This window comes from Rattus norvegicus, chromosome 7 (genome assembly GCF_036323735.1).
Source record: "Rattus norvegicus strain BN/NHsdMcwi chromosome 7, GRCr8, whole genome shotgun sequence".
Taxonomy (NCBI): Eukaryota; Metazoa; Chordata; class Mammalia; order Rodentia; family Muridae; genus Rattus; species Rattus norvegicus.
In genome coordinates this window covers 29,924,999-30,069,177 of record NC_086025.1, presented here as the reverse complement: position 1 = coordinate 30,069,177, position 144,179 = coordinate 29,924,999, and the positions used below count along the sequence as shown (strand labels likewise).

Genomic DNA, 144,179 nt, shown 5'->3' with positions numbered 1-144,179 from the left:
CGTGAGAAGAAGGTCAGAAGACCTGTTCCCATTGAAATCATCTCCCTGGCCTCTGCCATTCAGCTCCCTTTAGGAACATCACCTTGGGAATTCCCTCAAGCTTTAATCTAAGTCTCTTTCCTATGCTGCTATTTCTTATTTCAAGGATTTCCTGGCTTCCGCCGCTCATTCCCAGGGAGGGAGGCCTTTGAAAGCACACCAGCTCTTCCAGTAGAAGAGGCTCAGGCAGAATTGGCAGTGGCACCTTTCTTTTCTTCAAAGACTATGGATATTCTGTAGCTGTCTTCAGACACACCAGAAGAGGGCATCGGATGTGGTTGCTGGGAATTGAACTTACAACTTCTGGAAGAGCAGTCAGTGCTTTTTTTTTTTTTTTTTTTTTTTTGGTTCTTTTTTTTTTTCGGAGCTGGGGACCGAACCCAGGGCCTTGCGCTTCCTAGGTAAGCGCTCTACCACTGAGCTAAATCCCCAGCCCCGCAGTCAGTGCTCTTAACCGCTGAGCTGTCTCTCCAGCCCCCTGTCCCCTCCCCACCGTGTACCTTTCTTTACAAAGCATGCTCAGACTCTCTTGTGTTCTAATCGATGGAAATGGAGCTAAGGAAATGTCTACCAACAGGAAGTCGCCACTGCAGATACAGCTACTGCGTCTACAAATGCTGTAAACTGTTTTCCTCTCAGAGACTGTTAGCTCCGATCACGTGTTAGATGCTAAGAGATACATCCCAACCATCCCACAACTTCCTTTGTTCCTTTTGTTTGTTTGTTTGTTTGTTTCCATTTTTTAAAAAAGACTTCCATTTTATGTGTACGAGTACACTGTAACTATCTTCAGACACACCAGAAGAGGGCGTCAGATTCTACAACAGATGGCTGCGAGTCACTGTGTGGTTGCTGGGAATTGAACTCAGGACCTCTGGAAGAGCAGAGAGTGCTCTTAACCACTGAGCCATCTCTCCAGTCCTTTCATTTCCATTTTGAGACAAGAGTTCACCATCCAGGATGGTCTTGAGTTCAACATTTCAACTAGTAACCCTCCTGCCTCACCCTCTGAGTAACTTGGAGTTACAGGTGTGTGCTATCAGCTACTGCTTTATATGTTAATGTAGGGAAATAAAGAAAAGAAACAACCACTAAAAGCCTCATGAAGATGAAAGACGAGTGAATGTGTGAGGATTCTTTTTTGCTCGTGTCTTTGATTTAGTAGAGTAGCGGTAATGAGCATGAAACACGGAGTCTGTTTGACCATGGGCAAGTTAAGTGATCTTTCTGTGTGTCCTCCCGCCATTTCTATATGGGGAGGATAACAGCGTCTAATTCATGAGGTGGGTACGAATATCGTGTGAGCACTTAGAAAAGCAAAGACACGGCATTGCGTTTGCTAAACATAAAATACAGGGAAAATGCACGCCTGTCATGTGCTCTTGACCCACTTTGAAATTTCATTTCTGAGTTATACAGGTGTTCAACGGGAGACAGTCAAGAGTGGCCATGGCTTAATTTTTTAAAAACGGCCCTTTCTGTGAGAAGCGCTCTCCGCAGACCATGAAAGCCTGAAGGAGCCAACCCCCAGCTGGAGGGCTGAAGGAACTGGCATTAAACGATCGTCACGATAATGAGGACCATCTGTGTGACTGCTGGATTGAGCTAGGCACCGGACCCTGGTGGGGTTACCAGTGGATACAGCTCGGGTAATGAAGACTCCTTCTTCTCCTGAATCCATTCTGAGGAAATAGCTCAGCTCAGAGGAATAGGCCTCCTAGTCCTCCTCCATCCTCCCCTTGTTGATGGACCTATTGTCTCACAGACCCGGCAAAGTGATTAATAATTGTCAAGAACTGATGATTATAACGACTGAGGTTTTCCCAGAAAGTGATGTTTTTACAACCCTTGTCCTTAGCTTCTGGCTTTTATGACTTTCCACCCCTTCTTCACAGTGTTCTCTGAGCGCTAGAGACGGGTGTCGGAAATGTCTTATTTGGGGCAGACCCCTCAAGCATCATTTATTCTCAGCCCATTGTGAGCAGAATGTTATGGTAAGCTGCAGTTGTCACTGTGAGTGCATTTATAAGGGCTGAATAACTGAGCCACGAGCCACACTCAGGCAGTTGCGGAAGTGGACAGTTGGGGTTTTGTGTATGAGCATATAGGTGCGTGTTCATGTGTGTGCATGGACACATTATGCTTGTGTGCATGCATGTGTATATGCACACGCAAAGGCCCGAAATCAAACTTAGATGTCATTCCTCGGCAGCCATCCATGATGTTGTTTTGAGGCAGGGTCTCTCACTGGGACCTGCGGCTTGCTGATTAAGGTAGGCTGTCAGGCCAACAAGCTCTAAAGATCCTCTGTGTCCCCAGCCTGAGAGTTTAACTGTGTACCCTCATGGTACTTTTTATGTGGTTGCTGGGCCCTTACGTTTAGTCACAGTGGTCACTTCACTAAATCTTCCCCATTGGAAGTCAGGTTTGAACTCTTGTGTGGAGGTCAAGCTTTCCTTGAATTTCCTCCTTTAAGAACACAGGGTAGCATGGCGGTTAAGGAGCACGGTCTGTCTCCAGATGCCAACTTCCCCACTGGTAAACACATTCAGAGGAGGTTTTATACCTTAACAGTTACAGTTTTACCCACCGTACCCATGGGTTTAACCACCATCTTGCTCACCCCCAAATCTCGCTTCAGCTTTGGGGCTGTATTGCCAGATGGTTATGGGCAAGTGTCCCTAGACACCTCAAGTTCAACATTGAACTAAGTTCACTTCAAGATCAAAAGCATACCTCTCCTCCATTGATACTAGAATGCTCTCACTGTTCATCCTCATGTAAGTGTAGTCTCATCATCTCTTTCCCCCCCACCCCCCGGAGCTGGGGACCGAACCCAGGGCCTTTCGCTTCCTAGGCAAGCGCTCTACCACTGAGCTAAATCCCCAACCCCCGTAGTCTCATCTCTTATCTCCGAGAGAAGTGAACTCTCATGAACAGTTACTATCAGTATTATCATTTTGCCTAATTAATAATGTCACGATAAAGCACCAGCATTTCGGCCGGGGAGATGGTTCAGCAGGTAACCTGCCTTCATGTGCTTATGTGCACCGTATATGTGTTGCCTACATGTATGTGTGTGCACCATGCATGTACCGGGCCCCTCAGAGGCCGGAAGATATTGGATCTCCTGGAAGTGGAGTTCGAGATGGTTGTTAGCCATCCTGTGGGTGCTGGGAATCAAATCCAGGTCCTCTACTAAAGCAGCCAGTGCTCTTACCCTCTGAGGCAGTGGTTCTCTCAGCCTGTGAGCAGAGACTCCCTCGGGGTCACATATCAGAGATTCCCGAATAGGAGATATTAACATTACAACTCATAGCAGTAGCAAAAGTACAGTTATGTAGTAGCAATGAAAACAATTTTATGGCTGGGGGTCGCCACAACATGAGGACCTGTCTTAAAGGGTCACAGCGTTAGGAAGGTTGGGAACCACTGCTCAATGCCCTCTCTATGGCCTCAGTCTATCTGTTTATCTCTCCTTCTGTTGTCTCCTTCCACTCCATGAGTCCAGAGTATCAAACCCAGGCCATCAGGCTCGGTAGCAAGCCCCTTTGCTCCCTGAACTATCTCTCAGGCCTAACTGATCCTTAAAACGGTGTCCTCACAGCCCCGCCCACCTACTCATCTCTACCTATCCAGACCTAGGTCAATCAGCTTCCTCAGACTTAAAGGAAGTTTGGGAAACTAAGAGGCGCTAAGATTTTCATCCGGGTACACTGGAACCCTTAACCAAGTCAGAATTCTATTAAAAAGATGTACAGGTGTGTGTGTCAGGGAAACGTGGGTCTATGCATGTATGTCATCAAAAGTTAGCGATTTCACCCATGTATTTTGCCCAAATTGGCATATTCCATGATGGCTCCCTGCCCCTCGGCAGATGGATTCATGCTGCCCGGCTTGGCATTCAAGCTTGTCTATGCTGAATCGGTTTGTGCCATGGGCTCCTGGCCACCCATAGCGAGCCTCCTTGCAGTCTCAAAGATGCACAGTCTCCTCTCCTGCTGGCTGACTCTGGCAGGTCCTTGGAAATCCATTCTTGACAATAACTGTGGTGACACCTTCCTTTCAGAAGGGCTGTCTGCCCCTCTGCTCGCTGGTGGCATACATACATTATGCCAGTATTCTCAGATAGGCTCCCCCTGTCTATACTGAATTACAACGGGAAGCAAAATTGAATATATGCTTTAATTGTAATGACGGGAACACACCTAGGAAACAGGCAAGGACTAAAATACGGTTCCATGGTAGACATCTCATCTAGCATGTGTAAGGCCCTAAGGTTAACCCCTAATACTAAAAAACAGAAATATCAAGGAAAGAGATAGAAATAGCAATATAGCCAACACACTGCTTGAAATTACACTTGATTTAAGACTCACAGCAATTTAAGTTACTCAAAAAGCATAAGGTGGGGGCTAGAGAGATGGCTCTGTGATAAGAGCTCTAGATACACTTGTGGAGGACCAGGGTTCAGTTCCAAGCAACAGTGTGGTGGCTCACCATCATCTAACTCTCCAGTTCCCTCTCTCTCTGTCTCTGTCTCTGTCTGTCTCTGTCTCTGTCTCTCTGTTTCTGTCTCTGTCTCTGTCTCTCTCTCTGTCTCTGTCTCTCTCTGTCTCTCTCTGTCTCTGTCTCTGTCTCTCTCACACACACACACACGCACACACAAAGAGGTACCTAAAAAGTGGGGGGGGGTGAGAGCTAGAATGATGACTCAGTCAGTGTCTTTATAAAGAGTGTATAACTGCTCTTCCAGAGGTCCTGGGTTCAACTCCCAGCAACCACATGGTGGCTCACAACCATCTGTAATGGGATCTGATGCCCTCTTCTGGATGTCTGGGGTAAAAACAAACAAACAAACAAACAAACAAACAAACAAAAAACCAGCTACAGTACTCATATAAATAAAACAAATAAATCTTAAAAAAAAAAAAAAGAGTGGTAGGACAGTAGCATTGGTCAGAAGTCTGTGGCCTTGGGAGGGGAGAAGAGTGACATTAGGTTGAAGACTTCAGCTGGACCTAACAGTCGGGTGTGTATGGACGGCTATGTGGAGGGCGTGGGTGAGCGTTTGCTGGGATGGATGATAAAACTCAGTGCTCACGTGAAATCGGGGCTGCTTGGATCTGAATGCAGGGGCTCATGCCTGTAATGCCAGTACTCAGGAGACGGAGGCAGAAGAATTGCCTTGAATTCAAGGCTAGCCTGGGCTACAGAGTGAGACCCTGTCTCAAAAGGAAAACAGATAAAGTAGATGGGAAGTTACACTGTCCTGCGTGTTGTTGTGTAGAAACGGTGGGTATTAGGATAGGAAAGAGAGTATCTGGAAGAAGAGTTAACATCACTGCAAGAGGAATCCCAGGTGGGTGATAAAGCACTGGATCCAAGCTGTCGGCCAAGCTAGACAGCCTCCCAGATGGCTTTTACCTTTAGGTCTCGCTGACCCTGAATACACCAGGCATGGTGGTGCACACCTTTAGTCCCAGCACTCAGGAGTCAGCTCTCTGTGAATTCAAGGCCAGTCTGGTCTACAGACTAAGACAGTGTCTCAAGACAAACAAACAGATCTAGTTATTCTCCAATTCTAAACGTGTATTAAAATTTTAAACCAACACCCACCTGAAATTTTTAAGTGGGGAATTTCAAAATATTACAATGTTGTTTAGAAGGCAAATTATTACACAGTGTGGTGGTTTGGATTTAAAAAGGCCCTGTAGGCCCTTACCTTAGGGCGTGGTCTTGTTGGAGGAAGTCTGTCACTAGGGGCAGGGCTCTGAGGTCTCAGATGCTCCTGCCAGGCACAGCGTGGTATTCTCTTCCTGCTGCCTGCAGATCCAGATGTAGACACTCTGAGCTCCTTCTCCAGCACCAGGTCTGCCTGCACACCATCATGCTTCCTGCTGTGACAATGAAGGATGAAACCTCTGAACTGTAAGCCAGCCCCAATTAAATGTTGTCCTTTATAGGAGTTGCCATGGTCATGGTGTCTCTTCATAGCAGCAAAACAGTAACTGAAGCACAGAGTTTTCTTTAACCTCCAGTTTGCCACAACAGACCTGATGTAGATAGGAACCGGGTTTCCAGAAACATCTAAGGAATCTCACTAAAGGATGACAAACCCTAACACTATCTTCCAAGCTCACGGGAACAGCTACTAATGCTGCTATACTTGGAAAAGTCTGTGTATGAGGTGTAAGGGAAACCATATACCATAGTGTCCCCAGCTTATATAAAAATCCTGTCGAACAGCCACACCTCACACGGTCTGCTGCGTTCACTCCTCACAAATTCTGCTTAGCCCCACGGGAAATTTCTCATAGGATTTGTGGAACCGAACCCCTGAATCCAAAGTTAACACAATGTTTATTGCTCTTGGACACCCGCACATTTCCTGCATGTGGTTGGTCCTGGAACATAAAAGCTTCCTTCTTTGTAAAAGAAAACTTGTCATTTACTCAATTGTTCTTCAGGGATGTTTGAGCTGAATCCTGGTTTTTACTGCAAACAGAAGGAAAGTAACCCTCCTCCCCTCCCTCCTCCTCTTCCTCATCCTCCTTTTCCTCTTCCCCCCTCCTCCTCTTCTTCCTCTTCCTCCTCCTCTTCCTCCTCCTCCTTCTCCTCCTCCTCTTCTTGTTTTCCTCCTCTTCTTGTTTTTCTCCTCCTCTTCCTGTTTTTTTCCTCCTCTTCTTGTTTTTCTCCTCCTCTCCTTGTTTTTCTCCTCCTCCTTCTCCTCCTCCTCTTCTTGTTTTTCTCCTCCTCCTCCTCCTCTTGTTTATCTCCTCCTCCTACTCCTCCTCTTCCTCTATTTTTCTCCTCCTCCTCTTCCTTTTTCCTCTTTCTCCTCTTCCTCCTCCTCCTCTTCCTCCTCCTTCTCTTCTTTTTCTCCTCCTCCTCCTCGTTCTTGAGCTTTCTCCTCCTCCCACTCCTCCTTTTCTTCCATGCATTATTATTTCATGCATATGGGTGTTTTGCCGAAATGTCATGTACGTGCAGAGCCCAGAAGAGGATGTTGGAGTAACAGATGATTGTGAGTCACCATGAGGTTCTGGGTACCAAACCCAGGTCATCTGGAAGAGAAGCCAATGCTCTTAACCCTTGAGCCACCTCTCTGGTCCCAGGAATCTTTTTTAAAAATAATTATAGTGAGCATACAAGGCATATTTATGAATGGCAGACAGTGGTTTGGGTCACAAAATTATATGGGGGTACTTTTAACACTTTTTAAATGATATTAAATTTTATATTGACCAAAGTTCTGATTCACTGGGGGGGATTTCCTAGTCTACTAATGACCTTGTAAAGATTTCGTTCTATGGAAAGCTGAATTTTATGGCCTCTCGCCCACCCACAGGATAAAGAAGACAGCAACTGTTATCTTTTACTCTGAAAAAAAAAATAAATCATGACTTGCAGTCTTGGGGTAATAAGTAGCCACAGTCAGTAGCTTTGAGTTCCTCTGATGTCCCTGGTGTTTGGGGCACAGTGCTTTTAAATACACAAAGAGAGTCAAAGATACTTATGTTTTTCCAGTGTGTACTTTATATGCATATAAAAGTTAATTGCCCCTTTATGGACCCCAAACACCCTGCAATCATTGTCTAAAAAAGCCGTGCATTTGCACATCTCTGTGGAAAGCCAGGCCTGTGCAAATCTGGATGAACTTGTCCTTGTCCTTGGGTACCGTTGATGGAACTTTCTCCTTCACTCTAACCAACAATGATAGTGTTCTTGGTGCCCAACAGGCCCTGTGCTGTGCACTCTGCAGACGTTACCTTCTGACCTGACCATACAAATCCTCCATATGCCAGAGATGAAGAGCAAACCGACTGTGCTCGCCATGGGCTTAAGGGAAACACAGAAACACAGTAAGAAGGGAAACCCCTCCAAACACAGAAACGAGCTCTTCTATTGGTACGTCCCCTCCGTGATTAAGTTACGGTCTTAGTTAGGGTTTTACTGCTGTGAACGGACACCATGACCAAGGCAAGTCTCATAAAGGACATTTAATTGGGGCTGGTTTACAGGTTGAGTCCATTATCATCAAGGCGGGAGCCTGGCAGCATCCAAGCAGGCATGGTGCAGGCAGAGCTGAGAGTTCTACATCCTCACCTGAAGGCTACTGGTGGAAGACTGACTTCCAGGCAGCTAGGATGAGGGTCTTGTAGCCCACACCCACAGTGATGCACCTACTCCAACAAGGCCACACCGACTCCAACAGGGCCACACCTTCTAATAGTGCCACTCCCTGGGCTGAACATGGAGAAACTATCACAATTACTAATAATGTTCTTAAGATGGTGGTTCTCAACCTTCCTAATGCTGCAACCCTTTAATATAGTTCCTCATGTTGCGGTGACCCCTCACCCCCATCCCAACCATAAAATGATTTCATTGCCACTTCATGACTGTAATTAAATATGTTAATGTAAATATCTACTATGCAGGATATCTGAAATGTGACCTCTGTGAGAGGGTCACTTTACCCCCACAGGGGTCGCAGCCCACAGCTTGAGAACCACTGTCCTAAGACATGGGTTTCCATGGTTATCTACTGGTCATGTGTGACTAGATCTCATTCTCCTTAGTACTGGAATTATTTGGACCAGGGCTGTTTTCAGTTTCTTAATAATACTTTAATATCTTGGTCTGTGAATTAAATATTTTCTCAGCCTGGGATTGTTTCCTGATGATCCATTAAATTGGATATAAAAGGAAAAGTGCATTTAGGCCACATTCCAAAGTTTCTAAGAAGGTTATGTTCCTTTCATAACTTTTGTAAATTTATACAATTTCACAGTTATCAAAAATGTATTTGTGCAGTCAGCACTAATGTATGAGGCCTGCTTCCACCTTTAGTCACAGCAGCATAATTATTATACTTTAAAATATGTCTCCTAACTCAATGAGAGAAATGACATTTTTATTCACACAGGATTGAATGGTACTTGAAGCAGAACTTTTTCTCCGTACTTGCTAACCAGTCTTATTTTGTCCTTTTCAGGCAGAATTTCCTGACTTGCTGGGGAGGCTGGGTGCTTATAGTCTAAATCAGGGATTCTCAATCTGTGAGTCATGACCCCCTGGGGCATCACATATCAGATATCCTGCATATCAGATATTAATCTAACGATTCCTAACAGTAGCAAAATTACAGTTATGAAGTAGCAATAAAATAATTTTATGGTTGGGGTCACCACAACATGAGGAACTGTATTAAAGGGCCGCAGTGTTAGGAAGGCTGAGAACCACTCCTCTAATGTCTCTCAACAGGAAAGTAAGCATGTGAGAGAGTGTGAGCATGTGAGGCAGTGTGAGCATGTGGGTGTGAACATGTGAGATAGTGTGAACATGTGAGTGTGAACATGTGAGGAAGTGTGAGCATGTGAGAGGGTGTGAGTATGTGAGGGAGTGTGAGCATGTGAGGGAGTATGAGCATGTGAGGGAGTGTGAGCATGTGGGTGTGAACATGTGAGAGAGTGTGAGCATGTGAGAGGGTGTGAGTATGTGAGGGAGTGTGAGCATGTGAGGGAGTGTGAGCATGTGGGTGTGAACATGTGAGAGAGTGTGAGCATGTGAGAGGGTGTGAGTATGTGAGGGAGTGTGAGCATGTGAGGGAGTGTGAGCATGTGAGGGAGTGTGAGCATGTGAGGGAGTGTGAGCATGTGGGTGTGAACATGTGAGTGTGAACATGTGAGGAAGTGTGAGCATGTGAGAGGGTGTGAGCATGTGAGGGAGTGTGAGCATGTGAGGGAGTGTGAGCATGTGGGTGTGAACATGTGAGATAGTGTGAACATGTGAGTGTGAACATGTGAGGAAGTGTGAGCATGTGAGAGGGTGTGAGTATGTGAGGGAGTGTGAGCATGTGAGGGAATGTGAGCATGTGAGGGAGTGTGAGCATGTGGGTGTGAACATGTGAGAGAGTGTGAGCATGTGAGAGGGTGTGAGTATGTGAGGGAGTGTGAGCATGTGAGGGAGTGTGAGCATGTGAGGGAGTGTGAGCATGTGAGGGAGTGTGAACATGTGAGGAAGTGTGAGCATGTGAGAGGGTGTGAGCATGTGAGGGAGTGTGAGCATGTGAGGGAGTGTGAGCATGTGAGGGAGTGTGAGCATGTGGGTGTGAACATGTGAGAGAGTGTGAACATGTGAGGAAGTGTGAGCATGTGAGAGGGTGTGAGTATGTAAGGGAGTGTGAGCATGTGAGGGAGTGTGAGCATGTGAGGGAGTGTGAGCATGTGAGGGAGTGTGAGCATGTGAGGGAGTGTGAACATGTGAGATAGTGTGAACATGTGAGTGTGAACATGTGAGGGAGTGTGAGCATGTGAGAGGGTGTGAGTATGTGAGGGAGTGTGAGCATGTGAGGGAGTGTGAGCATGTGAGGGAGTGTGAGCATGTGAGGGAGTGTGAGCATGTGGGTGTGAACATGTGAGTGTGAACATGTGAGGAAGTGTGAGCATGTGAGAGGGTGTGAGAATGTAAGGGAGTGTGAGCATGTGAGGGAGTGTGAGCATGTGAGGGAGTGTGAGTATGTAAGGGAGTGTGAGCATGTGAGGGAGTGTGAGCATGTGAGGGAGTGTGAGCATGTGAGGGAGTGTGAGCATGTGAGGGAGTGTGAGCATGTGGGTGTGAACATGTGAGTGTGAACATGTGAGGAAGTGTGAGCATGTGAGAGGGTGTGAGCATGTGAGGGAGTGTGAGCATGTGAGGGAGTGTGAGCAACCAACACTCCCAATCTCCTTCTGATTGTTACGTTTGACATGTCCCACAAACTTTAAGTTATACTTGCATTTTTATTTAGCTTAAAGAATTTATTGTTGACGCGGGATCTCATCCTGTATCCCAGGCTAGCCCAGAACTCATGGAGATCTTGCTTCAACCTCCTGAGGGCTGGCATTACAGGGCTGAGCCATTATGTTCAGCTAACTCAAAATATTTTTGATGTTCTTGAGACTTTTAGCCCATGGGATACCCAGTAGCATGCTGTTTCGTGTAAAATTTCAAATATTTGAGGGTTCTCCAGGTATTTAAAAGGTTGTTTCTTCTAGTGTGGCCTCAGAAGAGATTCTGAACGTTTCCTGTCCTTTCTGATGGCCTATCTTGCTTTATATTTCATGTGAGTTTGAGAAGCATCAGCACTATTACACTGTTGGGGGATGGGGTGTTCTAGAAAGCTCAAGTGGGCCACGTTGATCTATCTGCTTAGGTCATGTACAGCTTTTTTTGTGGTCACTCTTTTCTAACAATACTTTTAGTAATCACTGAACAAGACAAAATAAAACAAGGCAAATAAAACCCACTTTGCACTGAAAATACAAAGCAGACGGCCAGACACGTTATCCATCAAATTTTCAGATTGCATCGAACATCTCTTTCCAACAACACATGGCGAGTTCGAGGAAGGAGGGGTAGAAAGGCGGGTCTTGTCGCACTGGGGTTTTCCCATGTTCTACACCACGCCTTTACGACGATCTTGTGTGCTGAAGACTTTTATCTGTGTTCTTGATAACGCATAATAGGAAAACAGTACTACAGCTCATAGAAAGATCATGTATAGCCTTTAATTTTGGATCCTCTTTGGGCTCTAAAATCCCAAAACCTCAATGCTGTCGGCGGTCCAGAAGTTTGTCTGGTTCTACAGTGTTACGGTTTCAAGAGAGGCTTGAAAAGCAATCAGACTGTTTGGAAAACCCTTTTCACAGCAAATGAGTCCTCCCATCCAAATGTAAACAGCGGGCTGATCTCTGGAGCAAACACCAACTGCACACTCCCATGGAGTCCGTAGTTACCAGCCCTTCAGCTATAACAATGCAGAAACGTGAAGCCAGAGTTTACTCTTTAACTCCGATCGTGTTCAAAGATCACTTATTGGCCTCTGAAGGGACAGGTGGCATGCCTGTTACACTTTAACAAGGAACCCTTGGGCGAGGTTCTGTCAGTCAAATACCCGTGGATGCTCTCATGTGTGGCAGAGCGAACCCCCACCGCGTTCTTCTCTAGATCCCGAAGCGGAAGGTTTATATCCAGACCCGGCGCTGGACAGGGATTCTGAGTCGTGGTTGGAAAATGGTGTCTTACACCTGAGAGAATGATTGCTCTGCCAGGAAGTCACGTTAATTTCCCAATGTTGGCATAAATATTCCAAAAATATAGCTTGATAAATGAGATATATTTTTATCTTGTATATAGGTATATATTTCAGATGTTAATTCACACAATTGCTTGAGCTGGCTCTTTCTTAAATATATAACATATATGGTAATATATGTGTGTGTATATGTGTGTGTGAGTGGGTGTGAGTGTGTATGTGTGTGAGTGTTTATGAGTGTGTATGAGTGTGTGTAAGTTTGTGTATGTGTGTGATATGAGTGTGTATGATGTGTGTGTGAATGTGTGTGTGTGAGTGTGTGTATGAGTGTGTGTGTTGTGTGTGTGAGAGTATGAGTGTGTATGTGTGTGTATGTGTGTATGTGTGTGTGAGTATGAGTGTGTGTGTGTGAATGTGTGAGAGTGTGTGTGTGAGTATGAGTGTGTATGAGTGTGTGTGTGAATGTGTGAGAGTGTGTGTATGTGTGTGCATGTGTGTGTGAGTATGAGTGTGTATGAGTGTTGTGTGTGAATGTGTGAGAGTGTGTGTGTATGTGTATGTGTGTGCATGTGTGTGTGAGTATGAGTGTGTATGAGTGTTGTGTGTGAATGTGTGAGAGTGTGTGTATGTGTGTGTGTATGAGTGTGTGTGAATGTGTGAGTGTGTGTGTGTGTGTGTGTGTATTTCTTTTTACAATACCCTTTGCATCCCTTTTGCACTCATCTTTTTTGTAAGAGAATTTACAGGGAACACCTTCCTACAGGATCTGCCATGATTCTACTAGACTCTCCAAAGAAGTAAAGCCTCACTTCCCATATCGCAGAGGTTGAATTGGATTTGTTCTGGATTTTCCTTAGCATATAAAGGAGTGAATTTATCCGCTATGGAAAATGAATTTACACATTTATGAGTATGCAATTCAGTCCTCTCTAGAACATCTCAGTATTTTTATATACTTCTCTTCATAAAAGTAGTACCCACAGCTTGTTAGACAGACTCTAGACCCGCTCTGGGTTGCTTTTGTGGATCATGTATGTTTAACTTTATACTTGTTTATTTTGTGTTGGGGAGGGGTATGCCACAATGTACCCATGGGAAGAAAAAAAGGAGAGAATGGAGATACTCTTTGGAGAAAAGAAATAATATAAATCAACACAATTAACAATTCTCATTAATGGTGTTGAAAATGTTTTTGATGAGGAGATGGCAAATGGAGATGGTGGTGATGATGATGGTGGTGATAGTGGTGATGATGGTGGTGATGGTTATGATGGTGGTGATAATGGTAGTGATGATGGTGATGGTGGTGGTGATAATGGTGATGATTATGATGGTGGTGATGATGGTATACCCAGGAATCCTAATTGTTTGGCCTAGCTTCAGGTTTAAATAAGCCTAGTGGTGGCTTATTTTTCCTTTTTCCTAGAAAAACACTGTGGGGATTACATAGTCACACTGATGCTTTCTTGATAAGAACTGCAACTCTTAACGACACACAGTGTCATTCAATATACAGAATAATTGCTTCGGTTATAACGTGTATAAGACGTATAACTTTCCTCTGTGCTGCTAAGGTGACACAGTGGGTAAGTATGCTTGCTACCAAGCATGAAGGTCTGAGGTCAATGCCCAAGACCCATATAGTGAGAAGAGAGAAGAAACTCCCCCAAATTGGCCTCCAACCTCCACAGGTGCAGGCACCCCCAAAATAAATGAAACTTCTATTCCAGGCCCACTTTGGGTCAAAGTTAATTTTTTTTCCAGACTAAAACTATCCGTCTCTCTTCAGAAAGGTATTCTGTAAGTCGTAACTGAGACTTGGCGAGAGTCCGGAGATCTTAGAGACACACATCTAAAACTTTACACACAGACAGAGAATTTAAAATCACACACACACACACACACACACACATACACACACACACACACTACACAACACACACACACAAAACACACACAACACACATACCACATACCACACACCACACACCCATCACACACATACCCACCACACACACAATACACAACACACATAGCACACACCACACACCCACCACACCCACACCCACCACACACACAACACACAACACACACACAACACACACAACACACACACAACACACATACCACATACCACACACCACACACCCATCACACACATACCCACCACACACACAATACACAACACACATAGCACACACCACACACCCACCACACCCACACCCACCACACACACAACACACAACACACACACAACACACACAACACACACACAACACACACAACACACAACACACACAACACACAACACACACACAACACACAACACACACAACACACCATACACCATATCACACATACATACCACAACACACAACACACACAACACACATACAACACACCATACACACACACAACATACACACAATACACACACACCATACCACACATACATACCACAACACACAACACACAACATACACACAACACACATAACACACACACACACACACACACACACACACACTGACCTGTATAGTACTTCATTAATTCAGAACTGGGTAGCACAGACCTGGTCCCACAGAGGATAATACCACAAAGGGACTATTGATACAATATGCAAAGTGCTTGCAACTGTATTATTGAATGGTGCTGGAGTACAAATCGGGGTTGGCCTGGGAAGAAAGGGATGAAGTTTGGATGCCCTGAAATATTTGCAAGTGATAACATTAGCATATGAGCCAAACAGAGGCCAAGGGTCACAGAACAAAGAGAGGCTTGGAAGGATGTTTTAAAACACTCGTCCCAAGCACAAGGCTTTACTGCTGCTACGAAGTGACCAAGGATACCTTTGGGATTAGTGCATCTTTCTATTCTGGGTACCAGGCACCAAGAGAGAGGGTATTGAGGAGAAATTCTCAGTGAATATCTGTTGAAAATAGAGGAAGAATGATCAATCGCATAGCTATGTGACCTAGTTAAAAATACCCCGATCCACCAATGCCATCAGTGGTTAAGGGAAAAATCTGTGAGTTGTTTCTGTGGGTGTGGCTCTGGTGACACATCAGGAAAGATGGCAAACAGACCCAGAACGAAGACTACAAGTGATCTCACCATAACAGCTTGGGTGGGCCTGGAGGTCAGTTCTCATGCAAGCCCATTAGTTCTAGAATGTTCCCATGTGCTTGGGAAGAGGCTGACAGAAGTCTGTTTACACCTCTGTACAAACAGAAACATCAAATAGGTAATGGGAACATAGACTACCGCCTCTCTACTCCCCCTCACGATGACCTCCGCCCCTCCCTCCTCGGGAGCACAAACAAGGCAGGGGTATTTCTGTATCCCCTCAAAGGCATTATCTTTGCAAGTGAACTTGCATAAGAGCACCCCAAAAGAAACCATTATTATTCTATGGGGTGCCTGGGTTTCTCAAAAGTTCATGGCTGAAACCTACTGCCCAAGGCCATATAACTACGAGGATCGTATTGAAATCACCTTCTGAATGGGATTCACGCCCTTAGAAATGGATGGATCCGGGAAAACTTGTTTTTGTTTTTTATCTGTCTATCACCAGAGAAGAAAAGGTGCCATCTTTGAAGCAGAGAGCAAGCCCCTCACAGGCAATGACTCAACTGACGCCTGCATCTCAGACACCTCAGAGCTCTGGGGAATAGATTCCTGGTGTATATAAATCACCTAGCCTGAGGTTTTTGTTTTGGGGGTTTTGTTTGTTTGTTTTTGCTTTTGTTTTGCTTTGTTGTTTTTTTGTTTTGTTTTGTTTTGGTCACTGCAGTACTAAGAGGTTAAGACAGAGGAGCGAAGGCGAGGAGAGCGCTGACCTTAATCTTTCCATCAAACTCTGTTGTGTGCTAGCTAGCAGTGACAGACAAACGCTTCAGCCTTCTGGGCGTTGTTCTTTTTCTTATTCTGTTTTGAAGAAGCGTTGGCCTTCAAACCATTTCATGTATATTTATTTCATGTAAGTTTATTTCATGTATATGAGTACAATGTAGCTGTCAGACACACTAGAAGAGGGCATCGGATTCCATTACAGATGGTTGTGAGCCACCATGTGGTTGCTGGGAATTGAACTCAAGACCTCTAGCAGAGTAGTCAGTGCTCTTAACCACTGAGCCATCTCTCCAGCCCCCTTAAACCATTTCTAAGTCAAAGACCTCAACCTTCTTTACCAAAAAAAAAAAAAAAAAAAAAAAAGTGTGAAGTTCCAAAACCGTTCACCAATGTAAAACAAGAAACACTAACGATCTGGAATTGGAATTGCCATGAATTAAGAATAGAGGGAACTGGGGCTGAGGGAATGGGGGGGAGAGAGGGGTGGGGAGCAGAGGGGAGGGGGGCGAGCACGTTACCTCCCATTCAACCTCACTCATAAAATGAGGATAATAATACACGTTGATATCAGATTGTGGTAAGGTTAAATAACATTAATTAAAATATTTAGAATAATGCTTGGCACCTAGCAAGTATTTAATAAAGGTTAATTACTATTTACTTTTTTCCTACCAGGTACAGTGGAATCCCCCCGCCCCCACTCTCTCCCCTTCCCTCCCTCACTCCCTTTCTCTTTCTCTTACCTTATTAGACTATAGACCATTTCGGTTTGGGAATTTTATTGGGTCTTTAGTTCCCATACTGAGTGTGTAATAACTCCAGGAACTAACTTGTTCTTTTGTATATTTCTTAGACAATGCATTTGTGTGCTGTAGTAGAACACCAACCTACCATAACTTGTTGCTTTGACCAGACATTGCAATTGCTGAAAGAGAAATGAAAGGTTATTGATCATGTTGTGAAACAGGATGGAGAAAACTTACCTGCTCTAACTTTCTGTCAGAATCTGTTTTTAGTCAGCTTCCCAGGGGACTTAGCTTCATGCTTTGGGCCTGGGGAAAGACTGAACATGACAGCAGGGAGCATGAGATGGCACAAAGTGGCTTCTGTCATGGTGGCCGGGAAGGAGAGAGAGAGAGAGAGAGAGAGAGAGAGAGAGACAGAGAGAGACAGAGAGAGACAGAGAGAGACAGAGAGAGACAGAGAGAGACAGAGAGAGACAGAGAGACAGAGACAGAGACACAGAGAGACAGAGACAGAGACACACTCACACACACAGAGACAGAGACACAGAGAGAGAGAGACAGACACAGAGAGAGACAGACAGACACACACACACACACACAGAGATAGAAACACATACTCACACACAGAGACAGAGACAGAGACAGAGACACAGAGACAGAGACAGACAGAGAGAGAGAGAGAGAGAGAGAGAGAGTTGCTGGGGACAAAGTACACCCTTCATGACCATCACTCAATGAGCTCCTTCCTCCATAGACCCACCTCCTGAAGTTTTTAGCACTTTCTAATACCCATTAAGTTATGACTCTAAAGTGGATTAGTCTATTCATAAAGTCAACGACCTCATGATATAATCTCAAGGGTCCATCTCAAAACACTGCTGCCCTGGAAACTGAATATTCAACAGATGAGCTCTGTGGGGTACCTCAGATCCTGCTCACTACCACAGTGACTTTGGGAAGACCCGTGGGCCTTCTGTATGCCTGAGTTTCTTCATCTTCAAATGCTCATGTAAGTTTATGTGTAGGGAATGTGTGTGGGAGGCCCCAGAGTCCAGAAGAGGGTGATGGATCCCCTGGAACTGTAAGGTACAGATGTTTGTGAGCCATGATGTGGGAGCTGGGGATTGAACCTGGTCCAGGTCCTCTGCTCTACCTGGTCCTGGTCCTCTGCAAGAACAACAAGTGCTCTTAACCACAGAACCATCTCTAAAGCCCCTGACAGATTGTATTCTTTACTCTGTTTTAATCCTCATTTATTTAGGATCACAAAGTGATCACATTGTGGCAGTCTGTTACCTTTCTCAAAATCCAGGCGTGGGCTTAAATGTCAGTCAATGTTTGGATAATTTAGAAACAAAACCCCTGAATAACAAAAGCAAACTGTTAAGCTGTAGCAAATGCAGTATACATTTAGAATAGTTTTATTTTCTTCTACAGACATTGCTGAACGTCATAAATCACAGGGCTTATGGATCTTAAAGAGCACATGTATGTGTTTTTAGTCTCTCTGTAACTACTGTTTACGAAGCCCCAGAATTAACAACAGGCTGGAACCAAGCAATGAAGGCCAGCCATGACTCATCACATCCTAACGCCGATTAATTTGTAGGCTTCCTGTGTGAATTAGCTAAGAGCTACAGCAATTTTTAAAGAAAGGGGACTAAAACTTTCTCTATTTCCTGCCTAAATGTCTTTTCAAACGTCCTTTTCAGGAAAGATGCTCAGACATGCTTTACGTAAAGAAAAGTAGGGAATCAGAATTACCTGACTAAGCCCATCTTTTAGAGTTCGGATGACAAATAAAGAGACAAGAGCAGAAGGAAACCACTTTTATAAGTTCGGATTGGGTGGCATGGTACCCTTTCAGTTGGAAACACCACCTTGCAGTAATTAACTAAAATGACATATATGACGGGAAAGAGGAGAGCTACCCACTGCACATCCTGTAGTCTTTAAGAAAATGTGATGTAATGCTCGCCCATATTTTTTTTTTTCGGGAACCCAGGGCCTTGCGCTTGCTAGGCAAGCGCTCTACCACTGAGTTAAATCCCCAACCCCTATGCTCGCCCATATTAATCTACAGGAAATGATATTGTGACGTAATGTTGAGGGATTGCTGCTCTTCGAAAAGGGGAAACCACCAATGTCACCGCAGCAAATGAGCGCAGAAATAGCTTCCTAAAATACACAAAGGAGCGTGATTAGAGACAGAATGAAAGCCAAAGAGAAAGTGTTCGGGAGTTCCATTAAGGCGTCAGAGCGCTCTCTCTGGAAACCATGACTCGTGAGAATCTGTGGAGGGCAGCTGGAGCTGACAAACAGACTCACTGTGAGTCACGCGTCCCAGGTGGACACCACTGTAGTCGATGTCTTTATGCAGGTGAAGACGGGCTCAAGATAAGGCAAGGCCTGTGACTGGGCAGTGAAAAGTAAGGCAGGGACAGAGTTTTTGTAAGGCAGGAGAGAGGAGAAAGAAAGGAGAACCAAGATGGAGGCAGGGAAGGACGACCCAGATCCCTGTGGCCTTAAATGGCCGCAGATAGTTATGAATATTTCTTTTTTTTTTTCTTTTGGAGCTGGGGACCGAACCCAGGGCCTCGCACGTTATATTTCTTAAGGGGTGGATTTTTATAGGACAGTTTGTCTTTTATAGGGCAGTTTATATCATCATCTATTGGTGGTAGGTTTATTATATGGACGTTTTGTGGACTGAGAATTTAAGATATAAATCTGATTGCTAAATTACAAGCTTATTGAGTTTTGGTTTAAATGGGTTACTGGGAGCTGTGACTATAACCACAGGAGGCAGATGCTGGGAATGTGAGCTACGAGATAGGCAGTCTCTGTATGAAACTGGCGTGGCAGCGACCCGCCTTGGGAACTAGATGGGTAGAGAGATGGCTACCAGCCTCGGAGAGTAGCCGTCAGCAGCGTGAGATGGGATGGAGCGTAGCAGGTGAGACGCTTTGCTGACTGAGATGAAAATATCCTGCAGGTGCCATGTGTCCTAACAGAGCCAGCACCAGCAAGGGATGGGAGAGATTCTTTTATTAATATTTATCACAGCACACCACTAATTAAAAGGTCTTTGGACTGCAATGCATACATAAACATTAAAACCTCAAAAGGGAAGCACACCTGGGCACACACCTATAATCCCAACACTGAGGAGAACAGAAGGATCACAAATCCAAGGCTAGCCTGGGCTACACAACAAGACTCAGTCTCAAAACAAAAAGAAAAGGAAGATAAGGAAAGGAGGGGCCTACATAGGAAGGAAAAAGTCCATCAAATATCACCTTTGTTGAAATAGAACAGTAATGGCTCGCTGAATCCAACATCTAGTGTCACCCGCATGCCTACACATCAGGTGTAGGTGGCATTAGGGTCACATATCAATGACAACAGTCCCTCGGGAAACTCAATGAAAAACCTTTGCCATTTGGTTCAATTTCTGGACAATTCCAGAGGTATAATAGAAAAAAAACGGGACATCAACTGTAAAAAATAGTTACAAGGATTAAAATTTAGAAAGAGGCAGAAATACCCAGCATGGCAGGCTGTTGCTGTAATCCCAGGACCTGGACGGCTGAGGCAGGAAGAGAGTGAGTCGTGAGGACAGCCGGGGCTGCACAAAAAGATCAACAACAAAACGAAGCCAGGAGGATCAGCTTCCCGATTTATAATCGCAGAGAACATTAAGCTCCGATGGCCAAGGACGCCATTTTTAAATCCCAACTCTGTCCTCTCAGCAGACTGAATGTTTTCTAATATTTTGGGCCAAAATTTAAAGCCCCACTTGGTGAAGAAAAAAATCAAGCCACCATCCAAAAATGTGTCTTGCCCCGCGTTCCTGCTGTGATTCATAAGGAATTCGCTTTGCAGTGTTGTTGAGAACAGCGATGGGAGAGGCGGTTTACTCTCTCCCTCCGAGTGATTTTTAAACCACATCAGTTCTTTTCCCACGTGCAGGTGGTTTTTTCTTTTTCTTTTTTTTTATCCACAAATGATTGCTTGGGGCGTTTTTTGCTTTGCCACACGTTTTAGAAGCGAAGGAATGAAGGGGAACCAGGTAACCTACAAACTTTTGCCTACAGTAGATTAGACCAATTCGGGGGTGGGGGTGGGGGTAGGGGTGGGGGTGGGTAGAGCCCTCGAGCTGCTTTAGAAGTAGAGAAGGCTCAGTAACAGCGCGCATGTCAAACATATTCCTAATTAACTTGCATTCAAATATTCGACTAAAGAGTGACTTTCTCCTAAACTAAAACTAAAGAGTTTTAACTCCTCCTATTTTTAGTCAGTGAGAATTTACCCACGTGCTGAGAAGTGTGCACAAAGCATCGGGAATTTCCTTAGAGGCCCGCCGTGTGACTTAGTGTATAATACTTTGCATATAAGCCTGTCATGGTGACACGTGCCTGTCTAACACTACCCTCAAGGAGATTGAAGTAGGAAAATCGTCAGTTTGAGGCCAGTCAGGGCTATAGAGTAAGACGTCATCTCTACAAAACAAAATAGAACCACCTCTCAAACAAAGACAGGTAAAACCTTGCACATTAAACAAAATAGGCCAGAGGCTGGGGTGCCTAGCAGAAGTGGGGTGGCGGAAATAAGATGGTGGCTTTTGAGTGGGCTAAAAAGTGGCAAGAAAGACCTTTCATGAAGGTGTGAAGGTGGAAATGTTTAGGGGACATTTGGTGGTTCTGTCTTGTAGAATTCAATAGAATGACAAAATTTGGCATTATAAGCCTAAAGGCCTCTTAGGTTAATTTTTCTGGGTTTGCAAACATATTTATAACTAGAAAATAGTCATTTAATGTCTATTGTCAAATGTCATCTTCCAGGTACGAAGGTAAAGACTGACTGGGGGGTGAGGACAGAAGGGGGCTCGGTCCCATGACAACCTTTGACAGAAATACTGTCGTTTTCCGCACTTTATAGTTTAGTGGGTCCTGAGGTTGCAGTGAGCTGCCTCAGGCCATGGAGTTCCTAAGTGGCCGACTCTGGGTCTCTCAGCGATGTTTTCGTGGCCCACGATGCTCTTCGTAGCCCACAATACTCTCTTGGCCCCCGATGCTCTTCATGATCCACAGTGCTCTTCGTGACCCACAATGCTCTTCGTGGCCCACAATGCTCTTCGTGGCCCACAAAGCTCTCGTGGCCCACAATGCTCTTCGTGACCCACAATGCTCTCGTGGCTCACAATGCAGCGCCGATTGCTCCTCTACTGTTAGCCAACCTAGATACCAGATAGAAGTTGGAATACCGTTCAGTATTCTCCTGCTCGTCTGTATTGCGTTATGTATCTGTGCGGTACAAATTGGTTTGAAGCAAATACTGCTGTACAACCCTAAGGAATTGGCTCTCAGTGACTTAAAATTGCCGCGGCGTACTGTCACCTTGTTCTTATTACTACTAAAAGCAGTGAGATACCCAGACCTTAAAAAAATTCCCTTACAGTCATGTGTGGTGGTGGAGGCCTGTAATCCCGGCACTCGGAGATGGGACTGTGATCAGTTGGAGGCTAACCTGGCCTATATAGCAAGTTCTAGGCCAGCCTGGGCTACACAGTGAAACCTTGACTTAAACAAAAGAAACGCAAATGCAAAATAGACAGAAACAGAATTTATATGTTTAAATTCTCTTTCAACATAGAAAGCAAATCTAAGTTTATCAAATTTAGTAATTCTGTATGTAAACGCAAGTATGTTTCTTCTACTGGTTTGTAAAAGTTCTTGACACCCCGGCGTCACAGATTATTGTAAAAGACTTGCAGACCAATGGGTCGCTCTTGAGACAGACTTTTCTGCACAAATGTTAAAATGTTTGTCACCAAGAATTCCTCTTGGGGCTGGAGAGGTGGCTCAGCAGTTAAGAGCACTGACTGCTCTCCCAGAGGTCCTGAGTTCAATTCCCAGCAACCACATGGTGGCTCGCAACCATCTGTAATGGGATCCAATGCCCTCTTCTGGTGTGTCTGAGACAGTGACAGTGTACTCATACATAATAAATAAATCTTAAAAAAAAAAAAAAAGAATTCCTCTTGGTATTTAAAAACCACAAAGCAAAGAACAAACAAAGAAAACAACAACCCACGATGCTTCTTGGCAACTGAAAACTAACTACACTGTACTGAACCCGGTTATTTTTGTCACGTTTCTAAGGAGAAAGTAACTGGCACGGTGAATTCATGGGATCCCAGAATTTAGGAAGCTGCAGCAGGAGGATTGTGGTGACTTTGAGGCCACTCCGGGCTATATAGGGAATTTCAAGATATCCAGGGCAATAAAAAGACTGCCTTTTTTTTTTTTTTTAAAGAGGTGAGTAGGGGTTGGGGATTTAGCTCAGTGGTAGAGTGCTTGGCTAGCAAGCACAAGGCCCTGGGTTCGGTCCCCAGCTCCGAAAAAAAGAAAAAAAAAAAGAGGTGAGTAAAGAGAGGCACAATCTCCGTATATTAATAATCACTACTGGAAAGAAAAAGAAAATCCATTGATCCGAGGAGTTGCTTCAAGAGGGCGCCTTCGGTTCTGCCTGATTAGCTTCACCTTCGCAGGCCGCACCAAACTCCTCACCAAAGAGGAACTGTAAATGGCTAAGATTTTCAAACTGTCGGGAGTAATGGCAAGATGAACTGTGAAATGCGGTGTCTGGAATTAACCTACACAGACAAAACATTCTGTCACCGAAGCAGAAAACATCCAGGCGATTCAGGCGAGACTACAGCCTCATAGGTAGCCGGAGAACTCTGAGCGTGGCTTCTTCCAGAGAATCATTTCCAATCAGGCTCCAGAGAAAGGAATCCGCTTTCAACCCCGCTCCAGAGCCAGAGAGAAGAGTCAACTTTCAATCAGGCTCTTGCCGATTTGGTTTCCGGAAAGAGAAACTGGAGAGACCAGGGAGGCATGGTTCAGCCGGAACGTTTATAATGTGCTTGCCTAATTATCAAGTATTTAATTGTGAAAATATAATTGTCCCCAGAGGTTAAATATTAATACTGATAATTTTCCTTAATAAAATGCCCCAGAGACGTTGCCGATTGCAATCTGGGGTTCAGTATTCAGACTCTTGTTTTTGTTTTCAAGTCAGGGGGACACTATGTAGGTTCTGGTACCCACACTTTTCCTTGAGGGAGGTAACTGAATTTTCCTTCAATTGGCTAAAGAAAATGGTGGCAGAAAGCCCTTGAAGCCTCTGATGTGGGATTTACAGGCTTGTGTTTCTATTAGAAAGGCTACGGTTGAATACCTAGAAACCAAGCTAAAACCTCCTATTTTAAAGCAACGTCCATTCTCCATCATGCTGTTTCACAGTGGTGCAACATAAATACGGAGTAGAACGATGCTTACGTTAAAAATTGGGATCTAGGCATGGCCACACAGACCCTTCCCGCTTCTGAGACCTAGGGCAGAGAGTATCAAGTTAGGGGCCAACCTGGGTTACAACGTAAGTCATGTCAAAACAAAACAAGATGTCTGATCAATCTGTTGTAACTTTGGCCTTAGCAGCGTAAATAAAAGAGGATAAGCAGGAATTACTCCCTGTTCATTCTCCCATTCGATAACACAGCGAGTAAAACTGATACCCTCTTTCCTTCCAATAAAGACGTCGAGTAAGCTGCAAGCTCCTAGTGTCTTTATGCATTACCTAGTGAAACTTGAAAATTCGTGTTCTGTACCAACAGCAAAACTGATAAAAAAAAATTTCAACCAGAAAAGCTCACACGAAATTCAGTACCTGAAGTAGAGCGCCATCTAGTGTTCATTGTGTGTCAGTGAACTCCCTCGGAACAGTGAGCGCTCGGAATTGTTTTGTTGTTGTTTTAAAAGTGACGTTGCTGTTTTTAAAATAATGTTGTTTGGCTTTGTTACTTGGGTCATTCTTAAAAACATAGTTGTCGTTTGTTTTGTTTTAACTTTTGTATGTTTGGAATGATTTTTGAAATAACCTGGATTTAATGTTAATGATGCTGTTTTGAATGTTTTTACCCAAGTGAAATACTCCAAAGCACATTGATAGCGTGGAAAATGTAACAATAAAATAATGCTGTGTCTCTATCCCCTATGTTATGTATCTGACTCCCTATTTACTTGTCCCCCATGTACCTGTCTTCCTGTGTACCTGTCCTCCTCTGTACCTGTCCTCTTATGTAATTATTTCCTATATACCTATCTTTCATGTGCCCATCTCCCTGTGTACCTGTCCCCCTTACCCCCTATGTACCTGTCCCCCTGTGTATCTGTCCTCCTGTGTACCTGTCCCTTGTGTATCTGTTTCCCTGTTTACCTATTCCCCAGTGTACCTGTCCCCCTGTGTATCTGTTCCCCTGTGTATCTGTCCTCCTGTGTCCCCATCCCCTTACGTACGTGTCCCCCTGTGTACCCATCCCCCTATGCACCTGTCCCCCTATGTACCTGTCCTCCTGTGTATCTGTTCCCCTGTGTATCTATTCCCCAGTGTACCTGTCCCCCTGTGTACCCATCCCCCTATGCACCTGTCCCCCTATGTACCTGTCCTCCTGTGTATCTGTTCCCCTGTGTTTCTATTCCCCAGTGTACCTGTACCCCTGTGTGCCTGTTCCCTGTGAATCTGTCCCCTGTGTACCTATCCCACTACGTATATGACCCCGTGTACCTATTCCCCTACATACCCATCTCCCTGTGTACCTGTCCCCCAGATTTGGCAAATCATAATGCACTGATTTATTTCCTTCAGATATTTAAGCAATAAAACACAACAAACACAATTGGTCCCATATGAGCTCCTTCCTGATTTCACCTCCATGGCTGCTTTTGTACTTGTATTATATGTTTGTGTATAGATATCCACGCTGTTGCGGTTTCACGTGTAATTTGACTTGCTGGGCAAGCCCTTCTACAGCTCGTTTCCTTTAGTTCAACGTGCTCCTGATGTGGCCATCGAGCTCTGGCTGCTTAGCCTCTGCAGTTGTTCACCGACATCACAGTGACATCAACGAATGATAGCACAGTGTCCACGTTAGACCTAGTGAGCATTGCAAATTCTTTCAGTCTCTTGTTCTGGGTTCTGGGCTACGGTGACTAGCCATTCCTGTTTACCTCGAACTAAGGGGGTTCCCAAGATGACTGTTGCCAAGATGCAAGATGCCGTAAAGTGCCTTAGGGTTTTGTTGCAAGATGCTGTAAAGTGCCTTAGTTAGGGTTTTGTTGCAAGATGCCGTAAAGTGCCTTAGTTAGGGTTTTGTTGCTGTGAGCAGACACCATGACCAGGGCAACTCTTATACAGGCAAACATGCAATTGGGACTGGCTGATAGTTTCAGAGGTTCAGTCTCTTCTGTTATCAGCATAGCAGTGTGCATGCAGACATGGAGCTGGAGGAGAAGCTGAGAGTTCTACATCTTGATGGGAAGGCAGCCAGGAGGAGACTGGCATGCTCAGGCAGATGGAAGGAAGCTCTCTTCTGCACTGGGTGTAGCCTCCGAAGCCCATCCATAATCAACTAACAGTGCCACTCCCTGTGGGCCAAGCATATTCAAACCACCACGTGCCCAAGCTGATGTGCCCAATAACTGGGCAGGGATGGGCAGTCACTTCAACTTTGACCTCCACCTTCAACTGCCTTCCATATTGACTTTCTGACTTCCCCGTAGGCTGTCTCTAGGCTCAATAATCATTGATTCACACTAGTTGAACAACTGCTATATGGTCAAATGCTGTGTTTGCATGTAGCTTCTGAGAGAGAGAGAGAGAGAGAGAGAGAGAGAGAGAGAGAGAGAGAGAGAGAGAGAGAGAATGCATGTGTTATATGTTTTATGCTCTGGATATGTGGTATATGTGTGTATGGGCATGTTAAGGCATCCATGAACATGCATGTAGAGGCCAGAAGAGAAGACTGAATATCTTCTCCTATTGTCGTCTACCTTGTTCCCTTGAGGCAGGGTCTCTCCTTGAACCTGCAGCTCACTGTTTTACTAGACTGATGGCCAAGAGGCTCCTGGAATCCTCCTATCTGTACCCCTCAGCCCTAGGTCACAGGCATGTTTAAGTGGGTGCTAGGGATTCGAACTCAGGTCCTCCTGCTTGTACAGAAAGCACTCCTACCCAGTGAGACATAGCATCAGCTCCTTCTGTTGAACAGTTACAGCTCTTTGGGTGATCCTTCCACAGAATAGGGGAGGGGAGATGTTTATTTAATTGGCTAGGACTGTGAAATTGCTGACACAAAAGAATAAAAACCACGCCTCCTGACCACACTACCTGACCATTTTTCCTGAGGTGAAGGTTGCTGTTACTGTGTATGCAGAACTTATGCTCTGTACTAACTGAACTTTCCGGCAGAGGCCATTATGTCTGGCCCCTCACAGAGCTTCAAACAGTCTTTAGGTTTTATGGTTCTCTGGTGGTTTGAATAGTTATAGCCCCCATACCGTCAGGTATTTGAATACTTGGCCCATACGGAGTGGTGCTTGTAGGTGTGGCCTTGAAGGAGGAAGTGCATCACTGCGGGGATGGGCTTTGAGGTTTCAGATGCTCAAGCACCATGTCTGCCTGGGTGCCGCCATGTTCCCACTATGACGATAATGGACTGAATCTCCGAACCGTAAGCCAGCCCCAGTGAGATGTTTTCTCTTATAAGAGTTGCCGTGGTCAGGCTGTCTCTTCACAGGGTGTCTCTTACTAAGACAGGTACATATGACAGACACACAGCAGAGTTTGTAAGTTACAAAGCTCGGATCAAAGTTCCATTTGCTTCTAACAGTGTGAGCGATCGAATGTCTCATTTGAACAAAACCTAGGGGACAGCGCAGCCTACATCTTGTAGCTGACTGCAGCCCACGTAGAATCCCACCGCAGGGAGGTGTGTGGGGTGTTTCATCTGAGCCTTTCTTTAGCTTTGTAAAGAAATCTTCTGGCTTCTCGTATTTTTGCTGTGTTTCCAATGTTATTTGTAGGTGTGGGGCATAAAATAATCCTTGTTGGACAAGAGTTTTACAAATATTGACAGAAATTAAATGAGGAGCAGGACAGTGAACACGTTAGTCTGGGACATAAGTTAGAATTTCTCGGTTTCCCTCTGGTCCGTTCATTCACATTCGTTGACTACCACGCACTTTCCTAGACCCTGACCGTCTCATGTGCACGGTACCCTCTAGAGGGCAGCAGATCCCCTTGACTTGTGTCCAAGCACTCGTCCATTGATTGGTGCTTAGAATGGGGTCTATTATTATTGTTAGAGAGAGAAAATGTCTTGTTCTTATAGAAGAACAGGCATTAAAATTTAGTTCAGTAATGACAATAACTATCTGGTGACAAAATATAATACAAAAAGGAAGCCAATCAAGTCTCTGACTACGATTGCAAGAGACAAAAACCTCTCTCTCTCTCTCTCTCTCTCTCTCTCTCTCCCCCCCTCCCCCGCCTCTCTCCCTCCTTCTCCTGAAAGCCTAGCATTCCTATCTCTGCCAAGAGTGAGAGCATCTCTGGGACTGAAGCCCAAAGCAGACCTCGAACCCTAGTACATACAGCCTTAAGTCTCTAGATTTGAAAGCATACAGCATCAGACCAAGAGTTGTCAGGGCTTGCTGCTTAAACCACGTAGGTCTACTGTCAGGAATCTCCTAGGTCCAGGCCCTCCAAGGCCTGGGACAGCCAGTGTTAGACCTTTCTCCTCCCCTACTCCTGATGTCTACCCAGCCAGGGGACTGGAGAGACAGGCCAGGTGGTTAAGAGGCTAGGAACATTAATCCAGTTCCTAGCAGCCGCATGGCCTCTCACAACCAGCTGCAACTCCAGTTCTAGGGGACCCGACACCCTCTTCTGGCCTCTGAAGAAACCAGGCATGTACCTGGTACATAGACACACATGAAAGCAAAATCCAATACACGTAAGTTAAAATGTAAAAGAAAAAATAAAAAGCTGACCGCTAACAACTGTATGTTTGTATCAGGAAGCCTTGGTCACGTCTGCTGGGTTTTCTTCTTATTCTCACACACAAATATCGATCGGATGTTTCATTAGCAATCAAACAGAATGTCAGCACAAGATCTTCCCCCAAGGAGCTAAGAGGCTCTTCAATTGATTTCATTGACTCCTGGCTACAAATTAAAATGCTGTGGGGCTGTGTCCAAATCCTGGAAATAGTCAGGTATTTTCATGCAGAGAATGAAATTTGAATGTTTGTGTTTGGCTTCAGGCATGACATTTTTTTTTAAAGATTTATTTATTTATTAAGAATACCAGAAGAGGGCACCAGATCTCATTATAGATGGTTGTGAGCCACCATGTGGTTACTGAGATTTGAACTCAGGACCTTTGGAAGAGCACACAATGCTCTTAACCGCTGAGCCATCTCTCCAGCCCCAGGCATGACATTTTTAAAAAATATGGTTTTGTATAATTTGCTTATTTTTGTGTGTGTGTGCATTGGTATTTTGCCTATGTTTGTGTAAGAATGTCAGATCCCCTGGAGTAGAGTTTTAGACAGTTGTGAGCTGTCATGTGGGTGCTGGGAATTGAATCTGGGTCCTCTGGAAAAACATCCAGTTGTGCTTCTCAAACACCAAGCCACCTCCCCAGCCCCAGGCTTGATTTTTTTTTAAAAAGTTGTTTTTCTCGGTGAGACCTCAGATCATTGAGTGAAGCCAGCAAAATAATACTTTCAGTACGTGACCTCCAACCTTCTTGTGGAAAGGGGGAATTTAAACTTCTATTCCCAGGAGAAACGTTCTCAGTGAGGGAGAACGCAGAACAAAAAAACAGTCTCTCTTCTGACCAAACGTAACCTCTGTCAGCATCCTTGGTCTTTCTTAACCTTTAGAGTGGCCTGCAACAGAGCCAAACAGAAAAAAAACGAAACCCACATCATCCTCCGATGAAAGAAGTCTTTTTGTTTTTCCTTCAAGAGTGGACTGCAGGGTTACCTCAGTGGACAGTTAGTTTTATCTGATTCCAGACAGGTACGCTGGGATGTGGGTCACCTCCAACAAAGAACGACGAATTCTGTTTATTTGCTGTGTGGGTAGAGCTAAGGCAATTATTTGCATAAAGGCTGGAGACTTAGAAGCACGGACAAGGAAATATTAACTCTGTTTACTTTCCTGTTGCAAAGGCACGTGAAGCAAATCTCCACAGAGAGGTTTACATGAGACCTGCAGGTTATAGCTATAAATCGGGAGCTTTTCCCAATGCGAACTTAACCGGCTTCTGGCTGGAATGAAGGCATGAAGCCATCTTCCTAAACCAGGCCCCTACTGCCAGCTCTGTCACTGTCAAGAGCCTGGCTGGCAAGATGGTAGCTTTTAGGACCGCCTACGGATGGAGACCTTTCGAAGACAGTTAAAACCTCTTAACTAAAAGGCAGTCTTGGAAGAGCTGGGGGTATAGCAAAGTTGTTCTAGAATGCACAGAGCCCTGGGTTCAAATCCTCCGTGAACAGAAACTGGGCATGAGGTGCTTCAAGCCCATAATTCTAGCATCTGGGAGGTGGGGGCCAAGAATGGGGGCTCAACGTCACCTTTTTCTGCCTAACAAGTTAGAAGCCCACCTGGGATACATTAGGGTCTTCCTCAGACCAAACAAAATAAAATACAGTCTTTGGGAACAAAATGTAAACAGAAATATGCGTTATCACTTCTAAATTGATCCCTTGTTATCCGCCCCTTGTGTGTGTGTGTGTGTGTGTGTGTGTGTGTGTGTGTGTGTGTGTTTCTCAGTGCTAAGAAGTCAAAACCAAGCCCTTGCACATCCAGGCCAGCACCCGTCCACTGAGCTGAACTATACCTGCAACTGTTAGATGTTTTAAATAACTTATCTGGTCCACCTTTTGCAAAAGAACCTGAAAATGAAACTGAAATATATAGTTAGGTCTCATGAGTATATCTTGATTGATTCTGATTAGTATATTACTACCTCTCCCATTTTGTAGATGAGATACCTGTTGAAGTAATTAATTCCCCCAGTGCTACTTGGTATCGTGTAAAACTGGCTCTCTAGTCTGTGTGCTTAACCACTGCAGTAGACTCAGAACTTGTAGAAAAAAATACTGCTATATGGAAAATCTGTATAGTCTCACCTTACATATATATGTACATATATATAGATATATAGATATATAGATATATAGATATATAGGTTTATAGATATGTAGATATATAGATATAGATATGTAGATATATAGGTATACAGAGATATATAGATTTATAGATATATAGATATAGATATGAATATAGATATATAGATTTATAGATATATAGATATATACTAAAGCACACATTTTATCATCTCTAAAATTTGGGATTTTGCAATCGGTAGCGTCTGCAATTAAAGTCAACACATAATTGAGACAGAAAAACAATGGCTCGCCTTTGAAATAGAGTAGAATAAATCTCACGGGCACTGTAGTAGTCCCTCTTTTAGGAAGCCACTTAAGGATGCAGACATCATCTTTCCCTAGAATAGTGATAAAAGTAAAATAAAATGTCCAAACACAAAAGTTCATCCGTTTATTCAACCATCAAGGAAACTATTTTCAGTTCCAAGATCAAGTAGAGGCCCAGCTCTGCTTCTGATGACCGGATCAAATTCTGGGCAAGTGATTGGCAAGCACGTGATCATACGTTTCATATCTGTTGGCCTCAACAGGGTGGGGATGGTAGCAATATCTGCAGGATCCCTGTGAGGATTAAATGCAATAGCTCGTCTAAGGGACGGTACAACATTTGTCACGCTGTTACTGTCAGTCACGTATGTAGTTTGTGTTTGCCTGCATGCATACATGTGCACCATGTGAATGTAGCACCAACAGATGCCACAAGAGGGCACCAGATACTTCCGGAACTGGAGTTAACGGATGAGAGCCGTGGTATGGGTACTGGGTTATGCCTTTTGCGAAAGCAGCAAGCACTCGACCACACAGCCCTCCAGTTCCTATGATCATAAACACCTTTATGTGTTTCACACAGTGCCCTTAGCCAAAAACAAATTAAGATATGCATAATTTGTGGGCAAAAACATAGTGTTGGCACCCAGGGAAAGAAGCGATTTCATGGGAGATAAGCGTTGTGTTGGCTGTCTCCTCAGGGTTGGCTTCGGTAAGGTGGGGGGGGAGACAGGGAAAGGTGTTCAATGCCAAGAAAGCACGTGTGTAAAAGGCATGTGCTACCGATGTCTATACAATGAGCCTTCACTAGCTCGCTCCTGGAGAACAGTGCAGACAGACATTAAACTATTTTGGATCAAAGGCTACAGTTAGCAGGACCCTTTCCTTGTTCTAACAGGACAAAACCGCTGTTTGGCCATGCTAAAATGACAGGGATGCTTTGCTGAAGCCCACGGCGCCCTTCCTTAATGAGCAGTCAGAGGTTGTCCTGTGACGTTTGTCTTGTGAGTGCAGATGGGAATGGGCAACTTATTCACGGGTCGGCAGGAGGCCGAGAATTTGTGCATTATAATCAGCTGGGGACCGTGGGGAAAAGTCTTTTCTTCCAGTCTCGCTTGACAGACATCTCCAGGGAGGGGAGGTAGGCTTGTCCGTAGCTCAGAGAGTCTTACTCCAATTAGACTCCAGAAGCTTCAGTGGCGCCCTGCGTGCTTGCAGTGGGCGAAAGCCTAGCAGATGCAATCTCAATGATCTTAATCTTGAGCACACATGGGAGATGTGAAGACAAGTTTGACATTGTAGAGAAGGTCACGTGTCTGGGCGATGCCGCCTACTGCCACACATTTCAAAATAATCTAAAGTTGGGCTGCCACCTGGGGGTCTCATTGTTTTATCGAGGCTGCTTAATCATATGGGAAATTTTAAGAAAATAAAGAAAAAAATAGAATTAACGGTTTAGAGTGGAGTTGGTTTTTCTCTCTCAGTTTGTGTTGAAAAGCTAAGGAATAGCATTCTGCGGACAGACAGACCCAGGTTTTTGAAGCTTGTCCCCTGTGGTCCTTTAAGCAGGTTAGAGATTGTAGACAATATCAGCAGCTTCACAGACTTGCTGTGAGGATTAGATGGAGAATGCATATGAGGTATCAGCACAGACCACTGCAGGGATGATTATGTGAATGTCATTACTATGCCCTTCCAAGAACAGCCTAGCCTTCCCCCAGAGGTGTGCCTATATGGAGATGAAAACTTACATTATATTTTAAAAACACAGATCAAGGAATTACAAATAAAGTTTTATACATTATGCTAGCTATGATCATGTGTGTGTGTGTGTGTGTGTGTGTGTGTGTGTGTGTGTGAGAGAGAGAGAGAGAGAGAGAGAGATGATGCAATATGATCAGATAGATAATCAGTTAATCTCGCTCAGTTCTTATTGGCATCCTTAACATACTGCCTTTCCAGTTATTCAACTGGATTAACTGCATGCAAGTCTGACAGGGTTGCAAACCCTGCTGCATGCATCGTGTACAGTGTGGAAAAAAAAGTATCTATCCTCCCTACCCTATGAAAATGTAGAAAATAAAGTATTATCTGTTAAAGGGGGGGGGCTGGAGAGATGGCTCAGCCATTAAGAGCACTGACTGCTCTTCCAGAGGTCCTGAGTTCAAATCCCAGCAACCGTATGGTGGCTCACAACCATCTGTAATGGGGTCCGATGTCCTCTTCTGGTGTGTCTGAAGACAGCTACAGTGTACTTATAAATACATAAATCTAAAAAAAAAGAGAGAAAAGAGAATCTCATTACTTTAACTGAAATATTAACTTATTTTAGGACCTTTGTAAAACTTATTTTTATAATTAAGAGCATGGCTAAGAAATTCATTTTAATCTTTTTTTCAGTCATTAAGTTAGATGATCTGAAATGCCATTATGTTGAAGCTGGAAAGATCTCTAAGGAGTATACACATTGTCCTTTCACTCCTAATACGAAAGTCCTGGGGAGGAGGGGGACTTAATCAAGACACAGTGGTGAGAGTTTAACCGTTCCCAGGATTGCTGTAATTATAATAAGGAAAACAGGAAGAAAATGGAATGGGTGTAACAGGAGAGAAGTGAGGTCTGTTGGAGAGAGGTCCAATCTCTGGTCTTCCTGACCAGAAACAAAGTAAGATTTGAAGCAAAGGGAAGACGGCTCAGTGGTTAAGAGTGCTGGCTGCTGTACAGTGCCTGTGCTGGTTTCTGTCACCCATACCTGGGGACTCACAACAGCCTGGAACACCTCCAGGACCTGATGCCCTTTACGGGCCTCCACGGGGCTCAACATGAACATTCATGGCATATACAGGGCACATAGAAATAAATGTACACACACACACACACACACACACACACACACACACCACACACACACACACACACACACACACACCACACACACACACACACACACACACCACACACACCACACACACACACACCACACACACACACACACACACACACCACACACACACACACACACCACACACACACACACCACACACACACACACACACACACACACACACACACACACCACACACACACACACACACACCACACACACACACACACACACACACACACCACACACACACACACACACACACACCACACACACACACACACACACACACACACACCACACACACACACACACACACACACCACACACCACACACACACACACCACACACACACACACACACACACACCACACACACACACACACACACCACACACACACACACACACACACACACACACACCACACACACACACACACACACCACACACACACACACACACACACACACACACACACACACACACACACTTTAAAAAATACCCCGGGTTGGGGATTTAGCTCAGCGGTAGAGCGCTTGCCTAGCAAGCGCAAGGCCCTGGGTTCGATCCCCAGCTCCGGAAGAAGAGAAAAGAGAAAAAAAAAAAAAAAACAACCCCAAACACCAAAGTAGCTATGCAAACGTCAGAGGGAATCCCATCACTTTGTATGCTGCCTTCAATGCTAATAAAAAGTAATATTGCCTGGAAACTGGTAGAAAGTAATAACAGAAATGCTGTGTCTCTCCGCAGTTCCTGTAGACTAAGCCAGACCGTCTCTACAACGCATGGAGAACGTTCTCTAGTGTCTTGGACATTAAAACACCGTTCTGGCTCTCTTGGTTATCTCGGAGAATTACACTCAGGGTAGTATTTGGCTCTAGGAAACCCCCCAGCTTCATGTCCTGTGGTGACTGTATCCCTCAGGTGCGTGTCTACGATGTCTTGTTCACGGCAGCTGCACTATGCACAGGTTATGATGGTGTTAGCAATTGTTTTTGCTGTTTTGACTTTTTTTTTGAGACAAGATCTCAATATGTAGCCCAGGCTGTCCTGAAACACACTATAGAGCCCAGGTTAGCCTCAAACTCATGATCATCCCCCTGCCTCAGCCTCTCCAGTGCTAGGAAATCATAATTCTTTAACATAGACTTCAGTGATGTCTTCATTTATTCATTTTATGGTGTGTGTTTATGTCTCTCCTTCCATCATGTAAGGCCTGGGGAATCAAACTTAGATCGTCAGGCACATATATGTATATATATATATATATATATATGTATGTATATATGTATGTATATATATGTATGTATGTATATATATATATAAGTAAAGTTCCTCTCTACATTGGTCAGCAGCGCAGTTAATGCAGACACACAGTTGATCAAAAGTGCGGACAATCAGTGACCCGTGAGTGCTCAGGTCTGAACAGAACTTCTGTGTCAACCGCCCACCACAAGGTTCTGCAGTCATTGCCGAAGTGGGGAGAGCTATGTGTAAAGACTGCAAGAGTTGGGGGCTGGAGAGATGGCTCAGCGGTTAAGAGCACTGACTGCTCTTCCAGAGGTCCTGAGTTCAAATCCCAGCAACCACATGGTGGTTCGCAACCATCTGTAATGAGATCTGATGCCCTCTTCTGGTGTGTCTGAAGTGTACTCATATTCATAAAATAATAAATCTTTAAGAGATTTATTAAGAGTTGGGGGCTGGGACTCGAGCAGCGCTGTGAAATGCTGTTGTTTGGAGATGACACAGCCATTATGCTGCTAACCTTACTGATTTATCTCTATGCATGAAATGAACAAACTTGGCTTATCTTCCTGTTGCTCCAGGAATAGAAAATTGAGGTGCCAGTTTGGTTGTCTGGTGCTCTTTCCAGAAGCCGTGGGCCTTTGGTTACACTTGTACCTTTCTGTGGGTACCTGAGATACCTCTCAGAATTCAGAAAGTCTCTGTGGCCTGCTAGGGAGATATTTGGCATTCTTTTTATGCAGTGATTTTCCATAATAAGTTTTCCTTTTCGGAGGACAGTGGGTAAGTTCGGCTCCAGTGGAGTTCCTGTAAATTCCAAATTAGTCATAATTTGCATTAATGTGGTTTTAATCACAATCTGGTATAAACGCCTAAGAACAGAGCTCTCTCGTTCCTCACAATATGCCACAGGCATGGGAAATCGTCTCATGAAGGAATCCTTTGAACCTGTATTAATTCCCAGTGTGTGTCAATACGAGTCCCTATGTCATTGAAGCAAAACAAGTGTGTAGCTGTGCAGGCTTGTAGATCACATGTAGTCACACATTTGCATCACGTGTGTGTATGTGATGCATGTGAGGTCAATGCACAAGTTTCGAGTGTGTTCTCTCCTTCCCCCGTGTAGGTTTCAGGGATCTGACTCAGGTGGTCAGGCTTGACAGCGCGCACCTGTAGTCACTGAGCGATCTGTGTAACAGTTTTGATGATAAGAAAGTGACTCGGGCTGGAGAGATGGCTCAGTGGTTAAGAGCACTGACTGCTCTTCCAGAGGTCCTAAGTTCAAATCCCAGCAACCACATGGTGGCTCATGACCATCTGTAATGGGATCTGATGCCCTCTGCTGGTGTATTTGAAAACAGCTACAGTGTACATATATATAATAAATAAATAAATAAAACATCTTAATACCATTACTAGTGACAACTTCTTTGTTTTGAAACAGGACCCCACTATATAGTCCTGGCTGGCTTGGCACTTTCTATATAGACCAGGGCTGGCTTCAAACAGTGATCCTCCTGTCTCTGCTTCCCTAGAGCTGGGATTACAGGTGTGCTACTGACATACTAGATCTGACTTGGAGAATGGATGTGTTTCTGCCACCTGTCAGGCAGAGACTGATTGGTTAGGCCCTTCCATGGATTCAGCCTTCAGCGAGAGGTTTCGTGTATACGACAGGATGTCCAGGTGAACTAAGGAATGATAGATTCTATAGTGGATCCTTGCACGGAACATAACTCTGGGGGAAGAATTATGAGCCCAGATATTAATACATTTTAAAGTGCAAACACCATAGAGAACCATCGTGCAATCCTAGACTGTACCGCCTACTCCTTCCTGAGATTACCAAGCTGAAGCCTGTATGACATGTTCTTGGACCAAAGACTGTGGACAACTGGGACACAATCTAAACACAGGAAGGGGGACCGTGAATGTACTAGGCAGTAGGAATATTTCTCTATTGTAATCTCGCAGGATACCTGCCATACCTGTGGCCTGTGGTTAACCAAAATGTCATTAACCATGTGTGGCTGAAGCGACAAGACTCCTGTAAACAAAGCAACCTTACAGGATGTGTTTTCCTTCCCTCAATTTTAGGTTCTTCTATTTTGAGACTATGTATGAATGCAACAATGTGGGTAGTCATAGTCGATTGGCTAAGGAACATCTCTAATAATACTTGTATATGATAAAAATACAAACCATTTTGACATATTTGCACGTAACTTTAATTTCGTGAAAAAAATAACACCAGAATCCACAATAGTATCCTATGGTGGAATTTCCCCCTGATTAAAGTAATAAATACAAGAAGCCAATCACTGGGCAAGAAGGAGGCGGGACTTCCAGGTCCGAGAGAGAGGGAAGACGAAAGGAGGGGACATGCTTTTGGATTGTGGGAGCAAGACAGACACGAGGTTGTTAGTTTGGGTTGCAGAATCAGGGACAGATAGAGAAGAGAAAGGAGAGACGATGGAGGAAGAGGGGACAAACCCTATCCACGTGACGTTGAATAGCCACAGGTAGCTGTGAATATCTTAGAAAGGATAGAATAATACAAGACAATCTGTCCAGTAGAGGTGGGCAGCTTGTATCAATATCAGTTGGCTCTAAGGTCATTGCGTGGGCATTTTGTGGGATGAAAATTTACTGATATAAATCTGTCTGATAAATTACAAACCTCTGAGAGTTTGATTTCACCAGGTTATGGGTGACAGCTAACCCCAGGGCGCGGATGACTGGGAATGTGAGCAGGTCTGGCAGCGTGCAAACCTCGAATTGGGGTGCTACGGCTTGGGGTTAGTGGGGGCTGAACAGCATAGATTGTTTTTTTAAAATATTACATGCTACAGGATCTTAGTGGTATTAAATAAAATATGAGGACTTTGGCTGGAGAGAGGACTCCCTGGAGAAGAACACTGACAGCTCTTCCAGGGGTCTGGGTCTGATTCCCAGCACCCACATGTTAGCTCACAACTGCCTGTAACTGCAAGTGTAAGGGGATCTGTCGCCCTCTTCTGGCCTCCACAGGCACAAGGCCTGTGGGTGAAGACTTGGGTTTGAAGGCTTCATGAAATCCTGTCTCAAGAGAGAGAATGAAAAGGAGTTGGGGGGGGGGGGCGGGGCGTGGAGAGATGGCTCAGTGGTTAAGAGCACTGACTGCTCTTCCAGAGGTCCTGAGTTCAAATCCCAGCAACCACATGGTGGCTCACAACCATCTGTAATGGGATCCGATGCCCTCCTCTGGTGTGTCTGAAGACAGCTACACTGTACTCACATACATAAAATAAAGACAAAATTAAAAAAAAAAAGAAAGAAAGAAAAAGAAAAGGAGTTAGGGAGGAGGGAAGGGGAGAAAGAATTAACCCCACCCCTTCTGGTTTGTCAGAAGTTTTCTTGAGAGCGTATTGCCATCTGAAGTCATCTTAATGTATATGCATCAGTACACCTTTGCAAATGCCTTCAACTTCTTACTTTTTCATTTCTGTGCCTCCCTCCCCCCCGCCCATGTTCCCTCTTAAACCACAACAATCAATTAAGCTTTCAGTATCAACACTTCACTGGAATGCTCTTCGGAAGATGACCAATGGTCCCAGCATTGCCTAATCCAATGAACAGAGTGAGTCACTGACCGCGGCCTCATCTGTATTGATTTAGCAGCAGCCTGTGATGGTCTCTTCTGAAATACTCTCTTTGCTTGCTGTGAGTCCATTAAGTATTTAAATTCGAGCCTGGGTCCTCTGGAAGTATGGCCAGTACTCATAACACTTCAGCCATCTCTGTAGTCCTACATTTACTGCCCTTTTAGAAGACACAGTTCGGTTCCCAGTACCTACGTCAGACTGCATACAACTCCTTGTAACTCCAGTTCTGGGGGACCTGATGCTCTCTTCTGGACCCCGGGATCGCTGTATGCACAAGCAGGCACACATACGCAAAAGCAAATCCAAAAAAATTAAGAGGCATTTTCTTTTAATTAAAAAAAAAAAAAACCCTTGTGGCATCATAGCCCACTAAATAAGACCTGTAAATCCACACCAAGATACACAAGTGTAAATACGTGGGAAGATAAGGGAGTTCTTGCAGTAGACTACGAAAAGTGTGGGAGGAATTAGAGTCGGAAAATCACCATCTGGATCACCGTAGTACCTGATGAAGTCAAGGAACTTACAGGACGCTAAGCTATAAGGGGTCAAAGTTTGATGAGGAATAGATACTTGCCACCTGGAGGAATCTATATAGTGCGGGAGAACCTTCACAGAGTACTTACAACAGGGGGACAGGAGAGTTTCCTAACCAAGAGGTCTGGGCTGGCATCACCAGTAATGGTACAGATAATAATGCTTGTCACCCTTCAAGTGTGATGCATACACCCAGTGAGACTGGAGAAAACTAATTTTTTTTCCTTTGCAAGCAGTTGTGAGTCAGATATGCCCAGCCACACAAAATTAGTTCAATTGTATTTTGTACAGGGTTTTTTTTCTTCTTTTTGGCCTCATATTAATTTATTTGGCCTTTTATTTTTAATCTTTCTTTTGCTTGATTATTTTGATTTCCAATTTTGTGTTTTTAATGGGCTTTGTGTTTTGGCGTGTATGTGTTTCCTGTGCTTTTTCTTTCTGTTGTGTTTTTTTTTTATTTTAATTAATTGTTGCCTATTTGTTTTCTAAAGACAGAGGGTGGGGCTTGGAGTTGGATGAATGGGAGGCAGGGAGATTCTGGGGGAATATGGGGGAGGGGAACCATGATTGGAACACATTGTACAAAAAATATTTTCAAGAAAAAATGTGTGTCACCTGATGTGATGCAAGATAGGAACCCAACACTTGCTCCCATGATGGCCCAGCTAAGAATGGGTGTTTGGAAACCACTCCTAAGGAAATAGCAATTAAGTCCGAGCTGAGGGATGTTCAGCGACACAACAAAGTAACGAAAATCAAGCCCTCATCAAGGAACTCCTCCTGGTTGAAAGATACTCAAGACAAAAGAGTCATGGGGGAGAGTGTTCCTGGTTTGGATACTTGGGCTGTGGACCGCGTTCTTGGAATAACATCTTGAAGATGTACGGTTAACAGACTAACCCAGAGCCATGTCGATAGTAAAAGGTGACAATGTGATGCTGTCTGTAAGGTGCCTAAGTAGGAAAATGTCCTCATTTGTAGAATGCACACTGAGGTGTCTGGGGATGGCAGAGTGAAGCGGAACCTTAAGTGCTCTTTGGAGCGTTGTTTGGACGGTGTTTTGCTGAGGCAAGCCCAGGAATGAATGCTTAGCCAAAGTGGGCACGGGTGAGAGGCTAAGGTAGACTCGTGAAGGAATGTTTCCCCGAAAGCAGACATAGGAGAGAAGACATTCTGCCAAAGCAAGCACGTGAAAGGGATGAAGGGCTCTTTGCTGCCGACACCTGTGTTGGTCCACGCCTTACATTGCATTAGCTGAGCTGCATTTGTTGGGGGACTCCACAGAGAGAAAGGCACCAGAGAAACGGGTGTTGTGCTGCAGGTTCTTGCTACTTCCGAGGACTTGGGCTGATTGGCAGAGTGACGTCATCCGAGACAGACACAAGTGCTGAGGCAAGACCTGTGGAGGACATGTGATGTGGGGAGGGTATAAATAGGACTCAATGGACAGTGGTGGGGGCTGAGCTAGGCTTGCTTATGGAGCTAACTGTATAGCGCTGATGGGTCTTACATCTTCGCTGTTCTTCACTTAGCTGAGAGAGACACAGCCAAGAACTTCTCCTGGTGTCCCTCTGGGTCCCTCTTGCTGACTCAAGCCATGGCTGTGGCTTGGCTGTTGCTAACCCGACTCTACCGAACTGGATTGCTGGAGTATCAGTGAGGTGTTTGCCAGTAGATTGAGCTGCTGCTGCTGACCTGTGACCTGAACGGCTGATTTCCAGACAACACAGATGAGAGTTGCTCCAAAGAACCTTTCTAAACAGGCCCGCCTACCCTGTAGCCTTTCTTTTCCACTACCTTTGATGGGTGGTGGGCTGCAAGGGAGGTTAAAGCATTTAAGAACCATCATTAAAAATAGGCATTTGAAAAAAACTAAAGTTACAGCAGAGCATCCTACTGCTATCTTACTCTCAAATGGTTCGGGACAAATAAAAGTTTTAGGTGCTATACCAGCAACGTTATTATAAGTTTGAAATGATTTTAAAATAAAAATAATGGCACCTCTATGAATGTTACTTCATTCCTTTCCCAAGGGGTGAGGGGGATGGGTGTTTAGTTTATTGTAGGTAAAGGCAAAAAGGAAGGTCGCCATCCTCTGAAAGCATTGTGGAAATCTAAATCAGGCTGACAGTAACACAGCAAATGACTGGTGTCCAGCAAACAGCAGCCGCCCTTCTTAAGCCTCCGTTACAAGAAGAGATGTGCTAAGTTTTGGGCTTCAGACCTGAAACAAGCAGCTGAGGTGCCTGTTTAATATATCAAAGCGGACCTGGCCGCTAGGTTCTCCCAGCATCCCTTAGGGCCCTACCTGTTACAAGGCAAGGCTGGCACAGCCCACCCTCTAACCTGAACTTTCCAGCCCAATGGTTGGGCTTTCCCTTTCCTGGATTTTGTCGTGGTCCCCCCCCACCCCCACCCTGCTGCCATCTCCCTCTCCCCCTCCCACTCCTCCTCCTCCCTCTCCCCTCTGAATCTCACTCTCCTCTCTCTGTATGCATGTCCTCTCCATGGCAATTTCCCTAGTCCTGACCCTAAAGACCAATGAACCCACCCCAGAGGGTTCATAAACCTGCTTGAGGTTTTAATTCTGCTTGAATAGGCTCATTTTGTTGGAGGATGAAACCTGTTGTTCAGACTGAAGTGTCTTGTCTTTTCCACTTATATATTCTACGCCTTAGCCTGTCTGTAGAATACTCTAGATCAGAGCTGAGCCTAGTCATTCTTGTTTTCCTTTTCCGTGTTTATCCAGTCACTCCAGATTGGTAAGGTGTAACATTACCTTGGCCAGCCCCCAACTGAGCAGAGGGCCACACAAACCTGGCAGGAATCTATAGGCAAACAAGTCCTGCACGGGTCTGGCACCTCCAAGACACATTGCCTGGGGGTGGCATGAACTTCCAAGACTCTGCTCTAGAAGCAGCCTTGCCTGCTCCTGCCACGTGGGGAAGAGTCTTGTGAATGAAGGGGGATCAGTCTGCACACGAGTGCCAGTTACTCATCAAGGTCAAATTCCAGTGCAGGGAACAACAGCTGCCCAGAACTGCAAGTCCTTGGAGAGGGGCAAAAAGAAGCCACCAAGCCCAACCAGCTCGTTGCCAAGACACCCACAGGGATCTAGAAGGGTCATCCAGCAGACATTCCTGTTTGTCCCGTCACATTCAGTCAACATGCATCACTTAACAGTTCATGAGTCATTCCTTCCTCTTGGGACTTTTATGTCTAGTCCTTATAATGACTAGGACATGGTGACACTGAGGGAGATAATGCTTGTTGAATATATAATTTGGGAAGAAAAAATGGCTTCTCTGGGTGTTTTAAAATATGAGTGCTTATACACCTTTAATCCCAGCACTTGGGGGCAGAGGCAGGTGGATCTCTTTAAGTTTTGAAGCCAGCCTAGTCTACAGAGGGAGTTTACAGACATCCAAAGCTACACAGAGAAATCCCGTCTTGAAAGAAACAAAAGGTTCAACTAATTAAATCTGTCTAGACCAGTGGTTCAAACCCTGTGGACTACAATGCCACAGGTTCACACATCAGATATCCTGCATATCAGATATTTACATTACAATTCACAACAGTAGCAAAATTACAGTTATGCAGTAGCAACAAGAATTCTTTTATGGTTAGGGGTCAACACAGCATAAGGAAATGCATTAAAGGGTCGGAGCATTAGAAAGGCTGAGAACCACTGCTCTAGACTTTGGCAGGTAGGAAGCGTTGCTAGCCTATGTTTAAGAATGAGGAGCTCAGTCAGAAAGCCCGGAGCCATGGATCTGGTAGCCTAACTTAACCATGACATTCAGCCACCTTTAACAGAACAGAGGTATGGATTGCTTCTAAATGTCTCACACAGATACGGATGGACGAATAGGAAACATGTGCACATATTTAATATTTTCAGACTGGTGTCGACGGTGGTAAACCAAGACACAGCCTGAATGTTCAACAAGTAACGTATAACTCTAATAAATAACATTCAACCATTAAAACATTGCTATGCCGTGGGAGGGAGTTCAATGTAGCACTTGGAAGGCTGAGGCAAAAATTTGATGCCAGCCTGGGCTATGTACTAAGAGAGAGGAATGTTTTAGAGTCTGTTATCTATGGATGATGGGGCTTAGATGTTCAACTACAGATCAGAGGGACTGAAACACGACTTCTTCTGGGTGCTCGGAATTGTAGAAGTATGGTAGAAATCTCGAGCCTTGAAACTGGTACATCCCCCAAATCCTGTAACTTTGGTTTCTTCCATAAAGCTGAGAGACAAACGTTCATTTTGTCTTGGTTTTATTACTTATCTTGGCACTCTTAGTCTTTTGCAGAATGAAGATTAATACAATGAGAAAAAAATAATAACATGAATCTGTTTGCAGTCTAACTCCCAGTATTTCATCACCTACAGATTTAAATTAGAAGTCAGACTAGGTATCCCTGGGGTTGTGAGTTTAGAACGTATGGATTTGTTAATGCTGACTGAATAATTAGAGCAAGTTTGAGGACCAGGATCAGTAATTATTTTTCCATTACCATGGAAAAGTTGGAACTAAGATTTTGGCCTGACCGAAATGTATCCAAGATCAGCAGCATGCTTTTTCTCATTTTTTAGATTTTTTTTTTCTTCGTTGTGTTTTGTCTGCATGTGTGCATGTGTACCACGGGAGAGCCTGGTGCCCACAGAAATCAAAAGAGAGAGATTGATCCTCTGCATATGAAGTACTGGATGGATGTGAATCACCAAATGGGTGCTGGGATTCGAACCGGGTCTTTGCAAGAATAAGACGTGCTGTTCTCCGCTGAGACAACACATGTCGACATACTTTAATTATATAAATGTCCATCTTTAGGCCTAGGCCGATCTCAAATCTTGAGTTACTTGGAGAATCCATGCCAAAAAAAAAAAAGTTCAGGTTCATAGAGGGTTAGATCTCCCAAGAAAGGAAAAAAAGTACCTCTTTTTTTTTTTTTTTCTTTACACAGGTTTCATATCACAAGTGAACCGTATCTGAAATGTTGAGATTATGGGGAGATTAAATGGGACTCTGATCGATATCTTTTCATCAGAGAGATTAACCCGTGATAGAGTCAATAATTTCCCACATCCTTATTTACAGACACATGTAAAAGGACCTCCCCTGGGAATGCTTAGACACCAGAACGACAAGAGGCCACCACAGTATTCACAGTATCCCAGACCAAACTTGACCTGATTTCAACTTTTGTAAAGACCTACTTGGGTGCTTTTCACTATCACTCTCGTAGTCCTGCTTCCCGGCTTCCTTTAAAAGCCGGGAAGTGGACAATCTAGAATAAAGAACAGTCCCGTAAAAGGGGACCCTGCTAGAGGTACTCCCCAAGTGCTGGAGCTATGGGAGGATGAACAGAGACCTCCAGAATCCGATCTCATTCTCTCAACTTAAGGACAGATTAAAACTTCATTAGCTAAAGAAACCACGTCCGCTCTCCAGGGCATTTAGCTTCTACTTGTCCTGAAGGAAAGAAATCTGGGGTCGCTCAATTTCTCCCACTTGGAACTTGCGCGGAAGACACAAACACACGCCTTACCTCTGGTTGCTAGGAGACAGTACCTCCATTTCCTCCAATCATCAAGTGCGTCTTTGGTGACCAATCATCGAAGCCTAGACAACGAGGCGAGAGGTGAAAGGTTACGCCTCCTTTTGGCGGCCATTTCTTTTAGCGCCCGTCCTTTCGGTGGTGTAGCGGCAGCTGCTCCAGTCACGAGGGGCGGGCAGCGGCGGGGTCGGCGGCTACTGGGGTGCAGCGCTCGCGGGTGTTCGCGATGGTAAGGAGGATGAGCACCGCAGGGCTAGAGGACGGGTGGCCTCGCGGGGACGGCTGCACGCTATGCCTTCCATTCATCCACATGAGGCGCCGCGCGGCCGGCCGCTCGCTCTTCCTCCCCGCTTCCGAGGCCTTGCTGTGCGTGCATTGGAGCCCTTCCCTTCTCCGAGATCCCCAGCCGTCTTACCCCGTTTTGTTTGTCCCAGAGCCTAAGGTGTAGCCACAGGGTAGGAGTAAACTGAAGCGAGTTTTTATTTTCTACTTAGCACGCTCCACAGTGCGCCTTCATTCCTTGATGTTTGCAAACTTAGCAGATTGTCCTCTGGGACAGAAAGCCCAGGCTACCCTTCCATTCATTTAATACGGTTCTTAGGCACCCAGGCTACCCTTCCATTCATTAAATACGGTTCTTAGGTGCCAGAAAGATGGGGTGCTAATTCAGATCCTGAATTTTCTCAGGTGTGGGAGGTAGGCAGTCAAATGATAGCAAAAATAAGCAATTACAAGTAGTGATCGCTAAGCAGGAAGCTGACAGCATGCTCTGAAAGGCGCATTGGTATAACGCTGCGGAGGAGCGCCTTTCTCCTGAAGGTGGCATATAACCAGAATTCTAAGTGACAGCGCTGGTGGAAGAGTATTTCGCACACGAACTCTTAACTAGAATGTAGGCTTGACTAGTTGGAATTGACAAGAATTAACCGCTACTTGCAACAACAGTGGCTTTGAGATAAGCTTGGGACCTCAACGCCTGTTAGGAAGTATGAGGCTAAATGTCAAGTGCAGTGAGAGATCATTGGAGCATTCTTAAGCCAAGATAACTACATGACTTGTCAAGTACTTTAAATAGTAGTTGGTTTGTGGATAATAAATTGTAGGCAACATAAGTTGCCTACTCAGTAGACCCTGTGCCCTCCAAGATCCTTTGGGATGATGTGTAAGTAGATTGGGGTGTGGGCAAGGTTATGAATTTAAAGGGAATACTTCTTGTAGGATAAACTTGATATGATTGCATTAGGAATCTCTCACCTGAATTGTGTTTTATGTTTGCAGAGATCACCTTGTACCTTTACCTTTATTTTGTTAGAGCTTGGATAGTGAGTGTCATGTAGATATTTGGGGCTTTTGTCCCTTTGGCAAAGCTGGCTTAAGCAACCAGTGCTACATACTTGCCCCACCCACCACCTGTCACTCAGTGCTCACTTGCATAATTCATATTTTTGTTTCCGTCGGTGGGCTATGAAGTTGACTAAATGGGTATTTAAATTTCTCTCAGACACTCTCCAACAAGTTATAAAGTGACATCGAATCAAGAGTTTGCCCTACGTAGATGCCATAAAGTCTTGGTTGGTGTTTCAGTGGAGAGTGGGTGGTAAAAGCTGAGCTAAGCAAAAATTGTTAAATGCTGCTTTTGGTTTTTACACAGAGTTTACCCCTCAATCCCAAGCCTTTTCTCAATGGACTGACAGGAAAGCCAGTGATGGTGAAACTTAAGTGGGGCATGGAGTACAAGGGCTACCTGGTCTCCGTTGATGGCTACATGAACATGCAGGTAAGCTGAGGAGGAGCAGTGTAAGCAGCTGCTCCTACCGAGAGCGGGGTTTCTACTGTTACCTTATCCTCCAAGGTTTTCGGAGAACTGCTGAGAATGCACAGTTAAATTGACAACTGAAGGCGGAGTCGGGACTAAAGTGTGAAGTAGGGAGGATGTTCTCAGGAGCACTTCCACCAGAGCCCAGTCATCGACTACCCTGGCAGCCGAAGAGAGAAGAGCTCTGACATTTATTTGGTCTCTAATACCAGAAAGAAAAACTAGTTTATTACGGAAAGCAAAACTTCCCAGCACGTCCTTCTTCAAAGAATTTTTCAAGGGGAAATTTTAAAGTGCTTTAAAGAATTGTAAAACATGAAAGTAATTCACTAAAAGCATTTTTCCATAGAACACACAGATGATTGACTATGCTTCTTGCTTAGTCTCCTCAGCCGAGTCAGCCAGTTTTTTCTTTGTAGTAAAGGATAGCCTGAAACTCACTGTAATGCAGTGGCGTTGGGACTCAACAAGTGGAACTCTTTGTCCATTAAAAATACTCCCTTATTGTGGTTGGGGATTTAGCTCAGTGGTAGAGCTCTTGTCTAGCAAACGCAAGGCCCTGGGTTTGGTCCCCAGCTCCGAAAAAAAAGAAAAAAAAATACTCCCTATTTCCTGGACCACCTGTAATCCAGCCCACGCTTGAGTGGTCTCTCTCTCTGAGTTATCTATGCTTGGTACCTCCTGTAGGTGGAATGTATTAGATTCAACTAGCTTCAGATCAAAAATTCTTAAGAGAAATTCTGTCTGTGCTCAAGAGATAGTCCTTTTGTTTTCTCCGCTCTGCTGGGTCATGATTAGTCTAGAAATTACATGAAGGACTTTAGGTTATATGCAGATTCTTAGCTATTTGAAACAAGGAGCTCTAACACCCTTGGTCCTCTGAGAGGCCCTGGAACAAACCCCCCATGAATACTTTGGGATAGGCTTTTTGTCCTTTTGTCTGGTGTGATTATGACTTTAGGATTCATTTATATTATAGAGTATCAGAAGTCATTGCTTTTCAGGACTGAATAATACCATGTTATATGGCTATAACACATTTTAGTCTATTCAGTTGTTTAATTAATTATATATATATATCGTCACTCTCTTCAGACACACCAGAAGAGGGCATCAGATCCCATTACAGATGGTTGTCAGCTACCATGTGGCTGCTGGGAATTGAACTCAGGGCCTCTAGAAGATCAGTCAGTACTCTTTACTGCTGAGCCATCTCTCTAGCCCGTCTGTCCAGTTTTTGAACTTCTAGAGATCAAGCCCTGAGCGTCGTACATGCTTTGCAAGCAGGCAACCACTGAGCCACATTCTCAGCCTTTTCATTTTTATTTCTACTTTTTCACTTTATTTATGGCTATTCTAGCAAGTGTGTCAGTGTACCATGTGTGTACCTGGTGCCCACTGAATTCAGAAAAGGGCATTCAGCACCCTGGAACTGGAGATACAGATGTTGTGCACACCACGTGGGTTCTGGGAATTGAACCCAGGTCTTCTGGAAAAGAAGCAAGTGCTCTTGACCTCTGGCCAATTCCCCAGCCTCAAATAAGCCTTTTTTTCAAGTCTCCTTTTAACCCTTTGGAGCACATACACTGGAGTCGGATTGCTGGTTCATCGTTTATTGTTTTTGGGTAGCTGTCATAATTGTTTTACATAGCAGCTGTGTGGTTTTGATTCCTTCAAATGTTACCCAAGAGTTACTGTTTGTTCAGATCTGCACTGACACTTGTTTTATATGAGAGTCCTCTTTTTAGTGTATAAAATATTATTTTCCTGGATCTGAGGAAGTGCCTCCTTTTCGTTTGCATTTCCCCAATGACATTGAGCACCTTTTCGTGTGTTTATTAACTATGTGCTTATCATCTTTGAAGAAATGTGTTACTCACACCCTTCACCCATTTATTTATTTGTACTTTTTAAGATAAGGTCTCATTATGTAGCCGTGGCTGACCTGGAACATGCTACGTAGTCTAACTTAGAGATCTGCCTGCCTCAGCCTCCTAGGTGTTGAACTTAAAGGCATGCACCACTTTGCCTGTTTTTAATTTTTTTGTGTTTAGTTGTAGTTTCTGCCCAGGTTCGAAAGGTTACTTAGGTGGATAGATAACCAGAAATCCAGCTAATGAGAATACTGATGGTTTGGGTCTGGAAAATTCTTGAAACGAGTTATTCACAAAAGCTATAGAAAAGTCTGGAAGGCGTGCCTGTGGTGCTGGAAATAATGTGGATAAGGGATGAGAGCTCAATTGTATGAGTACGTTGAAAACCACAGAAGGTGCGATTTAAGTCCCATCCCTGTCCCTTGGTGTGGTGATGAAAGCCGGTGAGAGAGGTAGGAAGATCAGAGATTAAAACACTACCCTCATTTCACAGGGAGCTGCAATCCAGCCTGGAATACATGAGACCCTGTTGAAAAAAATAAACCATCTAATAGTTGATCTTGCAGTTAATATAGCCCCTGAGGTACAAATGTATCTCTGAGAGAGCCAATTTGAGTTGCTTCAGTCAGCCAAATGTTTATCTGTTGGTGCCATGAATATACCAGTGAGCAAAATAAAGTCCATATCCTTGAGCTTGTTTCAGTGGTGGGAGATGGTTATGGACCACAGATAACTGGGGATGGTGCACAGTACGATGGTAAAGCACAACCAGGGTTACCACTTCTGGTGCTGAACAGCCTAGCCTTCAAAGAGACATCTGGGACAAAATTTTCTCCATTGGAAGGAATAGCAGGCGAAAGTGTCTGTCTGCGGGGGTGTGCTTGTGTTTGAGGTGCAGCAAAAGACCAGAGTGGGAGGTTTGGATTGGCAGTCCCTGAGAGCCTTTCAGCAGTAGTGAGGCCTTTGGATTTAGTAAGCACTAAACTTTGGGGCATTCACGTAGTAAAACATAGAAGCCATTTAAGTGTTAGGGACATGTCAAAAGTAGTTACTTATGGTGGGTAGTGGTGATGATGCACACCATTAATCCCACCAATCAGAAGCAGAGGCAGGTGCATCTCTGAGTTCAAGGCCAGCCTGGTCTATAGAGTAAGTTCTAGGACAGCCAGAACTACACAGAAACCCTTTCTCAAAAACATAACATACATACATACATACATACATACATACATACATACATACATACATACATACATAATGCATACAATTCTGATAGGAATTATGTACAAAATAATCTTGCAAACATTTATTCTAGTGACATGTTCTCAGGTTGCTTTGTTTTCCTCCAGAGAAGCAGCTCCTGTGTCTTAAATGCTTTATGCCAGCCACATTTACCTATTTCTTTTTCTTGTCCACCTCCTACTTATGAAAGAAACTTCCTTCTCTTGTTCTGCCTTTCATGACCCCATACGGCATTTTTAAAGGAATGATAGCTAAAGATTTCTAATTTAAAATTAGAATAGAGTTCACCAAAGTAACCCTAAAGATCATTCTTGATCTTCCCCCCAACATAGAGTACATAAGATTTTTAAAATCTTAGTTTTTGGTTTGATTGTTGGCTAATATATTTTAGCCATAGCTTTTATACACCCATTTGGACACGTTAATATGATTCAGAATGTTTTGCTTTAAAAGTTACTATCTGGTTCTTTAGAGCTGAATTTTCAGAAAATTTAAGAAACACTTCGATATTAGATAAAAATAACATCTAAAAGGCTTAACAACTTTGAAACAAGCTCTGTTATGTGTTAGTTCTATACCCATGCATGTCTTAATGAATACATGAAGTCCAAAGATACAAGAGTGATAGAAAGCTGATCTTGTAATTACTGTTTGTGGAGACAGCTTGAGTTGTTGGTGTGGAGTGGTCTCAGTTACTGGGTTCTAAACAGGAGTAGGGAGGGATGCTGCACTCTTTCCTTCTGTGCAGTTATGCTAATATCTTTTTTTTCTTTTTGTCTAAAGCTTGCAAATACAGAAGAATACATAGATGGGGCATTGTCTGGACATCTGGGTGAAGTTCTAATAAGGTAACAGACTCATTTGTATGTGTGAAAGGAGTTGCTAACGAACCTCAGAAATATCTGCTTAAATAACTTAGTCCTTTAGTTTGGTAGATTACTTTAAAAAAAAAGTACTCTACAACTAGACCTCAGAAACCTGCGAAATTGCTAACGTGTTGGAAGATTTCAGTTTCTAACTGAGGTTTTCCTACTGTTGATCTACACTTCCCGGCTCTCAGGGTTATAGGGGCTTAGATTTGAATTTAGTGGGTCCGACTGTTGTACTCATTGTCCAGTATCAGTGACCACATCAGTGACCACCTACATTCTAAGTTGTAGAGATGAAATTGTGATGATGGTGGTAAAAATACGTGCGGTGTGCTTTTAAAACATCTGTCTAGGACTAACAGGAAGACTGATGAGCTGTGAGTTCAGTGAGCAGTGTCAGGACGGAGCAGTGATGACTTGATCATGCGTGGGTTCTGAGCGCAGCTCAGAATGGACTGTGTTCTCTCTTACAGGTGTAATAATGTCCTCTACATCAGAGGTGTCGAAGAGGAGGAGGAAGATGGGGAGATGAGAGAATAGCATCTTGGAATTTTTTTTTTTATATATATGTATTTCTATACAATAAAGATTGGGGTTTTTTTTCAATTTGACTTGTGGACTATTTATATACAGACATAAGCAAAGTGCAAATGCTGAAACAATGGATGAACGATTTCTTAGAACTAATGTTTGAAAAGCTACCCGGTATCATTCCAGGGGACTCTTTTTGTAACCCCACCACTGGCTGGCTTGTGTGTTTATTTCTGTAAAGGATGGCTCTATGCTTCATAATTTTTCTTAAGGTGAGTTTCAGCCCTTGTAATTATATTAACTGAGACCTCTTCAAAGCAACTGTGTTGTTTAACGTTTCCAAACCACCCTTAACATGTATAAAGTTAAATATTTTCTTAGTATTAATATATATTTTATTAATAAATTATGTTATTTCTATATTGATACAGACTAAATAATGTATATATTGTAGCTAAGGCAAAACATGAAAATTGAAATAATTATGGAGATAGAGCATAATACAAATTGATATTTAGGCTGAAGGTGTTTGGTTTTGTTCACTTAAAAGTTTTCTGATAAAGTTTTCAGAGCTTAATGCTAAGTAAAACCAGTCTCACGTTTGTTCTGAGACCATAGGCTATCAGTTTGTAAGTTTTAAACCTGTCCAGTTGTTTTAACAATAACACATTTTAAAAGTGTATATTCAAAGCTGTGAACTTCCTTACTGCTTTAGAAAATATGATTAAGATTCTCATGCTCTGAGGGGCCATTCTACTATAAGTTCCATTTCATTTTATATCAATAAATTGACTTTGGATGTATGTCTCCAACAGGGACAGCCTAAAGTCTAATATTGCTTAGCTCATCGAATGGTACCAATGAGTAATAAAGAGTCTCAGCAGAAAACGGTTGCTATTCCTATCCTGTAAGCTTTGAGGTAAAGGTCTACTGCATCCCTGGGATCTGTTAGCTCAGTAGTGCATCACTGAGAGCCAACATCCACATACAAACTTGCTAATAAGTGTCTTCAGGATCCTGTTCAACTAAAAAAATACTCCTCCTCCTGTGACTTTGATCTCGGATCACCAATTAAAAGTAGCTCATGTTTGTTAGCAGAGTGAGGTCTTGACCGGTAGATAAGTCGTCTTCCCAACTGAAAAAAGAAAAATAAAGTAACTTTCTTTAGCATAACTTTTCTTTCACAGTATGTATGATGTCACTATTTACTTGAATTTTTACAAGAACCAAATGTTTTAAACTAGTAAATAGGGTACAGGGGATTGGTATAACCTAGCAGATGTCCAACGTTGCTTGGCAAGTTGCCCATTGTATACAAGAGGTAGCAGCTAGCTTTTATGGTCAGTGGAGAGATTTACAAAAAGTCACTGAGTAAGTAGCATGTGGCTCAAATATGGCTGTTCCAGAAAGCAGTGTTGGATGTTAACATTGCATTCCTCAGTGCTGTACCTGCATTTCTTCCATGGTTACAAGAGGGTGCTTTGTTGAGCCAATTTTGAGAAAACCATTTTAAACATCAGTGTTCTTGGATGTTGGAAGTGTTTTCATCAGAAGGACTAAGAAACTGTAATTCATGCCTGCCCCTTCTCTGGAGGGGAGTCTCCCTTTGCTTTCTGTTTTGCACTTACAGGTGAAGTGTTTGTGACTTGGGCATGTGCATAAGGGAAACACCATATTCTGCTGTCATGGGAGGCTCAGAAGGACATGGCCTTTCTAGGAGGACAGTTCTCATGTGGGACTGGGACAGGGGCCTATTATGTAGAAGACAAACCTTCTTCTTGGGTTGTGCCACTGCTCTTTCCAGAGCAGCTTTTAGCCTCTCCTCCTGGTGTCTCTGCTTTTCTCTCATCTTCTCTTCACGAAGCCTGTCATAGGTGAAGAGGAGAGTTATTAGAAGTTCTATAATCATGAAGTGTGAAACATCTACATTGTTATTGTTTGGAGATGAACGATCCAAATACAAGATTTCCATGATGATGACTGAATATTCAGGCAATGGGAAGGCATTTGATTTCAACATTTTGGAGAAATACTTCTCCCTCAGTTCCTGCTCAGGCACTTTCTGTACCATAGCCACTTTAGATCTTAGCCACCCCCTTGACCTGCCTTTAAAGGCAGGGAAGTGTGCACATAACCCGAGTATATCGATTGCCACAAACTATTCAGATCATTTTGAATGATGCCTTCAGTTTAAGACCAGTATAAGCCAGTTCTGCCTGTTAGTGTAGGCACAGACTCCAGACAAGGCAGTAGCTACCTACATCCCAGTGTTTTCAGGGAATGGTAGTGTCTCCTGAACCCTTTTTGTACAGAACTGGGTGCTTTGTTAGGTACCATTAAACCAAGCAGTTCTCAACTTGTGGCTCATTACCACAGGAGCCACATATCAGATGTTCCGTATCAGATAATTTACATTACTCTTCATAACTAGCCAAATTAGCAGTGAAAATAATTTTATGGTTGGGGTCACCACAATGTGAAGACCTATGAAGGCTGGATCATTAGGAAGGTTGCTCTAACCCTTGGAGGAAAAAGTTCTTTGACAACTGGAACTGTATGCATATTACTGTTGAAAACAAATTGTAATTGCACTCCCTGGTACTGTGAGGAGCCTGAGGTCATTTGGAAGGAGTTGTCCTCTGCTTAGATAAGTGTGTTATAAGAGCTGTCCGAGTCACCTTCATTTTTACATGGGAGAAATAATACCCTCCCTGCATCAGTAATGTAACAATATTAATGGCTAGTATCTTCCAAGCATATTCAATGATTTTATATTGTTAGTTTGATACATCACCCCTCTGAAGTAATTACCGTATCTTGTGACTTCTTTTTAAAAACACAGTGAAATAGACTAGACATTTGATCCCTCCTGTAGGTCACAGTAGTTGTAGCTAAAAGGCAAGCAGGCAGGCTTCGTGCTCATGCCTGGAGCCACAATGCTCATCTGCCTCTATAGTTCCCTTTGCTAGACCATGAACATTGCTTGTCACATTGTCATGTAATAGTGGCAGCTATGTTACAGTGATAACCGTTCCAAACAAAATGACCATAAAGACCTTCAAGTCAGTCTAAGGTTTCAGTCATGTAAGGTCTGTGGATAAATGAGTGGGGGGGTGGGAGTGCCAGCTAAACGTCACACAGTGTCACCTAAGTGTTGCCATTCCTTTATAGAGAGAGTCGTTTGTGGTCATCTAAGGACAGACCCTTCACCATAGTGTAGTTCCTTTACACGACAGCCCTAAAGAAATGTTCATATGACTTGAGACTCCCTCTGTCCCCCATCCTAATTAGGTCGCTTGTCTCTGGTAAACATAGTATTTACCCAGTCCTCGGGTCACAGTGCTCATTACAAATAGTAACGATAACACTCCTATTTCCTAAGAACATTCTCTATGGGAGGGCAGGGCTGAGTTAACTCCACTGCATCTCCATTTTGCAATGCTTGCCATATAGAGATTGCAGACAATAGAGTGGGACTTATGCCACTTAAGACAGCCATTCACTGTACGGAGGAGAAGACGGTCACAGTACTTTTGCCGTCGCTCCTTCTGTTTGATCCTTTCGATTGCTTCCACGTTCTCTTTGGGAATAGATTCAATGAGGTCGCTCAGCTCCACCAGGCGAGACTCCACTTTGACCAGTTTTTGAATTGCGTTCAGACTGCCAACCTCAGCATCTCCAATGCAGACTCTGTAGACTTGGTTAATCTTTTTACTAAGTGAGTCTATCAGCTTTTCCTGAGCGCAAGAAAAAAGCAGAAAACGTTCCATCACTATGTGGTGGCTCGATGTCAGTAAATGCAAAATTCCATTCTACTGTTACAAGTGGAAAGCTCTTAAGCGTCACCATCACCATCATCATCATCATCATCTAGTGCTGGGGATAGAACCTGGGACCTAACACATGGTAAGCAAATGTTCTACCACTGGGCTACACCCCACCTGCTCCATAAATGTTTCAAAAGACAAATCAGTGAGAACAAGTAGCAGGGAAATAGTTGTGTTGTAATTTATAGTCAGGTCATTATTACAGTGACACCTTGACTTGTATTAAAATATATACAGTATATACAAGTATGTGTATAAAAGTAATTTTGGTTTGAATGGTTTTTGTTGACCAGATTCCCTAAATGTTCCAAGTACAGAAAACACACATTTCAAATCACTGTATACCACCAATGGCATAATGTGCCCCTGCCCCATTTTTTATTGTACTAAACTCACTAAAAGCTTATATTGCCGCCTGATGGGTGTTTATGTGCCCAGTCCCTGTCTTGAGGTGGGGGGGCTGGAGGGCAGGGACTACTGCTTATGTTACTGTGCACACCTAAAACAGTGCCTTGTGCATAGCTACACACAATAAATGTTTGCTGAATAAATGAATGCTTTCAGAGAAATGTGTGTACAAGCAACAGATTCCTAGGCTGACCGAACAGCCTTTTAGGAGTTTAATTTTTGAGATCTTCACAGGGAAGCCATTGCTGTAAATCTAATCTAAAGAAAACTTAGGCCGAAGCCCGCCAATCCCTGTACCTCGACACTTCGATGTTTTACTTGATTTTGCAGTCTCTTGAGCTGGTAGATAATGTAACTTGGGAGATGAAAGGGGTCATCCGATATCGGCTTTGGCTGTCTGATATTCGTCAAGAAACTCAATAAACTTCTCAGCAAAGTAAATCGATTTCCATGAAGGTTCCTGCCTCATGATTACAGGCTTCTGCTCAAGAAGATGAGAATCACCATAAAGTCAAGAAAAACACACCCAAGGCTGATGTGACTCCCTCCACTGGGGAGACCCATCCTGGAACCATAAAGGCCTCACAGCCGCCATCACGTAAAGCCAAGGTCTGCAACTTCCAACAGCTTGTTGCTCCCACTTCTTGCTTTAACAGATGTTCCAAAGATCCTGTTTATTACAAAGCTCCTAGTTTCTCGCTTTCTAAATACTTTGTTTTCATTTATATTAAAAGGACAGCCTTTCCCTTTAAAACTTAAAACTTACAGAAATAAAATAACAAAAGTAAACCATAAATCCTGTTTGCCACAGTTTCCTCCTCTAGCATAGCGCTTACTTTGTTTCCTATTTATAGACCTCCGCACTTTCTTAGAGATCTTGGAGATGGCTAAAGGGCAGACAAATATAAAAAGAAAGAAATCGAAGAACCCCACCAAGGGGGCAACACACTTTGTATTAAAAATGAGAAGAGAAGAAGAGGAGGAGGAGGAATCTTGGTAGAAGATGTGGCTTATGTTTGTAACCCTAGCACATGGGCTAGGACAGTGATTGCCACAAGAGTGGGGCAGCTTGGGCTAGGCCACCTGGGTTATATTTTTTTTCTTGAAGAAAAGAGTTATTTTGCCCTAATGTACATGGGAATTTCAAGTATTTAATGCACGTTTTAAGAAAAACTGGTAGGAACATGTCCTTTTTGATGGAAAGAGACTTAAACACAGAGTCAAGGATGGACAGAGACTTTAGATGGAGCCTTTTCTTTATTTCTTTTTTTTTTTTTTTGTCTTTTTTAGTCCCCTCATTAAACAGGAGAGGGAACTACAAGATGAAAACAGATTAAGAACTAAGAGAAGGAATGAAGGAAGATGGCTTACTATGAAAATGAGGATGACTTCCTGGTCCAATACAGCTAAAGGGCAAAGGAAACCGTGGCAGGAGGCAGGAGAGATGGGCAAATGGGTCCTTTAACCTGCCACTAGAGGGCGGGCTCAGACCAGAACCACACAAATTGGAGACCGTTGCAGCAGGCTGAGTTCACCAGGGCCAGTGGGCAGGAAGATGGATCCAAGACTGAGTACCAGGGTAACTCAGGTGTCTGTTGACAGTGAACGGGACCTGTTGGGACCAGAGCAAACTGGAGGGCTGTCTGGATGTCATCACGTGTTCTTTCTCAGCAGTCTGTACTTCAATCCATCCTCTTTTCTGTGGTGTACTGACTATGCACGTTCCCAACTGAACCTCGGGAGCTCCTTCAGTGCGCACACACATAAAACTAGAGACAACCAAATTCAGCTAACCGAACCAGGGGCCAACATTCCATTCCAAGGTCTCTAAAAGCAAATCATCGTTGCCTCTGAAAACCACGTGAATGGATGCCATAAACATTATGAGAGGGAAAAGCCATTAGAGGGCATAACTCCATTTCTATGAAGTTCAAGACAGCAAAGCTAATTGATGGTGAGAAACCAGAACAGTGATCACTTTTGAGGATGGAGAGACTGGGGTGGGGTTCCTGTAGGAGTCATTTATTCACCATCTGTGGCCTGCCGGGGGCTGGGTTCACTCTGAGAAGATTCCTCAAGAGATAAATTTATTTACATGTTTCTCATGATAATTTGGAGTTTAAATTTTTATTTTAAAAATATTGAATTGGGAAAATTTTAAGGATTGAATGCCTTTGTAATTGTGAAGGTTTTGAGGGGTTGTTTGTTTGTTTGTTTTTGTTTTCCTATGTAGCCGTGGCTGTCCTAGAACTCACTCTGTAGAGCAGGCTGACCTCAAACTAAGAAATCCACCTGCCTCTGCGGCCCAACTGCTGGGATTAAAGGCATGTGCCACCACTGTCTAGCTTGTGGATGTTTTAAAAGAATAAAAATACTCATTGTTGTAGGTTTGAATTCCCTAATTATTTATGGATACCAAAATTAGGTGTCCTTCATAGTCCTTAATAAATCTGAAGTGGGGGACTTAAAAATTAGGGATTTATGTTTATTCATAAAGGATTTTGTGTTGTATATTTTAAGATTTGAAGAAAATAGGGTTGAGGAAACAGGAAAACTAAGAAGAATATAATAGTTTTCTCTGGGCCTGGGTGAGGGTGCAGCTTAATTGGTTTAGTGCACTGGTTCTTAACCTGTGGGTCTCCTGTGACCCTTTCAAGGGACTGAATGACCCTTTCATGGGGGTCTCATATCCAATATCCTGCATTTTAGATCTTTCTATTACGATGCAAAACAGTAGCAAAATTACAGTTATGAAGTAGCAACAGAAATAACTTTGTGGTTGGGGATTGCCCCAACATGAGGAACCGTATTAAAGGGTCACAGCGTTAGGAAGGCAGAGAACCTCTGCGTTACTGCTAGTCTACTGTGTGTGTGAGGTAGCCCAGAACTGCATGAAACTGGGTGTGGTGGTATATGCTTGGAATCCCAGCCTCAAAGGGGTGGTGCAGGAGGAGAGCTTCAAGGTCATCCTCAAGGACACAGTGAGTTTGAAGCTAGCTTTGGATAATGAGATGCTGCCTAACAACGATCCTCAAAACAAAACCCTTCTAATTCTCCCATTTTTTTTCTCCCTCCATATCCCACACTGTATATTCTTGAAAGACCATAAGTTATTAACCCCATTCTCCAGAGTGTGCCTGCAAATTGTACAAACGTATACTTATGATTGTTAGTTTATGGATATCTTAAGGAACTTTTTTTTTTTCTCTTTTTTGGAGCTGGGGACCGAACCCAGGGCCTTGTGCTTGCTAGGCAAGCGCTCTACCGCTGAGCTAAATCCCCAACCCCCTTAAGGAACTTTTAAATCAAGTCTCTGTTCTCTGGGAATTGAGCCCTGGGCTTTTCACAAACTAGATTCTCCCTTCTCTTGGTTGACTCAATGTTTAAAAGTATTGAAGATGCCTCCCCGCCCCCAATAGTTACCCTAAAACTGAGATTAAAGTGGTTTGGTTGTGGTATGGATACCGTTAGATAGCAAAGATAATTTATCTCTTACTTAACAGTTGATCAGCTTCAGAATTATTTAAGAGTTGGATAGAAACAACACAAGCGTCCATCAGGTGAGTGTCAGTTGGTACAGTAGGCAAAGTACAGTGCAGAAGAGAGAATATTCAACACAGTCCTGACACACGCCACGGTGTGGATGAACCCAGAGAACATGATGCTTTGTGACACAAGCTAGACATTAAACGACACACACTGCTCAAATCCACTTATATGAGACCTGTAGAAGAGTTGAACTCAGAGAGTCAAAGAAGCAGATGGTGAGCAGCGAAGGGACCGGGAGCTCGCGTTAAAAGAGTGTGCTGCTTTTCTTGTACAAGATGAAAGGCATTCTGGAGATTGGCTGCAAAGCAATGTGAACGGATTTAACACCACCAAACTGTACCTTTTAAAAAGTGGTCAAGACGTTCAGCTTTATGCTTAAGTGGTGACGGAAAGGTTCTGGAAGCAGCCCCGTGGTCACAGTTATGCTACATGAAGGTTGAAATGCCGTTGAATTGCGCACTCAGGACGGTTAGGCGGCAAGTCTTTTTGTACAGTGTACCACCGTTTAAAAGAAATGGTTGATTAAAAACAAAAACGGAGAACTGAGCTGCTGCAGTCAACACATTTCCTGCCGAAGCTTTTGCTTGTAAGTAATCCTGCCTGTGTGTAGGTAGGGGAGGCTGGTCACGTTTCCTAACGCAGCCCATTCCTCGATCCGCCTCTGTCTAAACATCAAGTTCGCAGCGGTCAATGTGGTGTGAGCCCCAACTTGGTGGCTTTGGATTCGCATTCCAAGAAACAGCAGTGGTGGTTGGCGTGTCTTGTGGATCTGAAAACTAACGTGGTCATTCATTCAACAAACATTTATTGAGCACTGACACTTAAGGGAGCACTGAACTGAGCTCACTAACAAGAAGTTAGGACGGTCCCTGGTGGAGGGCTTTGGATGCGGCTGGGAAAGAGGAACCTGTCAATAAAATACGGGCGTTAGCATGTGTCACAGGTGCTGGGAGGTAAGCCAGTCTATTTAGGCCCAAAGAAGTTGACACACATTTAGGCTCAGTGCTTGGGCCAGTTCTCCATTCAGGGTTACCTGTGTAAGTTTACTATCTTCTGTCAGTGGTCACACGAATTACCACCCAAACGGTTAAAGGCAGCGAACTGCATCACACAAGCACACACCAACACAGAGGGGCCATTTGAAATAAATAGAACAACATTTTGCGTGAGCCCCAGGGTCAGTCTAAATGGTTGCTCTCTCGCAAATCAACTGTTTCGCATTGACAAACTAATTCCACCCTGTTTTTCCACACCCTGGCAATTTCTGGGTGGCCCTGCCTCTCCCCGAGTCAAGTGCTCAGCACCCAGGGAGGCCAGATCATTACCAGGAGACAAAATAAAATGTTACTGCAGGCCAAACCTGTACCTGAGCATCGGAATTGAATTCTCCGAAGTTGAAGAGCCTGGACCTCAGCTCCAACTCTGCAGCCTTCTCCTCCTCTCGTTCACAGCTCACCTTAAGCATGTTCTTATGCTCCAGAAGGAACGAGATGTTGTTGTTTCTGTCGCAAAGGAAGGAGGGGACCCCTGTCCGTAACTCAAGGTTGAGAGACTCAACCCTCTTGCTGGGCACCTGTCAGCACCTGGCACCCAGCAGCCACGAAGGGCGTCAGCGTGTGATGACATGGCCCGAGTGCGTGCAACTCAAGCGTGCGTGCATGAGTGCATCATATGTGAGAGTGGTGGTGGTGGGGTGGGTGGGTGGAGAGGTAGGGAGAGAGGAAGAAGGAAGGAGAAAGGAGGAGGGAGGAGGGGTTAGGGGAAGAGGGAGGGGAAGGGAGGAGGAAAGGGGGAGGGAGGGGGATGGGGGAGAAGGAGGGGGAGGGAGGAAGAGAAGAGATGGTGAGGTGGAGGATGCATGCCCGTGAGTGGGGCCTGTGCTCACCATGCTCGCCCACAGGTCAAGAGAGCAACCTCAGGTACCAATCCTCATTTTTCACCTTGTCTGAGAAAGGCCTTCTTTCCGTGTGTGTGAGGGGAGTGGGGGGGGGGGGGTGGATGCTATGTCCTATGCGGAAGTCACAGACATCTTGGAGGACTTGGCTCTCTCCGGCTCTCTCTCTCCATGTGGAGTCAGGGACTGAACTCTACCTTGGCAGCCAGCCACTCTACCCACTAGAGCATCTCAGTGGCCCCAAGGTTCTGTTTTGGCAAATGCCAGACCGTCTGGCCCATGGCCTTCTGGACAGTCTCTTGTCTCTGCCTCCCATTAGGAGTGCTGGGCTTAACGGTGTGCACTACTGCGGTCTGGCTTTTGTGCAGGTTCCAGGATTCAAACTCAAGTTTTCATGCTTGGTCAGTAATTGTTTTATCCCCTGAGGCATCTCTCAAGCCTTCCAGTCAAGTCACCAGGAAGCAAATAAAAGCTTACATGCAGGTGTTAATTTCCATTAGAACACATTTTCTCTAGTATTGTGGATCCCCTCAAACCTCCAGACCGAAAACAGCAGTGTGTGGCCCCCCAGGACCCCCAGATGTCCTCAGATGTGGCTGATCACCAGAATAGCCTCAGGTTCAGGGAAGATAGATATGTCTGCTTAGCTTGCCTTCCAGTTCTCATTAAAAAAAAAAAAAAAATCTCCAGAGAAAGATTCAGACATAGATCCTTTCCCCTCCTAACACGCCCATCCTGGCTGGAGGACCACACACACACACTCAGGCTGGGTGAAGAAACTGGGATTGTGTCTCAGGTCCTTGCCTTCTGGGCAAATTGGTTCTGAAGTTTAAATGTAGTTTAACCTAATTGCTTAGAAAGATTGCCGTCAGGTTGGGGATTTAGCTCAGTGGTAGAGCGCTTGCCTAGCAAGCGCAAGGCCCTGAGTTCGGTCCCCAGCTCCGGAAAAAGAAGAAGGAGGAGGAGGAGGAGGAGGAGGAGGAGGAGGAGGAGGAGGAGGAGGAGGAGGAGGAGGAGAAGGAGAAGAAGAAGAAAGATTGCCGTCTTCTGACCCAGACAACTATTCCAAACAGGCCTACACCTTTTGTAATCTGATGGATACAAGGCTTCACTCTTTATAATCGGAGGCTCTTCTCAAAACTGTAGTCTTAGGGCAGAGGTAGCCTGGGACTCTGGTCTCCTCTGTACTAGGCCTGCTATGCTGATAGATACATTATGGAACAAGACAGTATTTTAAATCACAGAGAGTCACTTTGGAGAGTCACACCCATGGAAATTGCATTCATGACCCCCTCAATCTGTAGTGACAGGTAGCCCAGCGACAGCTGTCCTGGAGCCATTTCCACCTTTCCAGCTAGGAAAAAGCTTCAAAGAGTGAGAGGAGGCAGGAGGAAAGTTAAACTGAAACCAGCCTAGTCTGTCCAGATGTCAGTCTTCCTTTGTACCCATCATCATGTAAATCGTTCTTAAGTCAAACCCCAGCCCACACCAGGAGAGGAGCCATCATGAGTGGATGCGGTCTCTGGTTAATAACTGTTGACTAAGAAGAACCCACTCACATCTTATCCTGTATAAATCGTTCTCTTTTGTTGACATCTTCGAGATTCTCATCCACATCTTGGGAATACTGGACCAAGGTGAGATTCTGCTCTTCCAGCTCCGTGAGGACCTGCAGTAACTCCTCCGGCTCCTTGAAATAGATCTCTGGCATCTAATCAATCAACAGGGAAGAGAAGAGTTTCACAGATGCGCTCATGTGACTTGTCTGACAGTATGGGGAGGGGGGCTGTCATTCATCAGGTCTCCACCCCTGTGGCAAGCTACTGGAGAAGTCAACTTTTAACGAGGGACTATTTATTTTTGCCCTGGGACTATATATATATTGGTTAGATGCATACTGGCAGAGTACACGGTGTCAGGATCACATGGTGGAAGCCACTTCACCATAACCAAGAGGTAAAGAGAGAAGGCACCAGGGGTCCTCTTCCCTTTCAAGAACACACCTCCAATGACCTAACTTTCTTCCACTAGTCTCCATCTCCAAAGACATCACATCTCGGCAGATGTCACAAGGTCTGCAGTGGTGACCCCACCCTCCCAGCAAGAGCTGGGGACCACACTTGCAAGACAAATGTTTTTGGAAATGTCCTGAATCCACACAACAGTTTGGAGGACGAGGGAGGCAGAGAACATTGTAAAGGAGCCCTGTTCCCAGAGAGAGATGGTAGATGGAAAGAGATAATTTGGGGTCTGGGGAAAGGTGGGGGATATTAAAGAGGAAAAGAGGGAAGGAAGAAAGGAGAAAGGCTTTATTAGAAGAGAAGTGGAGGGTTGGGGATTTAGCTCAGTGGTAGAGCGCTTGCCTAGCAAGCGCAAGGCTCTGGGTTCAGTCCCCAGCTCCAAAAAAAAAAAAAAAAAAAGAGAGAGAGAGAGAGAGAAGTGGGAGGAAAGATGGGAGGGAGAGGTAAGAGACTGATGGAGGGTCATTTCCTCTCAAGGTAATTATTTGATAGGTCCTGGCTCTTTAAGAACATGTATTACCTTATGTAAGCATTCTCAAAGATGACATATATCATTAATACATGTGTTCATATTATTTATAGCAGCTATGACACAGACACAACAGAAAATATTCATAGATAGGTGGATAAAGGGAATATAGTGCAGATACACACAATGGAATGTTATTCGGTCTGAGACATTCTCTTCTACAGTGCATTTGTGTGGTTCTGCACATGTGTGTGCAGCTATGTGTGCACATGCCACAGTGTTGGGGCTTATAGGAGAGCCTCAGGTGTGGTTTCTCAGACACTGCCCATCTGGTTTCTTCCTTTCTTCCTTCCTTCCTTCCTTCCTTCCTTTCTTCCTTTCTTTCTTTTCCTTTCTTTCTTTCGAGACAATCTTTGGCAGGCCTGACACTTACCAAGTAGGACATGCTGACTGGCCAGCAACCCCCAGGGATCTGCCTGTCTCTGCTTCCCAGGTGTTAGGATTATAAGCTTTGTGGCACTATGCCTGATTTTTTTTGAGGGGGGGGTTATAATGGATTCTGGGTCTGGAAATCAGGTCATGCTGTGAAGAGGCACCATGGCCAAGGCATCTCTTATAAAGGTAAACGTTTAATTGCGGCTGGCTTACAGTTCCAGAGGTTCAGTCCATTTTCATCATGGAGGGAAACTTGGCAACATGCAGGAAGACATAGTGCTGCTGGAGAAGGAGCAGAGAGTTCTGCATCTGGATACATAGCAGCAGGAAGAGACTGAGGCACACTGGGCAGCTTATAAGAGCACAAGCCCACCCACAATACACCTCCTCCAACAAGGCCACACCTCCTCCAACAAGGCCACACCTCCTCCAACAAGACCACACCTCCTCCAACAAGACCACTCCTCCTCCAACAAGGCCACACCTCCTCCAACAAGACCACACCTCCTCCAACAAGACCACTCCTCCTCCAACAAGGCCACACCTCCTCCAACAAGACCACACCTCCTAATAGTGTCACTTCTTATGGGTCAAGCATTCACACAAGTCTATGGGGGCCATTCCTATTCAAACTACCACACAACGCAAGTACTGTACCTATTTGCTTGCTACCTAGCCCCATTGTGGCATAATCTAAATGAGCTTGGAGGACCATCATGCTAAGTGAAAAAGCCCCCGCCCCCAAATCCAGACCAATAGTGCACAAGATGCTCATTTAAATATTTATATATTTAAATAGCCAGTCTCTTAGAAACAGAAAGATGGTTGCCAGGGGCTGGAGGTTAGAGGAGGGGGTATTAGATGGGCACAATGCTTCAGGTTTGCAAGATGCTATCCAACAGGATGTGCATGGTCAACAGTGCTGCCCTTCACACGGAAAACGTTAAGCTGGACCACCTGGGTTTGAGCACAGGTTTCAAAGCAGAATGACCTGGGTAAGGTACGTCCTGTGTAATAATGGTAGGGGTGTGTTTGGTAGGGGTTGTTTTGTTTCTCTTTCAATCCCTTGCAAGCCTCTGTGATCGCATTTAGACGGGGAGACCGCAATCGGTTTTGCAGCTGTAATGGGGTGTTTTGAGGGAGGAATGTTTGTGGTTCTGCTACCCAATAGGGTGAAAATAAGTCCTGGGCTGGCTCGGAGGCTGGAGCACTTTCTGTGCAAGGATGAGGATCAGAGCGTGGCAGCTGACCCCCCAAACCCTCCCACCCACCCCTCATCACCCCAGTGGTTAGGAGATTCCCAGGGCAAGCTCGATAGGTTGCCAAAATCCGTGAGCTGCAGATTCATCGAGGAGCCTTGTTTCTGGAAATAAAGTGGAATGCAATCACAGGACACGCCCAGTGGCAGCTCTGCCCTGGGCATGGACAGTCACACATGCATTCACATACATGCAAACTTCAATACATATGCCACACGCAAATAACAATCTAAGAGTAACAATTTTTGTAGAGCTGTTGTAGAGTATCTATCTTCTCCAAAAGGTTTTGCATTTGTTTTTTGTTCTTTTGCTTTTGTTTCTGTTTTGAGACGGGCTCACTAAGGACCTCAGACTGGTTTAGAACACACTATGTAGTCCAAGCGGGCCTTGAATTTTGTTTTTGCTATTGTTTTTGATTTGGTTTTTGTCTTATTGAGTTGGGAGCCTCTCTTGTAGGCTAGGCTGGCCTCCCACTTGCTAACTATCTGAAGATAACCTGGGCCCTCAGGCCTCTGCCTCAGCCTCCCAAGAGCTAGGATTACAGGCCAGCTTTGCCATATCTAGCTTCTTGGCCTGAAATCTGTGATTCCCCTGCCTCACCCTTAAAAGGGCTGACATGTTACCTTCTTAAATATTTGCTTTTCATAGATAGCTTGATGACAAGTATTGGTAATAGACAGGTCTTAAGAACAGTATCAAATCGTGTTTCCTTCTGGAAAAAGGGTGATATATTTGGAACAGGACATTGCAGGAGAAATGAGTGAACATGTACACTACGTACGGGTAGAATTAAGAAACAATCTGGTTACCAGATCAAACTCCACTATCTCGTCCTCTATAAAGTACTCCAAACTGTCCTCCGAGGCAATGCTCTCAGGCCGACTGTAAAAGAAAAAAGGGAAAGAAACCATTTCTGAGTAATTTTCTGTTAACATGTTTGTCTTTGTCCCTAAATCGACTCTGAACCCCAACTATCACAAAGTTGGGGTTTTTTACCTAATTTTTATTTATGCTGTGAGTGTTTTATCTGCATGTATGTCAATGTACCATGTGCATGCCTGGTGCTCATAGAAGCCACAAGAGCCTGTGTTGTGGGCCAACATGTGGATGCTGGGAATTGAACCCACATTCTCTGCCAGGGCAGCCAGTGCTCTAACCACTGAGCGATGTCACCAGCCCCTATTACAGGGTTCACCATGCATGCAGGCCAAACACCCAGATACATAAAACATTCACTATAGCCCCAAACTAGAAACCAGGGGGTGAACAGTTCAAGGACACAATGTTCAGACCACAGAGCACTGCTCGACAAGAGAACCAACTGCTCACGGTCTCACATGGTTGGATCTCTTGGGAATTATTATTAAAGATTATATTCTGCATGATTCTTCTTACATTGCATTCTTGAAACGACAAAACCAGAGAAATGAACAGAGTAGGGGCTGCCAGGGGAAGAGGATGTGGATGTAACCACAAAGGGACATGGAGAATCCAGTGGTGGCATTTTGCACTTGATTGAGCCGAGGTTGATATCCTGGCTGAGGCATTGCCCTATGGTTTGGCACGGGATCCCTGTTGCGAGATATGGTAGTCTTAGCTCAGAACCCTTCCTTGAGGCTACCATGCCTGACCGAGACAGTCATATATCTCCTCAAAGCACCTCTGTGTAGCTAAGATCGACAATGAACAGTTTATAAAATAATGAATTCATAATCAAGTTAGGGAAGAAGCACAGAAGTAAATAAAAATGCTTTATGGTCCTTCTTCGATAGGTAAATGAGGGGTTAAATCTGAAGGTGCACAGGCTATAGGAATAGCTAGAAGAGGAGACCCAAGGGGCTGGGATCTACTGGTTCCAGTGACTGGGGCAGTGGGTCCTTATAAAGAGAGCAGAATTCTGGGGCATCTCGGGAGTGCACAGACTTGAGCCACCACTACTCCACTGTATGTGACAATAGGCTTGGAGATGAGGACTTTGTTGACAGAATGCTAAAGAGACTTATCTTCTAAAAAGTCATTCACATTTTTCACCAGAATTCATTAAGTTTGTAACATACGCTAACACGGATGACCTCCTAGAGTCTTGGCCCAAAGTAGATTTCCTACGTCTTCCTCCTGTTCAGAATGTCCAGGTGAGGTCATGCCACGTGTGATGGGAGAGGAAAAGGAGAACACTGTTAGAGTCCTTGTCGCCCGATGTGCACTAATATGTGCCTGTTGGAAGCTCTGGTCAGTGCAGTCACAGACCTCGGTCCTCACCTAGGCTTCCTCTCTTTGAACTGCGATCTTCTGAAAACGATAGCCTGTCCGAGTCGGTGCTGTTATTTCTTTTACTGGTACATATTGAGAATTCTAAACATGGGAGATGAAGAGGAGAGAAAGTGAGAGTTTGTGGGGGAAGGGGGCGGGGCGGGGCGGGGCGGGGCGGGGCGGGGATATACTTCTGAGAGTGGGAGCTTTGCCTCAGTCAGAAGGCAGAGTTACTTTAAAGCTTCCCAGGATGAATTTTGCGGAGTGCAGACCCTGCGTCCTGCAATGTGAACTCTGCAACCAACCGTGAGGTCTGCTCTCGGACACAGGGAGAAGAGACGAGAATAGACCATTTATGGCCAAGGATAGCTCCATTTCCAACATTAGCCCATCATAGTTCCTGAAACTCCGCTGTAACCATTGGCACTCGTCGCCTGAGAGCCTACCGGGACCTGAGTGTCCTCATTTAGATGAGGAGTCTAGAAAAAACTAAATCCGAAACTCTCTTATGAAAATACATCTCGGCTTTACTTCCGTTTTCCCTCTTGCTCAACATCGTTTAACAAGCTTTGATCAGGGACTCATGTCCCCGCCCACCAGCTCCCTGCAAGACTAGTTCTCCCTGATTTTTAGTTTGCCAGTTCCTGTAGTATAAATGCTTGGATCAGCTGGGCGCCCTCTAGACTCCCGGTCCTTGTATGAATTCTGGAAATGCTTCAGGCAGTAGCTGAGAATCTTGGCTCTCACGTAATTGCTTTGCCTGCTCCCAGGGGTTAATTCTGTTATGTGCTTGGTGACCAATGCCCATCTATCCAATATCTCAGAACTTTCTTTAAGGAGGAAGTGAGCCTGGGCCTAGCCACTCCAATATTGCTGGAATAAAATCTTCTGTTAGGATGTGGTTCCGCTTGGATCATGTGTGGAATGTTTACGTAATAGATTCTGTCTCTGCTCTATAACTGACACACTAACACCAGCACAGCACTGTTCCAATTACTCAGATTATGTGGTTAAATATCTAACCATATAATTGCATATAAAATTATAATATATTTAAATATATAATACTTAAAGTACTATTAGTGACTCACCCACCCCCATTACCTTCTTAAGCTAAAAGCACTTATTTTTCTGTACGGACCTCAGGATCATGGTTCAACGTCCTCTCCACTCTCATACTCAACTCTCTAAAAATCCCGTGGTAGCAGGGTTTTTTTTTGTTTTGTTTTGTTTTTTTTTTTTTTTTTTTTTTTTTTTTTGGAGCTGGGGACCGAACCCAGGGCCTTGCGCTTCCTAGGCAAGTGCTCTACCACTGAGCTAAATCCCCAACCCCGGTAGCAGGATTTTTATTGTAATTTTGCCAAATACACTTATTTCAAGAAAATTATTAAACTTACAGTATCAATTCTTGTGATGTGTTCTGCAAACACAACAAATTTCTCCATTTGTCAACACCCCAGGTCAGACACATTGAAGTTGTGATTTCCCAGCTTCAAAGTATTTGTACAGTTTCCAATGAATACATTTAGTTTATTACTATTAGGTTAACAAAGTATTATCGATTTTGTATCCATTGATCATATTATAGAGACCTTTAATTACAGTTTTTTGAGATGTTGTTATAATATCTATAAATAATGTAATTTTATTTGTTGATGTATTCATTTTTATTGCTTATATCTGAAACTAACCTGAATTTCCAAATTAATAATATATGATAACAAAGGTAGGAAGAGGATTGGAGAGGTAGCTCAGTGGTTAGGAGCACTGGCTATTCATTCTTCCAGAGGACCCAGGGTTCAATTCCCAGCACCTACATGGCGGCTCACAACTACCTGTGACTCCAATTCCAGGGGATCCAACTCCCTCACACATACATACATGCAGGCAAAACACCAATGCACATACAATCAAAAAAACATTTTCACTGTTGAAATAGATAACAACCTTTGAGCAGAACACTCTAGATAATCAGGGGTATTTGCTTCGCTTGACTTACAACCAGTGACTTACTTTCCAAGATTTTTGGAAGAACCTGGTTACTTTTGGATGACTGGACTCTTTTTTGCGATTGCTGTACTTGCCATTGTTTCGGAGACAACTTCAGCAGGAAAAATCCATATTTCATGTACTCCTTGAGGAGGAACTCTGTTTTTGCTATTTCACTTCAAAAGAAACAGGGATTGTAATTACACCGCCGTGAACGCTTCCTCGCCGTCGTTTGCTCGCACAGTGGCACACCTGACCAAACTTGCAAGCACAACCCCAGACTACACACTTCTGAAATATATGACCAGAAACACACCCAGAGGCTGGCATGTGAATAAACAGAGCCAGTGACATGCTCCTAAACCATGGGCTGCTGACCGGCTCACTCAGCTGGTCCGTTTCTGTCAGAAGCCTTATATTCTATTAAGCTTCGGGCCTATGAAGAACTCGGAAGGTGAAAAGGACCGTAGGTATGTGAGGTGAAGAAAGGGAGCTACCCTGTCACAAAGGCCTGACACGTGCGAGCTATGTGCAGCAAGCCCCCAAGACTGCGCACTCAGTACCGAATTTAAAAATAGGCATCCTTGGGGCTGGAGAGACGGATGGGAGGGTGAGAATGCATACTGCTCTTGAAGAGGACCCGAGTTTAACTCCTAGCACCTACGTCAGGTGGCTCCAAGCCACCAGGGAGATCCGACGCCTCTAACCCCAGCCGGCACTTGCAGCAGCGCGCATATCCACAGACATGCATGCATAATTAAATATAAATCTCGAAACAACAGATGTTCTTATTCCACCCTTTTGGGAGACCTTAGACAGATGCCTGCGTTTTTGCCAACAATACCTAGAGATTTGAGCTGAATGCTTTCCCCGGCTTCACGTTGGTTTATCCCAGTCACGTTTCACACAGAGCCATTGGCAAAGCTGAACCGGAAGGTCAGAGCCTGTCTTCCTCAGTCAGAACCCCATTCGTAGCCTTGCCGCTGCTGTGTCAGCTCAAGTGCTCAGCCTCAAACCCTTACATCAGAGCTCTCCCTCAGACCGGTACGAGTGGTCTTCAGGGGTCAGTACGCAGTTCCTCGTGTTCAGTAATTGGGAGATGGCGAAAGCCCCTCATTTCATCCCCCGGATGTGTCAGAGACCACGAGGCGAAATGATCACACGGCTTCCTTGGAAAGGTTTTCTAAGAAAGTCATTTCTCCTTTTCAAATACTTTCCATTCTCGAGTCCCCTTACCACAGAGGGAAGAGGTTCCCCTTCCCTGGCTCTACGCAAGTGAGTTCTCCCGTATCTTGTTCACCCTTCTAGAATGGTGAGGCATGTAAGCAATGAGCCAGGTCTCTGGCCAGGCTATATAGAGGTGTCACCAAGTGGACACTAGGCAGAGCATGGTCATTAATGCACCACGTACACTGCTCCGCTCACACACGGAACCAGACCTATAGGAGCAGCTGGCACAATGGTTCTCAACCCTGGGGTCGCGACCCCTCTGGGGGTCATATATCAGATATCCTGGATATCCAATATTGCCTTCCAATTCACAATAGTAGAAAAATTGCAAAAGTAGCAGTCAAATATTTTTACGTTGGGGGTCACTACAACACAAGGAACTGTATTAAAGGTTTGCAGTGTTAAGAAGGTTGAAATCTGCTGCTCTAGATGGAACCTATACTCTTCCCAGCTACTTGGGAAGCTGAGGTAAGATGTTTAAGGTTTGCCTGAGCTACAGAGTGAGTTCAAACCCAGCCTGGGTAATATAGCAAAGCTCTATCTGTAAGCTAAAAGTAAGGGCTGGAGAGATGGCTCAGTGGTTAAGAGCACTGTCTGCTCTTCCAGAGGACCTGGGTTCAATTCCCAGCAACCACATGGTGGCTCACAACCATCTGTAGTGGAATCTGATTCCCTCTTCTGGTCTGCATGAAAACAGAGCATTTGTATACATAAGATAAATAAACATGTTTAAAAATTAAAAGTAGAACATGCCGGAGATGTACTGAGGAATTTCGTTACAGTAGAAAGTGGGGGAGGAAGCTCCCTCTCTCGAAGCATCTTCAACCTCAGACTTTTAAATAGAAAAAGCTACTATGGCCAGAATCTGTTTGGAACTCGTATCATTCAACTGAGTTCCCTTGAACACAGAAGGAACATACAGGTTTGGAAGAGGGGTGGCTGATGATGTCATAATATGAACCCATCCCCAACCCTGTGATTTTTCTCAGTATAGATCTTAATTTCAACATCGACGTGAGATTCTGCTAAGGGCTCTACACACGAAAACCGCCAATGATGGATGGGAGGTGATTGGCAAATGCATCCCAGCTGAGATGCATAAATGTGGGGTGATGGGGCGGGGCATACAGTGAATGAAAGGAGGCTCATAGGGGGAACACCCTTTTTGACTCTTGACATGGTTTTGCTGCTTTTCCATATCCTCCTCTGCCCCAGCAGCAGAACCTTCCCACAGAGAGGCTTATGCTCCGATACCGAGGCTGGCACCGTTGACAGACAGCTTGCCCGTTTTGAAGGCCGTCAGTCACAGTAAGGCACCAGGCTGCTAAAGCTATTCCCACCTGGCTTTGCTGGGCACAAGAGTCATGGTGAGATGTGGGAACTGGCAGAGGGAGAGCAGCACCCCCTCACCTCTTTATTGCTTGAACTTCCATGACTGCTTTCTTGAGCTCTGATGTCATTTGGAGTTTGTTTATTGTTTCTTGGGCTGCCCTAAAAGGGAACACGGATCAGTTAGTTAGTTCCTTTTCCCAAGGAACTATAACAAGCAAGCAAAGACTTGGGGGATGGGGAGAAAGCTATGGCCAGAAAAGAGATTATATATATATATATATATATATATATATATATATATATGTGTGTATGTGTGTGTGTGTGTGTATGTATATATATGTATGTATATATATGTGTGTGTGTATATAGATGTATATATATATATATATATGAATAGAGTTTATTTGGGAGTTGAGAAAGTAAAGGCAGAGGGGGGTAGAGAGAGAGAATAGGTCAGCCATGAACATGTGGGGGGCGGGAATGGGGAGAGAAGGGACAGAGGGGGAAGAGACAAAGAGTAAGAGAGTAAGAAGTAAGAACGACACTAACATTTTGAGAGCGTCTACAGATCTCTGGTCGTTTTCTCGTAGGAACTCTTCAAAGGACAAGGCATCATCTTGGAGCTTTTTCTCGGCTTTTTTGAGTTGACTTTCTTTCGTGGCTATGAGTCTTTCGAACCTTTTGATTGTGTTTTTCTTAGTCGACACTGCGTACTGGGAGCATTGAAAACAAGAGTGGGTGAAGTGCATCCCATGGCATGTTACCAGCAGGTTTCAACGGAATCTCAAGAGGGGAGTGAGTCCTGCAGCCTGGGATCACTTGGGGAGGAAGTAATAACGACACCCATGGAGCCCTCTGGATCTCAAGAGGTTGCTTTGGGGATCCTCAGCAGGGAAATTAGCCCTTTTCCATTAGCTTTCATGAAAAGACTTTGTGTACTTCTAAAATGGCTACTCCCTACCAATCCAAAAATAAATACATAAAAAATCAGGTGCTCTTCAAAAAAATAGGTCCATCTGTTACCCACGATGCAATCTGGTTTTCTGAACACAAGGAAACCAGGGTGACCAAGCCTCCCATCTCTCCTCTGATAGAAATCAGTTCAACTTCGGGTGCAGTAATGGGTTTCTCCAGGCTGGTCCAAGGGTGTGGGCTATTTAACCAAATCCAGGGGGAGCTGTTTAGATCCTCACGTGTTTTTTAGTACAGTATATGAAACAAACACATGGCTTTGTTTCTTTGCCTTCTCATGTGAGTGTGTGTATGTGTATAGGGGAGCTTCTACAATAGCAGTTTTCTGTATGAATTCCTTTAAAGGCTCCAACTAGACTCCCCATGCTAGAAAATAAAAGCCCAGTGCCAGGAATTCACTACTCTTTCTGAGTTGTTGATCAGTGAAGTTCCACTGACCTCCAAATATAATTGACCATTGGCATCGCTCTTGGTTACCCTCCAAAACTCAACAGTCAGACCTTGTGTTGGCTAGATTTTTGTCAACTTGGAACATGCTAGAATCATCAAAGAGGAGGGAATCTCAACTGGAAAAAAAAAATGCCTCCATAAGATTGGCTTGTGGCCAAGCCTGTGAGATACTTTCTTGATTAATAATTGAGGTCGATGGGCCCAGATCACTGTAGGTGGGCCCAGCTGCCTATGGGCGGAGCCTAGATGACTGTGGGCGGAGCCAGCTAGCTGTAGGAGGTGCCAGCTGACTGTGGGCGGGCCCAACTGACTATGGGTGGTGCTACCCCTGGGGTAAATGGTCTTGGATGGTATAAGAAAATAGGGGAGCAAGCCAAGGGGAGCAAGCCAGAAAACAGCACTCCTCCATGACTTCTTCAGTTCTTGTTCTTTAGGTTCCTGCCTTGCCTGAGTTCCCAACCTAATTTCCCTCAGTGCTCAGTGATGGACTGATACCTGGAAATATAAGATGAAATAAACCCCTTTCCTTTCTTTGGGTCATGAAGTTTTATCACAGCACTGGAGATCTAGCTGAGACAATGTATTGCCGAAGACACCGCATATCGAGACACAGATCACCAAGAAGGCATGGTGACACTGTCCTGGAAGCTTCATCCCCACAGGATAGCTCTCATAGTGCTGGGAAGTCTCATACTATTGGCAGAGAGGTAATCATCACTCTCACCCAACTGTGAACTCTACGAGCTACAATAATGACCGGCCTGGCAAGATATACTCACCGGTACAATGGTAGGAACCACTTACTGATTGGACCTAAGGCCTGCCACAGAGTAGAACCCATACCTGCCCTGTCATTAGGGTCAGGAATTTGTGAGTAGTTAGGCCTTGGACCCTAGTGGGTCCAAGAATCTACTGCTATACTTCTGCTAAGTGGTCGCAGTATTCGAACAACTCTTGTCTTAGGGTTACCATTGCTGTGATGAAGCACCATGACCCAAAGCAGCTTGGGGAGGAAAGGGTTTATTCCTCTCCCAGTTCTGTACATCAGTTCATCAGCAAAAGCAGTGAGGGCAGGAACTCAAGCAGGGAGGAACCTGGAGTCAGCAGCTAATGCAGACGCCATGGGGGAAATGCTGCTTAGAGTTTTACCCAGCCTGCTTTCCTTTAAAACCCAGGACTACCAGCTCAACGGTAGTCCTGCCCACCACAGGTTGGGCCGTCTCACGTCAATCACTAATAAAGAAAATGCTCACCTACCCCTAGACTGGCCTATAGCTAGACCTTCTGGAAGCCCCCTTCCCCCTTTTTTTCCAACTGAGACTCCCTCCTCTCTGATGACTCTAGCTTATGTCAGGTTGATGTAAAGGCAGACAGAACAATACCTAATGGCCAGATCCAGGGCTTCGAATTGGCCCACCCTAACATTTACCCCATCTATGAACTGCTGGAGCAAGCGGAAGGGCTGGCCCTACAGAACCAAAGCTACAGGATCCCATGGCACACACGGCAACAGCAGGATATCAGAGAGGAACCCGCTTGAGGATCTAGTATTGATGGACAGCAGAAGACAGGGGCCTTGAACCAGACCAATGGCTCCCTGCAGGAAACATTTGCAAGTGTAGATGTGTGATCACACAGGTGTGCTGTGGGGCACACCGCAGCTTCCACGAGCAGATTTTCTCGTTTTTGGTTTGTGATACTTATATCTTTGTTTCCTGGGGAGAGGGGAGGGAGGTGTTGCAAGGGCAGAGGGCGGATACCAAGGAGATAGGGAGATGAATGGGATCGGTGTGCATGACGTGAAACTCACAAAGAATCAATAAAACGTTTTTAAAGATGTATTTAAATAAATAAAACATTACTAGTGAAGAAAAGACAGTGGGTGGGTAAGAAGATGAGGGGTTGACCTGGAATTGAGTTGGCGTGTGTATACAATTATCTAAGGATAAGAGTGATGTTATTAAAAAAAAGAACACATTTTGGATATAGAGGAATGCTCTTCCTGAATCGCTTGAGATGATTATGCGGCTGTTCGTTTCTAACCCGCTGGCGTGTGTTGTGTTTCTCCATCTCCGAGCACTGAGCTGCTTCCACACGCTTAGCAGAAGCCCCAATTCATTAGCCATGATGGATTATCCTTTTTATGTTCTATCATGTTTGATTTGTTGAAATTAGTTTGGAATGCTTGCCTCTCACTTTCTTCTTCTTTAAAGATTTGTTAGAGTTAGTTGTCAGTTAGTTAGTTAGTTAGTAAGTATAGTGCATCTCTCGGCTAGCATCAGTTGGGCAGGGACACGAGGTCAGAGTACAACTTACAGAAGTCAGGTCTCTCTTTGCACCATGTTGGTCCCAGATATCAAACTCATAGATAAGGCCTGGAGCCATGTGCCTTTACCCATAAGTCATAGGGTCTGTGCTCTCTTTTCTTCTAAGGCCTGCATGTTATTCAGAGATCTGGATAATATTCTTGGTGTTAACAGGCTATGTAAGATTAGAATGGTTTTCTCTTAAAATGTCTGGGACAATCAGCCAGCGAATGTGGAATTTTTTTTTCTTTCTTTTTTGCCTAAAAGTTCAGTCTGTACCGCGATATAAAGCTATCGTGTGCTTTCTTCTCGGACAAGCTTCGATGGTTTGTAACTTTCCAGGAATTTGTTCCATCCATGTCAAGTTATTGGCATTAAAAAAAAATCGTCCATAGTATTAAACTCACAATACATTAACATTTACATTCTAAGTGAGAAATTCACATCCCATAAATAAAACTTTTAAAAAGAGAGGGGTAAGGGAGCAGAGAAAAAAGGAGTGAAAGAACAAGGCAGGGTGCTATGAGACCATTGAGTTTAAAAACATCATTAAGGGTTGGGGATTTAGCTCAGTGGTAGAGCGCTTGCCTAGCAAGCGCAAGGCCCTTGGTTCGATCCCCAGCTCCAAAAAAAAAAAAAAAAAGAAAGAAAGAAAGAAAGAAAGAAAGAAAGAAAAACATCATTAAGTTACTGAAGTTGAAAATTTTGAGGGACTCAGCCCACATCTGCTCTCACAACTGACACCACTGGCAAATTTGATGAGCCCCCCAAGTAGCTTCAGGTTTCTGGATCCCACAAAACTCCTGGGTGGGGATATCATTACAAGGAAAGGAAACGTTAAAGTTAGCCAGAGGAAGAGCCCCATGAGGCAGGGTTTAGAGCAGTGATTCTCAACCTTCCTAATGCTTCAACCCTGTAATCCAGTTTCTTACACTGTGCTAACCCCCAACCGTAAAATTATTATGTTGCTATTTCATAACTGAAATTTTGCTACTGTTATGAAATCGTAAATATCCTGATATACAGGCTATCTGATAGGCAACCCCCAAACGGGTTGAGAACCACTGGTTTAGAGGCTCTCCAGAGACAAAGCTTCTGGGTCTCCCTCCCCATAGACTCCGCCCATGGTTTCATTCCTGCGTCTAAAACAATAAACACACAGTACAGCCAACCATGGAGTCAACCGAGACTAGCTGGCCAGAATTTCCAATGAAAATTCATTCTGTAGACAAGATTAATTGACTGATATCTCTTCAGTCCCCTGACCCTCTTGGAATGACCCCAAACAGCCACATTGTTGGTTTTCCTGACATGGCCATCCTAAGACTGGCAGATGTGGTCAGCCTCACCTTGAAGACATCCTTATGACCTGTGACATAAGTCACCTTCTAGAAGACAAAAAACGCTAGAGCCAGGCATTGTTTGGGCAAGGTCAATTTTTTTCCAGCTATAGTCTTAGTGATACATTGACTTCATTATATCACTTGGGGCTTGTTATCAACCTGCTTGGGGGACTGGAAAAATACCCGAGCAGAGAACAAGGCCCATTCAAATCCCAGAGAGTCTGCCAAGAACCATCTACTCCCAGCCAAGACTTCAGTTACATCAGCAAGGTTTCCTAGGGGAGGCCAAAATCATACCTAAGAACTGTTAACATTAGCTAAGCTAAGGCATGGGTTCCATGCACAGCTGTGTGACGTAGTTTATCTGAGTTCCTTCTTGTTGGTTGCAGCTGGCCTCAAGGGCGAGCATTAGCTTTGGCCTATACCCCAAAAAATGTGTGCTATGAAATTAGGAAAGACCAAAAACATTTTCACCAATTTGCTAGCATTCAAGGCCCCAACAGAAACAGACTGTCTCTAAATGATTAGGGCTTGGCAACAGAGGTATAAGCCAACAGCCAAAGGATTCGATTTGCAGTTTTTCTCCCAGGGTTGCGTGCACAGAGTCTCTACTCTGTCTATGGTAAATTAATATGCACACGAGGGTAATAAGTAACGTATTGTCACATGGCCTGAAGACAGGATAAAACCTTCTATGACTAGACATGTTAAGATCATCCCTGACTGACTGCACTGTGTGTTCATTGCTGCCGACAGGGGGACCGTGTGACAGTCTGACTCCATGAGAAGGGAGCCTGAGAAACTTTGCCCTGGGGTGGTGCTTCTTTTGTTTTTGCCTCCAGGACGGAAAGAAACAGTCTCCCCGTCATTCTTCACACACACAGTGTGCCCTTTTGTTACTGTAGCCTGTGAGTGCTGGGGCAATCTTATCCCTGTTTTCATTCGGTTCTGTAACCTTGCAAGAACAGATGGAAATGACTCAGAGCAGCAACCAAGCTTTAACAGGTGGTAGAGCGCTTGGAGCCGAGGCTCTAAGTGAGCAGAGCAGAAGGGCCGTGGTGACGTATGCCATGCACTGTTGGCAAATACAGATACCGAAGATAAGAACGAGCTGTCTAAGCATGACTTGGAGCGGCCACCAGGGATTTAAAAATGTTGCCTCATAACTTTTTTTTTAATTACAAACCAAATAAAGCTGAACACAGCACAGCAAACGGAATGGGCGACGACTTTGAGATTATTCCAGACACAGCTTCAAAATAAGCAGCCACAGTTCACTGGCGCTATTGGAACAACAGTAAGTTGTTTGCGAGCGTCAGGCAGTTATCGATACAATAATCACTACTGTCAGGGCTCATATCCGAAATATACAAAGAACTCAAGAAGTTAGACTGCAGGGAGACAAATGACCCTATTAAAAATGGGGTACAGAGCTAAACAAAACATTCTCAGCTGAGGAATACAGAATGGTGGAGAAGCACCTAAAGAAATGTTCAACATCTTTAGTCATAAGGGAAATGCAAATCAAAACAACCCTGAGATTTCACCTCACACCAGTCAGGATGGCTAAGATCAAAAACTCAGGTGACAGCAGATGCTGGTGAGGATGTGGAGAAAGAGGAACACTCCTCCATTGTTGGTGGGATTGCAAAGTGGTACAACCATTCTGGAAATCAGTCTGGAGGTTCCTCAGAAAATTGGACATTGCACTCTCTGAGGACCCAGCTATACCTCTCCTGGGCATATACCCAAAAGATGCCTCAACATATAAAAGAGACACGTGCTCCACTATGTTCATCGCAGCCTTATTTATAATAGCCAGAAGCTGGAAAGATCCCAGGTGCCCTTCAACAGAGGAATGGATACAGAAAATGTGGTACATCTACACAATGGAATATTACTCAGCTATCAAAAACAATGACTTCATGAAATTCATAGGCAAATGGAATGAACTAGAAAATATCATCCTGAGTGAGGTAACCCAATCACAGAAAAACACACATAGTATGCACTCACTGATAAGTGGATATTAACCCAAAAGCTTGAATTACCCAGGATGCAATCCACAGACCACAGGAAGCTCAAGAAGAATGACCAAAATGATGATGCTCCCACTCCTTCTTTAAAGGGGAAAAATATCCATAGGAGGGGATATGGAAGCAAAGTTTAGAGCAGCAACTGAAGGAACGGCCATTCAGAGACTGCCCCACATGTGGCTCATATGGACCCTATATATACAGCCACCAAAACTAGATAAGATTGATGAAGCTAAAAAGTGCATGCTGAAAGGGACAGGATATAGATCTCTCCTGAGAGACACATCCAGAGCATGTCCAATACAGAGGTCAATGCTAGCAGCAAACCACTGAACTGAGAACAGGACCCCCCTTTGGAGGAATTAGAGGAAGGATTGAAAGAGCTGAAGGAGCTTGCAACCCCATAAAAACAACAATGCCAACCAACCAGAGCTTCCAGGGACTAAACCACTACCAAAAGACATGGGCTGACCCAGGGCTCCAACTGCATATGTAGCAGAGAATAGCCTGGTTGGGGCACCAGTGGAAGGGGAAGCCCTTGATTCTGCCAAGGTTGGACCCCCAGTGCAGGGGAATGTTGGGGGGATGGGGGAAATACCCATATGGGGGAGGGGGAGGGTATGGGGGGACTTATGGACAGGAAACCTGGAAAGGGAATAACATTTGAAATGTAAGTAAAGAAATATATCTAATTAAAACAAAGAAAATATAATCACGATTATCTGGAGTGCTTCTAAACTCTGTCTCACAGGGCTCTTCTGGCTGATTCTAATGTGTTCTTCTCTTGTGACAAAGCCATTTCTCTCCTGTCTGAGTGGTTATAGAGAGAGTGGGAAGATTCCAGAATGTTCTGACTCCCACACAGAACTGGGAAAAATAGAGATCTTGGGGCCCAACATCGTCCTCTGCAAAAACAAACCATTTCCCAGGTCACTGGTATAGATTGTGTGAAGGTAAGTTCTCCAACACGAGGGAATTTTGTAATGGCTTGTGGCATGTTATAAGTACTCAATAAATATCATTCAAGTGAATAAACACAGGAACGCGCCATTCGTTCAGGCAATAGACTGTGAGGGAAAAATCTAACGCCAAGGCAAGCATTACCTGGCAATGCTATGCAAGAAGTCTGGCTAACAGGAGAAAGAACTTGCTTTTCATACCTCAAGTAGAAATCTGTCTCGTTGGTCGTTAATAAACTCGTGGACGGTCCTCTTTCTGTCCGCGCCTGGAGAAAACATTGACACAGACGTATGTTTAGACTGCTAGCTTTCAAAGAGTAAGCGTCATCACATACGCTGCGAATCCAGACTCAGCAAAAGAGCTCTGCCCTCCGGTAACGTAACTAGTTTGGAAAGGATGACAGCCAGTTTTACCCTGCAGGGAACCGGCAAGGAATTCCAAAAAACATTCACGTTTTCTTTTTTTTTTTTTTTGTTTTTGTTTTGTTTTTTTGTTTTTTTTTTAATGATAGTTCTTTTTTCTTTTTTCTTTTTTTTTAAAGGTCTATTTATTCATTTTATTTATATGAGTCCACTGTTGCCGTCTTCAGACACACCAGAAGAGAGCATGAGATCCCATTACAGATGGCTGTGAGCCACCATGTGGTTGCTGGGAATTGAACTCAGGACCTCTGGGAGAGCAGTCAGTGCTCTTAACCGCTGAGCCATCTCTCCAGCCCTCACGTTTTCTTCATTTTGGAAAATGCTACATTTCCACATTCATTCTCCGTGAAACCGACAGAGTGTGCATAGACATAGAGTACAGTTTCTCGCTAACCATGTAAATAGAAATACTACTTCCTAAACAAGCAGAGGGCCTTGTCTTGGGCTCCTGTCTCCCCACAGATGCACGGGGTTTCTGCCTCTAACTGGGAGAGAGACCGCCGCTCTCTCTGTGCCCCAGTTTCCTCATCTGTGTGAAGACTGTTCTTCCACCCACAGCTCATGGCTGTCGACATGCTGGTCACGGAACAGATGTGGGGCTATGTGACTACCAAGAAGCTTCAAGATCCCTTAGCTGCAGACCCCTGTGATGTCCTGGCTGTGACTGCTCCTTTAGAAGAGACCCAGGCAACAAACCCAAGAAGTGACTGAGAATTTAAACCCCTGGCATGGGAAGCCACTGCCAGCTCAATGTGGCTTATTTTGAGAGCATAAGGTCGCCCGCGTAGGACATAAAACACACAGCGGTTTCTCAACCACTACGAGTTGCTATTGTTCACGCAATGCACTTGGGATGCGCCATTCATTTTATAACCAGTCATGAAAACCACGGTGATTGTTATAGTCGTTAACAAACATCCATTGCAGGGAGCCTCGGAGAGATGTGAGATGACCCCGCCTCCCTGAGCCGTCTTCTTCTGCAAAGATTAGTTAAAGACATCCAACCGCATTTTGTTGCAGATCAAATATAACACACCCGAGTGATTAACACCCAGAAACAGCTATATTTTTAATACTGCACTAACTAGAAGTCGCTGACATTCATAGCAGCGCATCCTGAAGTTCAGCTGCTTCGACGTCGCCGATATATTTTAGTTCCTACCTGTTGATAACCCTCCCCAACTTTTCCCCCCACTAGAATATTCTGAAAATCAACAAAACATCTTAGACTAGTCGATCTCTGAGCTTTAGTGTGTAACTTTATCAGAGAATTTAAACAGTAGCGTTTCCACCCCCAACAAACCAACAATCCCTCAACACCGTCTTATATCTGGCCCGAGTTTCCACAGTTGTCTTCCCAAACACCTCCTTCCCAGGCACTGGTGTTTTGAAGCACAGTGAGACATATCTGGGGCTGACGGAGCCTGCAACACAGCCTGTTCAGAGTTGTTGGTGTGTTTGCTTTTGTTCTTGTTTGTCCAGACAGGGTTTTTCTGCACAGCCCTGGAACTCACTCTGTAGACCAAGCTGGCCTCAAACTCAGTGATCCGCCTGCCTCTGCCTCCCGGTGCTGGGATTAAAAGTGTGGCTTCGCTACCACTGCCCGCTCTGTGGCTTTGTTTTCTCTTTCTTTCTTCCTTTTCCACTTTCTTTCTTTCTTTCTTTCTTTCTTTCTTTCTTTCTTCCTTCCTTCCTTCCTTCCTTTCTTTCTTTTTCTCTTTCTTTCTTCCTTCCCTTCTTTCTTTTTCTCTTTCTTTCTTTCTTCCTTCCTTCCTTTCTTTCTTTTTCTCTTTCTTTCTTTCTTCCTTCCTTCCTTTTTCTCTTTCTTTCTTTCTTTTTCTCTTCCTTCCTTCCTTTCTTTCTTTCCCTCTTTCTTTCTTTCTTCCTTTCTTTCTTTCTTTTTTTGGATAGGATCTCCAGTAACTCCTGCTGGCCTCAAACTTGTTCTAGAGCAGAAGATGACCTTGAACTCTGATTCTCCTGCTTCTGCTCCCTGAGTTCTGGCACTGCAGGAGTGCTCCTTCACATCTGGCCTACAGGTATTTCCTCTCAAAGCAAAGTCAGAGTCTCACTGCCACGGTGTAGAGAATGAGCAGGTGTAGGAAACCAATCTGCCACCAGCATTGAGGCATCTGTCAATTTCCTTTGATAGTGACCTAGCCATTCGCCACTAGTGCAAACACAGAAATACAAGAATCGAGAGTCGGGGCTGGAGATATGGCACAGAGGTTAAGAGCACCCGACTGCTCTTCCAGAGGTCATGAGTTCAATTCCCAGCAACCACATGGTGGCTCACAACCATCTGTAAAGAGATCCGATGCCCTCTTCTGGTGTATCTGAAGACAGCTACAGTGTACTTATATATAATAAATAAATAAATCTTTAAAAAAAAAAATTAACAAAAAAAAAAAAAAAAAAAAAAAAAAAAAAAAAAAAGAATCGAGAGTCCCCAAGTAGGACCACTGGCTTATTTTACACACACACACACACACACACACACACACGTGTGTGTGTGTGTGTGTGTGTATATATAAAACATATATATATATATATAATGTGTGTTATATACTACATATCAATACATATAAAATATTTTAAAATCAGAATTCATACAGAGACTGTAAGGTTGGGGAAAAGTGACCTCACTCAGATCAGTTCTTTATTTCAGATGCAGTTAGAGGGAGATGTCTTTAAGTGAAAACTCCATATTGCTTGTCAGCACAACCTGCCACATTGTTGAGAGAGCCTCAGATGATGCATAAGAGTAAAGTTGGACTCTTTTCCTGTGGAGGAGCCCGTCCTATGGCATTTGGTCTTAAGAGGCCAGAAGTGATCCATTCCACATCAATGACACAGAGGAGGGCTGGGTCACCCTCAAAGCTGTGGTTTCTAGTTATCTGAGGACTGCCGGGGTGGCGAGGACTGTCACCTCTTTTGCAAGGAACTGTAGATATGTCGCTTGTGGCTTTACATGTTCTCGATGGCCCAAGATTCAACATGGAGACACAAGATGGAGCCCAGGGATCTCCTAGACCCGATGCTGTAGCTGGACCCAACTATTGCCTGCCAGTCACTGCTATTCAGTCACTCGTACATCTACGAGATGGTCTAGATCGATTAGCGCTGTCTGCTTCGTCTTTTTAAAGATGTTTTGGGGGTCTGGAAACTTGGCTCCGCAAGTCAGAGAACTTATTACCTTTTCAGGCGATCCAGGTTCAATTCCCAACCCCCACCTGGAAGCTCAAAACCGACTGTTAACCTTCGTTCCCAGGGGATCCGACACACTTATATACACGCGGGCACAACGGATATGCACAAAATAACAAAACAAATAATCCTAAGGGCTTTTTTAGAAATCGATTTATTTTTGTTTTTGGTGTAAAGTGTGTTTCCCCTTGCGTGTATGTCTGAGCACCACATATGTGCCTTGTTCCAGAAGGGGACAGAAGAGGGTGCCTGATCCTCTAAAACAAGAGTCACGGGTAGTTGTGACCCTCCATGTGGGTGCTAGGAACAGACCCCGGGTCTTCTGGAAGAGCAGCCATTGCGTTTGCTTACTGAGCTATCTAGCCAGCCCGTCTTTTTCTTAAGATTGATTCATTTATTTTTTTTATGCATACGAGTATTTTGCCCGCATTCAAGTGCATGCACTCCGTGTGTGCCTGGTGCCTGAGGAAGTCAGAGGAAGGCATTACATCCCTTCAGACTGGAGTTACAACTGGTGCCGAGCCTCTGTCAGGAGGCTGAGAGTCAAACCGCAGGCCTCTGCAGGAGCAGCCGAGCTCCCCTGACTAAGCTCTCTCCAGCCTCATGGCTTGCTTCCTCCATGGGAGCTGGTGAACCCCAAGTCCCTTTTCTCGTGAGCCATTCTGGACTTATTTAGCTGCAAAGTACTTTCACGTGTAGGCGCTTCTTGACCTGTCAGGCGCAGGAAGTGCTTATGACTCTGACAACCAGGTCACTAAACCAGGCCCGGTTTTGCAATGGTGGACAAGTTTATTTCGCCCCATCGGTTTCCTGATGCTCTATGTCTGAGGCCTATTTTGAACCTCCAAAGCTCCTCCAACCTTAGGAAGTGCCTATATTTCCATACCTCAAACAGTACAGCTAGCTGGGCCTACTGTTTTCACGTTACTCGACGTTGACGACGTCAACACTATTATTTGGCATTGACTTCCTTCCTTCCCAAAGGCAGGAGAAGAAGTAAGACCTTCCTGGGAAACTGTCTTCTTAACTTAAGCTGCTTTCTTCTTTCAATCAAGCCTATGGCAAATCTTACCTGTTGTACTGTAACAGGCCCCAGAGCTTAACATGACTGTCACCGTGTTAGAGGCACCATTCTGACCTTAAAACCCAGCACACAGGCCCTGACACATGCCAAAATGGGAACAAAGACCTAGTTCACAGTTCTAGAAAACTCCACAAATGAAAAGTCCCTAAATGTACTAATCTTGCTTTTTTGACTTCTGTAGTTCTGCGTCTTGCTAACTAACTGAAGTATGCCAACCAGGAGTGAGTGTGTGTGTGTGTGTGTGTGTGTGTGTGTGTGTGTTTTGTTTTTTAAATAAAAGACAAATGGCTGTGAGTGAGACTTTGGGTAAGTTCCCACGTAGCCACTGTCCAGCAATAAAGACTTTCCTTTTGACTTTAAGAATGTCTGTGTTGGCCTAAACTCTCAACAGATGCAGAGGCAGATAGATCTCTGAGTTCCAGGCCAATCTAGTCTGTAGCAATTGTTCCAGGACAGCCAGGGCTACAGAGAAAAAAACCAAAGAAAAAAAAAGGGGGGGGGGCTTCATGTTGTTGTCTCTGGTAGGCTTCTCACAGCAGTAGAGAAGCATTGATTCTCTCTCTTTCAGCACCAGAAAATCTCCCAAACCTACGATGAATGGCAAATATCAAAAACAACGTCTTAAGACTAAGAATAGGGGCTGGAGAGATGGCTTAGTGGTTAACAGCACAGGCTGCTCTTCCAGAGGTCCCGGGTTCCATTCCAGCACCCACATGGGAGCTTATAGCTGCCTGTAACTCCAGCTCCAGGGGACCTGACTCCCACCCACATGTAGGTGAAAGACCAACGTGCATAAAACAATAAATAAATAAATTATATATATAATATGTAATCATATGTCTATATATGTATATAAAATACCAAGTTATCCATATATATATATGAAACATTTATCTATCTATCTATCTATCTATCTATCTATCTATCTTTGTATCATCTGTTTCTATCATCTATCTATCAATCTATCTATCTTTGTATCATCTGTTTCTATCATCTATCTATCTATCTATCTATCTATCTATCTATCTATCTATCTATCTGAATGACTAAGACTAACGTTGACTTACTGTCTTAGGATTTAAGTTGCTGTGAAGAGACACCGTGACCATGGCAACTCTTACAAAAGCTAACATTGAATTGGGCCCAGCTTACACTTTCAGAGATTCAGTCCATTATCATCATGGCAGGGAGCACAGCCCATGGCCCCGTGTAGGCAGACACAGTGGGTGCTGAAGGAGCAGAGTTCTACACCTTGATTACCAGGAAGCCTGGAGGAAGCTGGATTTGTTTCACACTGGGCATAGTTTAAACATTTAAGACTACAAAGCCCGCCCCCGACAGTGACAAACTTCCTCTAAGAAGGCCACACCTTCTCCGGTAAGGCCACGCCTCCAAATAGTAGCGCCACGTGTCTCCGAGCCAAGCATTTGAACACAGGAGTCTGAAGAGGCTGAACCTCTTCAAACCACCACACTCACCTTCTGTCAGTCTGAGGATCAGAGTGGGGTCTAGCCCCAGCTTTTCATAGGAGCTGCTACCTGCCTCCGCAAAAAAAGCCAGCTGGCCAAGGTGTGAGCGACTCTTCATTCGGGACGAAAATGTCGTCTTCTGGTAGATATGCATGCTGTGGGTCTTCATTCTTTCCTGCCCAAGGTGCAAGAGCATGGAAGGGATTTTAATGCAGCAAAGTGTCGTATTGCTATAATAGTCATCTGCAAATAGCAAAGGCCTTTGGCCTTAGGCAGCTCAGGAGCTTACCCTGGGAAGGAATGGACCCAGCATCCTCTCTTTCTCACATGGGAACCAGGATTATGTTTGGAAGTTGGGCCTTCTAAATTATCTCAGAAACAGAGGCAGGAAAATGTCTCCCCAGATTAAATGCAGGGAAAATATGGAATTTCAAAGGTTCATAGCCCACTGGAACCGAAAACTTAATGGAAGGCAGACTTCCATAGAGAGCAGTGAGAGCCCAGTCTTTGGATTGCTTTGCACTTCTCTCAGTTTAATCGTGTGTGAAGCTCAACGAAGCACACAATGCCCAGAGCACAGCCATCCCTAGATGACCACAATCCATGTTTGTAGCTATTTTATTCATCCCGCTGAAGGCCAGGGAGTCCTCTAATCCATTACCTTTGGGAAGAAAGGTTGAATTTCAGTCCCACTGCTAATTTTTTTTTATTCCAAATCACTCTAAAAACAACCCCCTTTCCTCTCCATGTCCTCTTTTCTTCTCTCTCCTCAAAGCACGCATAAACTTGTTTATCCGTAACAGTTTTGGCACACTTTGGGTTATTCTTAAGGACTCAGCTCCTGTCACCACAGAGAAGGCTGTGTCTGTCCTTCCCATTCTTCTCTCATCCACAGAGCAGCCCTCTGCTGTCTCCCTCACATAGCTTTGACTGTAGGACTCGTTGGTCCCGAGGTGTTACCCATGGTAAGACCTACTTTTACTTTGTGCTCGGACAGTGAAGTGCAGCATGCCCCCTGCACAAGCTAGACCCAGTTTCAGAAACGTAGCGATATGAAAACCCCGGGTGTCAGACACACGGAGGACAGTGAACCCTGGCTCTGGAGCCAGTTGGTAATGGCATAGCGGTCTTTTCCCACTAGGGGGCGCGCTCTGAACCCCTGCCCTGTCCTAGGCATGAACACTATCTTCCTAGAATGGCGTCAAACACGGGACAAGGTGCGTCAGTATCTGACACCGTCTCTTAACCCATAAAACTATTGAGCTCTATGGCTGAAAGTACACGGTTCTAACCTTTTTTTTTTGGGGGGGGGGTTCTGATCTTAATAAAGCCTTACCCTTTTCCTTGCAGCAATTTCATTTTCTTTGAAAAGGAAGAGATCTTTGAAAAAGATCTTGTAGGGTCTTTCCTTTTTGAGTTCAGCATCTTTTGCTTCATCTAAAAGAAAAGAAAGGAGAGAGAGAGAGAGAGAGAGAGAGAGAGAGAGAGAGAAGAGAAGAGAAGAGAAGAGAAGAGAAGAGAAGAGAAGAGAAGAAAGAAAGGAAGGCAGGGAGGGAGGAAGTTGTTAGTTCCTTTATTGGTCAGAACTATAAAGCCCCCACCAACTGGAGTAGTTGGTGATGCAGGTGTCTCTGAGAAGGTGGGTTTCAGATGGATCTCGCCCTCCAATTGAACCTGGCAATAAACCTCCTGGATCTCCCGGGTAGGAGCCACATTTCTCTACCCACTCTCTACAGCACAACCCCAGGGCTCAGCAGGTCAGGAGGCACGAACCAGAGCTAAGGGATTCACACTTGAGGTCTATAACACCATCTGGTATCAGAGGTGTTATATGCTGGGGCTACTCTGGAACACACCGGCCGGCTCCTTAGAGGGTTGAGCATAGAGTACCATGCGCAATAGGTAATCGGATGCATTGAAAACTGAGTATAATGTGCCTGGTCCAGGAAAGGGGGTGTCAACCAGGGAGGGTCACGTCTGGTAAGAAGCAGAGAGACTGCGGATGATTCCTTGCGGGCCCTTTGGGGCGTAAAGATGTCAAGAACGCAGATGACGTTGTGGCCCCATGACGCACGGGATAGAGGACAGACAGCGAAGAGGCAAGGCTGGGCTCTGGGGAGTGCAAAGCTGTGGGAAAGCATGACCAACAGGCTCCGACTCAGCAGAGAGAGCTGAGTGGTGCTTAGCTTCATGTGTGGACTTGACTGGGGCTGCGGTTTGCCTAAATTAGACGTTATGTTGGGGGTGTCTGTGAGGGGTTTTCCAGGTCACTTTAGCCTTCAAATTGGTTGAGTTGGTAAAGAAGACTGCCCTTCCCACTATGCGTGGGCATCAGCCAATCCACGGAGAGCTTGAATAAGACAATAGGCTGAGGAGGGAGAAGTAGCCACCTCTCTCTCTCTCTCTCTCTCTCTCTCTCTCTCTCTCTCTCTCTCTCGGGCGCCTTGCTGTTTGAACTGAGTCATTTCGTCTTGGATCGCCACCCATGATGAACAGACTGAGGCTGATCCTGTTAGCTCCCCTGGGCTCAGGCCTGTGTGCTGGGACAGACTCTCTGACACCAGCTTTTCCAAGTCCAGCTTGAGGGTTGCTCTATAATCCCCTGAGCCCTTTTCTCACAGTGTGTAGCCTCTCCACTGGCTATTTTCTGGACTTAGACCTTGACTTTGCCTGAGTCCATCCAGTGTCCCTTACCATAGAACAAGAACGGATCCCAGATATCCAATGAGACCACTGACAGCTTCAGAGGGACATACCCCACCTGCCCTCTCTTCACCTCTAGTCTCCTATAGCTAGTTGCATTTAATGCATTTAATCACTCGTTGCATTTACTGGGGTGTTGTTTTGATTTTGGGGACAGGGCCTTACTATGTAACCCTTAGATGTCCTGGAACTGACCATGTAGATCTACCTAGCCTTGAACTCAGAGATTTGCCTGCAGAAGCACATCCCCACAAGTTGTATTTGAGATGGACCAACCACAAATCCATGATCCTTGAATTAGTTCTGGGAAGACCCTTTTTGAAATATGTTCCTATTTTCAGCTTCTTGCTAGACTGACCTTTAGGGGGCAATATTAATATTGTATCCCTGAATAGCACCTTATACCCACAGTGTATATGAGAATCTACCCTTAGCCTCCTGCCTGACCCTTCTGCAGGCTCTAGGGCAAGATGGACCTTGGGCCTGAGATCTACAGTCTGCCAGTTTGGCACGAGTCATTAGCTGAACCCGAGTTACCCCAAGCTCAGCCATATTTCCCTCTGGGCTCTGAAGATTCGCATCATGGCTGATAAGGAACCTTTCAGAACCATTAGTGTCCCGTAGAGGCTGTGACAGCACAACAGATGCCCTGGCTTGAAGTTCTAGGGATCAGGAGCCTGAAAAGGCCAGTTTAAAAGGGTGTGTTTCTCTGGAGGCTCTAGGTACACTCTGCTTATGTCTTCTGCTGTTAGATTATGCCTACACACCCTGGCTGTAGCCTCTTCATCGATATTCAGCACAAATCCGTCCACTATTTCCATGGCCACATTGGCATACCCATCTAAGATACAACTGCCTCCATTTTGTGCCCATCAGACAATCCAGAATATTCTTCCCAAGTCAAGTTCCTTAAGTTAATCACACTTTAAAAGTCTCTCTTGTGTCAAGTAACATGTTCACAGGTTCCAAGGAAGATGATGTACACATATTTGGGGACTATTACTCTACCTGTGACACACAGACACATTCATTTCTTAGCTTTGCCCCTTTCTGTTTGCCTGGTTCTAATTTATCCATTCAATAAACACCCAGGAAGGGCAATACTCAGGTACTATGCGTTAGTAAACAAAACAGAAACTCTACCCTTACACTGAGCTCAAGTGGCAGAGGCTGAGGAGGGGCGACAGATAATAGAAGTAAACGCAGCAAGTGAACATTTTTATGAGACAAGTGACAAGGTGTGGGGTGAGCAAACTCGAGTGGAGGAATGGATCCGTCCATGAAGTGACAGATCTGTGGAAGATCAGTTCTGAATGTCATAACAGTAAGTGCAAAGGGCATAAGAAGGGCAGAGGGCAGCAGCCACGGGGTCTGAGGTAATGTAAGGCAGTAGTGAGGCAGGTCAGTCAGTGTCTTGCATGCCTTGACTCTTGGTAAGATGGATTCGCAGAAGGCTTCTTTGCAGGTGAACAGGAAGCAAGTAGGAACAGGAGAGCTGGGGTTGAAACCAAAGTGGCCCAGACAATGGGAACAGGGTTGGGGAAGTGGCTGGGCTCTGGCTGGGCTCTTTGAATACTTGGAAGGGAAAGCCAGTGGGATTTCAAAAGGGATTGCTTGTCAGACCTTTCCCAGAAGCACCCAGGATCCTTCCTTTCCTCCCCTCTCCGCCTCCATCTTCCTTCCCCCCTTTCTCCACCTCTGAGAGAATAGAACCATTATGACTTTGAGGCTGATTGTTTTATGCATCCGCCCCTTGCAGTCAAGCTTGCAAATTCTAATCAATTCCAATGAAGAGCCCACCTAGACAGCGCCCATGACCTACCTTAGGTGTTAAAGCTTTGTAAGACTTGGAGCTTCTAGGGATTCTAGAGATTCCCTGTCTTATCATGAAGCAGGAGGAGGGGAGAAAATGGAGGAGAAAGGCTGGCAGATTCACATAGAGCTCAGCTCCTCCTGTCCTTCATCATGAGAGTCACTGGGCTAACCGTTTTAGCCATGAGAAGCTGACTCAATCCAGCTAACAGTAGCAAGGGGATGCACTCCGACCTTTTTATGCTGACAGGAAGCTTCCTCCCTTACCCCTAAAGCTACCACGGTCCCTAATCATACCAGGCACATAGGAAGTCTACATCGACTGGTTGCTTTTTACCTCCAGAACTCCTTGATGTTTGCAACTGGGATGATATTCTGCCTCCTGGTTCTGTCCAAAGAAAAAGAAACACATGTTTCAAAATCCTGTAGACATAAGTGAGTATGGGTAAAGTAAACTATATACCTAGAACAAACCTAAACAAACTGTATATGGGCTGGAGACATGACCCATCCATTGAGAGCTTACATTTACTCTTTCAGAGGACCTGAGGTGGGGTCCCAGCATCTATGCTGGGCAGCTTACAATTGCCTGTAAGTCCAGCTCTGGGGGATCATGAACCCTCTCCTGGCCTCTGTAGGCAGTTTCACTCACATGCACACACATATACACAACACACATATACACAATACACACATACACACACACTCAGACATAAACATATATCTACACATATCCACACATGTACAAACACATATACACACATACAGACTCACACATACACACACGTATGTACATATATATGCACATACACACATAAGGACAAGCACAGTCAGAACACACATAAAGATACATACAAACACACACACACACACACATACACATGCACACACATATAGACATAATTAAAACTAAGAGCTTAGCTTTTAATGGCCAAGTCATCTCTTCAGCCTGAAAAATAAAATAATTTTTTAAAAAAATGAAAAACTTTTATGTATTGCACAAATGTGGCTAAATTCAATAGTCAGTGACTTCCCAACAACTCTCTGGCTTTAAAAACTATGGGCACACAAACACCTGTGCCCTGCAATTTTTGTAATTCTAGGAACTTGCACCCCAGAAAATAATCAATCCCGAGAGCAGAAATGTATGTGCAATAGCGTTCATTCAGTGCCATTTAATAACCCAGGAGCTGACTGTGAGCCACTGCACGCCACAAACGAAACTGCTAGTGCGCTCCTTAGCGTCCTGATGCTGGGCTACTCTTAACCTGTTGCCCACTTACTGTAAGTTATAAAGAAAATAAAAAACCAAAAACCCCAAACCAGGGCTGATGAGACGACTCAAACACCTCTGACCTCCACAGGTGCACACAGGCAGGATCAATAAACCACCAACCAACCAATCAATCACATTATTGCCACAGTGTAGGGACAGAGTGGGCAGAGAAAAGTGCCTGGTTTATGGTCCAGTGTCTGAGCGATTTCAGGGGTCAAGATTAGTTGAGACTGCTGGTCCTCCTACAGGGTCGCCCTCCTCCTCAGCTTTCTCCAGCTTTTCCCTAATTCACTCACAGGAATTTGCAGCTTCTGTCCCTGGTTAGATGCAAATATCTATCTCTTTCAGCTTCTTGTTCGGTAGTTTGGAGGGCAGTCATACCCCTTTTGGTGAGCATTCCATAGCATCAGTAATAGTGTCAGGTGTTGGGGTCTCCCCTTGAACTGGATCCCAATTTGGGCCTCTTGTCACTGGACTTCCTTTTCCTCAGGCTCTTCTCCATTTTTGTCCCTGTAGTTCCTTCACACAGGAGCAATTCTGGGTCAGAGGTTTTGACTGTGGGATGGCGACCCCATCCTTCACTTGATGCCCTGTCTCTCTACTGGAGGTGAGCTCTAGGAGTTCCCTCTCCCCACTGTAGGGCATTCCAGATCCTTTAGTGTAGTTCCTCATGCATGCTGCGGTGACCTCCAAGCAGAAAACAATTTCTGTTGCTACTTCCTAGCTGTAACGTTGCTACCCTTATGAACTGTCGTTATTATCTGTGCTTTCCAGTGGTTTTAGGCAACATCCGTGAAAGACCCCCAATAAGGGGTCAAGACCCACAGGTTGAGAACATCTGGACTAGATGCTGGCTATGAACTAAAAACTCAACTCTTGTTCAAATACCACCAGGGTGGTGGCATTTCTTTAAACAGAGGACATTGTCCAGCTGGCTTCTTGTAGATGGAACTAGCTGGCTCCCTTCTACGTCCTTCTTCCACAGACCAACCTCCTCAGTCATTCAGGAGATAAACACGAAAGGAAAGACAGGCATCTCAGGACTTCCAAAGACTGTAGCATCATTTTGTCATTAATTTTCCTGTATCGATGTGGAAATTTTAAAGATTTCACTAGCCTGTTATTTACCTTCCCTGCTTAGTTGTGTTCTCAAACTTCTTCTTTTCATGCTATCTATCTATCTATCTATCTATCTATCTATCTATCTATCTATCCATCCACCCACTCACAAGTCTGTCCTTCTTTCTGTCTATCTATCTACCCACCCACCCACTCACCCATCCATCCATCCACCATTCACCTATCTATCTATCTATCTATCTATCTATCTATCTATCTATCTATCTATCTATCTATCCATCCATCCATGCATCCACCCACCCATCCATCCATCCATCCATCTATCTATCTATCTATCTATCTATCTATCCATCATTCTATCCATCAATCCATCCATCCCCCCACCCATACATCTATCCACGTATCCATCTATCTATCCACCTATCCATCCATCCAACAATCCACATCTCTCTCTCTCCCTCTCTCTCTCTCTCTCTCCATCCATCCACCTACCTGCCCACCCATCCATTCATCCACATATCTGTCTGTCTGTTTCTGTCACTATCTCTAACAGACACACACACACACACACACACACACACACACACACACACACACACACACACAAATATTCACATTACTGGTGTCCCTGTGCGAGCCCTTCCCAGCAATTCGCTCGGCCACCGCACAGTAGCTACCTCTTCCAACGTGATAGCTCCCATGGCTAAATTTCAACTTTGTTTTGTTTTGAATCCAAAAGCTAGGAGTTGGGGAGGGGGTGATGTAATCATCACGTCCTTTACTCAAAACCTGAAAAGAGGAGTTGAAAAGACTGGCCTCCACAATAAAGTTTATTCTAGTTTTATTCCAGCCCTATTGGTTGGCACTGCCTGGGTCTTGGGCACCTGCTGCTGTGGAGCTCCTGCCCCACCCAGCTCTGCCCAGTCATGCTCCCCCCAGGAGCCACAGCTCGCAGGCTCTACTGTCCTTGCAATCCGCCAGAGGCTAGGACGACCAAGATGAATGGTCACCGCCTCCTGCTGGAGAACGCACAGCAAGTGGTGCTGGTGTGCTCCCTCGGAGAGCTATATCTGACAGGGTCTGAGCTGCGCAGCCTGGCAGTGCTGGAGGGCGCCAGCCTGGTGGTGGGCATGTGAGTAGCCAGTAGCTGGGGACAGGCTGCATGGGGTTCCAGAGCTCGAAGCTCTTTCTCCAACAAAACACCTTTCAGAGCATCTTCCATTATGATCATTGATCATTGATCCCGTTATAGCTTCTAAAGTACTACTGCCTGGTGCGTTTGCTTTACTGCTTCTTGAAGATTCTGCAGATTCTTTTTCTCCATAAAATACCGGATATTGATCCAGGTGTGCAGTCCCAACACTCAAGACACAGAAAGTGAGGTCAGTAGTCTAAGGGCAACCTTGACTGTATGTAGGGTTTGCATGTGAGATCCCGTCTCAAAAAAAAAAAAAAACAAATAAGAACTAAAAAACAAACAAACAAAAAAAAACAAAACTCTTTTTCTTCTGTGTAGTCCTGGCTGTCCTGGACTGGTCTTGTAGACTAGGCTAGCCTCAGATTCACTCACAGAGTTCTACTATCCAAGTGTGGGGATTAAATGCATATACTGCTATGCCCCACTTACAAAAAACTTTTAAATAACACTAACATCGCATCCTTTTTTCCCATTCAAAAAGCATCCCTGGTGTGCATTCTGTAGCCCAGCATAGTGGCTATGTGTTTAATACCAGCACTCTGGAGGCAGGGATAGGCTGTTCAGAGCTATCTTCATCTCCATAATTCCAGGGAAGCCAGGTGAGACCATGTCTTATAACAAATAAACCCCCAGCTGGCCTACAAAACCACTCAAACCCTGCAACGCACAGACTCATTCCTTTCTTAGCTTTGCCCCTTTCACTTTCCCCGGTTCTAATTTATCCATTCAATATCCAGGTACTATGCATTAGTAAACAAAACAGAAACTCTACCCTTACACTGAGCTCAAGTGACAGAGGCTGAGGAGGGGTGACAGATAATAGAAGTAAACACAGCAAGTGAACATTTTTATGAGACAAGTGACAAGGTGTGGGGTGAGCAAACTTGAGTGGAGGGATGGATCCGTCCATGAAGTGACAGATCTGTGGAAGATCAGTTCTGAATGTCATAACAGTAAGTGCAAAGTGCATAAGAAGGGCAGAGGGCAGCAGCCACGGGGTCTGAGGTAATGTAAGGCAGTAGTGAGGCAGGTCAGTCAGTGTCTTGCATGCCTTGACTCTTGGTAAGATGGATTCGCAGAAGGCTTCTTTGCAGGTGAACAGGAAGCAAGTAGGAACAGGAGAGCTGGGGTTGAAACCAAAGTGGCCCAGACAATGGGAGCAGGGTTGGGGAAGTGGCTGGGCTCTGACTGGGCTCTTTGAATACTTGGAAGGGAAAGGCAGCGGGATTTCTAAAGGGATTGCTTGTCAGACCTTTCCCAGAAGCACCCAGGATCCTTCCTTTCCTCCCCTCCCTGCCCCCCTCTCTCCTTTCCTTCTCCCTCTTCTCCATCTCTGAGAGAATAGAACCTTTATTCTACTGAAGCTCATTGCTCATTGTTTTCTACATCTGCCCCTTGCAGTCAAGCTTGCAAATTCTAATCAATTCCAATGAAGAGCCTGCCTAGAGAGCACCCATGACCTACCTTAGGTGTTAAAGCTTTGTCAGATTTGGAGCTGAAAACCAAGAGATTCCCTGTCTTATCATGAAGCAGGAGGAGGAGGGGAGAAAATAGAGGAGGAAGGTTGGTGGATTCACACAGAGCTCAGTTCCTCCTGTCCATCATCTTGACAGTCACTGCGTTAACCATTTTAGCCATGAGAAGCTGAAGCAATCCAGCTAACAGTAGCAAGGGGATGCACTCTGACCTTTCTATGCTGACAGGAAGCTTCCTCCCTTACCCCTAAAGCCACCACCGTCCCTAATCATACCAGGCACACAGGAAGTCTACATTGACTGGTTGCTTTTTACCTGCAGAGCTCCTTGATGTGTGCAACTGGGATGTTATTCTGGCTCCTGGTTCTGTCCAAAGAAAAGGAAACACATGTTTCAAAATCCTGTAGACACAAGTGAGTATGGGCAAAGTAAATTATATACCTAGAACAAACCTAAACAAACTCTATATAAGGGCTGGAGACATTACCCATCCATTGAGAGCTTACACTTGCTTTTTCAAAGGACCTGAGTTGGGGTCCCAGCATCTATGCTGGGCAGCTTACAACTGCCTGTAAGTCCAGCTCTGGGGGATCACGAACCTCTGGGGGATCTTCTGGCCTCTGTAGGCATCTTCACTCGCAGGCATACACATATGCACAAACATACACACACACACACACACATATAATATACACATACACACATATAGACTTACGCATACACACATGTGTGTACACATATATGCACATACACAAATAAAGACAAGCACAGTCAAACACTCACATACATACATACACACATATGTACACATACACACATATACACATATTAAAACTATGAGCTTAGCTTTTAATGGCCAAGTCATCTCTTCAGCCTGAAAAATAAGTTAAATTTTTTAAAAATATTAAAAACTTATATGCATTGCACAAACGTGGCTAAATTCAATAGTCAGTGACTTCCCAACAACTGCTGTGTCTTTAAAAACTATGGGCACATAAACTCCTGTGCCCTGCAATTTTTCTAATTCTAGGAACTTACACCCCAGAAAATAATCAATCCCGAGAGCAGAAATGTATGTGCAATAGCGTTCATTCAGTGCCATTTAATAACCCAGGAGCTGACTGTGAGCCACTGCACGCCACAAACGAAACTGCTAGTGCGCTCCTTAGCGTCCTGATGCTGGGCTACTCTTCACCTGTTGCCCACTTACTGTAAGTTATAAAGAAAATAAAAAACCAAAAACCCCAAACCAGGGCTGATGAGACGACTCAGACACCTCTGACCTCCACAGGTGCACACAGGCAGGATCAATAAACCACCAACCAACCAATCAATCACATTATTTCCACAGTGTAGGGACAGTGTGGGCAGAGAAAACTGCACATGAAGCCTGGGTCTCTGAAGCTGCTGAGCAAGCAGGCTGTGGTAGCCATGGGTTTAGCACAGCCCCTCCCTCTTTGTCCAGGCTCAGGGTGAGGCTGGGTGATGGTGCACTTACCTCAGGTAGGTAGGTAGGTAGATAGATAGATAGATAGATAGATAGATAGATAGATAGATATGTGGATGGATGGATGGATTGATGGATGGATGGGTGGGTGTGTGCCTGGATGGATGGATGGATGGATGGATAGACAGACAGACAGACAGACAGACAGACAGATAGATACACAGACAGATAGATATGTGGATGAATGGATGGATGGGTGGATGGATGGATTGATGGATGGATGAATTGAATGATGGATGGATAGATAGATAGATAGATAGATAGATAGATAGATAGATAGATGATGGAAGGATGGATGGATGGATGGATGGATGGATGGCTAGATAGATAGATGGCTAGATAGATAGATACACAGACAGATAGGTGGATGAATGGATGGATGGGTGGGTGGATGGATTGATGGATGGATGAATTGAATGATGGATGGATGGATAGATAGATAGATGGAAGGATGGATGGATGGAAGGAAGGATGGATAGATAGATGGATGGATGGATGGATAGATAGATAGATAGATAGATAGATAGATAGATAGATAGATACACAGACAGATGGGTGGATGAATGGATGGATGGGTGGGTGGATGAATGGATTGATGGATGGATGAATTGAATGATGGATATAGATAGATAGATAGATAGATAGATAGATAGATAGATAGAGGATGGATGGATGGAAGGATGGATGGATAGATAGACAGACAGACAGAGAATGTGGAAAGAAGAAGTTTGAGAACACAACTCAGCCACAAAGGTAAACATTAGGCTAGTGAAACCTTTCAAAATTCCACATCAATACAGGAAAATTGATGACAAACTGATGCTACAGTCTTTGGAAGTCCTCAGATGCCTGTCTTTCCTTTCGTGTTTATCTCTGAATGACTGAAGAGGTTTGCCTGTGGAAGAAGGAGGTAGAAGGGAGCCAGCTAGCTCCATCTAGAAGAAGGCAGCTGGGCAATGCCCTCTGTTTAAAAAAATGCCATCACCATAGTGGGGTTGGAACAATACTTGAGTTTTTAGTTCATAGCCAGCGTCTAGTGCAGATGTTCTCAACCTGTGGGTCTCGACCCCTTATTGGGGGTCTTTCACAGGGGTTGCCTAAAACCACTGGAAAGCACAGATAATAACGACAGTTCATAAGGGTAGCAACGTTACAGCTAGTAAGTAGCAACAGAAATCATGTTCTGCTTGGAGGTCACTGCAGTATGCATGAGGAACTACACTAAAGGATCTGGAATGCCCTACAGTGGGGAGAGGGAACTGGTGGAACCCACGTCCAGTAGAGAGACAGGGCATCAAGTTGATGGATGGGGTTGCCATCCCACAGTCAAAATCTCTGACCCAGAATTGCTCCTGTGTGAAGGAACTACAGGGACAAAAATGGAGAAGAGCCTGAGGAACAGAATATCCAGTGACAACAGGCCCAATTTGGGATCCAGCTCAAGGGGAGGACCAAGGCCTGACAATATTACTGAGGCTAAGGACCCACAGAAAGGGACCTATCATGACTGCCCTTCAAAAGACCCAACAAGAGGCTGAAAGAGATATTTGCATCCAACCATGGACAGAAGCTGCTGACCCCTGTGAATGAATTAGGGAAAAGCTGGAGGAAGCTGAGGAGGAGGGCAACCCTGAAGGAGGACCAGCAGTCTCAACTAATCTTGACCCCTGAAATCGCTCAGACACTGGACCACAAACCAGGCAGCATACAGAGGCTGATATGAGGTCCCGACACATACACAGCAGAGGACTGCCGGGTCTGGACTCAGTCAGAGAAGAGGCACCTAACCCCTGAGAGACTTGGGGCCCCAGGGAATGGGAAGGTCTGATAGAGTGAGGACATCCTGCTGGAGATGGGGATGGGAGGTGTGGGATGTGGAACAGTCAAAGGGTGGACTGGGAGGAGGAATAAAGTCTGGATTGTAAAAAAAAAAATAAAGTAAAGATTAAGGGTAAATTATAAAAAAGACTTTTAAAAAAGAGTCTCAGCTTTAGGAAGGTTGAGAACCACTGTTCTAGCAGCCAATCTTCCCTGACCACAATGCCTTTCCCACTTTTCTCCCTGCCTCCACCCTCCCTTCAAACACTAGGAGGGAACTGGGAACTGTGACCTTCAAAGGTGTGGGTGCATCTGAGTCAGCAGTTTGTTGTTCACCCACAAGCCAGGCACCCCTGGGTCCTTGGCCTGCTCCATGGCCCTCCTCTTTTATTAGGTCAGAAGCGGCTCAGAAGGGTGAGGAAACACCTGTCTGCTTGACCTCTTTCTACCCTGCTGATGTCAGGCTTGCTGCTTTGTGTGGACTTTTCTGTTGATGTTTCTGATAGCCTCTGTAGTAAACTGAAGGAAGAGCGAAAAACTTAACTGAGGGTCAAGGGTCAAGTGGACAGGGAGACAGACAGGAGGGGTCCTCATGTGAGTCTGGTGCTGTGAGTGGAAAGCCAGTGCTGGGTGAAGTGTCTGTAGAGGGTGTTTGATTCCCTGCACTGAAGCTGGGGTTATAGGCACTTGTGAGCGACCTAATGTGGGTTCTGGGAACTGCCCTTGGCTCTTTGGAAGAACAGCAAGGACCTTTAACAGCTGAGCCTCACTAAGGCTCAAGTCTTTGGTCTTAAAGCTTCCTATGTCTACAAACCCTCTGTTTGCAAGCGACTCTCAGTCAGTGCCTCCTCAGACCGTCAGTGGGCTGTGTTCAGGGCACCCCCTGATATAACTACTCATGAAAAAGAAGTATAACTTCTTTTTGTGCTTCCTTGGAACATGTAAACCATAAGCACAGTGTGTGGTGCATTCTACACAGGCAGGGCAGAACCTTTGCTGTGGCCTGACGTCTGTTCCCTAAGCTGCGTGACAATAAAGGAGAGGAACATTAAAATGACCTAAGGACAGTGACCATGTCACTGTTCCTTGACGTGTGAGTTGTGACTTATGTTTGATCTGAAAGTCAAACAAATCCACAAAATGCAAACGAAGGTGAAGAAAACTGTGCCCGGGGGAAGTTTTAAATAGATTTCCTGAGGGCAGGTCAGTGAAGAGATCACAGAAGGAGAAGCAAGAGGCATCTGTTGAATGCCAATTGAACCCACCCTCTGGGGAGCCACAGCTTGCAGGCTCTAGGACGGCCATGATAAGTGGCCACCGCCTCCTGCTGGAGAACACAGAGCAAGTGGTGCTGGTGTGTGCCCACCGAGAGCTATGTCTGACAGGTTCACACTATGCAGCGTGGCGGTGCTGGAGGGTGCCAGCCTGGTGGTGGGCACGTGAGTAGTCAGTAGCTGGGGACAGGCTGGATGGGGTTCCAGAGCTAGAAGCTCTTTCTCCAACAAAACACCTTTCAAAGCATCTTCCATTATGATCATTGATCATTGATCCCGTTATAGCTTCTAAAGTACTACTGCCTGGTGGGTTTGCTTTACTGCTTCTTGAAGATTCTGCAGACTCCTTTTCTCCGTAAAATATCGGATATTAATCCAGGTGTGCAGTCCCAACACTCAAGATGCAGAAGGTGAGGTCAGTAGTCTAAGGCCAACCTTGACTGTATGTAGGGTTTGCATGTGAGATCCCTTCTCAAAAAAACAAATAAGAACTAAATATATATATATATATATATATACAAAAAAACCCCGTTTTCTCTGTGTAGTCCTGACTGTCCTGGACTGGTCTTGTTGACTAGGCTAGCCTCAGATTCACTCACAGAGTTCTGCTTTCCAAGTGTGGGCATTAAAGGCACATACTGCTATGCCCTACTTAAAAAAACTCATTTAAATAACACTAACATCGCATCCTTTTTTTTTCCCCTTCATAAAGCATCCATGGTGTGCATTCTGTAGCCCAGCATAGTGGCCATGTCATTAATACCATCACTCTGGAGGCAGGGATAGCCTGTCCATAATTCCAGGACAGCAAGTGAGTTCATGTCTTATAACAAACAACCCAGAGCTGGCCTACAAAATCACTCAAACCCTGCAACGCACAGACTCATTCCTTCCTTAGCTTTGCCCCTTTCACTTTCCCCGGTTCTAATTTATCCATTCAATATCCAGGTACTATGCATTAGTAAACAAAACAGAAACTCTACCCTTACACTGAGCTCAAGTGGCAGAGGCTGAGGAGGGGCAACAGATGATAGGAGTAAACACAGCAAGTGAACATTTTTATGAGACAACTGACAAGGTGTGGGGTGAGCAAACTCGAGTGGAGGGATGGATCCGTCCATGAAGTGACAGATCTGTGGAAGATCAGTTCTGAATGTCATAACAGTAAGTGCAAAGGCCCTGAGACAGGTCAGAGGGCAGTACCCACAGGGTCTGGGGTGGGGTAAGGCAGTAGGGAGGCAGGTCAGTCAGTGTCTTGCATGCCTTGACTCTTGGTAAGATGGATTCGCAGAAGGCTTCTTTGCAGGTGAACAGGAAGCAAGTAGGAACAGGAGAGCTGGGGTTGAAACCAAAGTGGCCCAGACAATGGGAGCAGGGTTGGGGAAGTGGCTGGGCTCTGGCTGGGCTCTTTGAATACTTGGAAGGGAAAGCCAGTGGGATTTCAAAAGGGATTGCTTGTCAGACCTTTCCCAGAAGCACCCAGGATCCTTCCTTTCCTCCCCTCCCTGCCCCCCTCTCTCCTTTCCTTCTCCCTCTTCTCCATCTCTGAGAGAATAGAACCTTTATTCTACTGAAGCTCATTGTTTTCTACATCTGCCCCTTGCAGTCAAGCTTGCAAATTCTAATCAATTCCAATGAAGAGCCTGCCTAGAGAGCACCCATGACCTACCTTAGGTGTTAAAGCTTTGTCAGATTTGGAGCTGAAAACCAAGAGATTCCCTATCTTATCATGAAGCAGGAGGAGGAGGGGAGAAAATAGAGGAGGAAGGTTGGTGGATTCACACAGAGCTCAGTTCCTCCTGTCCATCATCTTGACAGTCACTGGGTTAACCATTTTACCCATGAGAAGCTGAAGCAATCCAGCTAACTGTAGCAAGGGGATGCACTCTGACCTTTCTATGCTGACAGGAAGCTTCCTCCCTTACCCCTAAAGCCACCATGGTCCCTAATCATACCAGGCACATAGGAAGTCTACATTGACTGGTTGCTTTTTACCTGCAGAGCTCCTTGACGAGTGCAACTGGTATGTTATTCTGGCTCCTGGTTCTGTCCAAAGAAAAGGAAATACATGTTTCAAAATCCCGTAGACACAAGTGAGTATGGGTAAACCATATACCTAGAACAAACCTAAACAAATTGTATATGGGCTGGAGACATTACCCATCCATTGAGAGCTTAGACTTCTGCTCTTTCAGAGTACCTGAGGTGGGGTCCCAGCATCTATGTTGGGTAGCTTACAACTGCCTGGAAGTCCAGCTCTGGGGGATCATGAACCCTCTCCTGGCCTCTGTAGGCAGCTTCATTCACATACACACACACACATATACATACACACACACTCAGACACATACATATATCTACACACATTCATATACATACAAACACATACACACATACATACAAATAGACTCACACATACACACATGTATGTACACATATACACACACACATAAAGACAAGCACAGTCAGAACATATATACATACACAAACACACAGTCACACACACACACAGATACACATACACACATATACACATAATTAAAACTATGAGCCTAGCCTTTAATGACCAAGTCAACTCTTCAGCCTGAAAAATAAGATACTTTTTTTAAAAAAGGAAAAAACTTGTATATATTGCACAAACGTGGCTAAATTCAATAGTCAGGGACTTCCCAACAACTGCTATGGCTTTAAAACTATGGGCACAAAAACTCCTGTGCCCAGCAATTTCTGTAATTCTAGGAACTTACACCCCAGAAAATAATCAATCCCGAGAGCAGAAATGTATGTGCAATAGCTTTCATTCAGTGCCATTTGATAACCCAGGAGCTGACTGTGAGCCACTGCACGCCACAAACGAAACTGCTAGTGCGCTCCTTAGCGTCCTGATGCTGGGCTACTCTTCACCTATTGCCCACTTACTGTAAGTTATAAAGAAAATAAAAAACCAAAAACCCCAAACCAGGGCTGATGAGACGACTCAGACACCTCTGACCTCCACAGGTGCACACAGGCAGGATCAATAAACCACCAACTAACCAATCAATCACATTATTGCCACAGTGTAGGGACAGAGTGGGCAGAGAAAACTGCACGTGAAGCCTGGGTCTCTGAAGCTGCTGAGCAAGCAGGCTGTGGTAGCCATGGGTTTGGCACAGCCCCTCCCTCTTTGTCCAGGCTCAGGGTGAGGCTGGGTGATGATGCACTTACTTCAGCTGTAACACTCACAGAGTCAAAGACTTGCCTAGATGGAGAGAGACAGGGAGGAATCAGAGAGAGAGAGAGAGAGAGAGAGAGAGAGAGAGAGAGAGAGAGAGAGAAAGATACGTGGATGGATGGATGGATGGATGGATGGATGGATGGATGGATGAGTGGGTAAGTAAAAAGGACAGATTTGTGGGTGGGTGGATGGATAGATAGATAGATAGATAGATAGATAGATAGATAGATAGACAGACAGACAGATAGATAGTGTGAAAAGAAGAAGTTTGAGAACACAACTCAGCCGCGAATGTAACTATTAGTCTAGTGAAGTCTTTCAAAATTCCACATTGATACAGGAAAGTTGATGACACACTGATGCTAGTCTTTGGAAGTCCTGAGATGTCTGTCTTTCCTTTCATGTTTATTTCCTGAATGACTGAGGAGGTTGGTCTGTGGAAGAGATAGAAGGGAGCCAGCTAGTTCCATCTAGAAGAAAGCAGCTGGAGAATGTCCTCTGTTTAAGAAAACGCCACCACCGTGGTGGTGTTTAAACAATAGTTGGGATTGTAGTTCATAGCCAGCGTCTAGTGCAGATGTTCTCAGCCTGTGGGTCTGGACTCCTTGTTGTGGGTCGAATGACTCTTTCACAGGGGTTGCCTAAAACCATTGGAAAGCACAGATAATAACGACAGTTCATAAGGGTAGCAACGTTACAGCTAGGAAGTAGCAACAGAAATCATTTTCTGCTTGGAGGTCACCGCAGCATGCATGAGGAACTAAAGGATCTGGAATGCCCTACAGTGGGGAGAGGGAACCAGGGAATGGGAAAGTCTAATGTAGTGGGGACATCATGGTGGAGATGGGGATGGGAGGTGTGGGATGTGGAACAGTCAGAGAGTGGACCAGGAGGGGAAATAAAGTCTGGACTGTAAAAACATAACAAGGGTGGAGTGGTGGTATATATCTTTAGTCCCAGCACTGATGTGCAGTGTGTGTGTGTGTGTGTGTGTGTGTGTGTGTGTGTGTGTGTGTGTGTGTGCCTGTGAGGGAGTGGGAGGTAGAGACAGGAACAGAGCAAGAGACACGATGGCCAGAGTCAGAGTCACGTCGATCTCTGAATTAAAACGCTATCCTGGTCTATATAAAGAGTTCCAGAGCAGCCACAGCTACATAGTGAGACTTGTCTCATCAAGAGGAGAAAGATAAGAGTGGAAGCCCTCAAAACACATATATGCAAGTAACATTATACAGACTGAGCAGGCTGTATTTATATATTTAGGGACACACACACACACACACACATCAGCTATATGTAACAAGGTAGAAATGGTCTTTAATTTGAAAGAGAAGAAGGGAGGTTTAGGAGGAAAGTGGGAAATGATGTCATTGCAATCTCAAAAAAATAATTTAAAAAAATAATAAGAAGAAAAGAATCTAAACAAATCCTGGTGCCTGCCAGCCTTCTTTAAACCATCTGGATGCTGTCTACATCCTTGAGTGTAGCAGTGTGCACGGAAGTCATCACACTCCCGAGGATTGTGTGTGTGTGGTGGGCACCGAGGTGAAATCCAGTTTTACCTCAAGGAGTTTGCATCGCTGTTGAGACCTATCCTTCACGACGGCTGTAGGGACAAAGCAGACAGACGCACCAAAGCGATATTCTGCGTCTCACCTTCAGCCTTTCCTGCCCCAGGTCCCCTTCATCCTGGGAACCACCTGATATCAGACCTGAGAGCCGATTTTGCCAACTGAACAGTATGTGGCACCCGCAGCCTTGCTGGGAGGGTTGCGCGGATACTGTGAGCCCTCTGCCCCCGTGCCTGCCCTGTTGCCTTGCCAGGTCCCAGGGCATACTCTTTCTGTCACTGTCTCTATCACACACACTTACACACCACACAGATACCATGCAGCACCACACACACACACACACACACACACACACACACACACACACACACACACAAATATTCACATCACTGGTGTCTCTGTGCGAGCCCTTCCCAGCAATTCGCTCGGCCACCGCACAGCAGCTACCTCTTCCAACCTGATCACTCCCGTGGCTAAATTTCAACTTTCTTTTGTTTTGGAGTTGGGGAGGGGGTGATGTAATCATCATGTCCTTTACTCAAAACCTGAATAGGGGACTTGAAAAGACTAGGGTCCACAATAAAGGTTATTCTAATTTTATTCCAGCCCTATTGGTTGGCACTGCCTGGGTCTTGGTCATCTGCTGCTGTGGAGCTCCTGCCCCGCCCAGCTCTGTCCAGTCATGCTCCGCCCAGGAGCCACAGCTTGCAGGCTCTACTGTGCTCAGCAGCTAGGAGGACCATGATGAGAGTCTACCGCCTCCTGCTGGAGAATGCACAGCAAGTGCTGCTGGTGTGCTCCCAGGGCGAGCTATATCTGACAGGGCCAAGGTGCACAGTCTGGCAGTGCTGGAGGGTGCCAGCCTGGTGGTTGTCACCTGAGTAGTCAATAGCTGGGGACAGGTTACATGGGGTTCCAGAGAGCTGTCCTTCATCATGACAGTCACTGGGTTAACCGTTTTAGCCATGAAAAGCTGAAGCAATCCAGTTGCAAGGCGATGCACTCCACCCTTTTTATGCTGACAGGAAGCTTCCTCCCTCACCCCTAAAGCCACCACGGTCCCTAATCATACCAGGCACATAGGGAGTCTACATCAATTGGTTGCTTTTTACCTGCAGAGCTCCTTGCTGAGTGCACCTGGGATGGTATTCTGCCTCCTGGTTCTGTCCAAAGAAAAGGAAACACATGTTTCAAAGTCCTGTAGTCACAAGTGAGTATGCGCAAAGTAAACTATATTCCTTGAATAAATGTAAACAAACTGTATATAAGGGCTGAAGATATGACCCTTCCATTAAGAGCTTAGACTTCTGCTCTTTCAGAGGACCTGAGTTGGGGTCCCAGCATCTATGTTGGGCAGCTTACAACTGCCTGGAAGTCCAGCTCTAGGGGATCATGAACCATCTCCTGGCCTCTGTAGGCAGCTTCATTCACATGTACTCACACATTTATACACACATATATACAACACACATATACACACACACACTCAGACAAATACATATATCTACACATAGCCACACACATACAAACATATATACACATACACACAAATACATATACACACATACACACATACATACTGACACATACATACATGTATGTACACATAAACGCACATACACACATAAAGACAAGAACAGTCAGACACCCACATACATACACATACAAATACACAGTGACAAACACACGCATACACATACACATACACATATATACACATAATTAAAACTATGAGCCTAGCCTTTAATGGCCAAGTCATCTCTTCAACTTGAAAAATAACATAAACTTTTTAAAAAATTAAAAAACTTGTATGTGTTGCACCAACGTGGCTAAATTCAATAGTCAGTGACTTCCCAACAACTCCTGTGGCTTTAAAAACTATGGGCACACATACTCCTGTGCCCAGCAATTTTTCTAATTCTAGGAACTTACACCCCAGAAAATAATCAATCCCGAGAGCAGAAATGTATGTGCAATAGCTTTCATTCAGTGCCATTTGATAACCCAGGAGCTGACTGTGAGCCACTGCATGCCACAAACGAAACTGCTAGTGCGCTCCTTAGCGTCCTGATGCTGGGCTACTCTTAACCTGTTGCCCACTTACTGTAAGTTATAAAGAAAATAAAAAACCAAAAACCCCAAACCAGGGCTGATGAGACGACTCAAACACCTCTGACCTCCACAGGTGCACACAGGCAGGATCAATAAACCACCAACCAACCAATCAATCACATTATTGCCACAGTGTAGGGACAGAGTGGGCAGAGAAAACTGCACGTGAAGCCTGGGTCTCTGAAGCTGCTGAGCAAGCAAGCTGTGGTAGCCATGGGTTTGGCACAGCCCCTCCCTCTTTGTCCAGGCTCAGGGTGAGGCTGGGTGATGGTGCACTTACCTCAGGTAGGTAGGTAGATGGACAGACAGACAGATAGATAGATAGATAGATATGGGGTTGGATGGATGGATAGATAGATAGATGGATAGATAGATAGATAGATAGATAGATGGATGGTTGGATAGATGGATGGATGGATGGATGGATGGATGGATGGATAGGAAATTAGACAGACAGAGAGATAGATAAATAGATCGATAGGTAGATAGACAGACAGGCAGACAGATAGATATGTGGGTGGGTGGGTGGGTGGATGGATGGTTGGGTGGGTGGATGGGTGAGTAGATAGGTATGTGGATAGATAGATAGATAGATAGATAGATAGATAGATAGATAGATAGATAGATAGACAGATAACATGAAAAGAAGAAGTTTGAGAATACAACTCAGCTGGGAAGGTAAATAACAGGCTAACGAAATCTTTAAAAATTCCACATTAGGGGCTGGGGATTTAGCTCAGTGGTAGAGCGCTTACCTAGGAAGCGCAAGGCCCTGGGTTCGGTCCCCAGCTCCGAAAAAAAGAACCAAAAAAAAAAAAAAATTCCACATTAATACAGGAAAATTGATGACGAACTGATGCTAAAGTCTTTGGAAGTCTTGAGATGCCTGTCTTTCCTTTCGTGTTTATTTCCTGAATGACTGAGGAGGTTGGTCTGTGGAAGAAGGAGGTAGAAGGGAGCCAGCTAGCTCCATCTAGAAGAAGGCAGCTGGGCAATGTCCTCTGTTTAAGAAAATGCCACCACCATGGTGGTGTTTGAACAATAGTTAGGATTTTAGTTCATAGCCAGCGTCTAGTGCAGATGTCTTGACCCCTTGTTGGGGGTCGAATGACTCTTTCACAGGGGTTGCCTAAAACCACTGGAAAGCACAGATAATAACGACAGTTCATAAGGGTAGAAATGTTACAGCTAGTAGGTAGCAACAGAAATCGTTTTCTGCTTGGAGGTCACTGCAGTATGCATGAGGAACTACACTAAAGGATCTGGAATGCCCTACAGTGGGGAGAGGGAACTGGTGGAACCCACGTCCAGTAGAGAGACAGGGCATCAAGTTGATGGATGGGGTTGCCATCCCACAGTCAAAATCTCTGACCCAGAATTGCTCCTGTGTGAAGGAACTACAGGGACAAAAATGGAGAGAAGAGCCTGAGGAACAGAATATCCAGTGACAAGAGGCCCAATTTGGGATCCAGCTCAAGGGGAGGCCCAAAGGCCTGACACTATTACTGAGGCTAGAGAGCACCCACAAAAAGGGACCTATCATGACTGCCCTTCAAAAGACCCAACAAGAGGCTGAAAGAGATATTTGCATCCAACCATGGACAGAAGCTGCTGACCCCTGTGAATGAATTAGGGAAAAGCTGGAGGAAGCTGAGGAGGAGGGCAACCCTGAAGGAGGACCAGCAGTCTCAACTAATCTTGACCCCTGAAATCGCTCAGACACTGGACCACAAACCAGGCAGCATACAGCAGCTGATATGAGGTCCTGACACATACACAGCAGAGGACTGCCGGGTCTGGACTCAGTCAGAGAAGAGGCACCTAACCCCTGAGAGACTTGGGGCCCCAGGGAATGGGAAGGTCTGATAGAGTGAGGACATCCTGCTGGAGATGGGGATGGGAGGTGTGGGATGTGGAACAGTCAAAGGGTGGACTGGGAGGAGGAATAAAGTCTGGATTGTAAAAAAAAAAATAAAGTAAAGATTAAGGGTAAATTATAAAAAAGACTTTTAAAAAAGAGTCTCAGCTTTAGGAAGGTTGAGAACCACTGTTCTAGCAGCCAATGCTCCCTGACCACAATGCCTTTCCCACTTTTCTCCCTGCCTCCACCCACCCTTCAAACACTAGGAGGGAAGCTGTGAACTGTGGCCTTCAAAGGTGTGGGTGCATCTGAGTCAGCAGTTTGTTGTTCACCCACAAGCCAGGGACCCCTGGGTCCTTGGCCTGCTCCATGGCCCTCCTCTTTTATTAGGTCAGAAGCGGCTCAGAAGGGTGAGGAAACACCTGTCTGCTTGACCTCTTTCTGCCCTGCTGACGTCAGGCTTGCTGCTTTGTGTGGACTTTTCTGTTGATGTTTCTGAAAGCCTCTGTAGTAAACTGAAGGAAGAACGAAAAACTTAACTGAGGGTCAAGGGTCAAGTGGACAGGGAGACACAAGTGTGGCTACTGAAGGCGAAGAAAACTGTGCCTGGGGGAAGTTTTAAGTAGATTTCCTGAGGACAGGTCAGTGGAGGTGATAGAAGGAGGAGCAAGAGGCCTTTGTTGAATCCCAATGTGAACCCACCCTTTATTCCTGTAATTGGCGTTGCCTGCTGTAAGTAACAGGTGAGCTGAAATTTTATAGTTTAAAAATTCAATAATTCTCTGCCCATAAGTGACTGTGTTCCTACCCTCTGCCATTTCTACTCCCCGTCCCTCTTCCTTTCTTTAACTTTTTTTTTTTTTTAAGACAGTGTGTCACTGTGGAGACTGGGCTGGCCTCAAACTCACAGAGATCTGCCCCTAGCTAATATCTACTCTTTTTTTCTGGCAGCACACGGACATTTGTGGTGGTTTCTGCTTTGTGAGCAGCCATTGGGTCTTCACTCACATTATTATATAACCTCTTTCTTGTGGTTTCTGGTTTTGTTTTGTTTTGTTTCTATCCCATTTCTATTTCATTATAGGGCATGGCATAGACCTAAGGGGCATTTGTTTCTAGTCTGTTCTAATCTGTTCGTTGAAAGATATTTTTGCTGTCTGTTTTATAATGGCTGGAAGGTGACCCAATGTCATCTTTGTGATTCGCAGAGTAAGCCTACTTTTATGGAATGATTTCCTGTGGTATTTTCCTCCTATCTCTTGTTGTATTTGCTGGGTGGGAAAGTAACTCATTTATTTATGAAACATGCATTAGAAACCAAATAACAAGGGTAGAGTGGTGGTATATATCTTTAGTCCCAGCACTGATGTGCAGTGTGTGTGTGTGTGTGTGTGTGTGTGTGTGTGCGTGTGAGGGAGTGGGAGGTAGAGACAGGAACAGAGCAAGGGACACGATGGCCAGAGTCAGAGTCATGTAGATCTCTGAATTAAAATGCTATCCTGGTCTATATAAAGAGTTCCAGAGCAGCCACAGCTACATAGTGAGACTTGTCTCATCAAGAGGAAAATGGTAAGAGTGGAAGCCCTCAAAACATGTATATGCAAGTAACATTATACAGACTGAGCAGGCTGTATTTATGTATTTAGGGACACACACACACACATCAGCTATATGTAACAAGGTAGAAATGGTCTTCAATTTGAAAGAGAAGAAGGGAGATTTAGGAGGAAAGTGGGAAATGATGTCATTGCAATCTCAAAAAAATAATTTAAAAAAATAATAAGAAGAAAAGAATCTAAACAAATCCTGGTGCCTGCCAGCCTTCTTTAAACCATCTGGATGCTGTCTACTTCTTTGAGTGTAGTAGTGTGCACGGAAGTCATCACACTCCCGAGGATTGTGTGTGTGTGGTGGACACCGAGGTGAAATCCAGTTTTACCTCAAGGAGTTTGCATCACTGTTGAGACCTATCCTTCACGACGGCTGTAGGGACAAAGAAGATAGACGCACCAAAGCAATATTCTGCGTCTCACCTTCAGCCTTTCCTGCCCCAGGTCCCCTTCATCCTGGGAACCACCTGATATCAGACCTGAGAGCCGATTTTGCCAACTGAACAGTATGTGGCACCCGCAGCCCTGCTGGGAGGGTCGCTCGGATACTGTGAGCCCTCTGCCCCCGTGCCTGCCCTGTTGCCTTGCCAGCGCAGGTCCCAGGGCATACTCTATCTTTGTCTCTGTTTCTGTCACTGTCTCTATCACACACACTTACACACCACACAGATACCATGCAGCACCACACACACACACACACACACACACACACACACACACACACACACACAAATATTCACATCACTGGTGTCTCTGTGCGAGCCCTTCCCAGCAATTCGCTCGGCCACCGCACAGCAGCTACCTCTTCCAACCTGATCACTCCCGTGGCTAAATTTCAACTTTCTTTTGTTTTGGAGTTGGGGAGGGGGTGATGTAATCATCATGTCCTTTACTCAAAACCTGAATAGGGGACTTGAAAAGACTAGGGTCCACAATAAAGGTTATTCTAATTTTATTCCAGCCCTATTGGTTGGCACTGCCTGGGTCTTGGTCATCTGCTGCTGTGGAGCTCCTGCCCCGCCCAGCTCTGTCCAGTCATGCTCCGCCCAGGAGCCACAGCTTGCAGGCTCTACTGTGCTCAGCAGCTAGGAGGACCATGATGAGAGTCTACCGCCTCCTGCTGGAGAATGCACAGCAAGTGCTGCTGGTGTGCTCCCAGGGCGAGCTATATCTGACAGGGCCAAGGTGCACAGTCTGGCAGTGCTGGAGGGTGCCAGCCTGGTGGTTGTCACCTGAGTAGTCAATAGCTGGGGACAGGCTACATGGGGTTCCAGAGAGCTGTCCTTCATCATGACAGTCACTGGGTTAACCGTTTTAGCCATGAGAAGCTGAAGCAATCCAGCTAACAGTAGCAAGGTGATGCACTCCGACCTTTTTATGCTGATAGGAAGCTTCCTCCCTTACCCCTAAAGCCACCACGGTCCCTAATCATACCAGGCACATAGGAAGTCTACATCAACTGGTTGCTTTTTACCTGCAGAGCTCCTTGCTGAGTGCACCTGGGATGGTGTTCTGCCTCCTGGTTCTGTCCAAAGAAAAGGAAACACATGTTTCAAAGTCCTGTAGTCACAAGTGAGTATGCGCAAAGTAAACTATATTCCTTGAATAAATGTAAACAAACTGTATATGGGGGCTGAAGATATGACCCTTCCATTAAGAGCTTAGACTTCTGCTCTTTCAGAGGACCTGAGTTGGGGTCCCAGCATCTATGTTGGGCAGCTTACAACTGCCTGGAAGTCCAGCTCTGGGGGATCATGAACACTCTTCTGGCCTCTGTAGGCAGCTTCATTCACATGCACACACACATATACACACACATATATACAACACACATATACACACCCTCAGACATGTACATATATCTACTCATAGCCACACACCTACAAACACATGTACACATACATACAAATACATATCCACACACATACACACATACTCACACATACATAGATGTATGTACACATATACGCACATACACACATAAAGACAAGCAGTCAGACACACACATACATACACATACAAATACACAGTGACAGACACACACATACACATACACATACACATATATACACATAATTAAAACTATGAGCCTAGCCTTTAATGGCCAAGTCATCTCTTCAACTTGAAAAATAACATAAACTTTTTAAAAAATTAAAAAACTTGTATGTGTTGCACAAATGTGGCTAAATTCAATAGTCAGTGACTTCCCAACAACTCTCTGGCTTTAAAAACTATGGGCACATAAACTCTTGTGCCCTGCAATTTTTCTAATTCTAGGAACTTACACCCCAGAAAATAATCAATCCCGAGAGCAGAAATGTATGTACAATAGCGTCCATTCAGTGCCATTTAATAACCCAGGAGCTGACTGTGAGCCACTGCATGCCACAAACGAAACTGCTAGTGCGCTCCTTAGCGTCCTGATGCTGGGCTACTCTTCACCTGTTGCCCACTTACTGTAAGTTATAAAGAAAATAAAAAACCAAAAAACCCCAAACCAGGGCTGATGAGACGACTCAGACACACTGACCTCCACAGGTGCACACAGGCAGGATCAATAAACCACCAACCAACCAATCAATCACATTATTGCCACAGTGTAGGGACAGAGTGGGCAGAGAAAACTGCACATGAAGCCTGGGTCTCTGAAGCTGCTGAGCAAGCAAGCTGTGGTAGCCATGGGTTTGGCACAGCCCCTCCCTCTTTGTCCAGGCTCAGGGTGAGGCTGGGTGATGGTGCACTTACCTCAGGTAGGTAGGTAGGTAGATAGATAGATAGATAGATAGATAGATAGATAGATAGATAGATAGATAGACAGACAGATATGTGGCTGAATGGTTGGATGGATGGACAGATGGATGGATGGATGGATGGATGGATGGATGGATGGATGGATGGATGCATGCATGCATGGATGCATGCATGGATGGATGTATGTATGGGTGGTTGGTTGGATAGGTAAGTAGTCAGACAGATAGATAAATAGATAGGTAGATAGACAGACAGATAGATAGATATATGGTTGGGTGGATGGATGGATGGTTGAGTGGGTGGGTAGAAAGAAAGATATGTAGATGGATGGAGAGATAGATGACAGATAGATAGATAGATAGATAGATAGATAGATAGATAGATAGATAGATACATGGATGGATAGGCAGATGGGTGTATAGATAGACAGACAGACAGACAGATAACATGAAAAGAAGAAGTTTGAAAATACAACTCAGCTGCGAAGGTAAATAACAGGGTAGTGATGTCTTTAAAAATTCCACATCGATGGGGGGAGGATGGGGAGGGGAACACCCATATGTAAGGGGAGGAGGAGGGGTTAGGAGGATGTTGGCCCGGAAACCGGGAAGGGGAATAACAATCGAAATGTAAATAAGAAATACTCAAGTTAATAAAGATGGAAAAAAAATTCCACATAGATACAGGAAAATTGATGACAAACTGATGCTACAGTCTTTGGAAGTCCTGAGATGCTTGTCTTTCCTTTCGTATTTATCTCCTGAATGACTGAGGAGGTCAGTCTGTGGAAGAAGGAGGTAGAAGGGAGCCAGCTAGCTCCATCTAGAAGACGGCAGCTGGGCAATGCCCTCTGTTTAAGGAAACGCCACCACCGTGGTGGAGTTTGAACAATAGTTGGCCAGCGTCTAGTGCAGATGTTCTCAGCCTGTGGGTCTGGACCCCTTGTTGGGGGTCGAATGACTCTTTCACAGGGGTTGCCTAAAACCATTGGAAAGCACAGATAATAACGACAGTTCATAAGGGTAGCAACGTTACAGCTAGGAAGTAGCAACAGAAATCATGTTCTGCTTGGAGGTCACCGCAGCATGCATGAGGAACTAAAGGATCTGGAATGCCCTACAGTGGGGAGAGGGAACTGGTAGAGTCCACCTCCAGTAGAGAGACAGGGCATCAAGTGGAGGAATGGGTTTGCCATCCCACAATTAAAAACTTTGGCCAAAATGGCTCCTGTGTGAAGGAACTACAGGGACAAAAATGGAGAAGAGCCTGAGGAACAGAATGTCCAGTGACAAGAGGCCCAAATTGTGATCCAGCTCAAGGGGAGACCCCTAGGCTTGACACTATTACTGAGGCTATGGTGTGCTCACAAAAATGGACCTATCATGACTGCCCTCTGAAAGACCCAACAAGCAGCTGAAAGAGTCAGATGCAGATATTTACACTCAACCAATAAACAGAAGCTGCTGACCCCTGTGGTTGAATTAGGGAAAAGCTGGAAGAAGCTGAGGAGGAGGGCAACCCTGTCGGAGGACCAGCAGTCTCAATTAACCTGGACCCCCGAGACACTGGACCACAAACCAGGCAGCATACAGCAGCTGATATGAGGTCCCGACACATACACAGCAGAGGACTGCCGGGTCTGGACTCAGTCAGAGAAGAGGCACCTAACCCCTGAGAGACTTGGGGCCCCAGGGAATGGGAAGGTCTGATGGAGTGGGGACATCCTGCTGGAGATGGGGATGGGAGGTGTGGGATGTGGAACAGTCAAAGGGTGGACTGGGAGGAGGAATAAAGTCTGGATTGTAAAAAAAATAAAGATTAAGGGTAAATTATAAAAAAGACTTTCAAAAAAGAGTCTCAGCTTTAGGAAGGTTGAGAACCACTGTTCTAGCAGCCAATGCTCCCTGACCACAATGCCTTTCCCACTTTTCTCCCTGCCTCCACCCTCCCTTCAAACACTAGGAGGGAACTGGGAACTGTGGCCTTCAAAGGTGTGGGTGCATCTGAGTCAGCAGTTTGTTGTTCACCCACAAGCCAGGCACCCCTGGGTCCTTGGCCTGCTCCATGGCCCTCCTCTTTTATTAGGTCAGAAGCGGCTCAGAAGGGTGAGGAAACACCTGTCTGCTTGACCTCTTTCTGCCCTGCTGGCGTCAGGCTTGCTGCTTTGTGTGGACTTTTCTGTTGATGTTTCTGATAGCCTCTGTAGTAAACAGAAGGAAGAACGAAAAACTTAACTGAGGGTCAAGGGTCAAGTGGACAGGGAGACAGGCAGGAGGGGTCCTCATGTGAGTCTGGTGCTGTGAGTGGAAAGCCAGTGCTGGGTGAAGTGTCTGTAGAGGGTGTTTGATTCCCTGCACTGAAGCTGGGGTTATAGGCACTTGTGAGCGACCTAATGTGGGTCCTGGGAACTGCCCTTGGCTCTTTGGAAGAACAGCAAGGACCTTTAACAGCTGAGCCTCACTAAGGCTCAAGTCTTTGGTCTTAAAGCTTCCTGTGTCTACAAACCCTCTGTTTGCAAGCGACTCTCAGTCAGTGCCTCCTCAGACCGTCAGTGGGCTGTGTTCAGGTTTAAAGAAGGCTGTGATATAACTACCCATGAAAAAGAAGTATAATTTCTTTTTGTGCTTCCTGGGCATATGTAGACTATGAGCACAGTGTATGGTCTACAAAGACAAGGGAGAAACTTTGCTGTGGCCTGACGTCTGTTCCCTAAGCTGCGTGACAATCAAGGAGAGGAACATTAAAATGACCTAAGGACAGTGACCATGTCACTATTCTTTTATGTGTGAGTAGTGGTCCAAGTGACTTACGTTTGATCTGAAAGTCAAACAAATCCACAAAATACAAACAAGTGTGGGTACCGAAGGTGAAGAAAACTGTGCCTGGGGAAGTTGTAAGTAGATTTCCTGAGGATAAGTCAGTGGAGGTAACAGAAGTAGGAGCAAGAGGCATTTGTTGAATGCCAATTTGAATCCACCCTTTGTTTCTGTAATTGGCATTGCCTGCCAAAAATAACAGGTGAGTCGAAATTTTATAGTATAAAAATTCCATAATCCTCTACCCATAAGTGACTGTGTTTCTACCCTCTGCCATTTCTACACAGAGATCTGCCCCTGGCTAATATCTACACAGAGATCTGCCCCTGGCTAATATCTACACAGAGATCTGCCCCTGGCTAATATCTACACAGAGATCTGCCCCTAGCTAATATCTACACAGAGATCTGCCCCTGGCTAATATCTACACAGAGATCTGCCCCTGGCTAATATCTACTTTTGCTTTGGCAGCACAAGGACAGTCGTGGTTGTGTGTCTGCTCTGTGATCAACCATTGGGTCTTCACTTACATTATTTTATGCCTTCTTTCTTCTGGTCTTTGGTTTTGTTTCATTTTGTTTCTATCCGATCTCTATTTTATTATAGGTCATGGTGTGGACCTAAAGGACATTTGTTTCTAATCTGCTCTAATCTGTTTATTGAAAGATATATTTGCTGTCTGTTTTATAATGGCTGTAAGGTGACCCAAAGAGTCATCCTTGTGATTTAGAGAGTAAGCCTACTTTTATGGAATGATTTTCTGTGGTTTTTTTCCCCCCATCTCTTGTAGTATTTGCTGGGCAGGGAAAGTAACTCTCATTTATTTATGAAACATACCATAGGAACTAAATAACAAGGGTGGAGTGGTAATATAAATCTTTAGTTCCAGCACTGATGTGCAGTGTGTGTGTGTGTGTGTGTGTGTGTGTGTGTGTGTGTGTGTGTGTGTGTGTAAGGGGAGGGAAAAAGACAGGGACAGAGAGAGACTCAGATGGCCAGAGTCAGAGTCAGAATCAGGTAGATCTCTGAGTTAAAAGGCTATCCTGGTCTACATAAAGAGTTCCAAGATAGCCACAGCTACATAGTGAGTCTTGTCTCAACAAGAGAAAAAAGATAAGGGGAGGAAGCCTTGAAAACATATATATGCAAGTAACATTATACATACTGAGCAGACTGTATTTATGTATTTAAGGACACACACACACACACACACACACACACACACACACACACAAACCATGTATATATAACAAGGTAAAAACAAGTCTTGAATTTGAAAGAGAAGAAGGGAAGTTTTAGAGGAAAGTGGGAAATGACATCATTGCAATCTCAAAAAATAATTTAAAAAAATAATAAAAGAATCTAAACAAATCCTGGTGCCTGCCAGCCTTCTTTAAACCATCTGGAAGCTGTCTACATCCTTGAGTGTAGGAGTGTGCACGGAAGCCATCACGCTCAGGAGGATTGTGTGTGTGTGTGGACACCGAGGTCAAATCCAGTTTTACCTCAACGAGTTTGCATCACTGTTGAGACCTATCCTTAGAGAAGGCTGTAGGGACAAAGCAGACAGAGGCACCAAAGCGATACTCTGTGTCTCAGCTTCATCCTTCCCTGCCCCAGGTCCCCTTCATCCTGGGAACTGTCTGGTATCAGACCTGAGAGCTGATCTGGCCAACTGAACAGTGTGTGGCATCTGCAGCCTTGCTAGGAGCGTGGCTCAGACACTGTGAGCCCCATGCCTGGCAGCTCAGGTCTCCAACAACTGTCTGCTAAGTTCAGGTTCCAAGTCCCAAGGCACACTGTTTCTTAGTCTTTGTTTCTGTCACTGTCTCTAACACACACACACACACACACACACACACACACACACACAACCACTGTCTTTGTTTCTGTCATTGTCTCTAACACACACACACACACACACACACACACACACACTCACATCACTAGTGTCCCTTTCCAGCAATTCGCTTGGCCACCGCAGCCCACCTCACTGCAGCTATCTCCTCCAACTGGATCATTCCCAGTGGCTAAATTTCTATTTGTTTTGCTTTGAATTCAAAACCTAGGGGTTCAGGAGGGGGTGATAAAATAATCACCTCCTTTACTACAAACCTGAAAGGGGAACTTCAAAAGACTGGCGTCCGTAATAAAGTTTATTCTAATTTTATTCCAGCCATCCTGGTTGGTAGTGCCCAGGTCTTGGTCATGGGCTGCTGACGAGCTCCTGCGCCGCCCTGCCCCATCCCGGCCCAGGAGTCATAGCTCTCAGGCTCTAATGTCCTCTGCAGCCCTCCAGTTGCTAGGACAACCATGATGAGTAGCCACTGCCTCCTGCTACAGAACTCACAGCAAGTGGTGCTGCTGTGCTCCCAGGGCGAGCTATATCTGACAGGGCCCGCCCTGTGCAGCCTGGCAGTGCTGGACGGTGCCAGTCTGGTGGTTGTCACCTGAGTAGTCAATAGCTGGGGACAGGCTACATGGGGTTCCAGAGAGCTGTCCTTCATCATGACAGTCACTGGGTTAACCGTTTTAGCCATGAGAAGCTGAAGCAATCCAGTAGCAAGGCGATGCACTCCACCATTTTTATGCTGACAGGAAGCTTCCTCCCTTACCCCTAAAGCCACCACGGTCCCTAATCATACCAGGCACATAGGAAGTCTACATCTGGCTGCTTTTTACCTGCAGAGCTCCTTGACACGTGCAACTGGGATGCCATTCTGCCTCCTGGTTCTGTCCAAAGAAAAGGAAACACATGTTTCAAAGTCCTGTAGTCACAAGTGAGTATGCGCAAAGTAAACTATATTCCTAGAATAAATGTAAACAAACTGTATATAGGGCCTGAAGATATGACCCTTCCATTCCACTTCTGCTCTTTCAGAGGACCTGAGTTGGGGTCCCAGCATCTATGTTGGGCAGCTTACAACTGCCTGGAAGTCCAACCCTCTCCTGGCCTCTGTAGGCAGCTTCATTCACATGCACACACACAATACACACATACACACACTCTCAGACATAAACATATATCTACACATATCCACACATGTACAAACACATATCCACACATACACATATACAGACTCACTCATACACACATGTGGGCACACATATACGCACTTACACACATAAAGACAAGCACAGGCACACACATACATATACACACAAACATACAGACCCACACACACATGTACACATGCACACACATATTCACATAATTAAAACTGTGAGCCTAACCTTTAATGGCCAAGTCAACTTCTCAGCCTGAAAAATAAGGTGATTTAAAAAAAATTAAAAAACTTGTATGTGTTGCACAAACGTGACTAAATTCAGTAGTCAGTGACTTCCCAACAACTGCTGTGTCTTTAAAAACTATGGGCACATAAACTCCTGTGCCCAGCAATTTTTCTAATTCTAGGAACTTACATCCCAGAAAATAATCAATCCCGAGAGCAGAAATGTATGTGCAATAGCGTTCATTCAGTGCCATTTAATAACCCAGGAGCTGACTGTGAGCCACTGCACACCACAAACGAAACTGCTAGTGCACTCCTTAGCGTCCTGATGCTGGGCTACTCTTCACCTGTTGTCCACTTACTGTAAGTTATAAAGAAAATAAAAACCAAAAACCCCAAACCAGGGCTGATGAGACGACTCAGACACCTCTGACCTCCACAGGTGCACACAGGCAGGATCAATAAACCACCAACCAACCAATCAATCACATTATTGCCACAGTGTAGGGACAGAGTGGGCAGAGAAAACTGCACGTGAAGCCTGGGTCTCTGAAGCTGCTGAGCAAGCAAGCTGTGGTAGCCATGGGTTTGGCACAGCCCCTCCCTCTTTGTCCAGGCTCAGGGTGAGGCTGGCTGATGGTGCACTTACTTCAGCTGTAACACTCACAGAGTCAAAGACCTGCCTAGACAAGCAGACAGACAGTCAGTCAGACAGACAGACAGACAGACAGACACCTGGATTGATGGATGGATGGATAGATAGATAGATAGATAGATAGATAGATAGATAGATAGATAGATAATGTGAAAAGAAGTTTGAGAACACAACTCAGCTGGGAAGGTAAATAACAGGCTAGTGAAATCTTTAAAAATTCCACATAGATACAGAAAAATTGATGACAAACTGATGCTAGTCTTTGGAAGTCCTGAGATGCTTGTCTTTCCTTTCGTATTTATTTCCTGAATGACTGAGGAGGTCAGTCTGTGGAAGAAGGAGGTAGAAGGGAGCCAGCTAGCTCCATCTAGAAGAAGGCAGCTGGACAATGTCCTCTGTTTAAGAAAATGCCACCACCGTGGTGGTGTTTGAACAAAAGTTGAGTTTTTAGTTCATAGCCAGCGTCTAGTGCTGATGTTCTCAACCTGTGGGTCTCGACCCCTTATTGGGGGTCTTTCACAGGGGTTGCCTAAAACCACTGGAAAGCACAGATATTAACTACAGTTCATAAGGGTAGCAACGTTACAGCTAGGAAGTAGCAACAGAAATCATTTTCTGCTTGGAGGTCACCGCAGCATGCATGAGGAACTAAAGGATCTGGAATGCCCTACAGTGGGGAGAGGGAACTGGTAGAACCCACATCCAGTAGAGAGACAGGGCATCAAGTTGATGGATGGGGTCGCCATCCCACAGTCAAAAACTCTGACCAAAATTGCTCTTGTCTGAAGGAACCACAGGGACAAAAATGGAGAAGAGCCTGAGGAAAAGGAAGTCCAACGACAAGAGGCCCAAATTGGGATCCAGCTCAAGGGGAGGCTCCAAGGCCTGACACTATTACTGAGGCTAGGGAGCACTCACAAAAAGGGACCTATCATGACTGCCCTCCAAACTACCCAACAAGCAGCTGAAAGTGTCAGATGTAGATAGATATTTATACCCAACCAATGGGCAGAAGCTGCTGACCCCTGTGATTGAATTAGGGAAAAGCTGGAAGAAGCTGAGGAGGAGGGTGACCCTGTAGAAGGACCAGTGGTCTCAACTAACCTGGATCTCCAAGATCTCTCAGACACTGAACCACCAACCAGGCAGCATACAGCAGCTGATGTGAGGCCCCTGACACATACACAGCAGACGACTGCCGGGTCTGGACTCAGTCAGAGAAGATGCACCTAACCACTGAGAGACTTGGCTGATGTAGTGGGGACATCATGGTGGAGATGGGGATGGGAGGTGTGGGATGTGGAAGAGTCAGAGAGTGGACCAGGAGGGGAAATAAAGTCTGGACTGTAAAAACCTAACAAGGGTGGAGTGGTGGTATATATCTTTAGTCCCAGCACTGATGTGCAGTGTGTGTGTGTTTGTAAGGGGCCTAGGGGGCAGAGACAGGGACAGAGCAAGAGACACAGATGGCCAGAGTCAGGTAGATCTCTGAATCAAAAGGCTATCCTGGTCTACATAAAGAGTTCCAAAATAGCCAGAGCTACATAGTAAGACTTGTCTTAACAAGAGAAAAAAGATAGGGGGGGGGGAAGCCCTCAAAAAATATATGTGCAAGGCTGTACTTATTTATTTAGGGACACACACACACACACACACACACACACACACACACACACACACCAGGTATATGTAACGAGGTAGAAAAGGTCTTGAATTTGAAAGAGAAGAAGGAAGGTTTAGGAGGAAAGTGGGAAATGACGTCATTGCAATCTCAAAAAAAATAATTTAAAAAAATTAATAATAAAAGAATCTAAACAAACCCTGTGTGCCTGCCAGCCTTCTTTAAATAATCTGGATGCTGTCTACATCTTTGAGTGTAGCAGTGTGCACGGAAGCCACCACACTCCCGAGAATTGTATGTGTGTGGCAGACACCCAGGTCAAATCCCGTTTTACCTTAATGAGTTTGGATCACAGTTGAGACCTATCCTTAGAGAAGGCTGTAGGTACAAAGCAGACAGAGGCACCAAAGCGATACTCTGCGTCTCAGCTTCATTCTTCCCTGCCCCAGGTCCCCTTCATCCTGGGAACCGTCTGGTATCAGACCTGAGAGCTGATCTGGCCAACCGAACAGTGTGTGGCACCCGCAGCCTTGCTGGGAGGGTCGCGCGGATACTGTGAGCCCTCTGCCCCCGTGCCTGCCCTGTTTCCTTGCCAGCGCAGGTCCCCAACAACTGTCTGCTAGGTTTAGGTTCCAGGTCCCAGGGCACAGTGTGCCTTTGTCTCTGTTTCTGTCACTGTCTCTAACACACAGGCAGACACACCACAGAAACACCATGCACACTCATGCGGCACCACACAAACACACATAGTCACACCACTGGCGTCCCTGTGGAGCCCTTCCCAGCAATTCGCTAGGCCACCGCACCGCAGCTACCAGGTCCAACTAGATCACTCCTGTGGCTAAATTTCAAATTTTTGTTTGTTTGTTTTTTTTAATCCAAAAGCTAGGGGTTGGGGAGGGGGTGATATAATCATGACCTCCTTTACTCAAAATCTGAAAAGGAGACTTGAAAAGACTGGCGTCCACAATAAAGTTTATTCTAATTTTATTCCATCCGTTCAAGGTCTTGGTCACAGGATGCTGGCGAGCCCCCGCCCCGCCCCGCTCTGCCCCGCCCTGCCCCGCCCCGCCCCGCTCTGCCCCGCCCCGCCCCGCCCTGCCCCGCCCCGCCCCGCCCTGCCCCGCCCCTCCGGGGAGCCACAGCTCGCAGGCTCTACTGTCCTTGCAATCCGCCAGAGGCTAGGACGACCAAGATGAATGGCCACCGCCTCCTGCTGGAGAACGCTCAGCAAGTGGTGCTGGTGTGTGCCCGCGGAGAGCTATATCTGACAGGGTCTGAGCTGCGCAGCCTGGCAGTGCTGGAGGGCGCCAGCCTGGTGGTGGGCACGTGAGTAGCCAGTAGCTGGGGACAGGCTGCATGGGGTTCCAGAGCTCGAAGCTCTTTCTCCAACAAAACACCTTTCAGAGCATCTTCCATTATGATCATTGATCATTGATCCCGTTATAGCTTCTAAAGTACTACTGCCTGGTGCGTTTGCTTTACTGCTTCTTGAAGATTCTGCAGATTCTTTTTCTCCATAAAATACTGGATATTGATCCAGGTGTGCAGTCCCAACACTCAAGACACAGAAAGTGAGGTCAGTAGTCTAAGGGCAACCTTGACTGTATGTAGGGTTTGCATGTGAGATCCTGTCTCAAAAAATAAACAAGACCTAAAAAATAAAATTAAAAAAAACTTTTTTTTTTTAATACAGGGTTTCTCTGTGTAGCCCTGTCTGTCCTGGACTGGTCTTGTTGACTAGGCTAGCCTCAGATTCACTCCCAGAGTTCTGCTTTCCAAGTGTGGGGATTAAAGGCATATACTGCTATGCCTCACTTAAAAAATACTTTTAAATAACACTAACATCGCATCCTTTTTTCCCCTTCAAAAAGCATCCATGGTGTGCATTATGTAGCTGAGGATAGTGGCCATGTGTTTAATACCAGCACTCTGGAGGCAGGGATAGGCCGTTGAAGCCAGTTTCATCTCCATAATTCCAGGGCAGCCAAGTGAGACCATGTCTTAAAACAAACAAACCCCCAGCTGACCCTTAAATTACTCAAACCCTGCATCAGGGAACTAATGTTAACACACAGGCGCTTTGCTTTCCCACTGTTTTCTGAAGTAAATAAACATGTGCCAGCATCCACACCTTTTAAAGAGATGGAACGGATGTGCATTGTCTTGTTTATTTTTTTCCTCTGCTTAGTAGTAGACAGTGAAACCTTACCATTCCATTAAAAACGTTTAATGGCTACTAAAGGACCAAAAATCCTATCACCGTTGGAAGGTGGTTTCTAGCTTCCTTGAGTAATTATGTTATTGGATGTGTGCTTTGTTCAAACATCACTCTAAAACCCACCACTGAATGAGAGCCCACATTCTCAGAAGGTGGACAGCTATGTGGTTAATGTGGTTTGGAGGCAAACCCAGGCCCTCAGAGTCATCCTACACAGGCCTGAACTCATTAAAGTCTAAGAGCACCCATGAAGCAGTCAGCTCTCCACAGAACCCTTGCCAGACTCTTTGCCCTGTGGCTCCTGGTTAATTCAGCTCCATGCCAACCAGGACACACCCCTGATAGAAGAGGAGGAAAGGATTCCTAAGCAGAGAGCCCCAAGTGAGGGCTTTGTGTTTGACCTGCATTCATAGATCAGCTTCTAACCCGGATGGTCCTTCCTACCACCGGATTTACCACAAAGTGAGCATTTTACTGAACTTGGATAAGATAATAAGCTGTCCGGATTAAAAACTCAGAATGCAATGTTTTTAAATTAAAATTTAGTTTCTTGTTCCCTCCCTGAATTTGCCCTCCTCCAAATGACCCCTTCAAGTTATGTGAGCTTTCCGTGACTGTGACAAAATGCTTGGGGCATGGACAAAGGAATAAGATGTGGTGGGTTTCACTGTGCAGGATCCATTGTTGTGATAAGGCCAAATGTCCTGGTGGTGGGATGGGGACACAGGAGATCGAAGACACTTATCCTACGGTGACCAGGAAGCAGAGACACAGAGAAAGAAAGGAACCAGAGAGAAGATATCGTTTTGAGAAGCATGCGCCCAAGAACCCACTCCCTTCAGCCAGGTCCCATGTTCTAAATTTCTCAAATTTCCCAAATACCCCCAACAACTCAGGAAGCCATTAATGGAGGAATTCACTGATGAGACCAGAGTCTTTTTTTTTTTTGGAGCTGGGGACCGAAGAGACCAGAGTCTTCTGCTCTGTTTACTTTTCCAGAATCCTATACTGGAGACCATGCTTTGAACACAAGAACCTCTGGAGGGCATTTCAGAGTCAAGACCCAACTGATGGGCTGCAGTGACCAATGGGAGTCTGGGAAATGTAGTCTTTACTCTGAATGGTCCTGTGTTTAAGGCATAACCTCGGGGTCTAGGACTGTGGGAAAGTGGAGCACCGATCTTAGAGAAAAAGTAGCAATCAATCTCTTCTACACATGGTTTGACTTTTTGTGGCCATCATCTCTTTCCCAAAAGCCATCGAAAGCATATTTAAATCATTTGCCAGGTTTTTCAGAAAACAAATTTCCCCAAACGTAGTCACTATTTCTTGATTTTTATTCCCCTCAGTGATGGGCTTATAAAAGCTGTTGGCCCTGCTGACATTATCCGAAGACAGTTTTCCGGAGAAACGTTTGAAGAAAGAATTGATTGCTCTGGAAAATGCATCTTGCCAGGTACTGGTGTTCTTTCTCATAAAACTCTGAAAACAGTTTCAACAGTGGCTCCAGGACAGTCAAGAGGAGGAAGATTGGTTTGTTTTCAAAAGAATCTTAACCAGTGTTTAAAAATACCCATAGCCCCACCCACCGAAGTTCTGCCTTGCCAATGTGATACTATGTAAAATCCTGGTAAAGGGACTACAGATTCCCCTCAATTATCTTTCCTGGGCTTCCTTATGATTCCTTCTCAAAGTAGCAGAGTGTGTTTTCTCTTCGTTGGTGATACTGTTCTCAGTCTTCGCTCAATTAGTAGTAGTTTGGCCACTGTGGCTTCAAGGTGAGCATAGTTTCTGAACATGGGAGCTGGCCATCTCTGAGAGATATTTGCCTCGTGCTGAATTATTCTTCTCTATTAGAACTTTCTAGATCAGCCAAATAGAGGGAAGCTCACCAAGTCTTGCCCTCTCGCCCTCCTCCAAGCCGGGTGGCTACCATCGTGCATTCAGAGCTGTGTGATCCGGAACAGTCAGGCACTGCCTAAGCCCCCTTTCTGTTTCTTACCTTTGGTTGCAGGTTTGGTGGACGCGCACACACATCCGGTGTGGGCTGGTGAAAGAGTCCATGAGTTTGCAATGAAGGTAACTGGAACAGACGGCCGCAAATCAATAAAGCGCAAACAGGATGTCTCTTCTAACGATTGCATAAGCGGTCAAGCTATGCCGCCTGTCTTTTTAATGGTTATCTTTACTTGTCTTAGTAAAGAACACAACTGACGATCAAACTTAACAGAAACTGCCCCTGAATCATTTTATTATGATGTATGTGTACAGTTAACAACCAGTTTAAGAAAAGAGGTATTTGAAGATTTTCTTTTTCTTTCTGTTTTTTTTAAAGATTTATTATTTTATGTATGTGAGTACCGTAGCTGTCTTCATACACACCAGAAGAGGGCATCAGATCTCATTACAGATGGTTGTGAGCCACTGTGTGGTTGCTGGGAATTGAACTCAGGACCTCTGGAAGAGCAGCCACTGCTCTTAACCACTGAGCCATCTCCCCACCCTGAAGATTTTCAACTATAGACTTTCTTTCTTTCTTTCTTTCTTTCTTTATTTATTTATTTATTTATTTATTTATTTTAGAACAGACAACAACCCTCCCGCAGATTTCTGCTCCCATCCTGTATTCTAAATCATCATTTGTGATTTTTTAAAAAAAGATCTACTTATTTATTTATTTATTATATAAGTACACTGTAATTGTCTTCAGACACACCAGAAGAGGGCATCAGATCCCATTACTGATGGCTGTGAGCCACCATGTGGTTGCTAGGATTTGAACTCAGGACCTCTGGAAGAGCAGTCGGTGCTCTTAACCACTGAGCCATCTCTCCAGCCCTCATTTGTGATTTTGAACAAGTGACTTTTGAGTGAGCTTCAAGAGATGATTTGAACATCACTGTTCACAGCGGATGAGTTTGGGAAAATGGATAAAACAGATGGCTAAACCAAAATAATGAAATGTCTTACATTATTCTCCTTAGAAACACGAGACTTGATAATAACATAGAATGTAGTCCTATCAGTCACAGGAGCCATAACCAGCTCCTACTCGAAGCCATTATCACATTGTTAAGGGGAGACAGTGCAGCCTAGCAGTGACTTTATGCTGCTTTGGAAGACAGGATAAGAACCCTATTCTCGTATGTCTTCTCCAGCAAATCGGAAGTGCTTTTAAGACAATTTTATTATTGCAATGAACTTCAGAACTAAAAGGCGCCTTAGAGACTGTGGTCCAAGTGCTCTCTGCATACAGGCAATGGAGAAAGTTGGGTCTGGGAAGGGAGTGGGTAGGTGAGCGGACGGTGGCAGGGCCAAGCCAGGTCTAGCCCCAAGGCTTGCATGTTTTGTTTGGAGCACACGTCCAGATAAGTAGTCATTACTGGGCTTGTAGAAAGAACCTCTTTATTTGCTTGAGCGACAGAAACGAGGCTCCAAACTCGGTGCCTGAATGGCATGGAGTCTATCCTTGGTCGGTAGAGAACTGAGTAATTGCTTTGGGTTCCCAAAACACTCCAAGTCTTGTCTTCTCAAACATTCCGAGGGACGCAGAATGAGCCAAGGCTCAGCTGGTGCACACTGGGCCTGCCTTCACAGCAAAACGAGCGCTCCTCTGTGAGTGTCAACCGGTCGTTACTGCTTTCCGATGCTCGTTTGCCCACGCACCACGTGGCCCACCTCCGCCTCTCAAGTTCCTTTGGGGATTCCCTTCTGCACATCTGGGGGCGGGGGTCTTTGCGGGACGATGTGCCTTCCTTTCCAATCTGGCTGTTGGTAACTGTGCTCTATTGCTTATTAAACTAATTTAATTGACTGATCGAAGCAAGGTCTCACGTAGCCCAGGCTGGCCTGTAACTCGTTATATAGCTGAAGGAGGCCTTGAACTTCTGATCCCCCTGCCTCCATTTCCTGGGTGCTGACATGACAGGCTTGCACCATGCCTAGCAGCTTCTTAACCATCCTGTAAAACTGATTTTGCTTTAGCTTTATTTTTATTTTTAAAAATTCTCCCCCGCTCCCCCTCCCCCTCTCCTTCTGTGTGTGTGTGAGAGAGAGAAAGGGGGGGGGGGGGAGAAAGAGAGAGAGAGAAAGAGAGAGAGAAAGAGAGAGAGAGAGAGCCTTGTAGCCGGAAATACTGGTGGTTGTAAGCTGCCATGTGCACTCTGGGAACTGACTGAACCCCAGTCCTCTGCAACAGCACCTGTTTTTAACCGCTGAACCCCTTAACTATCTTCTAACATCACCCCCGGAGGTAGGTAGACCTGCCTGTAACCTCCCTGAGTGAGCCCTGCGTTCAGTTGGCAGGGGCCACGTACATGGACATCCACCAGGCTGGAGGAGGGATCAACTTCACGGTGGAGCACACGCGCCAAGCCTCGGAGGAGGAACTGTTCCGCTCCTTCCAGCAGCGGCTGCAGTGCATGATGAGGGCCGGCACCACACTGGTGGAGTGCAAGAGCGGATATGGCCTCAACCTGGAGACAGAGCTCAAGATGCTGCGTGTAATCGAGCGTGCCCGGCGGGAGCTGCACCTCAGCCTCTCTGCCACTTACTGTGGGGCTCACTCAGTACCCAAGTAATCTATCTCTGTGGTGGGGTCCAGCTGTCACTCGGGCTTTGGGAAGGGGCAGGGCTGTGTTCTCTGGAGGGTAGAGGCTCTCTAGCACTTCCGCCCTTGCTCAGAAGACCACTGAAAGAAGTTTCCGGAAAGATGCTCAGTTTCTAAAGGCCAGGCGTGGTGCCCAGGTGGTTTGAGGAAAGAGGTTCCAAAAGCCTCATCTGTTTTTCTAGTCCTTTAAGGATGAAAAGGGAGGAAGTATTCCCAAGCCTTCTATTCATTAGTATAAAAATTGGCCATTACAGCTACCAATTCAAATAATTTCCCATGATAATCAATTAACATAAACCACTGTGAAAATTGCTAGTTATTTCCTCTAGGAGATCAAATTGCATAGTCTGCAGAAGGGTTTTCGTTAATATGTTCACTCAAGAGCAAGTATTTTTATTTTATTAGTTTATTTTTTCTATTACTTTTCTTCCTCCTCCTCCCCTTCTCCTTCACTACCTCCTCTTCTTCCTCTCCTTTTCCCTCTCCCTCTCCCTCCTCCTCCCCTTCCACCCCTCCCCCCCACCACTGCTCCTGCCTCTAAAGAATTTCCAATGTTTTATGAAGAAAGCTCTTTCTCCTCATGCATTTACAGCCTAGCTGTGCAGTTCCTTTCTGTCCTGGAACTTCCGGACAGGAAAGCTTACAACTCCAGGTCTGAAAGGTCGGCAGAGCAGGCGTCTCCAAACTCTGCCCAGTCTTGATGAATGGAAGGAGCATAGGGTTGACATAGACTTATGTTACAAACAATATCTAAACTTAAATCATTTCAATTATTTGTATTTTTTACTTTTATGAACTTTAAAATATACTTTATTTGCTAATTTAAGACTGTGTATATTCATTATATACAAGATGTTTGGAAAGGTGCATACAGTGTGAATGGCTGACTCATACCGACACACGCATGACTCCACTCATCACTTTTTGTGGGGAAAAAGCTTCAAAACTGCTTTGGAGTCGTTTAAAAGAACACACCATGTGGGTAATTGGCTATGTTGTCTAGGAACATAATGGTTAATGCTGACACTCACTGTCTTCAAGCAGAGGAGCCCAAAGATTAGCACTAAAGTTTTGTATTAATAAAACACTCCAGGCATGATGGTGCACACCTTTAATTCCAGCACTCAGAAGGCAGAAGTAGGAGGATCTCTATGAGTTTGAGGCTAGCCTGGTCTACACAGCAAGTTCTAGGCCAACCAGGGCTATGCATAGTGTGATCCTGCCTCAAAAAGAAATCCTACAACTGATTATGCAGGAAAATATAACTATTTTTTTCTTTTCTTTTTTTCGGAGCTGGGGGCTGAACCCAGGGCCTTGTGCTTGCTAAGCAAGTGCCCTACCACTGAGCTAAATCCCCAACCCTGAAAATATAACTATTTAATATTTCCAGTGATCTCTATTTTAAGCTTTTAGCATTTGTATTTTTAAGATTGCTAAAGTTTGAATTGAGACTTTGGAAAGAGTTTGTCTAATGGAAGCTATAGTTGTTTTCAAGTGGAATATCAATTATAGAATAGCCTGCTTTTTTCCCTAAATATTGAAACCTGAGTTTGAATGCAGCTTCCCTGCTAGCTACATGATTTTTAAGTGTGTTTCAAACGTGAACAACACACAGGTAAGAAAGCATGGCATGCACCCTGTTCTCTGTCAGTGTTGTGGGCAATAGAAGTAACTTGTAAATACCCGTCCTGCTGACCTCTTCTGGTCCAAACTACCTGTGTTGTTGAGCGAGGGACACTGTGACAAATAACGGGCTGGAGTTGCACAGAAACTGTCTCTAGCTGACAGTGAAGCTTGTGTCTTGATTCCCATTGGTTCATCCCAGACGCGCAGATCACTGTCTAAAGTTCTGGAGTAAGTTGGGATGAGGATGCCCAATGTCTCTCTGAGGTTAAAAGCTCTGCCCTTGCTCATGGCTAACAGCACCCAAGCTTGACAAAGCATTCTAGGGCTGGCTTCTCCCTGATCCACTCCTGTTAGCGAGGCAGGAAGCCTTAGGTGAAGGTTTCAGGAAAACTTGTGTCTAGAGAAGAAGCAAAAGACAACGTGATAGCTGAGGTCAGGGTGACCTCTAAATATCCTTGATACAGAGCTGCCACCTTGTTGGCACCTCTGTGGTGTCTAAGAAGATCCTGGAACTGAAGTCTCATTACTGTGCCTGCTGTGTGAGCTCCGCACAGCTGCTAAAGGCTCTGAGTTCTTTTTCAGATTCTTTCTCTCCCTTTCTGAAGCTTAAGCTCATTTGTCTGTACTGTTTATTATCCTTCCTCTATTAAACAATATATACTCTTAAATGTACATATAGTGAATGTAATAAGAATATGTATTAAGCAATGCATTCCATAGCACATATATTAAAGAATGTGCTTATTAAAAATAAATACCGCATATATAGAGAATATGCCCATAGTAATCTCATTTTCTCCCATTAGAGGGAAAACTGCTGTGGAAGCTGCTGATGACATCATCAGTCACCACCTGCCAAGGCTGAAGGAACTCAGCGAAAAGGGGGAACTGCATGTGGACAACATAGACGTGTTCTGTGAGAAGGGCGTCTTTGATCTGGATACCACCAGAAGGATTCTGGAAGGTGGAAAAAAGGTGGGGTTACAGATCAACTTCCACGGGGATGAACTCCACCCAATGAAGGCCGCTGAGGTACGGTTGACTGCTGCTCTTTGCTGCACACTTTGTGCTACAGAAAGGTGATTCATTTGTTCCGGGTTAGGAGTACCCTTCTGAAAAGTGGGAAGTTTCTGGTCTGGCTGGGCCTAGAAACTTTCTTGAGGAACTGGGGAATGACTCTCTCAATAAAACACTGGCCTTGGAAGTCCAAAGACCCAAGTCTGATCCCCAGGACCCACGTAAAGTGGTCTAGGCTTGGTGGTGTGTCTTATAATCCTGGCCTCGGGTGGAGAGAGATAAGCTGGTCCCTGGGGCTCTAGGCTAAGTACTTGGTGAGTTCTAAACTTGCAAAAAAGACCCTGTGAAAAAGGAAGGAAGGAAGGAAGACAGAAAGGAAGGAAGGAAGGAAGAAAGATAGGAAGGAAGAAAGAAAAAATAAATAAATAAGAGAGAGAGAGAGAAAAGGAAGGGAAGAAAAGAGGGAGAGAGGGAACAGACAGGGAAGGAGAGAGGGAAGGAGGGAGGAAAGATAGATACTTAAGCTTGTCTTCTGACATCCACACACTCACACTCACACATACACACATACACACACACACGCATACACACACAAAGTGAGACAGAAACACAGTCAGACAGAAATACAGGCATTTACACAATTCACAACAGACACACAGAGAAACTCACACACATACATGCACACAGAGACAGACATGTATACAAGACATACACATAGACACTGACACATACAAACACCCGTAGACAAACTCACCAAGAGATACCAACACACAGGGCACACATATACACACATGCTCTAGGATCCACACGTGTACATTCATACCTAGGCACAGGCTTGGACACAAACATTCATACACATGAATCGCTTCTGTTTATCACTGTGTCCTATGGTGGCTGTTACCCCACACATGCTACACAGATGCTTGTGCAGTGTGCTACCCTCGGCCAAATTGTTTCCTTTACTTCCTGTCCCGGTGATAGTCACAGAGAAGAAAAACTCCTTGTGATCTCATTTTTTGCCAATTTGATACAGACTAGAGTTTTCTTGGAGGAAGGGACCTCACTTGAGAAAGGCCTCTGTAACACTGGCATGTGGGCGAGTCTGCAGGGCATTTCCTTGATTACTGATTGCTGTGGGAGCATCTTGTACACAGGAGACAATCCCACCCCTGAGCAGATAGATGGTCCTGGGTGGTACAGGAAAATAGGCTAAGCAAGCCACAGGAGCAAGCCAATGAGAAGCACTCCTCCATGGCCTATGCTTGACTTCCTGTCTTGGCTTTGATGACAGATCGTGACCATCCAAGATAAAATAAACCCTTTTCTTTCCAAGTTGCTTTTGGCCATGGCCTTTATGACAACAGTAGAAGGCAAACTCGGGAAGAACTCAGGACTAACTCTCTCACACTCCACGGAGCTAGTGTGGACTAGCACAGTGCTGCCAGCCCACATGTAGCTTTTAGGACCTTCTGTGACAGCAAACAGGTTGATGGTGAGCTGTACAGGGAACCCCAGGATGGCTTGCATGACTGTCCAGGTTCATTTAAGTCAAACTTTCAACAGTGTCCCAAGCCAAAAATCCAACAGTGAAGAGGCTAATGAAGAATCCATCTGGCTAGCCTGGAACTCACTCTGTAGACCAGGCTGGTCTCAAGCTCCTAGAGATCCACCTGCTTCTGCCTCCCAAGTGCTGGGATTAAAGGTGTGCCACTATGCCTGGCTGAGTCTAGGTGTCTTTCCAGTAAGCCTAGAGCTGAATAGAACAACCACCCTAGAGACATAAACATTTACAAATGTTCCACTTGTGTCTCAAGTTCGAGACTTGCTGTCTCGATGCCACTTTCAAACTTGACCTGTGTTTCATGCCTCAGTGGACACCACCATCCGTGGTCTGTTAGCTAAGTCAAAGATTCAGGCATCAATTTGAATCCCGCTCCCTTTCACCCCAAGTATCCTTATACCCTTGTCACACCCTGGTGTGGCTCATATCATCTCCTGCTCTTTCTCTCTCTCCCTTCGGTCTTGCCTCTCTTCCTGCCTCCTTCCAACCCATTCCCCGAGGCAGTCCATCCCTCCTCTCTTACAGGCTTTAAGGATTCGAGTCTTTAAAAGACAGTGGGACATTTTGGAATTTCTATACTGGAATGTTTATACTAATGTATGGTCTTTGGGATAAACAAAAAAAGAAAGGGAAAGGCCGTGACTTAACAATCGTATGTGTGTCAAATCGACTAGGGGTCATTTGTGATGGCTACTTTTATGTCAGCTTGACACAGGCTAGAGTCATCTAAAAGGAGGAAGTCTCAGTTGAGAAACTGCCTCTTTAAGATCTGGCAATAAGGCATTTCCTTAGTTAATAATCAGTGAGCAGGGCCCAGCCCATGGTGGGTGAGAAAGCAAGTTGAGCAAGTCCTGGAGAGAAAGACAGTAAGCAGCCTCCCTCCAAAGCTCCTGCATCAGTTCCTGCCTTGTTTGAGGTCCTGTCCTGTCTTCCTTTAATGATGAACAGTGATTTGGAAGTGGAAGCCAACCCCCACCCCACCCCCACCCCACCCCCACTTGCTTTTAAGACCCAATGTTTCACGGCAGCCACAGAAACCCCAAGACAAGGCTTAGAATTTTGTTCTTAGGATAAATTCTGGCCTCTGTACCTGGGTACCAGGATCTGGGTCTGCTTTATTTCTTCCCTTCTCTCTCTCGTATCTTTTCACCTCCTCAGCCTCTCTATCACAAACCAAGCATAGCAGACTACCCTAGCATCCTATACCCAGAGCCTGCTGTTTTCCTGGTTCATATTCTCAACCATGGTTCACCGTAGCTGCTCCTCCTCTAGGACCCCAACCCAGAGTTCTTTAAGATTGTATTCTGACTTCACCCTGGTTTTTCCCCACTGACTAAACTTGCACCCAACACTCAGAACTCACTATCCCTGGAGGTCAGTACAGTGCCTGGGGTGTACACGGGCTTCTGCAAGCAAATATTTGCTGACTTTGTTGCATGAATGTGATCTGTGTGGTCACTGAGTGACTACTGATCAGAGAAAGCAGCTAGTGGGTAAAACAGAGAGGACCAAATACCTCCAATAAGGACATCAGATTTGGAAAGCAGGCTGATTCCAAAGTCAGAAAGAAATGCCCACTAAGGAGTTTCCTGTGGACCAGACATCTTGTATACTGACAACAAGGGCCAGCACTCCCCATTTAGAACATGGCAGCCTCGCCCAGCCATGGTGTTAGAGCAAATGGCATTTGTTTAACATGGATTAAACTCTTGAGTTGTTTAACATACCAGTCTTCAGCTTGGGAATTGTGTGTGCGTGTGCGTGTGTGTGCGTGCGTGCGTGCGTGCGTGCATGTGTGCGTGTGTGCGTGTGTGCGTGTGTGTGTGTGTGTGTGTGTGTGTGTGTGTGTGTGTGTAACTCATCCAGGGAGGACTAAAGTGTGGGACGGAGCAAGCTTTGAAGAAGCGCACTGCAAAACTTCCATGGTTGTCATGCAGTATTTCTCTGAGGTGTCTGCTGACAATCAAGTCCTGACGTTTCTGCTGGAGAAAAACCACTTTTAAGTTGATGCCTCAAATTACTTGAAGTTTTTTTTTTTTAACTGATTTTTTTTTTAAACCTGGAGTGGATGGCATTTCGAGACATCCATCTTTGTCCTGTTTCTGTGAATTCTAGAGTAATTAGATTTTATGGCTGATATTATCCCCATTTTTTTTATTCTGATCCCCGAGAGTCACAAAATGGTTTCAGAAAATACCAGTTGTGCTTAAGACTCATTTACGGTGGGTTTCTTGGTCTGCTTGTTCGTTTTGAAACGAGGCCTCTGTATACTGCTCTGGATAGCCTGGAACTCACTATGTAGCCAGAATGGGCTGCCAGTTATCCTGCCTCAGTCTTCCAAGTGCTTGGACTACAGACACGATCCACCACACCCCGCTCTATTTACCTCCACCATGCTAGTTTTCAAATGGTCGTCGGCGACGAACCCTGTATCTATTTGGGAGCTTATCCTCATCAGAAAGACTTGAGAATTCTTAACAGGGCAGAGGAAGCAGTGTCCTAGTATTTTATTGAATTGTTGTTGTATGCTAAACCTTCCTCTCTGCCCATCCTGCCTAGCTTGGGGCGGAACTAGGAGCACGGGCGATCAGCCACCTGGAGGAAGTCAGCGATGAAGGCATCGCTGCCATGGCTGCGGCCCAGTGTTCCGCTGTCCTTCTGCCCACCACGGCCTACATGCTGAGGTAAGGACCTTTCTTACTCTGACACAATGTCTTCGAGTACAGACTGTGAGGACCCAGACTTCGGAGGTGCCTTGTTCCAAAGAGCTTTCAAGAAGGCTGACAGTAGAAGCTCAGATGCCAAGAGAGGCAACAGTGGCACAACCTCATCATCTTAAAGGCGCAACCAACGAGTCCGTAAAATGTCGGGTGACACTAATGCTCTTACCCTGGAGCTTTCTCTCCTCCTCTAGAACATGAATGTTCCCTTCATTCCTGCATCCATTCTGGAAAAAGTTCCACCTGGAGACTGACACCTTTCTCCCCCTCCCCTTAGGCTGAAGCAGCCTCGCGCCAGGAAGATGCTAGATGAGGGAGTCATAGTTGCTCTGGGCAGCGATTTCAACCCCAACGCGTACTGCTTTTCCATGGTAATTACTTTCCAGATATTTTTCTGAACAGAGCGTTAACTATGGAGCATATAAATGTTTAAAAATTTGCAACAGTTATGAAAATGCATTGAAAAGTACAAAAATATTTCCTTGAGAAGAAAGAGGGAAAGGGTATAATTGAATTTTTCTGCACACATGAATTCTTCCAGTTCTGAAGAGATAAATCTTGATTTTTCGAGACTTAAGGGTTTGTGATAAGCCATTTTCCTTCTCTGGGCATAGTAGAAACTCTGTGAGACTTTAGTGAGTAAGGGTGGAGACAAGCTTCTCACACAGCACAGAGTCTTAAAACACTGCACGTAAATATTAAACACACACAGTGTTATTAAATAATGAAGGTCTTTCCCCCAAAGTTTAGGAATCTTATGTGTAAACTGCATTTTCCAATAGCAACTTATATATATATATATATATATATACATATACATATGTATTACATATATGTAAATAGTATATAATGTAATAAAATAGATGTAATATATTATATATGTATAAGTAATATAAATATCTATATACACACATACAATATAATATTTTATATAGTATATAGTATATATAATGTTACACATAATATACATCTTATTGTATATGCATTATATATTGTATATATTATACATTTTGTTTGGATGGGGAGTAGAGTAAACCCTGGGGCCACTTGCATCTGAGCATGCACTATTCCTGAGGTGTTCCTTCCAGACTCAGATTCAATTGTCCTTGCTTGTGCTGTATGGCGAGGCATCCTAATTAGCAGTTGCTCCTCTGTTGCTCTCCAATGCTCTCTCTCCTTGCCTTAGCCTATGGTCATGCACCTGGCCTGTGTGAACATGAGGATGTCCATGCCAGAGGCTTTGGCCGCTGCCACCATCAATGCGGCTTATGCACTGGGAAAGTCTCACACCCACGGATCTTTGGAAGTTGGCAAGCAGGGGGATGCCATCATCATCAATGCATCCAGGTGCCGGTCCTCCCAAGCTAGTGGTAGCCATAGCAACCATTAGCTGTCTCATCTGCTGCCATGTAGACAGGTTTTAGACCCCTTCCTACTTGAAGTTAATAAGTATCAGGCTCTGTGTAGACTCCACACTACCCGGCTCCCTCTCCCTTTACCCCTTTCCAACCAGAAAGTCTCCCTTGCAATCCTCAACTACACAGTAAGGCAAGTCTTCAAATCCCTTTATCTGCCCTGCTTTTTTCATGGGCCTCCAATTCCTGCTGTTTTCCTGGACTTGGGACTTGTCCCTGGGTCTGTGTATTTGATTTTATGCTTGCCTTCTGACCTCTTCCCTGTTTACAGCTCTATTTATCTGATTTATTCATTCCCTGACTCATGGAATCAAAGGCCTCTCAAAGCCTCTACTCAGCTCTTCTATTCCCGAGTTCTTAATACTCACCTGTGGTCTGCTACAACCTGGGTCTCCATTGGCACAAGCTTGGTCCTAGTATCTAAATCTAAATGCTGGAAATGCTATGTCCCTTTGACCCCCATGAACCCAGAATAGCCATGGGACCTTATGTTCAACAGAGGAGAGCAGCTCCATAGTTTCAGTCCTTACAGAAGCATCTCCTGCCTCTATCAAAGATACTGTGCATGCGCTACTCATGAAAAGGTTTTTAAAAGTTCAGGAGCTGGAGAACCGGCTCATCTCATAAAACACTTGCTGCACAAACATGGGGTCCTGAAGTTGAGCACCAGTGCCCACGTAAAAAGCCAGGCTTGTGCTGTGTGGTGAGGCATCCTAATTAGCAGTTGCTATTCTGTTGCTCTCCAATGCTCTCTCTCTCCAGGCCTTGGTAGGATGGACCTGTGCTCTGAGCACTGGGGAAACAGAGACATGGGAATCCCTAGGGTTTGCTGACCAGCCAGTCTAGTCAAACAGAGGGACTCCAGGTCCAGTTACAGAGCTCCCTAAAAAAAAAAAAATGAGTAGTGATCAGGAAGACACCGATGTGGAAGAGTGATCTCCACATGCACCTACACGGGTGAGAGGCATACCCCCACATGTATGCATATACATGAACATACACACACACACACACAGAGATACACACACACACACACACACACACACACACACACACACACACACGCACGCACGCACAGAATTCACTTTAAGTTAGCATTAACCGATGTGGTGATGCTTTTGATTTATGTGCACTGAAGCAACCATTTGATTTCTTTCTAGATGGGAGCATTTGATTTACCAGTTTGGAGGCCATCAAGAATTAATTGATTATGTTATAACTAAAGGAAAAGTCATCTATAAAAAGTGATCGATCTGGACCAATGAGATGGCTCAGTGGGATAAGTCTCCTGTCACCAAACCTGATGGCCGGAGTTTGATCCTGGAGCTCACATGGTGGAAGGAGAGATCCCCTAAGAGTTACCCTCCCACCTCCACATTCTCACCTGCTGTGTACCAGACCCCTCCTCACCTCCACATAAATAAATGTAACAAGATACAAATGTATCCTTAAAAATGATAGACGTGCAAGGAAAGATTTGATACTTTGTGTCAAATGACTCCATGTAAGTTAAAACCCTTCTGTGGCTTGCCAGAACTATGTCACTAAAGCCTAATCATGTGTCAGTCTTTCACTATTCACCCAAACCCCAAGGGATCAGCCTATTTGACCTGAACATATATGTGTACCTGGATGTGTAAACAAGCAACCCTCTCCTGGTGAAATGTGGAGTTGTTTTTCAAAGATTGTCTACAGATATTCTGAGATGAGCACACGGAGACAGCTCAGAAGTTACTTTGTGAAAGAAACAAACTTGGCCTGGGAGATCCGCTTTGTTTCTGCAAATGCTATATCTCCATGAGGTCAACGGTACCATTTCCTAAGAAGCAGACATTCTCTCCCCACGGTTTGTCTCTTGAGAGGCTCTCTAGCCAGTCAGAGCCTTCCAGGGCAAAGCTTCCTTTCATTTTTAACATCTTGTCAGCCCTTGATATAAAGCTTCACCACAGAGTTGAAGACTTTATATCTTACACAGGTATAGAAACTCAACTCTATGGACACGTTTTAGTCAATGTCAGTGAGGTTGCATTAATATAAAGAAATCTTTATATTAATTTTTTTGTATCACAAAGTCATGGGAAAGGTTTTATAATTCTCCATGAATATTTGCTGTTATTACCATCGTTGCTGGGCGACCCAGGAAGTGGACCAGCAGTGTTGTCTATGGGGTTTTTTTTTGAAATGTTCAAAGAATGGATTGCAAAATTGTTTGCAGAGTGAATGGTTACTTATATAAACTGGAATTTCTAAAGCCACCTCCGCTTGAAAACTTGTAAAATATTTCAGTGATCTTTGCAATCGTAATACAGTTAGTGATTTCACAAATAGACGGTAGTTGCCAACAATTGTCAAATTCAGGCTGGCAGAGCCGGAATTATGAGGTGGTGTTGGGTTCAGTATAAATCAAGATAGTGCACTAATTGGGCTTTGCTGCTGCAATCCCGGAGGCGATGCTTGTGGTGTAGTGAAGATGTTTATTTAACTCAGTCGTGAGTTCAGCTGTGGTACGAGCTCTAGAGAGCCTGTGCTCCAACCCATGGTGCTGTGTTAACTCAAGGCAGACGGCAGTGGAGGGAGTGGTGGTTGAGAGAGCAACCACATTGCCACACAGAAGACAGACAGACGAGGTGGGCTCAAATTCAGGCAGACCTTTAAAGGACTCTCCACAGTCCCAGGAAAATGCTTTCTTTCTCTGTCTCTGTCTGTCTCTGTCTCTTTGTCTCCCTGTGTCTCTGTCTTTGTGTGTCTGTCTTTGTGTCTCTGTCTGTTTTTGTCTCTGTCTCTGTCTCTCTGACTTTTTGAGATAGGGTTTCTTTGTCCTGAAACTTGCTCTGTAGACAAGACTAGCCTCGAACTCACAGAGATCCACTTGCCTCTGTCTCCTAACTACTGTGATTGTAGGTGTGTGGCACCACAGCCAAGTGCCTTCGTCCATTTTAAAGACACCCTCCACCACGTGTGAGCCAGGGTGGTGATAGATTCCTGAGATTCTAGCACTGGGGAGGTGGAGGCAGAAGGATTGAGACCCAGACCAGTATCCTGGGCTACTTATTGAGACCCTGTCTCAAACATAGGCAAATAAAATTAAAAAAAAATCAAACAGGAGAGGGAAAAGGAACACAGACCTGCATGTCTTAGTTCAATTCAGTTTCATCTCTTTGCCTGCCAAGAAGTTGCCTGCAACGAAGTTTCCACTGTTTCTGAGGTGAGAATGTGCTGGCCGGATGCCATGCAGGATGGGCAAGCAAATATGTTTGAGAGAAAGAAAGAAAGAAAGAAAGAAAGAAAGAAAGAAAGAAAGAAAGAAAGAAAGAAAGGAAAGAAAAGAAAGAAGGAAAGAAAGAAACTGGCACACAGGAGACCACAGGAGTGATTTCCTGATGAGAGTGTCTTCTGACACTGACAGTTCCTTGTATTTCTCCTTTTTCTCCCTTCTCTGACTCCCACCAGCAAAGGTTGGTCTGGCCACCACCTTTAGGCCTTCCTGATGACCTAGTAATACTGCACTTGCTTGGTACAGTAGTTACCACAGTATGTCCTCAACTAGAGGGGAAAGTCCTTTAATACCAGACTGCATTGACCAGGTGGGTCACTACCCTGGGTCATCCCAAACACTGTGCTAGGTGACATGATCCTCATACAGTCGTCAAAAACATGACTGGATGTAACGTGTGTGTGTGTGTGTGTGTGTGTGTGTGTGTGTGTGTGTGTGTGTGTGTTGTCTAAATACTAGACTCTGAGACCTCTCTCTGAAATTTGTCTATGAAGTGAAGAGTTTCCACCATTCTGTGGTTTTATCTCCTACCCTAGCTTCTCCTGTTGTGCATAGCAGTATCAGAGGACTTAATTTGCCTTGTTCTCACACATCTTAATGCCCATCTGCACCAAACCAGTGCCCTAGCTCATTCCTCTCTTATGTAAAATCTCAAAGTGAAAAACTAAAAAGGACAATTGGGGATATACAGCTCAGTGGTAGAGCACTTGCCTGAATGTATGAGACCTTAAATTCAATCCCAAGGGAGAGAAAGAGGAAAGGAGGGAGAGAGAAGAGGAGGGAAGATGGGAAAGAAAGAGGGAAGGAAAGAAAAGGGAAGGGCAAAGCAGCTTTTTTAGCTCACCATTGGAAATTCAGAAGCAGGGCAAGTCCCCTTTGGTATCAACAACTCAGCCTCATGATGACCCAGATCCCTTCCTGCCTCTGCTTGACCACCCAGCATTGCCCTGGGTCTGGCTGTCAGTCAACAGACCCAGCTCTGTGTGTCCTCACTCAGGTCAAGCAGGAGAGGAAGATGGCTTCCTTCCCTAGCTCTCAGGAGACAAAATGCTTTCTCGGAAGCTGCCGATACATTTCTTCAAGTCATTAGCCTTGTTGCTACCCCAGGCCTTTCTTGAATTAAGCAGATAGCAGAAAGTGCAGCGCCATCTACACTAATGTCTGTACTAAGCAGGTCCACCCCTAAGCCCAGTGGATGCTCTCTACTCGTTTGTCTTCAATGTTCATGTCTAATATACTAGTACCTTTAACAAAAGTAATCAAAAAGGGCAAAATGATCAATTGCTTATTTTTGTTGCTTTTTAAAAATTTTTTTGATCAGTTGTTTATGACAGTGGTCATAAACCTCCCAAATGATACACAACCCTTTAATCCAGTTCCTCACGTTGTTTGTGGTGAGCCCTACCCGTAAAATTATCTTTATTGCTACTTCATTGCTGTAATGTTGCTACTCTTTTGACTTGTGGTTATCTGTGCTTTCCAATGGTCTTAGGCCGCCCCTTTGAAAAGGGGTCATGACCCACAGGTTAAGGACCACCAGTTTATGCCACCATAAAGTCTCATAAAAATATTATAATGGTCAGACCCAAAAGTAAAACACACGTATAATATAAGATGGAGAGTAACTCTTTTAACGTATTTATTGGGTTTTATGCATCGGGTAGATTATTTAATGATGGTGACAGGTCTCAGTTTCCGGCTTGCCACATGGCTTCTGTTGGTCACTAGGAATCAGCAAATGTACCAACAGAAGTTTTGGAGGACCGCATACTTGCTTGAGGACTCACCTTCTCCTGCTGCCCTAAGTGAAGAAGCAGAAGCAAGCACCTGGGGGAAGGGAACCCTGGCATAGCAGCCCATTCTCTACCACTTCACAGCGGCGAAGGCAGTGGACTCAGCCCATGGTCTAAGACCTGTTATCCTTTTCTGACTGGATTTTTCCAGGAACTCGGAAAAGGCTTTCTCTAAAGGGATAGAGATTCGTCTTAGTGAGCATCACTTGACAACCTGACACATCCCAGAGTCAACTGGGACACGTCTACTGTGGGACTAAGGAGATCAGATTGGCCTGTGGCCATGTTTGGGAAGGATTATCTTGGCTGATAAATGGTGTGGGAAGGCCACACCCACTATGGGTGGCATCATCTCTAGGCAGATGGGCCTGGGCTGTATAAGAAAATTAGAGGGTGACCCAGTCAACAGCTGGGAAGCAAGGTTTCTACAGATTGCTGCCTTGACTGCCCAATGAAATGGACGGTCCATGGGAATGTTAGCTGAGAGAACCCCTTTCCTCTATTCCTGCTTTTGCTGGAATTTCTTCTCAGAGCAGCAGAAAAGCAAATACGAGGTGTTAAAATAAATACAAACAGGAGGTAGGTGTGGGAGCTCAGTGTCAGAGAGCATGTGCTCAACACACACACAATGTCCTAGGTTCAATTCTCCTCAAATCGAAGAACCCAACGATAGCAAGCCATTGACACAGTTTGCCCCCTCTGACCATAGACTCTTGAACTAACAGAGCTATGTACTAAACTGACAGGTGGAATCTTTCAAAGGAAGCGCAGGGCTGGACAAGGGGCCAGCACTTCCAAAACAGGAATGGGAGCAACCATCTGCTGGTGTCACTGCCTGCTTGGGTACAAGAATACATAAGGTGTTTGTGTGTGTGTGTGTGTGTGTGTGTGTGTACGCATGTGCGCATGCACGCAGCATGTGTGCATATGTGTGTTTACATTCAGTAGAAATAAACATCAAGAATAGTCCACAGTTAAGCCTGTTCCTGGGGAGTGCATCTTGGGCCCCTGTAGTCTGTGACCAGCTAGTGGGGCTGGCAAGTGTGTTGCTAACCAGCTGTGGTCTTTCCAGCCAGGCTTTCAGATTCGTGCCCATGCAGTGTTTTGCACATGTTTACAATGATGAGTGCATCGATCTTAGCCTTGGGATGCCAAAGGAGTCATGGAACCCTTTGACCAATTACACAAAGCCTCCCCAGAAGGTTCTTTATCTGCTTGGGGGAGAAACAGAGATTGGGCAATATATTCGAGGGCGCAGTCTAACCTGTGTCAACAAAGCTCATTTTAATGATTACCTATTGCAGGCAGTGGCTTGGCCACCACCCCCACCCCCAAATGCCTCATCTGTGCAATGGGAGACCGCTTAGTCAAGTTCCTAAGAATACATGAGCCAAGAACTAAACTATGGAAAATGACAGGACTAACTTCAGACTTTGACCTGAGCACATCACCATGCATTTAGGAGATGTGTATAGTGATCTGAGAAATACAAAAGGCATGCCTGTGACAAGGACAGTCATTATATTCAGCCCCAAATGCCTTTTCATTCTTGAAGGGGTGGCTTAAGCAGCCCCCGTAGTTAATAGGACATGGATAACCTCTGTAGGTAATGGTTTCAGGTCTGCTTAATATTCTCTCTCCCCTCTTCTCTCCTCTGTGTGTGTGTGTGTGTGTGTGTGTGTCAGATAAATAGTAAATAAAGTGTCTGTGTGACAGATAGACAGTCTGTGTGACAAATAGATAGATAGATAGATAGATAGATAGATAGATAGATAGATAGACAGACAGACAGACAGATGATGTGTATGTGTGCAGGTGCACTTGCTCATGCAAGCACGTGTAGAGCCAGAGGTAGATGTTAAAATGTCTTCTATCAATGCCCACATCATTTTTTTGTTTGAACCTGAACCTGGAACTCACCATTGTGCTAGACTGCCTGAGCAGTGAGCCCCCCCAGGAGCTGTGTCCCAGCACTGGGGCTCAGGTGCCCCCCACCACACCCAGCCTTTTTACCATGACGCTGGAGATCTGAACTCAGTTTGAATCCGCATGTTTATGCACCCCCCTGAACCAGCTCCTCTTGCTCGAGACTCTTTTCTGTGACTTAGGAACAAATTCTGATTTGAAACGTGTCTGTCAGATTATGGT

At 45.0% G+C, this 144,179-nt stretch overlaps 3 protein-coding genes across 10 annotated transcripts; 2 read left to right on the top strand and 1 right to left on the bottom strand.

Annotated features, from left to right (window-relative positions):
- The first annotated feature begins 45,015 nt into the window (after positions 1-45,015).
- Positions 45,016-51,718, top strand: Snrpf (small nuclear ribonucleoprotein polypeptide F). Its single transcript, NM_001126091.1, has 4 exons — positions 45,016-45,190; positions 46,613-46,738; positions 50,677-50,741; positions 51,236-51,718. The coding sequence occupies exons 1-4, from the start codon at positions 45,188-45,190 to the stop codon at positions 51,300-51,302; spliced, it is 261 nt and encodes an 86-aa protein (NP_001119563.1). The 5' UTR covers positions 45,016-45,187; the 3' UTR covers positions 51,303-51,718.
- Ccdc38 (coiled-coil domain containing 38) lies at positions 51,666-126,132 on the bottom strand. 8 transcript variants are annotated; one of them, XM_039080091.2, is made up of 21 exons: positions 126,019-126,132; positions 118,969-119,019; positions 112,194-112,244; positions 106,249-106,299; positions 102,344-102,394; positions 96,065-96,115; positions 91,058-91,108; positions 87,542-87,642; positions 86,215-86,380; positions 80,224-80,288; positions 72,506-72,669; positions 72,035-72,115; positions 69,419-69,570; positions 67,415-67,507; positions 67,213-67,270; positions 65,965-66,037; positions 62,531-62,682; positions 60,444-60,579; positions 54,825-55,030; positions 53,065-53,158; positions 51,666-52,428 (listed from the first exon to the last, which is right to left on the bottom strand). In XM_039080091.2, exons 2-21 carry the CDS (start codon positions 119,003-119,005, stop codon positions 52,315-52,317), a joined length of 1,947 nt encoding a protein of 648 aa, XP_038936019.2. In that variant the 5' UTR covers positions 119,006-119,019; positions 126,019-126,132; the 3' UTR covers positions 51,666-52,314. The 8 variants fall into 8 exon arrangements, with proteins under 8 accessions (XP_038936019.2, XP_038936021.1, XP_063120478.1 ...); XM_039080093.2 differs by lacking the exon at positions 126,019-126,132 and adding an exon at positions 122,130-122,331; XM_063264408.1 differs by lacking the exons at positions 102,344-102,394; positions 126,019-126,132 and adding an exon at positions 122,130-122,332.
- Amdhd1 (amidohydrolase domain containing 1) lies at positions 122,979-138,212 on the top strand. Its single transcript, NM_001191781.1, has 9 exons — positions 122,979-123,124; positions 125,366-125,472; positions 126,031-126,095; positions 128,315-128,592; positions 131,058-131,283; positions 135,389-135,513; positions 135,827-135,920; positions 136,736-136,896; positions 138,125-138,212. Exons 1-9 carry the CDS (start codon positions 122,991-122,993, stop codon positions 138,210-138,212), a joined length of 1,278 nt encoding a protein of 425 aa, NP_001178710.1. The 5' UTR covers positions 122,979-122,990.
- The last annotated feature ends 5,967 nt before the right edge of the window (positions 138,213-144,179 follow it).

Bases quoted from the DNA above. Each gene is read 5' to 3' on its own strand.
- Amdhd1 (NM_001191781.1), top strand. From the start codon at position 122,991: ATGAATGGCCACCGCCTCCTGCTGGAGAACGCTCAGCAAGTGGTGCTG. The intron at 123,125-125,365 runs GTGAGTAGCCAG...TATTCCCCTCAG, and splicing joins GCCAGCCTGGTGGTGGGCAC to TGATGGGCTTATAAAAGCTG. The intron at 135,514-135,826 runs GTAAGGACCTTT...CCCTCCCCTTAG, and splicing joins ACCACGGCCTACATGCTGAG to GCTGAAGCAGCCTCGCGCCA.
- Ccdc38 (XM_039080091.2), bottom strand. From the start codon at position 119,005: ATGGCATCCCAGTTGCACGTGTCAAGGAGCTCTGCAG. The intron at 72,670-80,223 runs GTATGAAAAGCA...CAATGCTCCCAG, and splicing joins GAGACAGATTTCTACTTGAG to TACGCAGTGTCGACTAAGAA. The intron at 72,116-72,505 runs GTTAGTGTCGTT...GTTCCCTTTTAG, and splicing joins TCTGTAGACGCTCTCAAAAT to GGCAGCCCAAGAAACAATAA.
- Snrpf (NM_001126091.1), top strand. The intron at 46,739-50,676 runs GTAAGCTGAGGA...TTTTGTCTAAAG, and splicing joins ATGGCTACATGAACATGCAG to CTTGCAAATACAGAAGAATA. The intron at 50,742-51,235 runs GTAACAGACTCA...TCTCTCTTACAG, and splicing joins CTGGGTGAAGTTCTAATAAG to GTGTAATAATGTCCTCTACA.